The sequence below is a fragment of the Patiria miniata genome, unplaced genomic scaffold (assembly GCF_015706575.1).
Source record: "Patiria miniata isolate m_02_andy unplaced genomic scaffold, ASM1570657v1 HiC_scaffold_7, whole genome shotgun sequence".
NCBI lineage: Eukaryota > Metazoa > Echinodermata > Asteroidea > Valvatida > Asterinidae > Patiria > Patiria miniata.
Window position 1 is genome coordinate 32098180 of NW_024037074.1, and position 144179 is coordinate 32242358.

At 40.4% G+C, this 144179-nt stretch overlaps 2 protein-coding genes across 3 annotated transcripts; both read right to left on the reverse strand.

Annotated features, from left to right (window-relative positions):
- Nucleotides 1-3019: 3019 nt before the first annotated feature.
- LOC119744335 lies at nt 3020-7749 on the reverse strand. The gene is made up of 3 exons (XM_038220208.1): nt 7450-7749; nt 5926-6135; nt 3020-3525 (listed from the first exon to the last, which is right to left on the reverse strand). Exons 2-3 carry the CDS (start codon nt 6120-6122, stop codon nt 3339-3341), a joined length of 384 nt encoding a protein of 127 aa, XP_038076136.1. The 5' UTR covers nt 6123-6135; nt 7450-7749; the 3' UTR covers nt 3020-3338.
- A 7478-nt stretch (nt 7750-15227) lies between these two features.
- Nucleotides 15228-105103, reverse strand: LOC119744920 (small conductance calcium-activated potassium channel protein 2-like). 2 transcript variants are annotated; one of them, XM_038221119.1, is made up of 9 exons: nt 103216-105103; nt 90771-90866; nt 60981-61399; nt 48615-48750; nt 42694-42804; nt 40160-40287; nt 28792-28861; nt 20361-20432; nt 15228-16170 (listed from the first exon to the last, which is right to left on the reverse strand). In XM_038221119.1, the coding sequence occupies exons 1-9, from the start codon at nt 104071-104073 to the stop codon at nt 15571-15573; spliced, it is 2490 nt and encodes an 829-aa protein (XP_038077047.1). In that variant the 5' UTR covers nt 104074-105103; the 3' UTR covers nt 15228-15570. The 2 variants fall into 2 exon arrangements, with proteins under 2 accessions (XP_038077047.1, XP_038077049.1); XM_038221121.1 differs by lacking the exon at nt 20361-20432.
- Nucleotides 105104-144179: the final 39076 nt, after the last annotated feature.

Here is a 144179-nt window from a genome sequence, read left to right on the forward strand (position 1 = left end):
ATTTCAGGGCCCAATCATCCATATTTTACGGAAATACCGACAAGCTCACAGTCCTCTGCACGGCTTCCACCCATATTTTGTACAAACCCTCAAGTTCATGGCCCACAATATTCTAAAATACCGAAGAATTTGAGGGCATGCAAATCGTGATTTGGCCAGCGTTGGCAATTTCTGACCGATTTACTGGTCTGCACCCCTCTCTATCTTATCTGATGACAATGGACAAGGGTGACCAGACATCGCCGGCTGATCGGTATTTTCTTCTTTCAAAACGTGTCTCGACAACTGGCTAACCCGTGTGACCCAATGCTTGACCCCGATCGCTGCACTTTACGAAATGTAGCCACAGTAGTGACCAATCAATCATCCATATGGACCAATATTACCAGTGGCGTAAATCTGTGCCGGCGAGTTGGGGGGGGGGATGGGGAATGCAAAATCCAAAAATTGCCCGGCCGTGGAAATTCGAAGGGGGGGGGGGGGCCGGGGCGGACACCTCATTACACTAGGGGCGCTCTTCAGGATTATACATGTAGATGTATCATATCAATATGTATACTCGCCCTCACATCAAAACGGCGCATTTTAAAAGCTTTTGTACTTCGTTTCTCCACTTTTCAGTGCTATTGAATACATTTTTGTTGTTGGGATGTTCGAAAAATGCCTCGAAATCCGCATTTTTTTTTCTTCTCATCGCGAAAAAGTGTGTGTGTGGGTGTGTGTGTGTGGGGGGGGGGGGTGATTGAATAGCCCATCCCCCTGGTCAAAAAGTGTAAGGGGAAATATACCCCCATCCCCCCCCGGGATTTACGCCCCTGAATATTACTAGTGCACCGCCGTTTTCCCACAGTGAACGTATGCGAGATTTGACCTCAGTGAGGTCATGTTGTGCATCTCTCTATGACCGATGACATCATACGCATAAGGTCAATACAGTGTGTACATTTGTGTGCACGGATATTAAAAACACACACACAAAGAAACAAACAAACCACCAACAAACAAAAAGAGGTTCAAACAAACAAAAGGTTCTCTTACTTGACTAGAGCATCTCTGTGGGGCTACGGTCTTAGATCCATGGAGGAATCCCAGGGGTTCTTTTAGAGCATCCTGGCCCACACGAGGGTTGTCCATTTTCGATAATTTAGTATTCAATGAATTTAATAGTCAAAACTACGTTTGACCAAATATTGGGATATTTGAAAACTATAGTAGCTGTAATTACATACCCTACCGGTAGTTTACACATAGAGCGAGCTGATCGATACGGAGTATTTTGCACTGATTATTTTATGTCTGTTAAAAGGGCTTTAACCTGCTAAAAGGATGTGAACAATGAACCGCCGTCGACAAAAAAAGTGGCACCTGACAAAGTGCCGCAAATTTACGAAAAAATAACATCACAGTCGTGTGTGAACGTACTTATTTTTTTAAATTTTTTTTTTTAATATTTGGTTGGTGATTGAATATCCGAGTATTCAGTATATTTGGGACTGCCCTACTGCACTGATTGCATAGGGTTCTGCATCTGGGGTCGGAGGGGGTTCTCAGGACATCCAGACCCGCTCTGCACTGAACATCCTGGGGGTCTCTTACCCCAGCCCATACCAAGTGGGGATCTGCATCCTAGCCCACACTGCACTGATTGCATAAGGGTTCTATTAGAGCATCCCAGGGGGTTCTCACCGAGCATCCCAGCAACATTGCACTTATTGGATTGGGGTCTCTTAAAGCACCCCAGATCCTCTCAAAGCACCAAGCCACTTACTGCACTGATTGTGTAGTAGTTCTCTTAGAGCACCTCAACGGTTATCTTAGGGCACCTAAACGGTTCTCTTCTTAGAGCATCCCAGCCCATACAATAGATCAACCCCCATGCAATCAGAGCGCTAGCTGTGTGGCTGCAGGATGCTCTAAGAGTAAGAGAACCCCTATGCAATTAGGGGAGTGTGAGACGGGATACTTAAGAACCATTGGGATGCTCTAAGAGAACTTGAGCCTAGGATGCTCTTGGATTTTTACAAATAATGAAATTATTACTTTACTGATTTCACATATTGTGCAGTTTTTATTTCTATTCGGAAATAAAATGGTACTTTGATATGTAAAACCACATTGATTGAATCTTAACAATCATTTCTTTTAACATTAAAGTATTCATGGGCACATTAATGTATCCATTAAACTAGTTTCTATTTTGTCCAAAAAACGGAGCACGTGCTAGTCTTGCTTCATAACATTCGATCATTGACTTCTTCTTTTTTCCGTAATAAATCAATTTGCAATCTTTTCCACTTCTATTTTTTTTTTATTTCAGTAAAAAACATTTAAGATTTAGCTTACCTACACGAGACAAACCTAACTTTCGAATATGTCATTATTTGTATTTTTTAATTTCAAATAAAGCAAAAGAAAAGAAAAGATAAGTTGCTGCTGCTATATATCTTGAATAGAATTTAAAACTAACATTGCTCTAATAAAACAGCTTTATAAATGTAAGGATAAGCGAGAGCTAAATACTACACTTCTAAGTAGTAACAACTAACTCATAATCATAGAAATGTCAATCTCTGTCTCAAAATATTTCAGAATTTTGCATTCATAAATGTATAAACATGATACGCAAAAATTTAAAAGTAACTAAAGAATGTCTTTTAAGAGTTGAGTTAACCAAACTACTGTTGCAAGATATAGTCTTATACTTCCAGTTATCCTAGATCAGCGTTTTGTAATTTCTCGAGTGAATACACTGCAACTTTGTGTGTGTATCTACGTGTGTAAAGTTGGGAAAAGGTTGCACATACGCCATGTGGAGTGGCTATGTATTTGGGGGTAGGTTCTGTGAAGCGCCACATTACTTTCAAATCAATATTATCCCTTTATTTTTCGTTCTTGTCGACCAACCCTTTTTAGAAATCCACTTACACAATAATTTGTACGTTGTATCCAGTTTTGTGGCCCCTGTACTTACAAGTCTTTGAATTTGTATTTATGAGACATTTTGGATGAAAATAAACTTCGCTCTATTTTGAAACGGAATGGAGGGGTCATTTTTTTTCTCAAAATGACAGGGCTTCTTTTAAGGAAGCTTTTGGGGTACAGGGGTGTACAATGGACACTGAGACATTTTTTTTGCTGGAAATTGGAGATAAAAATGGAGAGGTAGACACACCTGTATGGTGTCAATAAGAAAGTGAAAGAGGGGAACTAATATTCAATTTGATGTATATCTTGAGCAATTTGTATTTTCCCCGATTTTTTTAAGTGGGGTTATTTATCCTTGGTGCCTATTGGAATTTATTCACTGCATTCTGAAGCGGCAGTCCGATTCGTCCAATCTAAATCACTGTGGTAACGACACAGATAATGAGCAAGCAGAGAGTGTCATACCCGACATTGACCAGGTAGGTGGACCAGCCTTTGCCCTCGAAGGCATTGTGGGGAATTTGAAGCAGGGCGCCCGCTGCCGACACGCGCAGGGCAAAGTGGACGGCCTCCTCGACGGTCACCACTCCAAAGAAGGGCCTGGCCGAAAAAGAAAAATAATAGAACGAAAGCTTGAAAAGGATCGCCTAAACAAGACTCGACCAATATAGCTCCATGATTCGACAGGTTCAGACTTCCCGCGAATGTGAACTATGCGAGGCCAATTCGACGCCACAAAACACTTCGCTGTGATTTCGCCGCCATGTGTTCGACGTTTGCGAAAAACTGCACAATGTGTGACACCTTTACTATGTAAGAAAGGAACATTTTTTATAATGTCTTTGGTATAGCGTTGGTTGGTTATTTTGTATTTTGAAAAAATCTCATGATACGTTTGGAAATATTAATAACTATTCTTTTCTTTTTTTTGGAACGTTGACCTTCCGTAGTTTGCAAACCCGTGATTGGTAAAAAGTGCCAACCCAAGGTTTACATTCACATTGCATTGACGTTTACATACGTGCCTTTGGAATGCTCCTTGGGTGTCCGCGGCCAGACTTTTTACGTGCGTAAACAACGAAATCCAGTTAAGGGGAAAAAAAACTCCGTTTCTCAAAATGTGTGGCAGACTCTGAGCCTAACCTTCAACAGGTTTTTTTTTGTTATGCACCCTTTACAATACCTAAGTTTGCCGAGTCATTTTCTTGCACCAAATGGAAAAAAAAACCAAGAATGCACAAAACGCAAATGCTCCTTAGTCTTTAAGTATAGGTTTTCCCGGCTATTATATAAAACATGTTTCATTCATTAATTCACCTACTAATTTCGTTCGAGAAGACTTTCACACGCTTTTAATAAAACCAATTTAGTCATTTACCATTCAATTTCAAAGTTTGGTCACTTTTTTTATAGTCACCGGGTCGAGCACATTTACAGATCATTACAGATCAAATTCGTCTAAGCTGTTGCCGAATGGTTCAGAGATCGAATACGTCTCATATAATTCACTTAGATGAATTTGATTTCTGAATGACAAGGTTTGGTGTACAGACGAGACGAAATCGACTACTCTGGGACGAAAACGTGTGCTCATTGTTTGAATTTGCTGGAACTGAATTTGAAATTGTCTGACAAAAGACGAAATTAAACATTGGAAGTGCACTAAATCGATGTTGCTGGACGAATTTGAATGTAAGAACCGGTGAATTCGAATGATAACCGTTTTGAAATAGCCGGGAAAACCTATATTAACATCGTATCATTTTTCATCTCAACTGCTCAATTTTAATATGAGAAAATTAAAACTCGATAGCATAAAAGACGTGAAGTTCGTCAGGTAATCGTTCGGTCGATATTCATAATGATAACAATAATAATAGCAGGCTCGTATTTATCATAGCGCTTTTATCTAAGATCAAAGCGCTTTACAATATTATTACCCCTGATCATTGGGCCAATGAAACATTCCAAATACAACCTCAGCTCCCTGGGCGCAATTCGGCGCAAGGCAGCTAGAATCAATCACAATAACCATCTCTGCCCTCACAGGTACCCATTCACTCCTGGGTGGAGAGAAGCAATGAGTGACAAAGGCACCTTGCCCAGGCGCACACGCACCAAACCCCAGACTGGAATCGAAGCCACAACCTGCAGAATTACCCGCAGACCATGAGTTTAATGGCCCAGACCACGAGGCCACGGCACTCAACAATATTATTTTTAACTAGCAAGGGGAGGAACATATGGAGCTAGCTCTGTATCAATTAAACCATTGTTATGACGTCACACTATTGTTAAAAGTGTGGATTCGGATCTACGAATCTCTTACACTGATCATACAAAGTGTGGATTCAGAACGACGAATCTTTAGTAAAGTGTGGATTCGGAATTACGAATCCACACTTTGAACACGTCGGACAATTGTTCTCCATAATGAGCCTGAATAGGACCGTCTGCGTGAAAATTTGTTTTCCGAAAATTACCAACGCATCTTCACTGTCACATTCGCCGCCGTCACTGCAAAAACTACTTTTAGTCAGAAAGAAATCGTCGTCTGAAATATCCATTTTGTCGTAAGGAGCCTATATACACACAAAATGGCTTGGTTGTATGGGTGTGGCGATACACATGCTAAACACGCCATGGAAAAATGTTGCAACCTGACGCCACTTCCGCGCTTGTGTTCGAAGTCTATGGAGAGTCATTTCAAGTATTTCCTAACAAAATTTGAAACATTTCTCAGTCCCAGATTCATGTCTTATCATCATTTTTGCAACGAATGACCTTCATTGAGATGATATATGAAGAAAAAAGTGGCGTCAGGTTGCAACATTCTTCCCAATACTTCTGTTGACGCAATGGTTTAAGTCGAAGAATACACTCGCAAGTGTGGATTCTTAATTTACGGATTCACTCGGCGATTCGCGCCTCGTGAATTCTTAAATTACGAATCCACACTTTCTCGTGTATTCTCCTTAACTGAACGAAAAAAACTCATACCTGAGTGTGGAAGACATGAAAGCCGACAGGGCGAACATAGCCAGCGCGGCTAGAATGAACGGAGTGCTGTCCGTGTCCTTGAAGTCCTCGTATTTCTTGCCAAGTCCTCGCATCCATGGCCCACTGAGGACGTTGAACCACACCGCCCCCAAGGCTTGGGTGGCGATGGTACCGACTATAACTGAAGCTATGGTCATGCTGGATAGTCTCCTAAATTTAAGAGTGGGAGTATAATAATTACAATCACTTTATAGTTATCTATCAGTGTCATCGAGTCCCCCTCCCTGATATTTAAGTATGGGCCAACTAGACTTATAAGTGGTATTGTGCGGTAAACTAATACTCAACTTTTTTCTCTCCTAACGAATTTTGCTTCAATTGATATGTTTCATGTTAATTAAAAAACTACGTTTTTCGATTTTCGACGCCTGCAACCCTCTAGGAAAAGCTTCTTTTTTGGGGGGGGTGCTTTTGCGCTTCCAAGGGACACATAGATGATCCTCCTGAAATGTTGTCGGGCCGCAATAACTCGGATTTGTTTCGCTCGATGTCTGATGCAAACTGAACAACATTTTGTTCAAGTTTACATTTGAAAATGGCACTCTATCGCTGGAGAGTGTGTTGACTATGGGTGTAGGCCTTCTCTGGTCGAATTGACGCAATATTGAATGTCTGAACTGGAATTTTTGCTTTATGTAAATAACTGTAATTATGTCAGAGCAGTAATTTATTGGTCCCAGCTTTGCAGTACGTGTGATTGACACCTCTGCCGTCAATGCCTATGTTTCCTAGACCGTAGGCCTACATGGAAACAATGTGGGCCAACGTGGAAAATCTGGTAAGAGAGTAAATCCTATATTCTGATCTCGGCACGTTTTATCCATCTTTGGAGCGATAAGTAAATTGAAGCTGGAGTACGGGCCTACATTTTTTTAGACTGAACAGAACAGGCGTGACATGAACATAGACACTTACTCGAGTTTCAGCAATCATGCACGCATATAGCGCCTCCAAGTGTCGGATGGTTTCCTCCCCCCCCCCCCTCCTCACTTCATTTACCAGGCCCCTCGGTTCGGTGCACGCAATTAGTGCAGAGAGAGGCTTTCGAGTACCTCAAAGCTGCTACTGCATCAGCATACCCTATGTCATGTCTATGGTTGGGGAGGCTAATGCCCTACCACATTCCGATGGCTTATACTTTATAGTTTATTAATTTACTAACAATGGAAGCAAAAGAAGCTTTACTCATTGCCTATCCCTGCAATGCAAAAGCATTGCCCCTACAACCGCTTTCTGACGCGTAAGGTTCTTAAGCCAGGGCCTTTTCGATGCCGAGTATTTATAGGGCCTATATAAACGCGCATGACATTATATAGCAGACACTGTACAACTGCCTACACCAACACCCGTTCACAGGGCCTCACCGTCTCTCCCCCCCCCCCCTTCAACCTTAAACCAAACCCAACGCTTGAATAAGTAAGTAAACATGTCCTTAAACCAGAAAATGTCCACATGTAAACCTACCTTACACTTTGCAGGTCTTACGAAGTATAGGTGCTAGGGATGAGTTCGGCAGGCGAACGATCGGCAGATCCACTGGTGGTAGGTCTGGAGTGCACGCTGGTCCGTGGGTTTGGCCTACATCTATGGCCAACACAGGCAACAGCGTGCTTATAACTTTAAGCGCAGTGTATAGGTCAAACTATTTTGGGAACCATACCTCCGAATAAAGAGATTATTTACAGTGGGGAATTTCAATTCATAAAAGCAGCGGCGGTGCTTTGTGTGCAAGGCCCAGGGCACGCTGAACTTTGCTGTCAGTGCCAGCTAGTCTGGCTATACGAGTCCTTTTTATCGTCATTTGACCCCGTTTCATAGTGGGTTAGTTTGTGAATCTCACGATGACTCGAGATTATGTATACAAGGATTCACAAACCAGATTCGTAATTCGCTCCCCTTACCGACATTCAGCAGAAAATCCCGCGCTTACGGTTGGTAAGCTCATGGGTAAGCAAAGGATTTTGGCTCGTGAGAATGCATTCTGCTTGAAAGAATTCTGTGCTAAAAAACTTTCCTTTTTTGCCAGCACTTTAAAGTTTGAGCACATAAATATGGTGACCGTAAGTGCAGAACGTATATTAAGCATAGAAGATGGAGCTGTTATCATGATGACCACTCAGGCATTGTGACAGATAGTGATAAATAGGATATGGCTGCATGCAGAAATTATGTTCATAATAGATACACGCTATCATAATAAAAGTAGGTTATTCCAATATACACGTCCTCCTTTTAGAGCCGAACTGTTTCTGTTGTGGGGCCATCGCTGAGTTTTTCTCTTTTTTTGTCTCAAATGCATTTTTGCCGGGCCCTATAAAGGGCAGCCCATTGACATCGCCAGACGCCATGTTGGAATTATAGGACCATGAACAGGTCTATATCAGCATCTGAAGGCACGCCCCAGGCAGGGCATGCCCTCACTCTGCCCCCCCCCCCCCCCTCAGGTGACCGTTTGACAGAATTTTTCGGGGAAAAAATGAGTTTGACAGAAAATTTATAACGATTTTTTAGCAGATTTCTAGCAGAATTCCTTAAAATGGGTGATTTGACATAAAATTATGGCAGATTTGAAAAATGTAGCTGATAGTTTTGAAAAAGCTTCAATGTGAGGTTCCCTGACGTGTATTAGCACACAGTAAGTACCTTTGACCATTGCAAGCCAGGCTAGACACGTGCAGTTTTTTTTTATTCTTTAAAAAGTTGTTAAGAAGTCACTTTTGCCGGGGGGGGGGGGGGGGGGCAGTGGCGGTGGCGGGGGGGGGGGGGGAGGTACACATGGAAGCTGTCTGCAACCGCTCATCCCAAAATCATTAATTTTGCCTCCCCCAATGTTTGATCCTCAGAAAGAAAAACGAACACAGCATACAACGCTTTCTTAAGAATTGCAAGCCATAGTAAGGTTTGACGCTTTGGAAGAATCCTTGGTTTCACTTACAGAAATAAACATTAGTAATATTTCGTTGTAAGACACCAATGACAACATTTCTGAAATGAACACACGAAAACAACCAACTCGCATATTTTTTTTCTAAAAAGTACTGTATTAAAAAGATGACATACCCAAATGAGTTGTCCTCATTGATATAACGATGATGATGATGACAATGATTCATAATAATGATAATAATAATGATAGTAATTTTGTAATAACGATATTCTTGGCACCACGTATATTTACAAAAGAATATTCACGAGTAAGTCTGTAACAGCAGAGTTAGGTCACGTGGCTTCCCGTCATGCATTGCCAGAACTCCAACTCAATGTACCGAAAGTAAAGATTTTTAAGACCATTTTTTCCCTCACAGAGCGTGGTGGTCGATTTTTTTTTTACATCTTAGACCGTAGACTTTGTATTTCTGGTTATGAGGGGGTAAGAAAAGGGTGCAAGAAAATGTTTGGACAATAATAAGAAAGAAAAAAATACAACAAAAAAATGACATGGAACAGTGCGTTCCCTGACTGCTGACTATTATTATTACATGGTCGACAAGTCCAGGCACCACTCTGTTTTAGTCAGACACGAATATTTCACTAAAACGGTGAACAAACTGTTTCATTTCCCTCTGCGACAACAAATATGTAAAATATTTTACACCAGAATTTTTAAGGGAATTCTTCTTATACGGTGCTTCTTTATTTACTTCTGTCTCGCCTGAAATTATTTCTTGGTTTTAAGTGTGTCTCGCAATGCATGACGGGATTTTTTTTAACAGTCCTCCACCTAACGGAAAACGTAAACATGAAATACCAGGTATCATAATATCAATAAAACTGAAAATAATGATTCACTTACAGATAATTATACTTCAAAATAATCGTAACACCGCCGCGAATGAAACACGCCTTTCGCATTGTCACACAGCTATTCATTCAATTGAATGAAATAAAAATTATCTATGCATGGATACAGAACAACGCGAGTCACGTGATGGACACAAGTTTCACTGGTACAATGCACTTACTTTGCATGTGTGGTGCATATATCATATAGACACAGGGCGTGCGGGAGCTTGTTTTGGGTTGCCAGCGATAAACTGCAAACACTTCTGAATATATTCAAACGTAAATTTCTCTGTAGTTATGATTCAATTTCTCGAAAGTTTTGTTTTAATTTAGTTGATGTCAAACATAAGGGTACACAGGGTGAGTCCAAAAAGCGGAACCCAAACCTCAAAAAAAAATATATTTCATATTAAGAAAATATGTAGCACCAAAAATAATAATGACTGGAAAGCCAATTTCTTAAAAAAAAAATACTTAAATTGCTCAATCCGTTCAAACTGTATCACCATTTAAACACAATAACCCTAAAACCTCTTCCGTCCAAAAATGCGATTTCAAGAATCGTCGTCACAATTGTCTTCAAACATCACCAGCGATTAAACCTCAGTTGAAAAGTAAAAAAAAAAATCAACAAAGTCCTTTTGAAGGCCCGTCTTTTGACAAATAAAGTGGATTTTATAAATCATATCGTTTGCCTAAGCAGGGTTGTTTTGTACTACAGTTGACAGTTGTTGAAGCAAGTATTCTGTGTCATTTTCTTTGTTGTTCCAAACAGTAAATTGCTTTTTTGACGAAACAGGTTTTAGGGTCAATGCGTTTAAATGGTGATATTCTTTGAAAGGATTGAGCAATTTCAGTAATTTTCATGTAAAAGTAGTTTTTTAAATTGGCTTTCCAGTCATTATATTTGGTGCTACATATTTTTTAAAAATGAAATATACTTTTGGGGGTTTGGGTTCCGCTTTTTTCTTTTTTCTTTTTACTCACCCTGTATATGGCTTACTGGCCTTTTCAAACAGCCACATTTTCTCAATGTGCCTATGTCTGTTAAAGTATTCTCTTAAACAGTAGGCCCTATTTCAAAACAAATATCGCGTTTTTAAATATAGGACTGTATGCTCGTACCACAAAACCTGCAAAAAGTTGCCGATGTTATGGTAGGAGAACCAAAATAAAGATATTCTTACTGATAATAGAGTATCCAAATAAAAACGTAAACAATTATGTTTGAATACCCTGGGAATATGCCAACGAAATTGAAGTTAAAAACAAGAACCATATACTGGAATAGGACCGACTATATAAAACATTGATTTTATATGTGCAACAAATTTCTTTTCATTTTATTTTTGTTCCTCCAAAATTTAGCTAAAAACAATTTTGTGACATGGTCCAAACCATGAACAGTAGACTGTAAGATGATTTTTTTGAAAATGCAAACTGTGTATAACTTCAACCAGCAAGATTATAAAATGAAGGCACATATATATCATACAAGTCCATTATATAAATATGTATGTACACTTGATATATGTACATATACATACATAGATATATATAGCAAAGAAAATAAGGAGTTAAGATTTTATACATTTTTGGTATATACATATAATTATGCTTATATACATATACGTGACATTCGACAACTATAGTAATGTAGTAAAAGCAAGGAGACTATTTCAGCCGGAACACCTACTGTACAGGGGGCAACATTAGTTTGATAAAAAAAAAACATTTCGCATAAATTTTGAGACTGCCTTCGCTGTACTCGACATTTGTTTAGAAAAAAAAAGTCACTCACGTTTTGTTTTAGCCCAGCATTCACATTATGGCCATACATATTTGCAACTTGTTTTGATATCAAAATTAAAGCAGATGAGGAAATCGCCTTTCAAGAGACCAAAGTGAAAGCTGATGATTTAAAATACGAAATCTCCGCCGTGTCGTGCAATTGATTCGACTCTTTCGATGTGGAAAGCAAGTCTTAATTATACATGAATATTGGTTAAACCGACTAAATCTGAATTAAAACATTGCAGTTCCCATATGGTAGCGAACGTGTGTTGGCATATTTTTGTTTATCCATAGATAGTTGACCTTACAAAAGAAAGCAAGGTACATCACTGTAAAAAAAAAAACAAGCGATCCGGTTCATTTTGGAAATAATTCTTCTCAAGAAAGGGCAAAACTAACATTCCGAAAAGTAAAAGAGAACGGTTAAAAATAAAACTATCACTAATTCTGCAACAGATAAAAATACAACATCCCGTTACAACCTTAAAATGGGTGACACAACAAACGCTGGTTTTAAAATAATAACAGTTATTTACACAGGGGCATAAAACAAGAATACACACAATTATAATCCACACATTCTGAAGCAAAACAAAAAGAAGTGCAGTTGTTACAACTACGCGTGTTCCAGCTAAAGAAATTAAATGTACGCATATTATTCTCAGTTTTTGCAGCTGACTTGTTAATACGCAAACGTGAGTTTGTTCCGTTGATACTAATGTTACCTTTCAAACCACTGGAGAAATCAAAAAGCGGCGAAATTAAGGGAGAGAAAAAAATACATTTACAAACGAGGAATGTGCTACTTTTTCCCCAGCGTATTTCACAGTTTATGTGGTTTATTTAGTCAGTCTTGTCTGTCCCGTAGTTTGTGCTGGTGTGTATGCGTATTTTGTCGGTGAAGTGTCGTATTCTCTCTTCGTTAGCAGTCTGTTATTATGCGTGTCGGTTCAGTCTGTCGGTCAGTCAGTTTGTCTGTATATGCGTCCGATTGTCTTCTCTGACAGGACCGTTTGGCATTTCTATCGCAAGTTCAGTTTTACAGTACTGACACGTCGACTGTTCGTTGTCGTAAGGTTGTCCGGCGTATTCGTTACATGTTATTAGAGTCAAAACAAACGTCTGCCAGCCCACCACACAAAAATGCCGTCCTTTTCGTTACATAAGAACAGTCATTGAAGAAAGACAATTCAGTCGTTATATAAAGCATACAAAACTGCACGTTTCCCTTTTGAGAAACTGTCGTAAAATGCTGAGCGATATTTCATACGCCTTTTCGACAACAACAAATCTGAAAAATTTTGTTCGGTTTTCTCCACCCGTAAAACGAATACACAATATCGGCATGTATACCAACACCCACAATCCACTGTACATTATCAACATCATTTTTTTTGTACAATACTTTTTTTTTTATATTATTGTTTAAAACATGTGCATAGGTTTGAACTTTTCTTTCAAGAGAACAAAGAATTTAAACAATGGAAGATGCAAATGCTATACAGCCTCTATATTAATAATTGAATGATGATTATTTCATAACAAGATCCAGAAATGTTTACATGCCAGTACAGGTTAAAGTTAATATCATTTTTAATTTCAAGTCTTTGGTTAGTAAAGAGAACGACTAATTGAAACGCGAAATTGAAATATCGAATAGAAGATAAGTGCGCCCTCTATAACTTGACGAAATTCCATCGGTTCAGTAACCACGTCAATGAAATTCGCTCACAGTATTCAGTCATTAAAAAGAAAGTTTTAAAAAGTGTGACAATTAAAATTCGTCTTTTTCTGTTATTCTTAGTTGCTGATCATAAAAACGGGCAAGTCTTCCGAAAAAAATATATGATTTTTTTTTAATAGTTTGGTTACAACGTTTATATTTCAAGAAACATTTCAAAAGTTGTCGAATATTATCATGAAATCTCCCGCCCAATTGTATACCATTACTCACGAGGGCTGTGCCGCGCTGTGAGGTAAACAGAAACAATGTGTTGGCAATAACAGTTGCCCACTCGTTTTGAAAAAATATTATTCCGTGTACTTCACGCGGTGCACAAAGGTAACGCATTGCAGAGTAGCGTAACGACGTATAGATGGTTTGCACTGCGTCCACATTTGAGGTGTGTCCTTTTGTTCAAAAGGGATATACGTATATGAGTAGACCCCGTGTGTATGCGCATTGGTAATGGATTGGATTAACAACAGAACACAACTCAAAGATGGCTGTTGAGTCAATCTCTAGTTGTCAGTAAATCCATAAAAATGTCGAAGGCAATGTGCGTGCGAAAACACTTGCAAATAATGGCCACGCAACAAGTTACACAAGTTCACTGAGCAGTGTAGTGAACGAACAATGAACACCTATCAAGAGAAACCCGTACAAATGGTAAATCATTGGTACAAAACCAGATGTTTTCTAGTTTTATCAGTTCATTGTAGACCTGCGCAACTCAACGGAAACCGTGTTACCAAAACGTCCACAAAGGAAGTAGCATAAAGTCAAATGGACCTCTTATACGACGCAAGTAGGGCGCCAGACTAGTCGGCAATATACCACGCATGCGCACAAGACACACAAGCATTGGGCGCGTTCGAGTAGCTTAACGTGCAAGTAAAATTTAAACGTAACTGTTATTGCGCGTAAGTAAAACGTACACGCGAGCGTTCAACTAGCCATCACGTGATACTCGTGTCTGCCCCGGTGTCAACCAACGCTGCCCCAGTTCGCGAGTGGGTCTCTGGTGGCAGCCGGGGTGTAATGGCGTAACCGGACGATTTCGTGGCTAGCTAGAAATAAGATGGCGGGAGCTTGAATACTTAGTCATTACTATGGAGAGATTTATGACACACATATTCGCACTTATTAACGATGTTCAATTGGATAGACATTTTTTTGATAATTCAGAGCATATCCGACATATCCAATTCCAGCAATTATTGATCTGGTTGCAATGATTAACCAGTGGCGCAGACGACAGTATGCGTGGTGTGTTTACATTTTTAAGTCCCGCTGCGCAACAAACTTTGACCTTAATTTTCCCAGAATGCTAGGCGAATACACCGCAGTGTTCGATTACCCTGGTTTCGTGGCTTCACCGAGTGTAAACCCCGTGTATACACCGGGAATTTACTCGAACGCACCCAGTATTTGCATCCAGCAAGGAATCACCAGTGGCCGCATTCCCGTGATTTGTCAGAAGGACCAAGTCACGTGTGTGACATTATCCAATACGTTTGTTCTTTAATGTGGTGCGATGGTTCACAGAGGGGTACGGTATCCTGACTTTTTGTTGTTGAAATAATGTTTAAAGCTATAGTCCATCATTTGCAGCCATCCGAAAAGTAACTGTCGTAATTATTGTTGAAAAACAAACTTGGATGAAAGATAGTAAGGGAACTAAACTCCCTGTGAAATTTTTCTTTCCGGAAGCTGTCATTTTGAAGTAATCAACGAAAGAAGGCATTTCCAACGGTGATTCTTAAGAAGCACCGTAGGAAAATTTAAATTAGTAGTTCGTTTTGTTATTCAGCGCAGCGCGCACAAGTATTGTACAGCTGAAGCTTAGCTGAAACTTCATCAGATTAGTTGCTCAGTATCCTTCATTAGATTTTGAACTCTTTTGTTGCTTCAAACGAACAAAATGCACAAATTACAAATGATGGACTGTAGCTTTAAGCCTATGTGTTATTTATGTCAGTGTTGCGCATGCGTCCAAGACAATAGATCGGTGTGCTGCCACCCAGAGGCCAATCTTACCTTAATAAGCATCCATCATGGATTCCATTATAATCGGGGAGAACGCTTTTAACCACACAATATTCAATTATTCTTTCCAAAAGAAAATAAACACGTTAAAAACCCATAACCCTACCAAAAATGTTTGATTTCTATTCATTTACAAGATGTCGTTATCACTGTCGTTACTTGGGCATTTTCTTCCCTAAGTTTACTGTGGACACTTCTTATCTTCAATGTGTCCTATGGATGAAGGGCACCTGAAGCAACTAGCAGTTGGCATTAGGGATTCTACTGTTGCTGACGTCAGGGCTACTATATGCCCGTGACCTTTCGACCTCCCGATCGTGATCCCGCCTTAAGGTGGACTCTTCGAAGGACGCCGAGGTTCCCTGCGCCGGGAAAGAGCGCAGTCGCAAGGACTTGTGTGGCTCGGCCGGTGACGACCCGGAGTCTGGAGTAACCTCCAGAACAAACGGGTTGCCCAAGCTATGCGGATATGGAGGCGGACTCTCCTCAACATTTTTCTGCAGCTGCAAAGTTTGCCTTCTCTGCAGCGGCTTTTCTTTTTGCTGTGGCTGCTGTTGAACCGGCTGTGGCTGCTGTTGCACCGGCTGTGGTTGCGGTTGAACCGGCTGTGGTTGCTGTTGTAGCTGTTGCTGCTGTTGTTGTTGCAGAAGCAAGAACTGTTGTTGCGACTGCAGAATCTGCTGTTTAGCGTTTTCAAGGAATGAGTTCAGGACCTGCGGGAGGTCCTCCAGGGTTGTCTGTAAGCGTTCTAGTTTTTGTTCCAGACTCGAAACCCTCTCGTCGATACCCGACCGCGTAGCATGCATGTCAGAAACCATCTCGAACATGATGTTCTGCGTCTGTTAGGAGAATAAAGAACAACACACGGAAAGGCAAGGAGTTAGTCAAAGTCGACACAACTTGGGCAGATCCCCCCAGCAGTGTTGTTTTAACGGGGTTCAATGAGCTTGCGCTCTACGGTCAAGAGCCGGTTTCAAAATGCCAGTGTGAATGATTGTTTCTGTAAGAACTGAACTCGACGGGGAATAGGCGAACTCTCCGCAGATCAAGTATCACGCTGGCAGAATGAAACTTCGCCTTTTCTATCCGGTAGAATCAACTTCAGATCGAGTCTGCAAACACGACAAGCGTATTTTTGTTTTCGCTTGGGCAAACAGTTTTTTTAACGGATCCAAACCATTGGACAATGGACACAATCTGAAGTTGCTCTCCCGAGTCTTGCAAAGCAGACAATCTTGATAAATAAATATAGTTCGAGCACAACTCTCTGGTGAGCCGTACTGCACTTTCAATGGCTCCTTGAAAAGTTGCGATCTTTTGAGTTCTGATTTGACCGCACGATATTTATATTTAAGTGCAGTCCATTAAAGAATAGTCCATGGGCCAGACCAGATGTTGGTACCACCTGAGGTGGCAAAACTTTGATGGACTTCATTTCTTTGCTTTTATAAAAATATATGATGGCCATTCGCAATGAGTAGCTTAAATCTTTTTGATGCAGTTACTCCTTTTAACGTAAACCCTATGGGTATCAAAGGGCGGGGCCAGAACACCCCCTAAAATGATACTTGTTATAATTACTTCCGAATGCTTCGGCTGATCGGCAAGAAATTCGGTGATCTCTCCAAAATTCTACCAGGGGTCAATTATGTAGGATGCCCATTGTTACCGTGGCAAACAGTTCGGCAATTACACAACTTTGTCATTTTTTTGGTGTTTAACCATGCATGAATATGTGCATTTTTATTTATAGAACCCAACGTTTTCTTTACCCAGGCCTATCATGTGCTTACTTGAGACAACAATTCATGACCATCCGATTAACCACAATGCATGCTGGGAATCAAATATGGCCGACTGAGAGGAATGGTGGTGCCATGACATCCAGAGACAGTTCTCCAGTAGTCAAGACAGAATGGGCCTTGCATAAATGGTGGAAATTGGATCTGTTACCACTGCCAATATACCCAAGTTTGTAGGTTGGGCGGGGTTATACCTTAGAAAATAGCAGGAACTCATTTTCGTGCATTCATCAGTTGCTGTGTATTTGATTGTGAGTTAATTGGAACTCACCATACCAAGGGAAAATAAAGCTTTTCTCTAAATCACCCTGATAATATTTTGGAAATTGTTATTCTAACAAACATTTTAAATAACAGAGTTGTATAATAACCATAGAGCTATATTAACTGAACTGGTTGATCAGCCGAATCGTTCAGGAGTAATTGCAATAAGTTTCATTTTGTGGGGGGTTGTGGCCCCGCCACCTGATACCCATAGGGTTATAACGTTAAAAGGGATCTGGACATTCAAGGGGTGATAACCAATAATAAGCTACCACACTGAAAAAGGCTATCATATCAAAATGTAAAATAGAGATGTACAGCAATAAAAAAAAAATTAAAAAAGCAGTTAGATTTTGCCACCTCGGGCGACACCAATTGGTGAGTTTTGGGTTACTGGCCCATGGACTTATACAGCTTTTGAAGAAATCTGCTCGATACTTGGGTGGAATCGTCAGTCTAACAATGAAAACGATTCCATCAACAAGCTTAAAATTGAAGTACAAAGTAAAACAATGGAACAGAAAAAGTATGAGCAGTCTAAATGCTAACAGTAGGCCTACTGAGAAATGACAACCCAAAACCTGGCGTCAGAGATGTGCAGGGTACTTCATTTGTATGACAAGGATGATTAAAGTCTTGTTAAATAAAACAAACTGAATACGATACACATGCATAAGAGATTGAATTTACTGTCGGTGCATGCAGAAAAAGGAGATTAAAAAGGGTTAATTGAAATCAACGCATTCATTAATACATGTTACGTCCAGAGATATCATAAATTACACTCAAAAACAACATCTGCGAAATTTTAATCATAAGAATTTTTTAGAATATGGTACAACGAGGACGAATTAGAAAGGACATCGAACACAGAGGTACAAACTGATTCAAAGACATTAAAACGAGTAGTTGAAGCTGAAAAATGGAGGCAGCCTAAAGTCTGATGAACTCAATGTGCATGCAAAAAGTGCCATGCAGATGTCACGTGCTCAGCATGATGTATGATGAGAACATTCAGTATTTGTCCATGCATGTAGATGTATAGGAGTTACTTGTAATGATTAATCTCCGTCACGCTTCAGTCATAATTCGTCTGGTTCCCAGACTTAAAGACAACGCCACATCGCTTAGATGCATCCATACCAAGGTGCAGTTCTGCCGATTATAAGTGACGCGCACTTCACGCCATATACGCGCGTGCAAACTAATTCGTGGCTATCGTGAGTAAGATCGTGGCTATCGTGAGTATAAGATCGTGGCTATCGTGAATTAGATCGAGGTTTTTCGTGATAGCATCACATATCATGAATTTATGCACCGAGTCCATAAGTAAATGACAGAGACGGAAGCGTGACAGCGGTCAAACGAAATTGCATTTGGAAATTTCTATTTTTGAATTGCCGATTGTTCATATCATGCGGAAGGTCTACCTTTCGCTCCTCACAATCGGTCTTAAATGGCCCAAGAAACCGAAATTCCCAATGGTAATGTGCAACTTGTTTTTCTCCAAACTTTTCCCTTTTTTTTAATTATAGATAATAACTTCCAAGGGATGATGTATGTTGAATCGAAAGTTGAAACCTCATTTAAACTGGCAAAAATAATCACCCCTTTGTTTCATAATGACTAACCAGTCGAATTGTTTTCGAGTGTTCTTTTCGTTAAACCTCTTTCGCTTGTGTTTATAAAACACCACACCCAGGATGGTACCAAAAGGCGTGAAACCTGAAATGAATTCATCCATTTCACCAGTGATCAGGTTACCAGACCTAAAAGTAAAACTACTTACGGTTTTCCTTCTGATAAATAAAATATTGGGACGCTATGGCACAGAATTCAGGTAGCCGGTTAAGATTGCCTTGACTTCGAAAGTTCAGGTTATCGGACGAAAACGGACACCCCATTATTCCTTCGTGATAAGTCGTACCTAGCATTAGTTCCGTTCCGAGCCTAGGTTATTGCTAAATATGGAGAATTACACCTAGGCGATAAATCTTGGTACTCGTTATAGGTGACATTTAGTGTGTGTTCGTTTGTATCGCCCGAATATATCTTATTGCAAGGTAACTAGAGGTATACCATTGCGTCAAGCCATCTACTTTTATAAAGGATTAGATCAAGTTTTCCAAAGTGGATGAAAACGAAACTTCACAATCAAATTTGTTTCAACGGGGGTATTTCTTTATTAAGTCGCGTTACATTTTCGAGAAAACGCTACACTTAAGAACTTACAAAAGACAAAGGAATTTCTTGTTATATCTTAAGGGATTAATTCATTATGAATTAAAGTCGTCACGACTGTACATTCTTTTGAAAAAAAAGTTTAACAAAGAGGGGACATTTCTATCTTTATTTACAATTCTTATAAGATGTTAGTAAAAAAAAAAAGGTCAGTGCGATAAAGAAAAAATAAAATAACCAACCGAACGAAAACCCGCGAAATCTTCTCTAAACACTCATGCAGACAACATGCGTCCACTTGTGGTGACGTCAGCGTCTTAAATGTGTATGCAATATTACTCGTGCTCAGTTTGGCTGGTGCTCGGTGAGATGGCTTATACGCTGTGCTACGGGCGTTTATCCGGGTACCCACCAAGAGCCATTTTCGGCGCCGACCATTGTTGGCGGTCGGCTTCGAGTGACGTTGGGCTGAAAATGTACGCAAAGTCAGATTTGGTAGTAGCCCCAAAATTGCATGTCTGTCACCTTTTTAGATGTTTAGTGGTACCTGTTCGATTCAGGGTCCGTTTCGATTGCAAATGCGCCCTCTTTCGGCTCATTGTGTCCTGCTGAGGAACTCTATCCTCCTTTTTCTGGGGTCCATCCCGACGGGGGACCAGGCGCATGAATACTGCATACACATGAAGGCCTCGCAGTCACCACGGCGGAGGAGGGGAATAAAGGACGAGCACGGAGGGTTGAAAAGTGGAGGGGTGATTTGATTACTGTACATGAATACCTACATGTATGTACAAGACCGGAGGTTTGGACGTGTACATGGCCATTTCTGCCCGGGAAGCGCGCACGAGTAATGGCTGCAGAAGAGGGCGGGAGCGTGATGAAAAAAAGTGGAGAAAAGAGTGTCCATCAAATGCACATGGGGGTTACAGAAAGAGAGATAGAGAGGGGGTAGCTATAAATAGAAAGAAGAAGAAGACTGAGAAAGCGAGGTGGGATGTACGGCGGACCAATATTCATTCATATCCGTGTGTTTCGGTTGATATCTAGCAAACAGTGAATATACACATAAGGTGAAATGGTGGCGAGTGTGTACGTGGGTTCCCATAGCATTTTTTTCTTTGTTTGGGGTTTTAAAAATGTGTGGGTGAAAGACCACCAGGAGCCTCAAGCCAGAGAGCAACATCGGGGTCAAAGGTCGCGGCGTTCTGACAGGAAGCAGATGCATTGTGGGATACATATGAAAAAAAGTTTTGGTGCTTTCATTCTAAACTTGCCCAAATAATTTTCATCACTTTTCAACAAGTTCTGGCATGTTTTTGTTTGAAGTGCGTGACGTGCATGCAGGTGTGTGATGAGTGACATGCAACAGAAAGTGTGACTGGGCTTCCCGCCAAAAAAAATCATGCAAGGTGGGGAAAAAAATTGGTTCGCAGCGGATGTGATTTGAAGAAAATGATGATAAAAAAAGCACGCAAGTACGTCCCAAAGTATGAAATTTTGATAGAAATGTCCAACCACCAAAAGAAGTGACATTTGTGACGGGGAAGAGCGATTGTGAGAACGAAGGTCCGAAAAAATTGCACTTTTATTGGGTGAACGTCATGGACAGCAAAGTTGAATAAATAAGTCAAGAGGAGTTGACTCGACTGTGCCATAATCCCCCTGGAGGGTCCAGCCTTTGATTGTGTTTGGGAATGGTCTACCCAGGTCATTATTCTGCAAGATTTGCGAGGCATTTTGTGGAAGCCGGTTGAGTTCACACCGCGCGTGATACGCTTTCATGTGAGCAAAAAGTGATTGGGTCCACACGCGTGAACTGTACTTTCGCCTTTACTAATCATTGTGTGGCAGTGCATGCAAATTGAGGAAATTGGGGTTTTGTTTTGGAGGGATGGGGCCTTTTTTTAAGATGGCAAGATTTTTTTCCAAAAAGGGTTAAGGACCTGATGGTGCTCCCTCTGCGCCCAGAGCTCGAAGTGGCCATTTACAACATCCAACACCAACTAAACCCAACGCCAAATACACAAACACACAAAAAACCCTACACCTCTACGACTACAAAATACGAAAGGGAAAACCAATACATTGTAGAGCAGGAGTTCCCAATATCCCAGTTAAAGCAGCTTTTACATGACGTCATGACATCCGCATGACGTCAAGAAAAGAGAAGCACGGCGTCATTCCATCGGGGTCCAACTATAGGAGTTGCGGTTCGAGAATGAATACTGGGATGACTTTCTCACGAGGAGCCGTCCCCCTGACGTGGATTTCGTCACAACAGTGTTGACGGCTAATTAGGTACACTGCTATTTGAGGTCATGTGTACTCAGCAACATAAGCACGTGACCTTTTCAATCACATGACCTTTAAGCAAACTGAGTGGCTCGTGGGGATAGAATGAAAATACCAAGCGCACATTTTGGTAATAGTAAAAACAAACAACGTTTTGAAGTGTCGCAGCCATTTTTTTTTTTTGACAAAGCAACAATTCTACGCATGAAAGAGCCGTCTGATATAACAGCGAAGCACTTCAATACAGATCTGAGTAATTACTCGGCAAGAAACTGGACACCAGGCTAAACAAATCCGCCATCTTTAATATCGGGACGGCAAACACATATTTCATGCCCGCTTTCCTGCCCACTATTTGCTCGGTTTTGTAGGGACAACGCTCCCGATTTGTGGCCATGGGCCAAGTGTTTCACATTCTCTCGCCGTCTGAAGTGGAAAAACGCCAAGTCGGCGAAATGAGAAAAAGGTTTAAGTATCCCCCCATTAAATTACTCCACTTTGATAGAAATGAATATCCTTGTTCGGGCCACATGACTTTTCCCGCATCAATTCGAGCGCAGTGTAGTATTGCACCCACTCACAAAAACAAAACTCTTAGCCGGTTTTCTTGGAGACGATCAAATTCTGAATTGACTGCGATGACATTCTTAAGGACGTTTGACATTGATATCTCAAGGAGTACTGGTGCCTGTGGCTCCGGGAGATGCGAATGATCAATTGCCAAACCTTAGCAAAAGTACCGAAAGTCAGGGTTCAATATTTTTGAACTCGATACAAGAGAGACAGTAATCAAAGAACGTCAATCATCGTCGTCTTTAATATGCGTGAGAGAAAATAACCGCAGTAATTTGAAAGACTTTATGCCATGAGTGGCTATCGAACTCTAGAGGGCAGTAAACTTGTATTTTTTTCTTAAAACTATTCCATATGAATGCTCGACAGGGGTGATATATTTCGCATCTTATAGCACTGCCAGTCTTCTCAACGTTGATTTTAGACCTCAATTGAAGTCTCTTTTCTACATGTACTTTCATACAAGACTAGAAGCGGGGGAACTATTTGTTTCCAAAAGGGCAGCACGCGGGAAAATAATGGATGTAGTGCTGCTTAATTTGTCACGGTTGCTGCCGCCCACTAATGACATTCACGCTTGGCGAAATTAACACCGCCTTGGCCTATACAGGACGAGGTCATTCGAGATCCGCCCCGTGCCGTTATGGTTCCGGAGGGAGGAGATGGGGGCACCCGGCTAAATATGCACGGGAACTAATGCATTATACAATTTTGTCTTTAATCACTGGCTCTGCTGATAGCACCGTTGGCAAGCTCTATTTTGAAGAGCGATCGTGCCAGAAATAGATTTAAAGTGACGAAGCCCATTGAATCTCATAGAAATGATCTTCCTCCTCCTCGTCCAAGTTTGGAGCTTCAATGATGTCGTCTTCATTCCCAAACCAATTTAATGGTAGATATATTTTGCCTATCATTCATACTTGCACTGCATGGAAACACATTTTGTCCAGATGTAATTTATTTACAAGTTCCAAAAATGGGCAAGAAATGCCTAGAAATCGGGAATAGGGTGTACACAAAAAAAGAGGATTTTTTTTTGAGAGTATGACGACTGCTCTAAATACAGTGCAGTACAATTCCCCAAAATTCTCATAACGTTCTTGAGATAAAGGAAGGGGCGAAAGACATTGCAGAAGTCTAGGCTGTTGAACAGAAGGTTTAAGAATTACACGGTAACGAAAATGGCCTGCATAGGCCTGTGTGCTGCCCCCAAGCGGTCAAGAGGTCTCTAGTTCAGTTCAACGCCTTTGTAAGGAGGTTGGCTAGAGCAACAGGGATCTGACTATAAACGGTAAGTAAGAGGCAGTCTAGTCAGGACTGGTGTCCTATACCGCTTCTATCGGTATCGTGTAAAACTTTAGGTGCAGAAATAAACTATTTACTTTTCCCCTTCATGACAGCCAAGGGTTTCCATCCCATCGCACTAAGTCTGTATTTAAGTGTTTTCGAAGAATGTTCATTCGATCTTTCATTTTTCTAAGAGAGGGCTCTCAACTTGTTGAACATGGGATACTCAAACAGGTAGGCTGGATATGGTTTTTGATAGGAACATGTCGACGAACGGTCAAAGAACCCCGCGGGGATGTACAAGTCGTAAAAATCCGAGCGCCGGCAAGCAATACGTGCTCCAACTCGAGCACCCTCTCGAGCGCAGAAAGCCAAGCCCGAATATCTCGAGCACGCACCGGGGCCTGCATGCGAGTCGCGCGAGCCGGGGCTTTGCCCGGCTCAGGCCGGGCTAGTGTTCCCTGCCTCTCCGGTGACCATGACCGGATTCCGAACACACTTTTTGGCGGGACCGCTAAGTGAGGATTAAGCTGCTCCACCGTTCGAGAGCCACTCTGCGGCCCTCGCCCGTTCATCAACAAGGACCATGTTGTTATCTTTGGCTCTAGGCTTAGGCGTGCCATCATTTACTCCCCCTCTTTCTTGTTTGATCCCCCGACGCCGTCCTGACCCACTTGCATAATTTCAGGTCAGCCCCAAGCATGAAACGTAATTAGGCAAGGGCAGCTTCCAGTATATTTATGTTTATACTAATAACTGGCACTCAGCCTATCCTCCCCCGTTGGATAATAAAGGGGAAACAGAAGGAATCTATCTCTAGATATCCGGGTAGGGATCGAAGTTTGCCACGCCAAGAATGTGTAACAGACCTTTATCATGCTGCCACCATTTTAGTCATGTTCACTGTATTCAATAACAGTACTGAATGATAATGGTATTTTGTGCAAAAAGGAACCAGACTATTTTCCTTCCAGCCTCGCTTTGGTTACATTGATATGTATGGGGGGGGGGGGAAATGGCTGCAACATGATAATGGTCTATTGACCGTTCGAATGTTGGGGCATTTTGACATTCAAGTTTAAATTGCATCTTAACCTATTCATTCTTCAGTAACAACATCTTGTATGTACGATTGTAAGGCAGTAAGACAGTTTCCTGAAAGATTGTCTGAAAAATAGCTTTGATCTAAAAATACAAGCACCATTTAATGAAGTGTTTAAACAAATCTTGTTTAGTTCTTTTGGGGATTTGTTTGAAAGAGGTACTGACAATGCCTTCATACCTAAGTTTTATTCCACCGGTGAAAAGTATGCCACGGTTACAAAAAAATTGAAGGGAAAAAAGTCAGAATAAAGTTTCAACGTTGGAAAAATGGCAAAAAAGCCCCCAGTAACATTTTAAAATTGAATGCACCTATATAAACGCTTTCGACATCCCCGTCGAATTTTAATGCTGTTTGTGCGAATTCTTAATAAGATGCACTTTTTTTGGAAAGTGCATAATACATAAAAACACGTTTGAATCTCCCTATATATTGAAAGATCGCGTTAGTGATTGAACTGCTAATTTCTATTTGCATTCAATTCCATTCGGAATCGGATGCTAATTGGACGGGCAAAAGTCTATAGAACGATTAATTTCAGGCCCATTCTTTAAATTTGGACAGTATTTCATCAGATTTATTCATTTCATTTGTTTGTTTGTTTTGTTATGCTAGGGATTTTGTTACACTACCGACAAAAGTAAAGTTAATCTCACTTGAAGCCCTTGTGTAGAATCTTTTGCCAAATGATTTTTTTCTTTCACTTCTTGACTACTTTTTAAAAATCCAAATGATAATTAAAAAAAACCGACGAGATTGCGGCCGATTGAGTTGGAAGCTTCAAGTAATTGTAAATTCTGAAGAAACAAATAAGACGATTCCAAATGACGATAATTTGATCATTTTAGGCGCTTTCGATAATCCTCTCTTCTTCTTTTTTAACACTATTTGGGTTTAAAGCTGCGTTGTAAATCCAGGAAACCAATTCGCCCCACACAGAAAACTCTAAAGCAAGCGTCTCCGTACCTCGGTATACTGTATACTAATAACTAACGACTGTAGTATTAAGAATGTCATATAAGCATCTCCAAAAATTTCAATCACTTGAGTCGTTTGCGTTCCTCGATCCCTCAAACTGGCACATAATTTCTGTCCAAATGTCAAGATGGCGGGACGCTGGAAGGTGTGGAATGTCTGAGCAGTGATTCGTCACACTCTGGACGGGCCAGCGAGTCCAAAGGGTTTCGGGGGCGAACAAATCGGTTGAGCAGACGGCCAGGTCGGGCCATCATCCCCGGCCCGGCTTGCCGACCGGTCGGCCGGTCCTTAAGGGGATGTTGCTTCATTTCACCGGCACCGGGCGCTCGATGTTTGGCCGAGGTGGTTTTATTTTACCAAACCGTGGTTAAAAAAAAAAAACACCGGATGGGAAATTATCACCCGAAACGCGACATGAATGTTCGCGGGGCAAATTTGCAAAATAAATTAAAGGATGGGCGAGCACCTTAGCCCAGCGCAGGAAGCGATTCCAAGGTAGCTCAGGTATTAACTCAGACGAGGACCCTGGATGGATGGGTTTGGGAATCCGACGACTATTTTATCCGTGGGCGAGTTTAATTTCCTTAATTAAAGCAATAAGTAGGACTAATAACGTTGAATATTTCATAAGGTGAAAAAAAGAGTTAACATGCCGCTTTATAAGGATCGGTGGGCCTGTCAGGATTTCACGATGAATAACGTTTATATTTAATTCTTTTTAAAATCATTTTAAATATTGTTCTTAGAGACAAATGTTAGGGTATTCTATACATCCAGAGATTCATTTTGAAATGGTGCAGTGAAAAAAAAACAGTTCTGTAAAATTTCTAAGACATGATCAAAATTGATTCTTACGGGTTCATAAAACAGTCGTAGTGCACTGCCCCTACAATTTGTCGTCAACTCAAATCCCATACTGGGGAGGTCGATCTTAGCTTTAATATAACCGGGCAGGGTTGAGTGGTGATGCGTGCACATCACTTCATGGATGCATAGAAGGGTCTCCTAGGCAGTCAAGCCAGAGTCTTGGGGCACCCGATGGGTTTTCTCGCTGATGCGTTTTAGAATTCAGGGTGAAGCTATATAGAAAATACAGCCATGTTTTTGTCGAATTCAATTTCGCCAAGAATCAGAAGAGAAGGTTATTACAAGTTGTCATTATATTGGCCTAGCTGTTAGGCCTATGTCGAGATGGGTGCGATTTTTTGTCATTTATTCAGTACCCCTTCAAAACAACACCAGAATGATATCAACAACAATACTTGACTGGGTGAACTCATAAGGACAATTCGACGATAAAATTGCACCAGACTTAAGATTTGTTCTTCATTTTAGTTCCCCGAAAGCATATAATTATGATTTGACGTTCTTTGCAGAAAATGGCTGTCGTTGCAGAAATGGCATGTTGACGTTGCGAGAAAAAAGGGTTAATAAATATTTGGTAAATAGCTCAAAATATAGAGTCTTAATTGTCAATTATCTCAATATAATCGGCAGCCTGTTGACCCAGACAGGAGTGGCCATTGCGTTCGCTGCATAACAATACATCAACAGTGCCCACTGAAGCCCAACGCCGCGGCTATACGGAGTCGATTATACCACGCTCGATTACCTGATGCCGTCCAGGGACAGAGGGATAATCCACGATCGTATTTTCTTAATTTATGACCGCATAGCTGTCCCTGACCCATTCGAGAAAGCGATTTAGTGGCGAATATGAGCTGAGACTAAACATCAACAACATTGGATTCTCATGGTACGCCGCTATTACCGTGCAGTTGGATCATGGCGTTAAGCTGATGTGCGGATGGGTGCCGCGTTCCATCTAGAGTGGTTGCATGGGTTGCACAAGACAGAAAACTATGGTAAACCTTAGTTGGAAATTGGACACAAAATGGCGGGCCGCAGAAAGCACTGATTCATACTGAATGATAATGATAAACATCCCATGCATCAATGCACGTGGCGTCCACTACGTATCCATGAACAAGGGTTGTCGCAACCCTCCCAATAGACCTTATCCACGAGGAAGCAATTTTCGATCGTGTCCCCTGAATTTTATGATGGGAGTGCGTTCCAAGCCACACTTGTCATTTGTTTGTGTGTAAATGTCGCTTAAAACATTACAGGGTATTTTAATTATCAAATTTTAAATTTCTCATCAGAGCAGACTGATAGTAATTAGTAATCAACTTTAATTTCATTGCTTTCATTTTCTACTCGCAAGTTCCAAAAATGAAAATTTTCCATAGCTTTCAATTTAATATGGCCGACTTGTGAATAAAGTCAATATAGGGCCTACCCATCGCACGCCGTGCGCCTACAGTGTAACGTCAACTGCAGACGTACCGAAATTCCGATACCAGCCTACACGTTTATTGTGGTAAATCGTTCGGTTTGCTTTTCTCCATCAAAATTCGGCGTCGCTTGATACCCCCCACCCCCCCCCCCCAAAGTACCGCTTGATAAGATGAGATAAAGACTCTTACGCGAGACTTGGGGTCGTATACAAACAATTATGCCCATCAAGTTTCACTCGGTTAAAGATGGCGTTTAGGTGCCTTACGTATGAAGCGCTCATTGTAGTTTCCACGTGTAACAGGCTCTCGCGTGTCACGAGATCTGCCACGAGAAAGGCCCGATTGTCATGTTTCACAGCCACAGGGGAAGATGATTGGTCAGATGATTGGAATCGTTTTAATCTGATAGAGCGGTTTTACTGCACACGAATCCGTACTTGAACCAATCTTATACCATTGACAAAAAAAGATGGCTGTTATTTCCTTGCTATATTCCTACTGACTGACGTCCGTGTTCACCCGAAGAGGTCAGCTACTGCTATACAGATACACTTATTAGATGGAAATCTCTACCCAAGACACTAGGAACGTTTGTAACTTAAGACACAGACAGTGGATAGGAAGTGTCATCAATATTTGACACTTTATACACAAAAGTAGCTATATGTCATGCGCCCTCACCTTTGCCATGTCGACGACGGTACTAGCCTCGTCCGCTAACTTTCTTTGATCTAATTTCGTTTTCCTTAGCCTGAAAAGGAAAAAAAAAAGAGAGAGAGAGAAAAGAAGAGTTGAAATGGTACAAATTTGCGTCGATCATGTTATTTGTCCGTAGGATCAGGAGGAGCACGAGTGCTGGATCAAAACACGGGCCCACGGAGCGACGGAAATCAGAGAATTGTACTTCAACTTTAATCGCGACTAAGTGGAATGCCGTGAGGCGTAAAACTCGCGGCCTCATACTTTAATCAACGAAGTGATCGATCTGTAAGGCAATTGGGTCACGCTCAGAATGCTTAAAGCGACATAGACATGAATTTTACACTGGAACACTTGTTGTGAACATGTCCATTCCTCTGAAATGTATGAAAACTGTGATACTTCCATTTTTGGTAATTTTGTTTTGAAAAGTGCAATTAACAAAAACTGTTTAAAGCTTTTCTTGACAACTGAGGGCGCTGTTGCGCTGATGCCATAAGGCACAGGCTCTTCAGGTTCAGCGTTTTCTGTTCAAATTGTGCACCAGGAAATTTGCTAAAAACATTTGTGCATATATGTTGCTCAATGAATTACTGTCATGCACTTGAACAACAACGAATCTCCACAGAAATTCACCACAGCAAAAAATCCAAAATTCTAGTAACTTTTAGTGCTGAAGCAGCTGTAACGCTTAAGTTTCATACCTCTAGTGACATCACAGTTTTGGTCATGAATATGGAAATTCGCAATTGGCATAATAACCAAAAATGACACACTTGAAATATGCAACATGAAGATTGAAAAAAAAAGTTTAATGAGACACCAAGGCGCATTTGAAGGAGTGCATTAAAACAAATCTATTTCATGGGCCCTCTAAACTCGCGAATGAATTATCAGAAACGGATCATAACGATATGGCTGTTGTAACAGATGCCACACATTGCTTCATAGTCAATAAATAATCTAGGATATAACCACTCTTCCACACTTGTATCATAAAAAGATGCAGTACTCTTTTCCTGTCGAAATGTGGTTACTGAATTTACAATCCTTCATCGAAACCTATGGTACAAAGAGAGACATGGGTTGGATTGTATGAGTTGCACTTTTATCGTGAAAATTGGAAATAAAATCAGGCCCGGAGTTCTGTAGTCGGTTTTTTTTATTTGGTAATAATTTTGATATCCTTGGGTCATCTTGTGACGCTCTTTCAAGACCGCACGTTCCACTGCGTCCTTGCAGGGGTTCGCAACAATAAAAACATCACATGCATCCCTTCCGCCCGTTACCATGGTTACCAAGGGCTGCTTCAGATGACGTCACGGAGCAAGGAAAGGAGTAGCCAGTATTTCCCCCTTAAAAGAGTTCCGCTCAAATACAACCCTTCAGCCGAGAGGTACTTCTGCTAATACTTCCCCCCCCCCGCGAAATGACCTCTTAACGAACTCGTTCCGCCATTTTTCGGTCCATTTCGGCTCTTCAAAACACTTGTGGAGTGTTTTCCTTTAAGTATTTGACTCGAACTATGTACAGCATTGATCGGATGTACGGTGCATTCAAAGCCGAGTGTTTCCCTCATGGAGTGGGGCATGGGTAATTACAAACAAAATATCAAAGGAGTCAGAAGAAAGAGGGAAAATTGAAGTCTGGGGAGATAAATTACATGGACTTCTACTGTTTTCAAGAGTAACGTGGTTTTTAGGTACGGGATAGCAGCTCAACAAATCATCATCTTTCCGTTAGTTAGTTAGTTAGTTAGTAACAAACGTTGACAATGTCTATTGCTCCTACATATTTTGACCGATTTTAACCAAACTTTGTCAAAAGTATCAGTCAGCCCAGCCCCAACATGTCCCATGACCAAACTGGGGTCAAAGGTCATCGTGGGGTCACTTGGGTCAAAAACATTAACTCAAAACACTACTCGTTCCAGAAATTACATGGCACAGTCACGTGACTCGTTCATGAACACGAATTCGTTGGCACGCAGCCTTCTGGGATATTTGCGATCAAGCTTGTTTTATCTATAGGCATTATCTCTGGCTCCGAGTAAAACATGTAAAAATCCTGACTCTCTGACCACTGTTTCATTTGATGAAAACCAAACACAATTAGGAAAATATCAAATGCAATGTTTAATCTCTAAACAATGGTTCGTCTTCGTGTACTCTTAAGATGTCTTCTTTTCAAAGGTCTTCATTTACATTCTCCATTTATATGGTAATCCTGGAGGGTTTACTCAATGGCAAAGCATTCTCCAAACTCGGCGCCGTGATGAATCGAATACAGCTTGAAAACCTGATGAGATTGATACGGTAAAAGTATACATTTTTTTATGCAAAAACAAAATTATATTTGTCTTCGGACAGAGGTAATCAAACACTTGTTATCCCGTCGGGAGCGGTAGGGCAGACAATGACTTGTGCACTTAGAGATGACGACGACGCACAAACGCTCTGCGGTGCGGGATGAATAATAACACCTAAGCTTCATGCCGAAAAGGATATTAAAAAAAGACACAGACTGATAATCACGTCTACCGGACAATGTTACTTATTCCCCCGGGGTGTTCCCGTCGAATATCACCAATGCGTCTGGTCTTACATTTGTAATACGGCACAAACCCCCTCCGGCACATCTACGGGAACTTTTCCATATATCGATTCTGGATAGAAAACGAAAATCTGCCGGCGGGGGGAAGATTCTGCCAGCTTTTTCCTCTTTGTTTCAACTCTGGCAATGCCAATACTTTTGTTGAAAGTGAGAAACAAAGACAATGATTTAAAGATGCATATGTGAAGTTGAGTTGCCATGGGCGGATGGGTTTATGGGATTGATTTTCAAGACGCCACCTTGTAATCTAACGCCGAATATAATACAGCCCATCTCGACTCCCAAAATAATGAACACGTATAGGATTTAGAAAATGACAGCCACAAAACGTAACCGATGTTTAGTTTTAAAGTTTCTCTTTATGAAATTATTAAGTTTGTTACAGTATAACGTTAACAACAGCATCCGTAACTATAGACCTTGAAACACTGACGATGTAAAACAAACCTGTCCAAAACAACCAGGAGACGACTTATAAGTCAGTGGTTGAATGATCGTCGGTGACACTTGTGGTCACAACGACCTACATTCGTTGACCGTTAAACTCTCAAACTATCGGGGGAAAAACACACTGAAAACAGGTACCAAAGAGATGAATTTCGGTGAAGATTTTTAAGAGCCTTGCGCGTACTTACATTTCACAGTTCTCCAAAATCTGAGAGAGCTATTGGTAAGAGAGTCGATTGAAAAAGAAGAAGCTTGTTTGCAAGTTTATGGCTAGGTGCATGGTACTAACCGGCCTTTGAGCCGTTTTTTTTTTCTAAGAAAGTTGGGATGGAATAGACCTGAGACATAATGACGGCATGCTTTGTTTACATGTGCGCTTTCCTATGGGAGCCATGGGGACGAGAGCCGTCAAGCTTCAATAGGTAAGCGCCCAAGTAAACAAAGCGTGACGTCATTATGTCTTAGGTCTATCGGACCAAAAGTTGCCCTTTTTTGCAATAGAGTGTAGGGATAATTTTGTTGTTTTTCAACATGGCGATGGGCTTGAGGATAACTTTTAGGGGTGATCATCTATAACGGGGGAAATCATCCATGCTTTATTGAACTTTATTAAAGGTGAAAGAGGTTTATCATCCAGTACCGAGGTTAAATCAAGCTTTAATTTGATGTATGTCTCCAACGACTGTGAGAGTTGTACTTTCCCCGTTTAATTAAAGTGGGGGTATGTATCATTGTCGTCTATGAGAGTTCATGTACTGGGCTGCACCCTTTGGATGTGATGAATAAGCTGCCACCAAGCGTTGGCAAAGGCCTCCATTTCTTGGCCAATGTTCAAGCCAAGTTTTGGTCGTTGGTCACATCTATTCGTCACGCGCGTGCAGCCAGGCCCAAAGTGCGATTGCACAGCTGACACCGTGAATTCTCGAGTATTCTCGCAATGCCCCACCGCCCATGCTAAAACGATAAGTGCAGCCGGGCGCATGCCGGCTCGGCCCGGCCCGGACCGACACAAAAGGCGCGAAAAAAATCGCGCCAAAATTTCTTGCAAAGCCATCGATCGTCTGCGGCCGGGGAGAACGACACTTGGTTTGCTATCACTTGAACGATTTGAGAACTAGTAACGGGAACAGAATAATCGTCGATTGGAAAATTAACGAATCTCAGTTTTTCCCAGACCATTTCTGTTTGCTGAATAATTTCTTTACATACTGGTGTAGGCCTATTGAAATAAGTTTTAAGCGTCTGAAATATACTAGCAAATATAAGTGTCTTCAATAAAACTGTTAATCACAAATTACTTTTTCGAGCATTTTTTTTCTTGAGATTCGAGTGGAAATTTGTATTATACAGGTTAGAGTCTACGGACGTCTGGGCGCTTTTATATAGCCGTTCCAAGAAGCAAAGATGTCAATGTTCTTGGCGCTGTGCTTTCTTCTATAGCTGCCAGTCAAGCACTTATGGCTGTCAATCACATTACTTTGAAAACAAAAATGAAAACTGGGAGGTGATGTTTTCGCGCGGGTGATACTTCCATAGAGAGAAAAAACCAACCGCCGGAGGGGACATGAAGTGTGAAGAAGAGTCTCTGTTTGAATGGGACTTCGTCAAGACTGAGTATGCGTGAACACACTCCAACATGTCAAGCACATTTTGTTCTTTTGGTGTTGTTTTCCCCCGCTTTTCCCCCCTCTTTCAGAATTCGCGCCCTCCGGCGCCGGAAGGTTGATAATGATAAAACTAGACGAGCACCGACGACCCGGAGAATGGAATGGCTCTCCATCAAAGATGCAAACGCCCGTGTATAGGAAAATGTCTTGAGTCGGTCTGACACGGGATACGTGTACGCTCGGGGGCAAACTGGGGGAAAATTAATGCATCTCCGGTGCCGGTGTACAGGTGAAGATGATCTGACCGTGTGTGCAGTGTGGCACTCTCGCGTCATGTAGCCAGGCTAGGCATAATATCGGACGACCGAGGCAGCAAGCTACAGGTCACGTCCAAGCGGATAAGGCCAGTGTGCATTCACATTGTCGATGTTGATCCCACGCACGCGGCAACAAGAAATCGAAAGGTCAAGGAACTTGTTGTATCCCAAGCGAGCTAGACTCCACAGAGTCAAAGGCGGCCAGGGTGTGACGTCACCCTACCACTTAGGCCACTCATGCACCGGCCGCGAGAAATATCAGCGAAAAGGAGATGTTTTCTTCGGTTCAATAATGGATTCAATCCGCAGAGGGTTGTATCGAAACATATGCCTACTGAGAGGACACGGTAATATTGGATGGGAATATCTCTCATGTTTGTTACATGTATAAACGGATAATGCTGGATGTGGTAAAGAAGAAACTATAAAAACATCGTCACTGGCGCAAGTTGCATGCTATGGCGTTGTATATAAAACGTGACCTGCATGGAACCTGGACCTTTATCATGTATAATAGCGCATGCGCAGAAGCACTTTCAAAAATCACATCTCAATCAAAATTAACCAGTTTCCTGTATTTTTTTCCTAAATCCCTATCCTTATTATTCATTTTATTCGCTACAATGAAATCTCCTCCTTCTTCTTTTAGTTGTTTTGTTTGACATTTTCAAAACAAAATTCAAAGTTGAACAAAGAAACTGACTGGAAGGGGGTTTGAACCAGCGACCTCCGGATTACCATGCCGGCGCCGGAACTGCAATCTCGAGGTCGCAGGTTCAAACCCCGCTCCAGTCAATTCCTTTTGTTCAACTTTAGAATAAGTATAATTCTTATGCACCTAATTATTTTCCCTTTATGGTATATTTGAAGATTTCAATACAAGCTAGATTTTTTTTTGTCTGCGAATATCGATAAAGTTATTTTTTACGGGACTCCTAAATACGTATTGGCCTACATGCAGAGAAAAATATAGGAAATTGAAAAGTGGCATCTTCGAGAACAAAACGCTTGAAGGTTTATTTCATTGTTTGTCATGCCCAATCCTCGCCGTCACAGGACAGATAGGCCCATGCCCTGCCGAATACATTTTCCACGCGCCTAGATAGAACGCGCCTGGTAAATAGCAGTCATTAGTACCGCCATCACTGTCAGATGCAATGAACGTATCAAGCCCAGTGAAAAAGGCCAGCCATCGCCAGCGCCGACAACTCATTAGCCAGAAACAAAATTAATATGATGATACTGTCTCCTCTCTGCCGTGCCCAGGGCAGTAATTAGCCGCCTGATCCCAAATACGCCGCAACCTCGTCCCCTGAAGCCAAACACACACGCACAAACACTACTTATCCGGATGGGCGGCTATGGCTATCCTCAGATTGATTGGGAACGGTCGTTTCTCACGTCGAGTGACATTAGCGCGGGAACTGAGCCGGGGTAGAGTCGCTCGCAGAAGGCGCGGGAAAATTTTATTTTCTGGAAGTCGAGTCCTGTCGCACATAATTTGAAGTATTACCAGTTGCCGTGCATGTCCACTTTGTAAAGAAATAAAAGATGAAGGGCGAAGTATTTCTTGAAATAAACTGCGCTATAGTATTGTAGTAAATTGACAATGGGCATAGGGGCGTTACGATGCACGATGTGTCATGAAATTGTAACACAAATATTCCGCACCAATTGCCCTGAAACACAATGAATCGCAGCAATGCGCCGTAGATGCTGTTGTTGGGTGTGCGGCAGTCTATTAAAAAAACGGATAGCTAAGACATGAGACAGACTGCTGAGAGGCTGTTGGAACTTTGTTTTTCTCAATATTATTTTTTAATCTTGGTTCCATCTCCCCGAAAATGTCACTAGGGATAATGTTAAGAATATCGGGAGCCCATCACAACAAAGACACGTCCTTAAAATACATGCATTTTTTAATCACTATTTGCACAGTACACAGGAGAGACTCCAACAAACACATCTTGATACTTGCTTTTTAAAATGAAGACAAATACGAATGTATGAGAAGCATCATTTTCTGAGTGTTATTTCCTCTCATGTAATTTACCAAGCATGCAGCACCTATAGCTTATGCATTAAAGGTACATATATCATTTGCCTTTGTGCTAATTTTTTTTTCGTTTGAAGCAAAACTAATGTTGAAAATCTTAACAAGGATGCATAACAACTAACCTGTTGAATTTCAGCTCAGTGGATACTCTACATTTTGAGAAAACAGAAATGCACAACAAACGTATGCAAACATTTTGGGGTCTGGTTACAACGATTCCGTTGCTAACTCACGTGAAAAGAACGTAAAAAAAAAAAGAAGATTTTTCGCATTTCAGGCGAAACAATTTCTGCCGAAATACGTTTCCGAGCAATTACAAATGTGGATCCGTGCCTTTAAAGGTGCAATCTCATAATACATATCTCTTGATCTATACACAATCCCAGTAACCGCTCCACCAGCTCATTGTAACTGTTTTTCATGATTTAGTCATTAATTGTTTTTGTTACATACGCGGCTTAAATAGTATACAGACGCAAGTTAAGTGGGGGAACCTATACCAAACATTAGCTGTTTAGGAAATTAGTTAAAGGGTTTTTGATTCTTTACTTATGCTATTTAAAAGATCTAGTTGAAAGGAAACTAACCTAATGTTTAACCGTTCCTGAGAAAAGACGAAGGAAACCATATTGTTTACATCGGACACGACGGTGTACGTAAATGCATTTCCTGTCTTTTTCATTTAATGTACGATTCACGTTGTGTGCGTCACATATATTACACACAGCACCAATACACAAAAGTAGTTTCTTACACGTCCGCAGAAGATGAAGCCTAATGTAAAGTAGATGCATTGTTAATTAGAAGAAGGTCAAACGGATTGTTTCTTTGTGTGTTTTTTTCTCTTTAAGAAAAAAACCCACAAAGGATCTGCCGCCTCTTCACAGCTTTGGGTAAACAGTACCACATGCAAAAACACCCCCACATTTTATGTCTCCGATTCTGTAAACATCAATTCATTTTCTTCGTCTTGGCATTCACGAAGCTCCGTCTAGCGGCGCCGGCTTGCGATGCCCCGGGAAGACAGAGAGGACATTACCAAGAAACGGAAACAATAAACCTTTAATTTTGTTTTTGCTAAGGCGGGATGGATAAACAAACAAAAAACCTGCGTGAATGTACTTTCTGAACAAAGCAAGAATACTGAGGATTTTGGTGTTGGATTAAACTCCTGAATACTGTGTTCGAGCGACAGATTTTGCTAATCGCGTCCACATTAGGGCGACACAACTTATCGGGGTGACGAATTGGTGTCGTCCTTTTGTTAAAACGACCCTTATAAGAAGAAATGTTATTGTCGCAAACCGTCTAGATCGGTTCCTCGTGGTCCAAAACATATTACCGAAACTCGCTACGATGTTTCGCCACAAGTTCGAGCTTTGCAATCTCGTCATTTTAATGGAAAACACATACACAGAAAATAAAGATCACGTTCTGTGAATTAATTTGCAAAAATTATCTTTCTCCATCGATGTCTGTGTGGTGCTTTTACGATCCAACTTCGGCCGACATCATCATCATGTATGCACGCACGAGGCAGTAGTCACTGGTTCCGGTCCTTCATCATAGCATTAATACTGTTAGCACGCGGAGGGAACCAGTGTACCATGCTGTATGCGCTAATATATAGCTGGGTCCTGGCGGTCGACGCGAAAGACCCGTCATCGTGTGCATTTTGATCACACATGCATCAGAAAAACGGGATTTTTGTCAAGATTTTGCATGTCAAGATGAAATAATGGCGTATAAAACGGTGTATGGCGTATTATGTTGTGCATTTTAATGGCTTGTATAATAATTATATTGTGCGTATCGGGGGCTGAAAAATGTGATCGGCATTTTTGTCGGTGTATCGGGCCGCAATTCCAGCGTATCGGGCCGATACGCACGTTTGTACATGGGGAGAACCCTGCAGGATAAGGTAAACCTGGGTTAGGTGACATTTTAGGTTTGTGCACAAGTCTATGGGAAAGTCGCCCTATTATGGCATTCAATGAGATTATTATTATCATTATTATTATTATTATTTTTTTTTTTTTAGATTATTAGGTCCAGGTGCGATTATTCGAACTGATTGTCAATTGACAAAGACAAACTATTATCATGAGTTTCAATCCTTACTTCAACCTGCTCCAAACGTTAAGGAAACGAAGTGTTATGCTGTATACACTGTTGTTCAATGACGGAATATGGAAAGAATTTCACATGTGACTTGTGTCATGCAAATACCATGGGTCTGAACAGTACGAAAATAACGGGACGCCCCTTTTCGGTTGCAAAGTTTTTAAAAGAGCTTTTCTGGCACTACTTTTGATGGCAAGGCCTATAGTTTTTCTGACCCTGGAGGGCGCTGTTGCTGTGATGTCCCTTTTTGGATCTCATTTGCATTTAGAAATTCCAATACAATTTATGAAAGTTAATACAGTTTACTGTAATAAATGCGTATATTATTGGTTCACTGACCTGCTTTCCACGTACTCAAACATTAAAAAGATAATGATATCACAACTGCCCCAAAACAGAGAATTCACCAAATATATAAATTTAAAAACAAAATCATCTTGGGGCATGTGTTCTCAATGAAGCATCACTGATACTCAAACAATGACGTAAAATGGCAGCACTGCTTACTTATGAAAGTTCGAAATTCCACTTACCGAAAATAAATAAGATCACTAGAAATGGCCAAAAAAACCCACAAAGACTGGAAAATGTAATGGGATTCAACGATGCATTCTACAGATTCGCGTATCACAATTGTATTGCAAAATTCTATTGCCTAGAGCCCTCTGGATTCTACCAACAGTGCGATGACCTCTACCAGCATGAAAAGGAAAAGTAAAAAAAAGAAGTTTACATTCCGCATAATCTGTCTGCTGTATTCTCATTAAAGCACCATGAAGTTTTAATGACAAGAAACTTTATGCATTTACTGATGTGCGTGAAATGTAATGACGCACGCATCAGATTTGCGCAAGGCCGTATTGAATACATTTAATTCTCATTGAATGAACATTTCCATTAGAAGATGAAATTGATAATACAAAAAAGCAACGAAATCAAAGGTGCAGCCTTTGAAAGATTTTATGACATGTACATGCATTACCATAAATGCATTTGTGTCTATGGCATAAGCAGCACTACTGATTACTATATTGCATGCTCAATATCCTCGTGACGAAAATATTACGGGTACTTATGGCCAAAGCAAATGCCGAGTTCGGCCTATGCATTTTATCATTTGCTTTGGTCAAATCTGTCCAACGGACAATAACAAAATTTCAAGATGGCCGCATCCATACTACGGGCATAGAACAGGCATTATCACGTATACGGGCGTGAGTTTCCAAAAATGTTACTTCCATTTAAGGTGTAAAAAGTATCAGCGATTTAGATCTCTTCACATCATTATCATCATTTAAAAATGACATGAGCATAGATCAAAACGCTGCCTAATGACATTCATTAATATCGGTCTAGAAAAACACCTCGGTCATATTCTTCACATCAGACTGCAGCTTTGTAGGCTGGAAGCCCGACCTCATGCCATATACATGTGTTCGAGTGAGACATATCGAGGCAGCGTTCAGGCAGCAGCATCGCCTGCCTTCACCCGGTGCTGGATGTGATATCATTTCCGCGGTATCACGGTCAGCCAGGTGTTGTATTGTGTACTGTTGGACAGTCATGACAGCATTTTTTGGAGGGGGGGGGGGGGGTTGACGTGAATTGAGCGACGGATAACGTCAAACGTCGCGATCCACTGATAGAATCTATCACCACGCTGAAGCAACTCGTTTTACACGGCGTCTGCATCACAGGCGCAGATCAGGGCCAAAAAAATCGTTCGGTCTACCCCGCATAAATTATAGTACGCTAAGATTTGTAGTAATACCCATGCTCGAACTAGACAAATCAAGAAATTAAGCTGGACAAAAAAGCTAGTTTCCCCCATGTCTCGATGCAACAGGAAAAACAGAGAGCTGAGAACCAATCATCACTCATTCAAAATACGCCAGATATTCATTCCCAAAGTAAATTCGCGCAAATATCCAAGGGCGTATGCGAAACTCCGTTCAATCTCGGATGACCCGCGAACAGTGTTCTCGGGTTGCCGACTAACATCCAAGTGCGTGTGGACTGGGCGAAAAAAACAAGATGGCAGCCGCCATATTAAAACGCCGAATGAAAAAGAAAAATTAATGATCTTACCCAAACAAAATGTAAATACCGGAACAGCTATTAAATTAGAGAAGACAGTATTCCTGCCCTAGTTTGATGCGAATCTATATAGGGGAGTCTGTACTTACTTATGGATGGCGCTGAGGAATTTCCGTTGGTGTTTTCGTATTCGTCTAGAGCTAACGTTTTTCACCAGTTTGGTGTATTTGTAGATAAGCCACGTCTCCCGAAGAACGTTTGCAGCGGCGTTCTTTAACTGCAATTTGCACGAAAGAGAAAGAGACAGTTAATACGTCTTCAAGAAGTACAAATTCGAAAAAGATTGGATAAGATGAACAAGAGCATGGGGTTGAAACTAACGCTTTGTGTTTTGATGTGTATTAATTCCACTGAACAAAATTTAATCGAAAGGGGAGTTCATCTTGTCATGTACCAAAAAAACCGGATACAATGCCAACATTTTCTAATGTTCCCTTTTCCATTGGTTTGAAAACCAACTCGTCACATTAATATTCTCGGACATTAAATGTTCCTAAAAACGCATAATAACGTATGAATACACTATAACAGCGGCGGGTATATGGGGTGGGGGTTAGGGGTCCACCCAAAAACCAAAAAAATCATGCAGAAAAAAATAGCATATGCCTGCTCCCCCCCCCCCCCAGACAGCTACTGCCCCTTGAGCCAAGCCTGGATCCGCCACTAAGTAGAGCTGGTGTAAGAATGTTGTTAATGAATGGATTTTTGGACTAAAAAGAACCGTCCGTTTCAATGACGCAGAGAGACCATCAATGACACGTACAGAATGTAGTCACATCCCTTGTTCCCATTTTCCCCCTCCGCAAATTAAACCTCCTCCATCTTTGATGAGGAAAAGACAGATTTGGCGCGCCATGAATCGCGCGTCTCTTCCTCGTTCCCAGGGGTAGGATCGATGGATTCAGGTGCAACCAGTTGATCGAGTTACGGCTCGCTACGCGGAACGCAAGGCCCCAGATATCGATCCCAGGCTCCACCTGGTTATTTCATCATTTATGGTGAACTCTTTTTTAATCCCTTCGCCCTCTCATCTGACGCCATATCCATTTCTCCTGCAGATTAGGTAATGGGAGACCTGTCGTCATCGTCCTTGATGTTTGTGGCTGTGGTCACGAACCCTGAAGCAATAGCACAGATCACAACGCCTGGGTACAGCGGCGCCAACCTATTATTTCATTATTTTGGTGTCTGTTTTATGACCTTATAGCCTATTTTTCTTCCCTACAAATTAAGTAATAAAATGAAGTCAAAATACGCCCCGTATTCCAACCTACAGACCATGTGACGTCATGCCAACAGGCGACAGACAGGCAACCCGAACATTGAAGCATCTCTTGCATTTTAAAGGGTGTCCTGCAAATAATGGTGCATGTAAACCCGCCATTTTCGCCAATTTATAACCGGAATTTACTGCAAATGTTTAAACGATCTTCAAGGTTACAGATTTAGCTTGAGAATACCGTTTGTTTGATTAAGATTGCTTTTGTAAATCCAGAGATATGTTTGAAATAACCGCAAAACCAAAAAAAAAACATTCTGTGCCACTTTTAGGAAGCGAGTGCTTCAAAGATCAGACAATGCCACTGCCAGTATGGCTCGTTTGATAAGATTATCCTATGGGTAAAAGACAAACATTCCATTCACACGACAATATATGGTTTTGTTATAATGTTGAAACAATTTAATAGTACAGACAGGTTCACTTCTTTAAAACTTCAATGAAAGAGTTCAATTAAATATAAATAAATATTGCACACTCTGCTTAAAAATGTTAAAATCACAAACAGTAAAGTGATTTGGTTTTAGACTAGGAAAATACTGATTTTAACTGCTTCACAGAAAGTGGCACAAAATAATTGTCTTGGCTTTGCCGTTATTCAAACATATCTTTGGATTTACAAAAGCATTCTCAATGAAACAAATGGTATTCTCAAGCTAAATCTAGTTTATGTTAACACGATTGCACCAATCGCATTTTAAGAGATACGCATGCAGTGCATGGGAGAGCAGTTTGCTGAGACTTGACATCACGTGACCACAACATCCAATTTGTAAAAAAAAAAAAAAGTAACACGGTCCATTCTTGACATTAAAACACTGCGACTTAATAAGGACTGGTTAATGGCTTTCGGTACGTCACGGGGGCGGCAAACGCTGTACGATCATTCGGAAAATCCTAAGCACACGAAACACTCATCGGGTGTGTATACAAGGCTGTTCCGATAATTTATGAGACAATAATCTCATTCGTTGCGCAAGGTGCTTAGTCTTTCCGGACATGATTAATGGCAAATTGTCATGAACATAATCGAAAGACAGGTGTTTTTTTTTGTAAATTCAACCAGCCCTTCGTAATATAACCTACTTTACACAGAGGACTATTAAACAAAATTTGAGGTGAAAGCACTGTTTTGAAGGTAAAGCCAGCGGCAAAAAATACCGATAAACACATAATGGCGTCTAGACACAATGCGATGGACCAATACAACCATCCCATTCAAACAGAGTAAACACTACGGCTGTTTCATGAGGAAGCAAAATCTTGCTGTGAATTGGAAATTCGGTACAATACCGACACTGTTTTTTTTTCTCTTGTCGGAATGAGATTCCATAAGCCACTTACCCTTTTTGTCAACTGTGTGTCCATCATAAAATTATGTACATGCTTCTCAGCTCGGCTGAGTTCTAATTTTGTCGCCAGAACGGCAACTACAAGCGCCGTGCAACCAGCACCCTGGAGGGGAAAAAAAGGAAGAAGTTAAAAGCAAGGTTACATTCTCGTTAAATGTTACTAAAAAGCCTTAAACCTGTCAAACTTTAATTGTTGGCTTTCTATAAGCATTTACACTGTATTATTATTGTGTATGAAAGTGGGGAAACCGTGAATATTTTAATCACGAAACTGGGTTATGGCATAGGTAAACAAAACAACACTTAAAGTCTATCACGCGCCGTACCCTTTTATACTCCTGGGTGGAGAGAGGCAAGAGGGGGTGAAGTGGCTTGCCCAAGGACACAGATACACTACCATACATTTTGATAAGATGTAATATGAAATACATAGAAAATAACAAATGATTTGAACCTCAAACTGCCGGTGTTTATAACGTGATACCAATTTTCCTTGTAAGGTTTATCGACGGTGAATGTGCGGAAGAAAGAAAATATCGCATTATGTGAACGTAAAGCACATGTGGCTACTTCCCTTGATATCGTCCATTGAGAATCAGTGTTGAACAACTAATCACAGTGTATATGTCAAAAAAAACAAGACGTGAATAATTTTCTTGGTGTCTTTTCCAACTGACCGATATCATCCTGTAGAATTTATGTTGATAACAAAGTACTCGAAATTCAGTGGGGATGATATTTTTGTCCCTGGCTTAACCAAAATGACATACAAGCTAAGATGCCAACATTGATGTGACCGTCACTCGGGCGTTCGCGGTAACTGACAGTTTTTTTCCACTATTTTTTTCTCAAGATGTTTATACCTAGTTTCATGAGTGATATTATACAATAAGTTCATCCAGACCCATAAATTCAAGAGTGGCTAGACACGTATATAGGTACCCGTCAGCCCCCCGGGGGACACAGCACTACTAAGTGGCCCATTTTGCATGTCAAAAAAAAAAATCAAAAAGTAAATTTAGGAAAGAAAAAAAAGAAAACACCTCGCGGGGGAAATTACTGCAAGTGCGATTCGGTTTCCACTTCTTGACGGCGGAACCGCATGCATCCTGAAGGGCGAGCGGGTGGGGGGGGGGCTTTCTTAAAAAACATTTCAGCGAGGACTATCGGTTTGACGTCACAAACGGTTGGAGGGCACCGGAACGCCCGCTAGACAGCATGTATAATTGGTTGTGTACTTGGTGAATATAGCTTCACCGCGCTGCATATGGGCTCGACACCATGAATAATTTTAGGTCGATTAGTTTTCAAAATCAATAAACGCAATTATGAGAGAGGTAAAAGCCGGTATACCGATGGGGATACGGATGGGTACACTGATGAGTTTGGGTTAGGGGTGAGACAGTCATGTTAAAGGGGGGTGCTCTTATATACAAAGGTGGTTTCTCGGAAAGAAGTCTTGTTTTTGTTAAGTGCGAAAGATCAATGCTCACTTTACGAATTGCAATACATGTGTAGTCTACGGCCTTTTGAGGATACCATTTCTGCCATGTATGTAGAGATTAATGTGACATGACCACGAGACCCGTGCCTCGTCAATATGGCGACAACTTGGTGACGTCACACGGTAACACCTCAAAATGATCGACAAACGACATGAAAAAGCTACATGCGGGCAGGCAGACGAGAGAGGGCGCACCCTATGAGCCATCAAAGGACGCCAGCATATTAAGCCATGCGCAGTCGATTAAGTATCACGTGGGGAAAATTAGGGTCTTACAAAAGCCACGTGCAAATTCAGAAGTCTGGTGCGATCGTGCGACCGACCCCACAATAATCAATAACCAAATAGTTGCAAAGCCCTTTTTCGTTAATGCACCTTCCCCGTGGATTATTATGCATCGCCGTTGATGAACCTGGCCCACCTTCAACCTGCTCCTTTCCAAAATAAATTCACCCATCGCGATTTCTTCGAAAATCTGTGTAGATTATCTCATCTTGTATGTATGCCGCCATGTTCTAATCACATTAGCTTTTACCCAGGCAAGGTGGAATGATATTCTCTTTCGTATTTTAAGGCAATTCCCCTTGAATCGGATCCGACTATCGGTTACATTTGCCGATCCTTTCTCGCCTGGATTTCTCTATTACCGAGGCACGGTGTAACACGGAGGCCCGTAGCATGCATATGTAGCAAATTTGAAAAAGAAAAATGCCTGCAGAAATAGGCCAATTGCCCCTAGGAATACCCAGGCCATGCATGGAGTAGTACTGCCAAGCGGTGCGAACTCACCGTTCTTCAAGGCGGTGCGAACTAACCGTTCTTAAAGTGTGAAATGTCTGCAGCATAAAGACTCATCCATGAGGCATTTTAATTGGAGGAAGGGAGTTTCCCTGTATTTCCCTAGTGTGGGGGTCTCCTTTTTGCAAATGCATATGCTCTGCACGGCATTTTTTGGTTAAAGAGGAGTTTAAATGAATGTCAGATACCAGAACTCGCTTGGGGCAGCCTACGATCGAGGAAACGCAATCTCCACTTAACTCCGCATAACCTCGAACTAAATTGTCCCGGTTGCGGCTAAAAATTAAGGGTTTCCTTCAAATGAATGTCCCCGATTCCAGCGGAGACGCGACGATACCAAAGTCGGAAGGCATTTTATCAGCGGGCCCCACAACCCGTGAGAATCAAATGCCATTCACAGAATCAAAAATAATAAGAGAGTCTGCTTATTCGGCCGTGCTATCTTTCGGCACCTAATAATTCAATTGTGCACAGTAATTTACCGGTACAAGATAAACCAAGGCGATCGCAGCTGGTACCCGGCAAGTGCACACCAGCAATGTTGATGCAGCTGGCACCCCGACGACTGACAACTAATTCCTTTCAGTTCACGGGTACGTATGACGTCATCATATCTCATTCCAAAGCGCACTTTGGTTGTTTGTTCGATTCGAAGAAAAAAATACTGCAGACGGCTCACATTCAGCGGCGGAAGTAATTTTTTTTTTGCAGAGACATCGCCAGGAAACCCTAGACGAGTTGCAGTGATATAATGTACTTGAAAGGATTGTATGAGGAGGTTTTTAGTTTCTGTTTTCGTATCAGCTGTGCATCCACATCTTATCTTAGCTCACTAATAGCTTTTTGATTTAATATGATAAGGCTACAATGTCTTAAGGTTGCATGAAGTTAAAACAACAAAAAATATGTCTAAATACGACCATCATACTCAACGTTTATTGAATGTGATTTCAAGTCGTTTCAGTTCAGAAAGATGCATTTTTTTTCTTTCGGATGTCTTTCGGTCGCATGACAAAATACAAGGTTCTTATTCCAAACATCGCGAAGATGCATTTATTTACTTGTTTTCTTGTTTGTTTTTTATTTTAACTGGATAGCCCATTCAGTGGAATCCTACGGTCTCCCATGGGGCCCAGTAAAGAGAAGACATCGTGAAGAAATGACAGTTTTAGAGGTGGGAAGAAAACCCCAAAAAATATTCCGACGAAAAACCCCCGGAATCAGGCCGGGACTGAAAACCCAATCCACATAATTGGCCAGGGCAGGAATCGAACCCGGGTCACAGTGGTGGAAGGCGAGGAAGTAACACTACGCGAACCTGACACCCCATTGCGTCGTTTTTGCTGGTCCCAGAGAGCCAGTCTAGTACCATATTTGTACCTGTCTCGCTTACTGACTGACTGCTTGACTGACTGTATAGATTACCCCGTAATGCCAATTAAATGATTTTCAGTAAATAGGCAATTTGAATCAGTTGGGTAGAATTGTGTGCGCTCTGGGACCATCTTTATTATGCTTTCCTTGTGTTGTTTGTTTGTTTGAAATTAAATAGTATGTTATGATCAAGCACATGTGCACATATCGTGGTTTACAGATACTCAAGGACTAAAGTCAGATTTCCATGTTTCATGTACAGAATCACAATGTCATGTTCTGCTGCGAATCATGTTCTCCTGGTTTCAACCACGCCATCTGTTGACAACACTACGCAAGGCAGTGCAAGGCTCCCCACAGTCTAAACGTGCAGTAGTGATAAATCCTCCTCCCGAACAGCGAATATACAGCGAATACAAAAAAAAACTTAAGTGAAAGTGACAGTTCAACTTTTAGTCTTATCAGATGTAACGAATGCACCAAAAGAAATGAGAAATTTATTCGATAATCTCCCAGAACGGAAAACTCTTTCGTCAATTTACATTCAAAGAGTTATAACGACCTCAGAGGAGCAGCAAGCGAAATTCATGCAAATCATCGAAATGAATCGGTCCACTTTTCTTTTTGGAAATGACTGTTAAAGCAGATGCATTACTGATGAGGGAAAATGCAAATGACAAAGTCCTGAGGGCAATAACCTGAAACGATAGCCAGAAATAACAACTCTGCCCGCATATTTTTCTGAAATAAAGCTGTTTGGCTTAACTTGTTATGCGGGTTTCTCTTTTAACTTAAATCTACCCCTGTTATTTCAACATCCAACTAAACCCAGATTATACGACATGTAAACAAGGTCATACCATTTTTTTTTTGCGACGGACAAATTTTTGTTTATCAATGTTGGGAATTTGTCCTCAACCGGATGCACAGGAAAAAATCAATGTTCAAGAATTCTGGCCGCTGCACAGGTAAACAGCTAGATTAATTATCGTTCTTAATTAAATAGCATTGCGTCGAAAGTGTAGCAAGGTTAAGTGACAGCTGTCAATAAAAAGAGGGGAGCTGGGATACCAGACCAAAGATGGCGTCCTCTGCAATTTTCTTTTACGTTTTATCCAAATGTTAGAATTACAATCATCATTTGCAACTAAGAGTTGCCACTTGGTCAGCACGAGGCATTTATAATTTTATTTGGTTTCCAAAATAGTTAAGTCTAAAATTCTGTTGCCAAAGAAAAAAAATGGTCTTAGAAAGAATTTTCTTAAGGCAGGTTAGATACATCTCACGAACGTAAATGAACAAGGTTGAACACAGCTCAATGCTACATCTTGCTCAAACTTCGCATGTGTCGCGTGTGTCCCCCTCCTTGCTGTGGGGCGCGAGAGCAAAGATTGGACTAGATTTGACAGGCTTGAACCAGATTGGACCAACATCCTTAAGTTACAACGCCAATATGCACTTCCTCTACCCGATACCTCTCACCCACTCATAACGATTTAGGTAGATTTTTTTCTAGGTAGAAACAAAACCTTTGACAGGATGGAGCAGGACAGAATTAGATTGAACTAAAATTGCACCGGCTTCTAAATTACTGTTTAACCTGGGCAAACCAACTGCTGTGGCTCATACTATTTTGGTACTTTGTCCACGTTGGCCTACAAGCAAAAGACGAGGGCAGAAAAGATGGGGATTCGGTCAGTCAGAACTAGATTGAACTGGAATGGACCGGCTTATTACTGCAAAAGTAACCTCAAATCAGGCGCATCCATATGTATTTGATGTTTGACCTTTTCTTCCAAGTCGTAGTATTTTGTACCCTGTCTTTTTCTACCCGGCCATTGGCGGGGATGCGGATTAGACTCGTTTGAACTGGACTGAACTGGCTTGGACCGGCTACTTACCATTATACTTGTATAAACACCCTTACATTACAAGATGCAGTCAAGAGGCAGCCAAAAAAAGGAATACTACTTGAGAGCAATGGAGATGAAAACCCCTGGTTTTTGGTGTGATTTATATCAGACTGGTTCGAACCGGACTGGACTGGATTGGACCGGCTACTTACCATTATACTTGTATAAACAACCCTTTACATTACAAGAGGCAGTCAAGAGGCAGCCTTAGAAAGGAATAATATTGGAGAACATTGAAGACGGAAACTCCTGGTTTTTGGTGTGATTTTTGGTGTGATAAGACTGGTTCGAACTCGACTGGACTGGATTGGACCAGCTACTTACCATTATACCTGTAATAACCGAAACTCCCCGCCCACAGTAAGTATTTGGTACCATGTCCCCGTAGCCAATAGAAAGGAATGTAATAGACACGATCCACATCGCGTTAAGAATCTCCCCGTTATCTTCATCGTGATATCTGTGGAGGAAAAAAAAGAAGAGATAAAAAATGAAGTAAAAGAGACAAATTACTAAAGGTTAACAAGATTCTGCATTCAAGAAATATCAACTACGGCCGCTAGGCAGAATGCAATTTGACAAAGATAAGGGGCCCCAAGCAATCTGACTGCAATTAAACATGACTGGGCTTCGCACATGGGCAACTCCTCAGCACTTCCAATCGATAACTGATAAGCGAACCGGACAACTGGAAACAAAGCAGAATGCATAATGAAGAAGCAAGATAATACATATTACGATTGCAAGAATGCACACTGTGCAGTCGATGCCAGAGATTCAATGATCTATGCATTATTTTCATCCGTCAATTAGTGTGAAATGCATGTATAATCCTCAGAAATTTTAAACGAAATCGACTGATGAAAAGAAAAACGACGTTCAAAAATGAATACAATAGTTGCAGGCGTATATGAGTTACAAAATTGTTACCAAAGTGAGAATTATATACAGGAGAGTAAATCTCCGCCCTATACATTATATCATCTCAAATTCGAATCAGTGCAAAGAATCAATAGGGAAGAAGAATTTTGAATGGATGTTCCCGCGAACATGAAATTTAACATGCATAAAAAAAACAAGTACGTAACACTTCTATAGGCCTACCAAAAACCAATTTACGACCCAGTATTGGATCCGTGAAATTAATTTTACACTGAAGCAAATTCGCAGCAAATATCCATTCCTCTGAAATGTATAAAAACTATGAGACATCCCTTTTTGGTGAAAATGTTTGGAAAGTTAAACATTTTTTTAACACATTTATAAACGTTTCATGCTTTTCCTGACAACTGGGGGCGGTGTTGCTGTGATGTCACTTTAGAAACTCACTTTTCAGATTAGTTTTGTTCTCTTCAAATATACCCCAAATTCTTATTGAAAACATTCGTGCATAAAGTTTTATCATTGTCGTACTGTCATATACTGATTCAACAATGAACCACTGAAAGCAGAAAAATAAAAAATAACCACAGCAAACCTCTAAAACTGGTGACCTTTTTTATGCTGGAGCAGATGTGAAACTGAAGTTTTTGCCTTGAATAACATCCAAGTTTTGCTCATGAATATGGAAAATGGTATTAGCATAAACCCCCAAAAGCACCAAAATGCCCTTAAAATGGCAATATGAAGATAAAGCATAAAGTTAAAGATAACACAAAGGTAAGTTTCAAGGATTGCATTCAAACAATACCATTACATGAGCCCTTTGCATGTTTTGTTCATACCAATGTCAGTCACTCCATTTGACAGATTTCCTTGCAATATAAACACATGTCTTCAGACTATGTGGTAAGGTATACTTTTCAGGTATATTTTTGCGGCATGACTCATACCGTGAACGTCATTTCAAAAATGTCTGGGTAGGATATTTAAGACAACTGCCGTTATAACTTAGATAAGTTTTTTATGGTATTTGTGCCGTCTATAATATCTCTTAACAGTCTTTACTACACAAATGTATATACAAAATGTGCCTAGCGTAATTCTACCGTAAAACAAGTGGCATTATACGCCATGGTGTTAAGTCTCAACAAGGAATAAGCAGTGATTGACTTCACTATATTTCCGCAAACCCATTAAGTGTTTGCTTTAATGCATTCACGTGGATGAATGGCAGAGTTGCAATCAATTAATTTACCGTGGGTGTTTTAAAGAAAACAGTTACGGGCAATTAATATAGAAATCGATTCTCTCTGCTCGGCCCTATACGGGCGTAAATGAGAAGTTAACAGCGTGAACGTTAGAGGTATTAACGGGGCACGGGAAATGTGCACGTGCCAAAAGGACGAATTAAGATGCATATAAAAACAGACTTGCACTGGCCTAAAGAGTTCTTATTAATTGATTGACCTCCTAACCTACACTGCAAAAACTGGAGTGTTCAATTTACACCATTCGGTATCTATATAGGACCATCTGGTGTTAAATTTTTCTGGTGTTGTCCTATATAGATACCGAACGGTGTTAAATTAACACTACAGTTTTTGCAGTGTACAATCACTATAATGGTACCATTTGAATACATGGATATTTTAACGATTTTAGCAGAACTGAAGTTTTCAGTAAATAACCTCAAAGTGGACCTGGCTAGGTGCGTGTACAATAACTATCCACTGGAGCGGGATTGAACCTGCGACCTCCAGTATGATAATCCGAAGGTCGCAGGTTCATTCCCGCTACAGTCAATCTCTTTGTTAACTTGAATATATATTTTCTCAACGAGAAGAACATACTCATGACTTTATTGATACCATTCAATACAAGACTATTTCGGTAAGCGGTTTGCTATATTTCAATACAGTCAAGGATATCGTGAGTAGCACATGAGGCATGAACCGCGTCGATGCGAAGAATATTGTGACGACACTGGTTAGTTTAAATGGAGAAAAGTTCGTCAAGTGATCGCACTATACTCCAATAGCACCACAGATACCATGCGTCGTGTCTCAACGTTATACCATCACAGCTGTATCGCAGAGGTATGTCTGGCATCAGGAATGTATAATAACCCCGCATTTGTAATTGTCTTTAATACAATTTTGTACAAAAACAAAATTGCTTTACAGATATCATTTAAATTATGAGTTGCAATTTATGGCATGATATTAAATGATGATTATCTCTGATGCTCCGCATCATTTTCTAATTTTCACCCTTCTAACTTTACATATTATGAAGTGTACCTGTTATTTAGAAATACATTTTCAATTTAATCTTGTTATTTTTTTTTTTAGTTAATGGAACGGTCATACCCGCCTAATCAAAGAATGCTGACATCACAAATGAGTATCAATGCACCTGCTGGGATTCAATTATAGCCTAAATACCCTACAAGCGTTTACGAGTTCCGAGGATCAACCATTCATCAACAAAAGGTCTCGCAATGTGAAGAGATGGGGTTAGGCTTCGGGTTTTTAACCGCCTTTCATCATGCAATATCCCTGCTGGTGAGGTGCGGCACGTTGCAATAAATAACTATTATGATTGGTAAAATTGCAGTCTTATTTTTTTTTTTTTTTTTTTGGCTTCCCAGTAATAGTACAATGGAATTGAATTCAATTGAATTTTAAGGACTCTCCCTTCCCAATTTCTTGTATTTGCCTACAAAGAACTACGGCTGACACAGACGGAGCGTGAAACAATACCCTATAGCCCGGGGGGTGTTTCGAAAGCCGTTTTTGTTAGGTCCAAACCGTCGTTTAAACACTGGCACCAAGTTTTTCTCTTCTTGAAAATGATAGCATACCAAGCACAATTACTTCGCAGGTTGCTATGGCACTATTATTTACTTCCCATCAAGTAGGCTGTTTCATAATATTTTGGCAAGTTTGTTTTAAACATTTGCAGATGGTGTACATCACCTTCAAGCTGAATGTCTCAAAATTACGTTCAAGTGCACCAAAGTAGCCCATAGTTCAAATATTTGAGGGACACTTTTACCACGAAGGGTCACATTTTTTTTTTAAAGGAAAAGACCAACCCCTCGCACCAGGGTGGATAAAACTGGTTATATTTTACAAGATGAGAGCTTAAACACAAGCAATATTAAGGCACGTTTTCAGCACTACATCCAATTGCATTCAAGACATTTACACACATATTCATGATAAATAAGCGCCGCTGCAATCCGTAGCAGAACTTTAACACAACATCCTTCATAGTTCATTAGTCATGGAGCATTTCGTATATTATGATACTGTAACGAATTAAGTATGCACAACCATGACGCTTTAGTAAGAATGGCATAACTAGCGTTGAAAAGAATTATTTCGGGAGGTTATTTCAACTTGTTTGGTGACGGTCTCCCAGGATATAACACCTACACTTTTTGTCATAAGCGGATACTAAAATTCAAATCAAATGTTGTTGCGATAGATCTGTAATCTATATTTTAATGTCTGATCCACGACAACAGAGGTTTACACACACAAATGTTTTTCCCTCGGTGTAATTAAAGTTCTATTTCCCAAAAGAAAAAAAGGGGGGACTGGGAGAGTTGGAATGACCTGAATTCAACAAGGGGATTAGGCCTATACACAGCCTGAAATGCACCGCGCTGACAGCCTCACACTGCACTTATACATCAATACGCGTGCGGGACGTGCGCGGCGTCACGCGAAACACGAGTACTCGACCCCCGGATGAATTCCTCGAAAAAAAAAGTACTGCCGTGTCCTGCAGGGCTCCGTACACCTTGCTTCTTTCTCAGGGGTGGCAATTTCACGGTGTTTTGTCCCGTACCCACATACAGGCTCGACTATCAGGCTCCCTGTACATCATTGTGGGTCTACACGCGGCGGCTTCCACCCTAGGGGGAGGAATATCCGGGGCAGTGTAATCGAACTTACACACAGAGTGTTTCTACGCCGACTGGCATGAATACATGCAAGGGGTCGGGTTCGCATTGTCCGTGTCGCCCATTCGTAATTTGACAGGCGTCGATATTTCTCTGAATGCGGTCGGTTATCAATGAGATTGAAAAAACAAAGTACACATGATCCAACTTCGTATCTCAATTTTAACGAGTAGGCCTATTTCAAGGAAACAAAATTTAAGGGCAACTAAAGCAGTTGAGCTTCAAAGCTTCTACGTCAAATTCAAATAATTTCATATTGGACTACAAGGCAAAAGATATTTACCGTGTGTCGATTGGGGGGGGGGGCATTTATCTGAAGATGTAAAAACAAAATCAAAACTGTTCCTGCTATAATGTATCTAATTTCCTACAATAAAGGTGAAAAAACATTTAGGATGATTTATTGCTCAAAGTCTAAAATCCAATATTATTCTTTTCAAGCTTTGACACTATCATCTGGAGAAGTTTCCCAAGCGAACGGATTGGTCAGTGCGGCGGATAGGTAATCATAGCTTGTGTGGTCTAGTGAGGTCATACGAAACTCGCTATCCCCAATGCGTGTTCACTGCACAGGGTGATTAAAAAAAAACGAAACCCAAATGTCGAGACCATTGTTTTAGTGAAGTTCTGAATGTAGCACTTTCAAAATCTAGGATATGAAAGCTCAATTCATAAGCTTTCTTTTAGTGCAAGAATCATTCAAATCACTGGTGTACTTTTCAAGTTACGGACTTTTAAACACAAGCACAATTTTTGAAGTTCTGTCCACGGATCTCAAACAGGTAAGTGTTCTTTCAGCAAAACGATAAAAAAATCACATATGGATGTGTGTGAATTGTTTCCGTTTTGCTGATAGAACGCACACCTTTTGTGTGATCCGTGAACAGAACTTTCAAACGGTGGTTAAATTTCCGTAACTTGAAAAGTACATAAGTGATTCGAATGATTCTTGTACTAAAAGAAAGCTTATGAATTGGGCTTTCAAATGCTAGAATTTGAAAATGCTACATGCAGAACTTCACTAAAACAATAGTCCCGACATTTGGGTTTCGTGGTTTTTTTTTTACTTACCCTGTATTGCGCGCGCTACGCGTCAGTGTAAAACGCATATTAAGTCGTCGATTTTCACCCTATTTTCAGATGTTATTTAATCATGTATGATTTGATTGAAAGATGATGAAATGCTGAACAATATAAGTAGCATTTGACTGTGTTTCAAGTCAGGATCAGCCGAAGACACGAGGCTTTCATATAGCTGCCATTTCGGATTACTGCTTTATTCTGATAACTAGGCAATGCGTACACATACACGATGCAAAACAACGGAATGGTTGATAACGGTAACGGATGGCCAAATGTTTTCGTACACGTATCCATTCGGTTGCGAAATCTCTTTATTTTCACGACGAAACTTGATACTTGATAAACAAGCAAAGCTAAGTTGAAAAAACAAATTGTTATCGACCTCTGGTGGCATTTCGACACAGCAGCTACAGTGTTCCACTTACCAAAAGAACAGGTGCTACTAGATTGAACGTATCGAGCATTCGCACATAATTACTCAGTTTATGGAGACAAATATTTGTTTTGCTGGCATTATGCAAATGAGTTTATTGAGTTTTTACCCGCAGAATAACTCATGCTTCACCCTACATTAAGTTTCTTATTAAACCGATCGATAAAAACTGACACGTTTTTCACGCATCTGCACATGGCACTATAAGAAAGTTCTTTTGAGATAATGATATTCAAATCTATTCAATGTTGGTGGACTTTTTGGTTTTTAGCCACCAACGACCTGAACATTGTCGATCGACGCTGTTACGAGCGGACGCCCCTGGGACGGGCAAATGAAGTTTCGTCGTGGAAAGCTGGGATTTCTCGATCGATCCAGTTGAAACATTATCGGTTCACCTGATACGAGAAACCGTGCTCGAATACAGAATCTCTTTCTGGTCGACTGAAGAGCGCCGACTACTCGGATATCATATACGGAATTTATTGGAAGGGGAAGGACTATTATTGTCAATTGTGAAACTTTTTTTTACGACCGCAATCTCTAGTTTTTAATGCTTTTGTTTTTGAGCAACTGGGGGAAATGTAACGACGTGGGGTACAATCTGAGAATCTCAGAAAGATGCATGACCAGACATCGCAAACGGGCACCTTGACTACAGTCTATTGAAGCAAATTTTCGAGTTTAAGTAACTTCACTCCAATCTAAGTTTGAAAAATTATAATGTAATTTAAAACTTGTAGCTACAGGGTGACCCCTAAAACGTTGCAAAGGCAGATATCGTTAAATTTCTCAAAAAGTACCTAACATGAGTATTTCATTTTGATTGAGCATATTAATAATACTCATGTATAATCAATGACAGTGGCATGGAAACCCATTCATGCAAACCAGAGCTGTAACAGATTACAGGAGGATGTGTGATTTTCAACCATTACCTCGCTCAACCGGCACTCTGCAATGGGTCTTTTCATTAACTGTGTAAATCACATTGGAACGGGTGAAAAACACATTGCCATTTATAATCTGTTGTATCTCTGGTTTGCATGAATGGTTTTTCATCAAATCTTTGCAGAGATTATACACCAGAGTACAATCAATATACTCCATAAACATGAAATCCTGACGTTGGATACTTTTTGAGAAATTTAAAGATGTCTGCTTGCACAACTGTTTGGGTTTTTTTTTTTTTTGGGGGGGGGGGTTCACCCTGTCATGACACTTATCTTGAATTCATGTCTGTTTGAGCATCAAAATGGTGTCGTTTAATACGTCGTTTAAAACAGCCTTTTTTTCTAAAGGGAAAAGTTCTGTTGCTTGGAAATGAATCCTGGCAAGGAACGAGACAATATTTGGGGATTGAAAAATTCAAATGAAAGGCGAAACATCTGATGTTAAGAACCAGTTTGATTGGTATTTATATGAAGCGTTATACTTACATGTCACCATATCCCAATCTGAAGTTTACGTCCCTCAAGGCATTATAACAAAATGTTACCAAAACCTAATATTGAATTTACATCGCACCGACGCATTGAAATAGCATATTTCTAAAAGCCTATATTGAATTGACACCTACCCGTTGCAAAATAAGTTTAGTGAACAGGTCTCAATTTTCCTGTAATTTAGCATTTCAAAGCATTTTTGGGACAGGGAATTCGAACCTAACATTTTTAATAGAGTTACATTGCCGTATCTGTGCGTATATCACCGGCCGTACATGCTTCTATAATTTCCCGCCAAATTTAATTTAGAACATCGACATTTTCTGCCTCGAAGGTATATACCGTGCGTTTTACAACACCTAATTTGTCATTCTGGATCAGAAATAACACAAGCACGTTTGGTAATACCTAAGCAGACACAACCATGAACTCAAAATATTCTGTGCAAGTATACGTGTTTAACTGCATGGTTTTAACTGTAACATTCAAGTTTTTCGTGTGGTTCACAAAATGATTGGTTGAATTTAGTTTAAACTGTGCGGCGACATTTCCGATTTTGGTTAGCAACTTTTCAGATTTGGCTAGGCGAGAAACGTTCGCTTCAACATTTGCGCGAAGCAATAGCAATTGGGCACAGCATGACTGTCTTTATCTCAAAACTGATTGAATTGAGAGGTTTTTCGCTGATGAAATAGTTACTACCGTATACGGAACATGGCCCAGGCGAGGTTGTGTGTACGGTTTGTATTCTGTGGTGAAATCAATAAGCAGAACCGACGTTAAGTAAACGTATTCGCATGTACTGAGCGACACCGACCGGGCAATTTGACTTTCAATACCGTCCAATTACAGGCACATCTGACCCGGTCTCTACGACAGAGACCGAGCCTGGCAAACTATACGCTCCCGGGCCGCGGCAAGGCAGAAAGGAGTATGTTTCCCTCCCTCGTATATCCCTGTAGCCGGTGATGAGTTACATTACGACTTAACCTGATTACAGCCGCATCATCCCTTGCCCGGGTTTCCCGGGACAGTTCCTCGAACCCCAAATCGTGGACGGAGTAATCCTTATACTAGTTGATACAATTTGGTCTGATTGGCGAAATGTAATAGCATTATGCGTCACTCGCCTTACAATCTCGAAAAAAAGTCAGCTCGGATAGTGAACTGCACTTGCATAGAGAAAGGAGGGCAGGGATATGAATAACAGATCCCAGATTGGACTCGAGTTACTTGTTGGAATAAGAGAACGAGAATGTGAATTCTTTGACACAAGAAGGGGGCTATTATACAGCGTGTTTGTACATGAAATTCGATCAAGAGGGTGGCATTTTTTTTGGGGGGGGGGGTTTGACGAGGATATTTCTGGCTGTAAAGGCACCTCAGTTGGCATGAATCCTTATTTTGCACGCTCTCTGTGATACAGCAGTATAGGGGAAGGGGCTTTCGGTTGACATTTCGAGCGTCCTTCGCGATGCGTCTACACTTGAGGGGTTTAGTTACACAATGTTCACACCGTGTGCTATGGCATTTCCTAAACGCCGAGTTGGAAACGCACAGCGAATAATTATGCTCACGTCCGCAGACTGGGGCTGGTTTGCGTGGATTACGAAAGTAGATGCACACAGGCTTATCACAAACTGAGGCTTCGCCCAAGGAACAACGTCATGTGAAAAACAGTGAAGAGTATACTACCTAGTGCTTAAATTTTTAACACATTGTTAACGGGTTTTGCAACAGTTTTAAACATTTGAACTCGTTTACGGGAAGAGACGCCATAAACTATGTAGAAAAAAAAGGTCAAATTCATTATTCAGATAATGCACCAAAATGCAAAGCATCAAACAGCCGGATTTTGCAGCTGACTTTGGTTGAAATTTGACTTCCAGAAAAAAACAATTCTAAACATTCCGTTTACATTGTAAACGCCTCGTTTAACGGTGGTATAAGAACACTAAACATCTTAATCAAGTTCTAAACGCTTTATATCTTCCTAACTTCATTAGCAGGGTGACCAGTAAACGTTTGGGCTGTTCAAGGTTTCGTGCAGTTTAACCGCCCTTCTTCAGGTAAAAACATCTTTATGCTCAATACTTAACGAGTCGGAGTATGTTTTCCAAATTGAATATCACTAGAATGATCGGATCGAAGGAGGACCATTTGTTTTTACCGGCAAGTCTAAAGAAATTAAACAAACAAATTAACAAACAAACAAACAAAACAAACCAGCTTTCTTTTTGCATTTGGGGCTTTTAAACATCTGCGGTATATCAAGAAATGTCCAATGCACATATTCTTATCATATATTTTATACGCATGCCAAAATTTCACACAAATTATGCCACCTGCGATACAATCTCCCAATGCTGCTGGAAAGGTGGATTCCTCGTCTGCGTCTGCGTATGAAGTGTGCGGAGACGGGACAAATTAAATTTGCTCCTTTCAAGATTCCTGCCAGGGAACCTTGTGCTGAATCAATTTCATGTAAAAGTAATTTGAAAACCAGATTATTTTCGAGACGCAAGGTCAGTGGTGGCGTAAGGAACAGGATTCGCCAGCTGCGAAAACCATCTTCCTGCTGTTTTTTTTTTCTTCTTCTTCTTTTATCATTTCCATCCTCTCGGGAAAAAACAAACCTGTCATCCATTCAATTTTGTTCTACTCTTGCTTCTGATATTTAATAATTAAAGCTGTCTTACTGGTCCAGCGGTCAATAATAGGCAGGAAAATTTCCCCTGGGAAGTACAAAGAAAGTTGCAGCTTTTGTCAGTGATGCAGGCACGGCTAGGAAAAAAAATTAATTCCGAATGCACTTTTCGAAAATTGCAGATGGAGTTCCCGCCCTTTTCAAAATTCTGGATGCGGGATTGGAATGCGCGGGAAAATGGACTACCCAATTAATCGCGCTGGTTTACTGTACATCCACTCAGTGATGAAGAGCACGGAGGTTGATTGCTTGATGCGTGGACATAATTGAGCAGGGTACCAGCGTGTTTATTGGGACATCTCATGGAGCGCGTCCCCCAATCAGACAATGTATGCAACTAGGTAAAGTGAGTTAGAACAGACAGGCCCGCAACTGCCACAGCAAATGCTCCAGCCAAATCAACCCTGTTTTTCCCCCACCTCTTATAGTCGGTCAAAGAGTCATCGGGCTGAACTTCCCAAAACTCGCTTTGTATGGATTGCGTGGGCGTCTCCTGTCCTGGGGAATGATTGACTTCAATCGGAACGAAATCAACTGGAATCCAGCTCATTTTATGCACATTTCTTATCCTCCTTTTTGGTTGATGAAATGCCATATAACTGCAACCGACATACATGTATATAGCTTTAGATGAGTGTTATCGCATGACCTTATCACGTTACACCCAATTATACGTTCCTGTGTTTCTGTCCCTTGCAATTTCAACCTAAGCACTGGTTACTCCGGCGTGGACTCCGATTATTCGCAAGGTGAATTTCAACCTATCTCTCGGAAATGGTCACACGAATTGCCCCGCACAAGGTCGAAGACTTCCCCTATGCGTTTCTGCTATTTTCAAAAGCATTGATAATCTATGCATGATTTGATGATTTGCACACGGCCTTGATTCGTTCACACGTGCGTTAATCTTTTACCTTACTTAAAAAAAAACAAGGATATTCTTACGTGGGTTAAAAAAACTTGTCCAGTGTATGTTATTCCCCCGATTCCACAATAAGAATGTTGTTATTTGTATAGGCCTATGTATTAAACAACACCCTCTTTTGTCATGGGTTGTTAATATTCCACGATATTAACTTGGGATATTATTTCGAATGATTGTATACCAGCGTAGATCTTGTGGAGCCTTCGATATTCAAAACAGTGACACCGATACCGGCTAAACAATGACTTCACCCGCGTCCGCAACTCACCATACCAGCTAAACAGTGACTTCATCCGCGTCCGCAACTCATGGATATTAAAATGGCCAAGGCAGGACCTACATACATAATCTCTTCGCCTGTAAATCGAGACCTTTCAATGGGTGACGTCACAGTAGATGTTCAACCCAGGCAGGTGTGTTATTGATGGCGGTATCAGGTTGAAACAGCCGTAGGGGCTGGAAGGAAACACCACGGATAATAGCTCGAACTATTTCCCATGAGGTCTAGGCAGCGCAGAGAATTTGGCCTCATCCATTTTTAAGCACCCAGCACCCCCTCCTTCTTTTTCGTATATCTGCGCAAGCGGAACGAGTCAGTGAGAACGTGATCATGTTAGGCTACTATACGAGAACGAGACAACACAGGCCACACATTATTTTCTTTTCCCGAAGGGTTTTCCCATGGTTGCGCAGCTATCTGCAAGCAGGAGCGCGCCCAACTATAAAAAAGAAGAGTATATTAGCCGCACGCGAGGATTTCACAGTCTAATTGAAGGGCACATTTCGGTAAAGCCAAGTTGGAAGTGGGGTAACTTGCTCAAGATGCTTAAAGCCGGACAGGAGCCGCTTGAGGGCGCTCCTGTTACCTTGTTCCTGTCTATCTAAATGATTGTAGTCAATGCATACACATGTTTTGATATTGTCCCGGTCATATTTTAACCGTTTTAGTTTGTGACGATTCTATTAGCGATCAGGAAACCCCGTGTCGCAAAACAATGCCCTGCCGCACAAACAAATACTTAGAATCGACACTTTAGTAATTCACCCCTTCTGATCGTTTTCGCAGATTTTTTTCCTGGTCATTTAAAGAGCATGCTTGTACTGGATACCTTTTGAAGGTCAGCAGGAAGATTCATCGAAATGTTAATTGTATCCAATGAATAAATATCTAAACACTGTGCCTGCCGCTGGAGGGCGCCACATCCCCTTTCCAAATAAAATCAAGATGGCGGCCGGACGTACCTTTCGCACACGTGAAGAATCCAACTGGCTATAATCCATAACGTGACAGTGAAGACCAAGAGCACTGTTCCGGGACATATTGTCATGAGAGTCTTCAGCACGAACCGCGTGTTGAAGTTGATCCGGTTGAGGGCGCCTATGCTCCGGGAGGAGGCGTCCGTAAAGAGTTTGCTGTGCAACAGCATGACCCGGCAAATCAGGTAGAGTCTGAGGAACATGGGGATGGACAAGAGGATGTCCACGTCGGCACGGGCCGTCCTGGGGTCGTGGGTGTAAGCAAACTCGGCCACCCATTTGAAAAAGTAGTTGCCCGGCACCGGGTGGATGACACACACAAAGAGTTCACAGGTGATGAGGGAGATCCGGGACCACGTCATCGCTATCCGCCATTCGTCAGCACAGTTGTCCACCAAGAAAAGCTACGGGAACAAAAAATATATAAAACAAGTCATTTCTTTAGGCTCTTACGTTTTCAAAATGGTCGACAAATGAAAATAGTGATTGAAAGAAGCTCTGTTTATATCTTAAATCCCCATATGGTGTTAAACTGAAAAAGCGATTTGTTGAAAGAGGTTGCGTTGTGAAATAAGCTTGATGGCCAAGAAAGATATCGCAGTGACTTTGGAAACAGGAATGGCACCTAGATGAGGATGAAAAAAAACTTAGTGAAAGAGGCTGCGATCCGAAAATAACATGGCGAGAATAAAATGGTCACAGATCAATGTGGCAAGCAACGCTCAGGGTGAACAAACTCCTTAATAATTCAGCCAGGCACCTCCTTGACTAGACACGAGGCTTGTGTATGGTTATGCAAACATTCTCGCACTCCGGCAGATTCCCGCTGAATTCCTTGTCACTCCGGCTAAGACAACAACACTCGGGGTCTAAAAACGATCGACAACCGCGCGCGCGCCCGCCTGCGAATGCAAATTCCCGCGAATAAGAAGACGCCATGATAGCTTTTTCTTCATTGCGTTAAACATGGTGGAATAAACGGTCGCGAGTGAGAAAGCCAGCGCTAGGAAAACAAGTCATTAGCGACAATTGGGTGCCTGTTATCTGTCCATTTTGGAATTATTGTCGATTGGTATTTACGGAAGGGAATTATTCAATTGGTGACGAATTGAGTGCCCGAGCGTGCACTGTAGCTAGCTACCACTACACAGTGAAGATTTGAGAACACACCAAGCCTTGCGATCCTAGAAAGAGTACTGTTGGACTCGAACGTCTACCATCGTATTTACATTCAAACACACCTAAAAGTCCTTATTGCTAGGAATGGAGTATACATCCCATTCTTATCAAACATTTCAATTAATTCAAATAATTTGAAAATGTTGATGTGATACCCAGGTAATTCAGCCACATTTTCTGACGATTCAACGTGTCTATTCCTTTCCTCAGGCGTTTTTTCCCCTTCTAACTTTTCAGTGACAGCCTACCAAGGTGCACTTTAAACAAATAAGGATGTGAGTTTGCTTTTAATTTGTAGACATTTAGCAAACATTTTGAGAACCGTTTAAACGTTTAAATGTTTAGCCATTTCACACAGGCTGACGCCTGCCATATTGTCTGGACCGGCATGATTGACATGATAAAGCCACAATGATTGACATAATAAATAGAGGGTAGTCACTAAAAACAAATGAAAACTGAACTACGTATATCCCGAACGTAATCAGGCACTGCGGTGCTTCTACGGTTTTGTAAATTATTAAAGTAGGTTTGAAAACATCGTTAATTATTTATGCTGTGTATGTTTAACTCAAAGGAAGATCGCGTGAACGTAGGTCCCTTTTTTATAATTCGGGTTTCGTTTGAGCGTTTTGGATAATTTGTACACGGGTTTAGACTTGTTGGGTTTAAACGTTTAAACGTGTAAATGTCCCATCCTTACTTACAAACTCGGCACCATTCCCACGTTGGTGTAACTGTACGGGAAGTTTTAAAATCTTGGTTTCCTTTCGGTTCTGGTTTCATCACTGGTTTTAGAATCGTTCAGAATCCTTTAATGTCTCGTCGATGAAAAACTCTTAACTTGTGCCCAATAATACAGCATTTAAGATTCCTTTGGCATACAAACAGACCTATTTATTCAGATGGAGTTCCCTTATAGCCGGGGCCGGATATAACTTGTAGTAAAGCCGAAACGAGGGCCAGGTTTCGAAAACCCCACATTTGTAAAATACAAGCATCCAAGCAAAGCTTGCTCCTCATATTTGATACCGCGATGATTCACTGCTATGACGTCAGACAGCGAGACGAACATGGCCGCATTGCCAAATCATAATGTGCGCGCTGGAAGATATATGTATGTCGTCACCATTGGCAAGACGCATTAGCCTGCACAAAAGATAGGCCTACCATAATCATCATCATTACGGTCACACAGTAATGTTGAACATACTTTACCAGACGCTAATAGTAGAGGCCTCCGGCAACACGACCCGATACAACCACGCACTGTGATACCGCACGAGACTGCACGCCTGTTTTTGTCTTTTTCTTTTTTGGTTCAAGATACATGGTGGTTAAAAAAAAGGACACCCACATTTGACAGCAATTTTCACCTATTTAATAAACTTATTTTGAATATTTTTTTCATATAGTAGTAAAGTACAGGCCTTGAACCATGCATGGTGAAAAAAGCTTAGTAAAAGTCGCAAAAATAGTGATATTATGCTAATTTGAATACAAGTCACCAAAATCAGCCTTGTCCACGGGTTATTCTATGTAAATTGGACGTTTTCGTAGTTCATAAAAGTTAAAAAACCTTCCCACCAAAATATATTTGCCCTGGTAACTTTTATTGAAGCTGTCCAATTATTCATGTCAGTGTTAAGATCATCTACTCAATGAGCTGTCGGCTTAAGTTCATTGTTGGATAACATTACATAACATAACAATCAAATTTCATGCCCTTTCAAATAAAGCTCCGATAGCTGAGCTCAGTCGAGCGAAGGGAATGTATACCTCCATGGACAAACAGGTTTCGCACATGAAATGTTCAAATTAGCATAGCTCAACGACAAAATGTGCAAATGCAACGATTTTTCGTAACATTTGCTTAAAGGCCAGTACTTTAATAGCCACTAATCGACAGCTAAAAATAATTTTTTAAAATAGGTGAAAATTGCTGTAAAATGTGGGTGTCCTTTTTTTTTTACCACCCTGCACATGAAGCGAAAAAAATGCTCAAAATATGAAGTAAGGTGCATAATAACTAACCTGTTTAACTTTTAGCTTAATCACTACTATACATTTTGAGAAACAGAGAAAACATGAGCAGATCTTTTGGGGGGCTCATATTATCTGAACACCGGTGTTTCCGGGAAACTATATACTAATTGTCCTTCAGGCCTTTCAGTCTCACATGCACCATTTGTTTGTTCTTTAAAAAGGTACATACAATATTTAGATGTAATGACTGATGAAATGAATCGGTCCAATGTTAATGATCTAGAGACCTGCATTTTTCATGAGCAGTGCAGTCTGAAGTAACATGAACCCATTTGGCTTATTTGATGGTCGCTAACATAGTACATGCATTAGTAATGGAGATGTACAATACTTGTACAATGTATATAGAAATGTAATACATGTACTTGTTTAATGAAAGGGCTCTGTAACACGAAGCTCACTATAGCCACAATGTCAATCTCCTCAAATAGTTCAAGAAAAATCCGAACGTCAACATTTTTCCTGAAGAAAAAAATATGACACTTTGGAAGTGAACATTATTGACCTTTGTAGTCGATATTCATAGACCACATTTTGAGACACTTGATATGCAGTCTCTGTTTTTATATAGATATATTTCCAATCGTATTTTTGGACTTAATATTTCATTGATACAGCAATCTCGAGTAGGGTGTCTTGCCTTCTTTGATGACAACTGCTTTTAATAATTGTCTATTTTTGGAAGAGATAGCTTAATAATAAAGAAATTTGAATTGCGACCTTTTGGGGCCTTCATTATTTCACCATGGATGGGCAGTCGTCGAATCAAAGGCTTCTTAGGAAAAAATGAGAGACAAACAACTCTCGTAAATTACAAAACTCAAATGATAAAATAAAAAGCCGTCATCTTTTTGTAAAAAGGTGAGTATTCAAGCATATTTAATTTCAAGTAAAATGTGAAATATTGCACGGAAATCTGCAGCGGTGTACAAACAACTGGAGGGCATACTGGAAAAATATAATTACAATATTTTGATTTAAAAAAAAAATTCAATTAATAAAAAAAGCAAGCCATTTTGTTGGAGGTTTGTCTTTTTTGTATTTGCTTTCGCGTGTTCAAAGGTGTCCTGACCTTCTCTTTATTATGTAGTGGATACAATCAGCACGTTTCAGTGTGTCCTTTTTACAGGAAATAATGAAGTCTTCACGACAGGAACACGTCCAGAGTCGATTTGATATGAATTACAACTCGTCATCGCGCACACCAATGCATCAATTTTCCAAAATGCTGTTTGCCCTTTTTTATTTCAAAATAAACAAAATTGTTAAATTATAAATCTTGTGGGCTGTGTGAATTTAGTGGATACAAAACACTCGTTCAGCTAAGATTAACCTGAAGTATTAATACATTGTGATATATTGTTCGTAACAAGCATCTTAAAAATTTTAAAACAAAAATATGATTTTCGCACAATAATATTTTTTTTTAAATACAAATATAACAAACAAACAAGCAAACAAAACATCCATAAAGTTTAATTTGTGTTTCAATATTTCTCGAAAAAAGTATACTTTTTAACATGATTGGTTTCTACAGCTAATACAGGGACAACAGTTAACGCGGTGTTCTTATTGTGACGGTTTTTGACACAAACGATCAACAACAAAACCTAGAACAGAGAGTTGTGCTTTGTGGTGAAGGAATTTTTTTTTATCTTCTTACTTTTCACAAGAGAACGCCTTTAATCAAAACAGGCGTAAAGAATTGCCGTCCTCGGATCTTAGCCAGGAAGCAATTGAACTCTTGCCTCTGGGTTGAGTCCAAGATTTTAAAGATCCAATACGCCTCTTGCCAAATCGCCGGATTATCCAAGCACCAATGAGTTCCGATTGGAATCAAACTTCACTCGGCGAATCTCAGCTTACGAGGGGGGAAAACCAAGCGAGTCCCAGGGTCGCCATGTTATTAAAACCGCTCGGCGCATTTCGCGCCGGCCGGCCCCTGTGACGTCATCGCAGGCCTCGACGTCACCGGCGTTAATGTCACAAAGTGCGCGCGTCTAGGGGCCCCGTTGCGAGCGTGTGGTACATGTCTTTCATCGATGCACTTCCCATAGGATTGGCATTCTACAGGCATCTCAACACTAATTACGCCAAAGTAATGGCCCCGTGCGTTTCCCGTTCAACATTTTGCTTCATAAGACTGGGGCATTATTGTTCTATGCACTTCCCTTAGCACGTCTGCGCTACTGGCATTGTAAATAATAGTTCACAACTAGCATTTGATACTTTTCCCCTGTGTTGCACTTTTCTTGATTAGCAATTTCACGCATGCTCAGTTCTGCGCGATGGGCAAGGACGGGACTTTTGCAGCAACCAAACGTAAAGTGCAGTAGGACCTTCACTCATGACTTTTGCTAGCTTGATTATAAGTTCCTATCACCTTTTGTCAATTCGTTTCAAATTTTGCTACAGACAGTCATGTGTTTAGTCATGAATTTAAATTTCCCGCCACTTAAATTGAAAAAAAAATGCACCATTTTGTTATCACAACTTGCTCGTTGACTCCGCAGCCCATAATGCGCCCTCTATCGGCAAGATTATGCCTTGGCGTCTAGTCCCCGCCTCTCAACTGTGTCCTACCATCAGACGCCATGCATAAGCCGATAACAGTGAGGCAATTATTATTAGTGCGCTATGAACGCATCCAGATGATTAGCTGTATGCGAAATTAATGGCTACCTTCGACCGTAACGCAGCATTATCACGCAAGCCTTCTCTCGGTAGACAACTCAGGGAGCCGGAGACAGCGACATGACAGATAGAACCAGCGGGCGAGATGAGATAATTTCACCCACAACTCCTCCGCGATAGCCCTCAGTGGTCTACTCTATTCCCGGAAATCCGTGTATATGCGATATATCGCCATGGTCTTCAACAATGCTTCACGTATAATCGCTAAGTAATTGGTTAATTTATTATAGGGTTTACCCAGAAAAGCTCAGGTTTACACCCATCTCTAAGTTCTTCGTCCCCAATTACATTGTACCAACAGGGCTGTACAATCTAGGTTACGATAGGTAATCGATATGCACATCTAGATATTATTTTACTAGATAGGCCTAGTTAAAGGCCGATGCTTCAAACAGGAAGTAAGTTGTGCTCATTCCGGAACTCTTCAGATGATAATCCGAGATATTGTCGCAACAGAAAACATAATGCGGTTTCTTTCAATCACAATGATGTACATAATCAAGTATCATAGTAAAAGGATAAATAGACACCATTTTATTTTGACAAACAGTTAATAATGAAACTATCAAAATATCATGACATATCCTACTGGACTGTAAACAAAATTAGTATGCCGCCATTTTCGAGAAAAAAAAAGAATTACCATCATTTTCTTGCGATGGTTAGGACAAAACCATCGAGCTTTCTAATAGAAACATTTGGGGAAACGGTTTACAGTTTTCTCAAAAAAAGTATATCTACTGAGCTGAAATTTTGAAAAGTAAGTTTTTTCTTAAAAACCTGCTTCGCATTTAATGTATCATTGTTCCTTGAATCGGCAAAAGCACACTTGATGGTGTCAATAACCTTTAAAGTAGAACCGTAAGCACCGAAATGATTTAAAAGCCTGCATCTGCTGCATAGGTTAACATTTTCATGAAGATTTGAAATAAATTGACAGCAATAATCACACCAGGAGCATGCAACTCCAACGCAGAAATTACTTTCTGCGGTACACAGCGTGCGCAGTTTTGGCGTCTTCCCGCCCGCCAGTCTTGTAATAACACACACCGGCCCCTGCTTCTGAAATTCTCCACATTCGGACGCCGACAACAGCCGGGTCTAATAATAGCACACGGTTGAGAATGACGTCATCGAGCGAGGGAACCCCGCCAGGGGGTTAGGAGGGAGAGAGAAAAAATACTGGGTATGACACAATGATTTGCGCGAGAAAAAAAATATCCACAGCCTTATTTTTCACTGGTGGCTCGGCCCGTGTAACTTAAAGCAGAACGCAAGGAGTTTTAGCGTTGGCAATTTGTATATTCGCCTTCACTGACATTTTTGGTCATAAATCATACATTTTTGTGCCAAGGCACAGGTGTTTAACTTCTACTGGTATTTGCAATGTTACAGAATCGTATCAGAGACATTTGGAATGGATTTCGTTTGAGGAAGTCCCATGTAATTTATTCCCTTGGACTTGAACTCCATAAATCTTCATTCCCGCTCAACTTCAAGCGCTGCATGCACAAAACGAATATTATAAACATGAACCTATAAGCTTCCTTTCAATCATTTTTGGTCGTGCATATTATTCACTGTGCCTGTTAGATATGTTCCTATAGACCTGAGACATAATGACGTCACGTTTTGTTTACATATGCGCTTTATTAAGGGAGCCAGGTGGAGACGAGAGCCACCAAGCTCCCATAAGAAAGTGCACATGTAAACAAAGCGTGATGTCATTATGTCTCACGGATTTTTTTTTTGTCGCCTTGAGGTCAAATTTGAAGGCGTTTTGGTATCTTCTCTTTGCCTTTTCGTACTTTCCTTTGATAACTGGAATTCCTAGTGGTAGAGAAATGATGAATAGGCTATTTAAATGCAGTAAAGGGACAGTATCGCACCCAATATGGCGGACAGAATGCTGTAGGCAAAACTAGACTCTGTTCAAGACCTCATGTTGTCTCTCCTCGGTGCACTCTCATGCATTATTCAATCAATTCCCTGCACAGTGCGGATAAGCGTGGCGAGAAATAGAGATTGTTCATAACGGGGTGTCTGGTTTTGGGCCCGCTACCTGCGCCTCGAGTAACTGTAAATAAAAGATTTCGAGGTATGCTATTGTTTGCAACAGCAGGTTGTGTTCATCAATTTCATAACCCAAAAAAAAGATGGCGGAAAATTCTGCTTACAACAACATCAAATTTATTGCAGTCTAATAAACTGTGTTAATGGCCAATATGATAGCGCTCATGAAATTGCAGGTGAGAGGTTTTTATTTTTTATGAAGTGTGTGGCCTATTTCAGTTCAATATTTTCCCTGAGTAGAGTCTGTCCCAAACAGGGCCCGCAACGTCAAATTCAATTTATTTTATACACACAATACATATCCAAGGATGATATTTTTATAAAGTCAGATTTTCTTCCCCTTACACTGGGGCATTCCACGAACGACAGAGTTATAAGTATTGATAGTTTGACGACTGTTTCATGAACTAATCATAAATATTAACATCCTGGCATTTCCTACTGAACCAAAACTCAATTCTTAGTTTTTACTAACTAATTTTTATCACAGTGGTCAAGCGATTGCAAGCTATGATTCCAAACAGAAAACGACAGGATTTTTTTTGTTTACTTGATAAAACACATTTAAATATTACAACACATTTTGCCAACAACATAAACGCTTTCTTCTATTTTTGTCCAGACGACAACACATCAAGACCATCTTATATTTAGGTTACCATGTCATTTCGTTTCGTTTCAGTTCCAGTGAAATTTGAAAGAGTCTCCATCTAAAATTCTGGACTTCACCAAACGCGGCCACGAGATGGAGTTACACTAAAACGTGCATCTGGAAAAAAAAAACAAATCCGTTCCTCTGAAATGTTTTAAATTAATGAGGCACCTTTTTTTAAGTAGAGGCCACAATTGGCGAAAAAATGGTGACATGGCGCCTTTAAGTACCTAGAGTAAGCAATATTTGAGAGATAAGACGCAAGTCGGCATTTTGGCAAAGAAAAAACTATTTAATAAAAGCTTCCTTCCAGACGAAATGAAAACATGGCCACAGGCAGTTAACGCTACTTCTGCTGTTCGGATGTCTCACATGTTGAAACCTCATCTTCTTGTTCGTACATTTTCTCAACATTCCGAAAGCTCTAGCAAGGTGGGGCTTTCACGCGGCTGTTTACCTTAACCTTTTAAATGAACGCCTGTATGATACGTCGTTTATGTAACGGATATGAAGACAACTTGACCGCACGCGCACACATGTTCAGAGAAAATGTCAGGAACAGCGAGCAGCAGACTTTTATATTAAAACTCTTCAGGCACGTTCGCAACATGAAACATGCGCGTCTGGGTATCACGCGAAGCCGCGCGGCGCTCGCTAGGCATGGCGCGTGGGCCCCTTTCGTTGGCCACGACGGGACGCCCGCGAGCAAGGAAAATACAGGAAATTGCTACTAATTTGCAGGACACTTCAGACAGCAAATTCTATCTGGCTGCCTGCAACATCAACGCTCTCTCGCCCGGAAAGCAATTACGAGCGACCTGCACGACGAAAGAAAGGCGCGAATAGAAAACACATTCGCACTTTGACGGGGGAGCAAATCAATGTTTTCTGTTTCCATGTTCGTGCAATGTTTAATAAGGATCCCCCTATAGCTTTATGATGTCTTGAATGTCACCCTGGCATGTCTCTGTCCGACGGGGCCATCCAATCGTGCTTGATGCACGGATTTCCATCCCAGTACGCAGGTGTTCCTTAATGGGAAATCTGCTTCTATCATCCCATCATGCACACAAAAAATGAAGGTAGATGGTACACGTATAGGACATATTGAGCAAAATCTGCAAAATACCAATCTCGGATACGTTCAACTCTAATAGACTATCATTAATCAACATTATCAGCTTTCAAAAAGTCAATGATTCGATTTGCAGCAAAGTCTGAAATTCTGCCATATTATACAGAGAAATTTAACAGTTTTTGTTTCATTGAGAAAAGGTATTGTAATACTAAGAGAAAAGTTGTAGGGTTCGAAGTATGCTACAATGTTACAACCAAAACAAAAATCATCCCATACATGAGCTATCTCGATTCTGCAGCTCCTCCTAATTATAATGTTAATGCTCACCAAAACTTTAATTGAAAATGACAGGGCCACTTTTTTTCAGATCCGTAGACAATTATGATTTGACGAGCAGCGCACCGAATCTATTTATTTTTGCTAAATCTACCTCGATTTGACATTCTGTTGCTTTTTAGTTCCGAAACATTTTTACAACGTAAGTCGTTCTGGATGATAATCCAACTCAATGTTTGGATTATCAAACGGTCTTGATGACAGTTTAAAATGAATTGAAGATATCATTAAATTTCACAAAGTAATGATTGTACCGTAAAAGAAAAAAAATACAGTGATAAAAACTCCTCATTTCAGTTCTTGTTATTAATCCAAGAGTCTGGAAAATCCCACAATCCAAATCTTAGGGTATTTTTGGCTGCTTTAAATTAGCCTCGGACGGAATGACAAAGTCCAACTGCAATCCATTTCCTTGCCATCATTAATAATACTTTACTGCTGCCGTGCCCCTCTCGCTGCACTTTATTGGCGAAGTTATCAATCACACCCGCTGGCTCAATCGAACGGAAAAGACAAACCTCTACATCAAAATAAAAACACGCAGATCTCCATATAGAGCACTGCACTGGGCAGGGTTGTTATCACATAACTATAGCGATCTAGGTCAGCCACATGACGGTAAACAGCAAAATGGGTGATCCATTTTTTTTGTCGTCAATACCACCCTACCGGATACAATATTGATCCAAGTTTATCTCACACCAGGTAGGAAAAAAAATAGGTGAATAATAAAAAAGAATAATAGTATAAAAATATCCCTATTGGTTGGGTATTGATGTTAGGCATGCTCTCCTAGCTAATTAGAGATGTCCACGGCCGGTTCGTTTGGTACAGCTGAAGATGAGGCTACGTGTGATGAAATGCGGATGCGGATGCGATAGCGCAGGGGGGAAAAGCAGAGCGGCAAATAAACTAGTGGCGAGATAAAATAACAACTTTAAATAGGGGAGTGTGCGTTTCGAAAATGGTGCTCTGACCGTGTTCGTCAGAAGACCAAGGTGTCAATCAGCACAGGCAATAAAACCAAAACAAAATTAATGCTGCCATCAGTAATTATGAAAATGATGACAACAATTTAAGCATTTTCTTTTACATATAGGGTGTGACTCAAAAAAAATGCAAACAAAATATAACGGAATGCCAGACGTAGAAAGTGTGACCAATACAGATAAAATAGGTATGGTTTGAAAGATACGCCTTACCACTTTAAAATGAGACATCAAACGTCCAAATCTGATGATGTTTGACATAGTTATGAGTAAATGCGTCAATTTGACCTCTCTTGGTAAATTACTCATAACGCTGTCAAAAAATATCGGATTTGGACGTTTGATGTCTCATTTTAAGTGGAAAGGCGTCTCTTTTAAACCATATCTATAGTATCCATGTTGGTTACACATTCAACGTCTGGCATTCCGTTTTTTATATAATGTTTGCATTTTGTTAGACACACTGTATAGCTATTTATATGCACACAGATATAATTCATTTACATATGCAAATAGCATGACTAAAAACCGAAATGTATCCGACACAATGTAATAAAACACTTCTTATGAAACAAAGAGCGTCCAATAAAAGAAAAAAAACTAGAAAAGGGCGAGAATAGGGTGAGGAATACAAAAAACGTGAAATTAGGGTATTGGGAGAATTATCGCAAAACAACGATCGGACCATGTGATAAAATACCAAAAGAAAATTTGCAATAGGGCCTATGCAATCATAAAACAGTGTTTAAGAAGTATGGAGAAGTTGAAGAAGCACAAATTCCAGTAACACAAACAAGCCAATCGGGTCAACTGTGTTATTAAGAGTGACTGCGAGCAACGCTCAAATAATAGGTCACACGAGTTCTTTATGGCATATACTTCCAAGAGCAACTGGCTGCAGACGAAACAAAAGCGCACTGCTAGCATTTGGGAAAGCCAGGGGGTGGCTGGCTGGTTGATGCTAAATATATCTGGCACAAATTCCTCATGTGCACGTATTTCTATAGTTGACAAGTGACGAGGTAAATGCTATGGGTCTTTATATTGCCGTTGAACTCGTGACATTATTGTGTGGGTGCTGAATGCTGACTGCACATTTATTGCATTTCCAACTAAAAATGAGTAAAAGCTTTCCTTCCCCCCCCCTTTTTTAGACGTCAAAGGGACACTGGGAGTCAAACCAACCGGAAATTCATTGGAAAGGTTCCAGTAAAGAATAGGACGAAAATCTTCAGACAAGTTTACTGACATATTAAAAGCAATGCAAATCTAAGTCTTTACATGTTGGGGAGTACACGGAATGCGGATCTGAACCGAGGTAACCAAATTAAACTTTATAGTTATTTTGTCATTTTCAACCTTATTTTTTTTAATAGATACATATATCAACTTGAAATTTCGTCTTTTTTCTAACCTAAAGGTAACAAATGAAACAGTCGTATGTTTTAATAATATAATCAATGCAATTTCAGTCTACACATGGTGGAGAGTACAAGCGATGTGCACCTGAAAAGAGGTGACTGAATAATAAAGTTTATGGTTATTCTGTCATGTTCAACCTAATTATATTGAAATAGATACATTAACTTGAAATGGTCGTCTTTTGAACCTAAGGTTAACAAATGAAACAGTCGCAGGTAATGCAGTTTGAGTCTTTAAACTGTGGAGAGTACAATGTCCAAGGAATGTGCACATGAAAAGAGGTAACTGAATTTAAAGTTTATAGATATTCTGTCATGTTCAACCTAATTCGTTTTGAAATTGAAGCATACATTAATTTGAAATGTTCGTCTTTCTTAACCTAAAGGTGACAAATTAAACAGTCGCAGGTATATTTTCTAGATCCCCCGCAAATAGTCCTTGATCTTTCTAGGATTCGACTGTATTCTGTACCTGTTGTCCAAGTTTATGAACAGTCACTGTCAGGTTTTCGTAAACACCTTATCAACGACAATTTAGAAACAAAATATGCAGGAATTGATAAACACTGTCCTTGTAGTCATGGGTTAAAAAAGCCCCCACAAAAGCGGTGATCTTTGTCGTGCGAAAAAAATGCCGTGGTAAACAGGGCTTGGTAAAGGCCTATTTGTCCTTGATGTAGAGCATCCGAAAGCAACCAACGGATCAAAAAGTAGAATTGTGTGTCTGCGCCAGGAGTTGACCTTTGACACGGGCTCGAGTCACGTGATCATTCTCCCTCACACACCGACTGTGAGCTCATATGCGACGTGGGTTTGACAGTTTGGTCTAAGATATGATTTGTTTCACAGAGACGGCCTTCATTTTGGCCTAAGATATACATGTACAGACTTTCGTTTACCTGCTCCAAAATTCAAACCGAAAAAATGTTGAGAAAGTATTTCAGATAAATCTCGACCTTTACAATTTCACCGCAGATCTATTCCCCGAATAGTGCTTTTCGATTCCACTCACACACACACAAAAACTTATTTCCGAGTTTGTAAAGAGCAGCCTTTGACAATATAAAAAAAAAAACAACCGTACAACCAAAAAAAAACACAGAAAAGTCAAGGGAACAATGTAAACTTTCTCATTAGAAACAAATACATATTTTACAGGTGAAAAACCTCATTTCGGTGCTTGGGTAAGCCTCATTTAAAGTGCAGAAAATCAATCACTCTGTCAATCAATAATACAAAATATGAATACCTCGTCTCTTTTTTTTGTTCATGATGAGGAGAAAAAAGGCGCGAAAAAGGAGCAGCTCGATCATTGACACGTGTATACACAATGCGATGACGTCAATTATTCCACTCCGGTCAACACCTGTGCCCAGTGTCTCTAATCCGCCGTGAACTTTCAATCCTTTGTCCCTCGTCTCGGAGGGAATAAACACAAAAAACCTTTGCCATTGACTCATCACCCACGTGGACGACACATGTGATCTGTTTCAATGTTCCCGGGGATGTGGTGTCGGTGATGACGTCACCGGTATCGCCGGAGGTTTTAGGACAAAAACTCGCGAGCCACGGCCGCCGCCCCCGCCCTGGCCGGTCGATAACTGACCTTTTATATATACGAGAGCCATATTTCGCACACAACTGGCGATTCTTACGATTCAGTTCTTTTTATTTTACAGTACAGGCCTTTATCAATGTGGGTTATGTCCTATTATTTTATTTCTATTTTTTTCTATATTATTATTTCTATCAACATAAATACTTTCAATACATTACCGCTGATTATTACATGCCTAAATCAGCAAGGAATTCATTCCATAATAAATTCGGGTATAAATAGAGAATTTATCAATTTTTCGAAATAATGTACATGTGCAGAGTGAGTCAGAATGATCTGGACCAAAACTAAAGAAAATCTTTAAAAATATGTAGCAATTATCAAAACAAGTGCAAATGAGACATGTTATAGGCTGGTATTTTGGACATAGGCCTATTTGGTGAAAATTTCATGTTTATCCATTGTACCATTTTGAAGAAAAGCGCTAGCAAAGAACACACGCTAAAAAAAACACTCTGACCACGGTTCCATCAACAAATTTATTGAAATCGCGTACTGATGTAAAGCAGTGTAATAACAAATAAAAACCTAGTCATGGTGAATGACTCACTTGAAGTTATTGACACATTTAAAAAAAAAAAAAAAAGGGCAAAACCAATTCCGTGTGCAGACTGGGAAATGAGCCACTTCAATGAAAATGGCATAACTCCTCACCACAGCCACTATTTTTTTTCTCAATATACTCTATTTGCCACCAAAAACTTTGTGAACTTGGGTACAAATCTGACTCACCCTGTAGTACATGTACTGGACAAGTGCGGATATATCATCTTGAGTTAAATCAAGCATTTGAAACACAAATTAGTTATTCATCCAACATTCAGCACAAAGTATAGCAGTGGCAATCAACAACGAATTTACCATGGTTGTTATTGAATGAATACTGAACTACGAGGGAACATACACAATGATCAGGCATCCTACGGAACCGTGACCGGCCGCCATTTTAAATTACCAAGGAAACCCAACCCATGTCACATTCCCCGTGGTTGCAATATCGAATACGGTTCAAAATGTCAAACAGCACTTGGGGTATCAGTCTAAAAAAAGCTGTTGTATACGGGCACTTCTTTTCACTACAGCGCAAGTGCTCATATACGGCGTCCTTAAAGTCAACAACGAGGCTTCTTACAATACTACGCACGGTGCGGACCTGACAGTAGATAAGTACACTGTAATTAATTCGTGCTTTTCCAAATCATCATCCATCTTCCATCAGTATCCCCCTATCTATCTCCCGAGTCGATGATGAGCACACACACGCGGCTCGGACTCTCGTCAAACCCATCCCGCTAATTCTCCCCCTCATATACTTTCTCTTATGTCAACAGCGATACTGTCGAAGCAGAAGGGAAGGGACAGCCTTTTGCCTGATGGATTCTAGTACCGGCCAGCACCGAAGTCTGATAGATTCCCCGGCTGATGATGATAAAGGACTCACGGTCCGAAGTTCAAGTGAGTTCATCCGACACCATGCCATCAAGCTCAACAAACCTCGGAAAGCGAACCTTCTAACCGCCTTTAAAGATCGTGACTTTAAAGATAAAACGACCAATGACAAGATGTGCCATTTTACGTATAAAACTGACCAAATTACCATTTAACAAAATAATCTCTGTTGTCGAGTTGTCTAGTAAGGGAGTTAACATTCTACCATTTAAGGAAACCATAAATTATTATGGAATGAGACTCAGTTTCCAAGAGTGTGGACGAGCGCCCTCACACTTGATTAAAAATACAGATATTCAAAGTGGTGCATGTATAAATAAATCTGTGGTTTTTATAACATTATTGTATTCATTATACAGACACTGCCAGCACATTTTCAAGGAATAAACACATGTTCCCCAATCCCAAGGACGTTTCGCTGTCCATCTAGGCATTAAACATTTGCAAGAGCTTATCAAACAGTTAATGGACTTCTTTTCCTGCATGCATGTACCTTTTAAAACATTTCAGAGGAAGAACATTTTCATATGAGTACGAGTACTTTAACACATGCACAAGTGTGAGTATGACTACAGGTATTTTTTCTTGCGAGTACGAGTATAAGTATGTTCTTATACGAGTAGGTAAAAAATGTACTCGAGAGTACTCGTACTCGCACTCGTACGATTTCAATTACGAGTACGAGTTCAAGTTCGAGTAAAAATAATAATGTGCTTTATACCAAAGGTATCTAAGCGCTTCACAATTATTACCCCGGTTCATCAGGCCATTAGACCAGTTTCTGCAGCAGCTCGAGATCAGCGCATTCTGGTCTCTACTTTCACACATAAAGTGTTATATTCCTGGGCGGAGAGAGGCAATTGTAGTAAAGTGTCTTGCCCATGAACACAAGCACCATGTTCCTCGTCAGGGTTCCAACCACGTACCACGGCACGTGAGTCAAACAGCGTAACCATTGGACCACAACGCTCCACAAGTACGATTTCGAGTACAAGTACGAGTACGATACTAGTTTACCGTCAGCGAGGCGAGATACCGTAGGTAGTCTGAAGACTACCTAGCGAAAAACATATACATACACATATGTACTTATACCTAGGCTTACAGAAGCGGTTGGGCTTGTGTATTTACAAAGTCTTTACGACGTGTCGTTACATGCCAACGTTAATCGCAGCAGGCAGCAGAGGCACACTTGCACTTTCTTAATGTGATGAGATGAATGCAATCGGACAGTCGGGAAGTATCAAGCAGTGGACAAGCCCGGGTAACGACTAAAGTCAAGAAACATCACACAAAACAGTGTAAGCGCAACATAACGTTAGCTTCAATGATAGAGTTGTGAAGTACATTTCCAAGTCCAGCTTTAAACCATAACAGTGCTTGTTTAAAAAAAAATGACCTTCCTGAAGCGGAATCACAAAATGGCGTCCATTCAGGTAATGGGCCGCATAGGTTTTTTTTGTATTACGAATCATCAGCACTAATGGAAGCTTCTTTCTAATAAAAAAATAATGTGCGTTGGCTTTTCGTGTAGACGATTTAAAAAAAAAAGATAATTAAGAAGCACTCTGCAAATTCTACCGCACGCGCACGTGAAGATGAACTCGGAAACATTCTGACAGTTCAATTAATTTCGGCGGTTCTAAGCCCACACATTCTTCCCGCATTACAACCGGCCATCCATCGTGAAGGGCCGACCCAAACTTAATCAGTTTGGCTCGAAGGCAGAAAGTAAACAGCTTGACAACCCAATAGTTAGCTTACCTCAAGAGAGACTGATGAAACTTGCGCACCTACTTCACTCACACATAATCTTTCATACTGTGTGTTCTCGAGCGCCATTTTGATTTTGTTTTTCTTAGTCGCTAGAGGGCGTTTAGGTACAAAGCTGGCAATTACCTTTTGTTTTCGCAGGAAATCAGCATTTTTGATCACAGTTCTATCGGCTGCATTGCATGATGGGCAGATTTCTTTTCACAAATAAGAACTTTAGAAAGAGGGTCATACCAAGGTCACAATGAACCGCTGAAGGTTTACGATACAATATCGAAATCTTGACTTTTAGCAATTCACCGCCATACTGACAATTCATCATCACCGGTTATCACCGCTTAACACCGTTTTGGTGGAACGTGCAACGGTTGACGGCAGCTGTTTCTGGGTCGCTCAAAAGGTGTTCTCCATTCGTGCTGATGTAATATTCATGATTTATATTCACTAGTTTTAAGATCGCAACACAAGCCTATATACGAATTAAAGCCGGCTACTTTTCTACTGGACAACTGATTCATATAGGTCAACGTATAAACGGATAGATCTACATGTATCAGGAACGCAGTGTGGAATGTCAAAAGAATCGTAAGCTGATGAATAAACTAGAAATCTAGAAGAAGAAAAACCATCAAGGAAGGTTCGGCCTGAATGGCTTGTCAGATCAAGAAGGGCCAATGCAGCTGCTAAAACAACAACAATTTGCTAAAACTTGTGGTTCTCATATTGGATTTGGGGCTCAAATCCAACATGATCATTCGCTCTTTCCAAAAAGAAAAAACGAAAAGTAAAGCACTACGTTTTCTTAACCAAGCTGCAAATCTTTATTTTATTTTTAATAGACCATTTGCACTGTAGCCATCTTGAGAGGTGTGTGCTTTTGTACAACTGGAAGAGGCATGAGTTGGCCTCCTTTGCATTCACTGTTTAATTATCATAACAAGACGCAACTCAGAGATGACCGCTGAATGCAACCCATCTATACAAACTTAATGGAAGGCACGTTCTTGCATAATGATGTGCTACTGCAAAAAAATATAGATGCACCGCACCCCTTTTTTCACTCAAGGTGTTGCGCATGTCTTTATTGGTTACAGGTGCACGCTCCAAGGCAAATCAGGTGAGGAAAAAATGCGCGGCTTTTTTCACCACCCTTTGGCCGTCTGCTGGTTTTCTTTTTTTTTTTTTTTTTGCTCGCACGTGACGTGCCCAGAATGAGGAATTTACAGAGAAGGGAGGAAAGATGCGTAGGTTTTCCAAGATTCGCATACAACACCTTTCAAAATTCGTACAACACCTCAGACTTTCTGGCTTTTCATAAAGGTGGCAGGGGCATTTCATGAACACACACTGAATTGAATTCACAAGGCTTCTATGTCATATCATGTAACGAGTTTGAATGAAGTTATTTGGCCATCACAATTGATGATGAGTATCCAATTGGACACCATTAATTCTGCCTTATTTTGGGAAAGGTGTAAGAAAGTCTGATTAGTTGGTGTGACACACGAAGCAAGATGTGACACTGATCCTACCACTGATCCTACGATCCTACGATTTCTTTTTAAAGCCTTCACGTTCTCAATTTGTATCTATTTCTTTTGGGGGTGCTCACTGAATGTCTTAATTTTAAAAATTGAAATACGTTTGGATTTATCTTGTAGTGAATTCTTTCTTTTGGTGTACAAAATGCATGCGTTCCGTGCCAGGAGTTACGGAGAATAGTCTTATGTACGCTAAAACTGGAGTCACGTCTTTATTAATAACCACCGGGCCGCATGCTTGGGCCATTTGTACACCAAAAGAAAGAATTCACTACAATCTAAAGCGACGCAACGGAGGGGGTGGAGGGGAGGGGGGGGGGCATGCGGGAACGCAACCTCTCCTGTCAATTTCATTTAAAAAAATTTAAAAATAACAGAAAGAGAGGGGAAAACCGCCAAGTCTGATTTATTGTGCTGGATTAGTTGAAAGGAAGGCTTACAAAAAAGACAGTGCAAGGTTTAAAAGGCATTTTCCGGTTCAGAATTTAAACAAACCGAACTCGGCCCAAATATTAACCGCAAAATGGGTGTCTAAATTCTCCTCCGCGATAATTTGAGAAATACGGGTATACAGAAGCAAGGCAACAACAACTTCTCCGCATGAACAATTCCGGAGCAGTGTGGTGTACTTTCCGTCAACCCAACGTTTCAATAACCTATGCAATAACTCTCTTTTCCCCAACCAAAAACGGTTTTGTCATAACATAGGTCCTTGCTCTATGGTCATAATGTGCAAAAACCCAATGCGATTTCATCAACACAAAAGTCGGAGTTATTTTGTGTCCTTGAATTTTTTTCAACACTAAAGTAAGATTTATTTTGTTTCCTTGAATTTTTTTCTGCATTCAGATGTCAGAACAGGAACCAAGCAGAGGACAAAGAACAAGTTGTCAACAGCACACCTTGATGCACAGGGGCTTCATTTGTTCGCATGAACAAAGGCTGAGCCAGCGCAACAACCCCGCACTTGTTGCTTGTCAAGAAAAAGGGTATGAATATCATAAAGCCGTCATAACAAAAAAAAATGCATGTGCATTATTTGGTCTGCGTCCGATCAGCGAAATAAACACAGCTTCAGACACAATGCTTCTGAATCAGGTCGTATCAGTTTGTGTTTTGGGGAAAAAACCGAGTCAGAAAGGCTAGAGAAGGACTGATTCTGAATCTAAAATCAGTTCGAGCTAAGTTGTGATTTTCCCCAGAACAAGTTACAAATTTACGTAACCACTGTTAAACATGCATTACTATTTCACGACCACAATGTTGCATTGTCTACTACAGCCAACATTTTAACTAGAGTTGGTTACGCAGAACGGCAAAATCCACAGGTTGCGTGTAAAAAAAAAGCGAAACCCAAATGACACGACCAATTTGCCTGTAGCACTTTCAAAACCAAGGATATGAAAGCCCAGTCATTAAGCTTTCTTTTAGTACAAGAATCATTCAAATCACTCATGTACTGTCCACGGATCACAAAAAGGTAGAAAACACATTCACATGCATCCCTATGAGAATTACGTCAAGTGCTACAGGCTAAACTTCATTCGAAAATTGGTCCTGTCATTTGGGGTTTTTTTTTTTTTTTATTTTTTTTTTTTATAAAACTTCAGATTATCCTCCATTTGGATTTTCTTCGAAGCCACTCCGTTTCAGTCCCTTTCCCATGGGAACCAGATTGACCCACTCCAAAGGAAAAAGCCAAAAACATTGCATTGAAATTGGCAAAACTTGACAGAATAATGAGAGTTGGGGAAATTACTTCTCCATTGCGAAGCACGGGGGAATATAGCATCCATCGTGTAGATGGGGCTAGTTGGCGCGTTAGATTTGCCACGGGACTACCCTGTTTTTGTGGATTATTCCAAGTTTCCATTATGTTACCGGTGATGAGTGGAATGTCCTGGGAAAACGAAAGAAAGACGGACAATTGCTGGGAAAATATCATCTCCTAGGAATGTGTATATAGATACTTGTAGTCGCTACAGACTCCTGCATGTCAACAACCTGTGTTCACGCTGTCAACAAGTCGGATAGACGTTACTCTCGAGTCGGCCATGTTAAATTGAAAGCGAGGTAAAGACTTCATTTTTGGACTTGCGGGTAGAAATTAAAGCAATGAAATAAAACATTGATTACAAATTAACATCAGTTTGGTCTGATAAATAATTTCAAATTTGTGAGTAAACACACTTTAATCGTTTGAAAGAAAACAGTCAATGAATGCAGGTTTTAATAAAGCATGCCCACTGTGCTAAAACTACCACAAGCTAGTTGTTGCGCAGCCTACTTATTATGATTTAGAGCAGTTTTGTTGCATCAACTAAAATAACACACACAAAGCAAACGACCCAGTGTAGCTTTCATGCACATGTTTTGCTTTGATCGAACAGAGGTCAGGGAACACGTTGAACCTAAATCTAGTAGGAATGGTGAACACTCGCACTTGGATGCTATATGGGCCGTATTCACGAGTTGGCCATTTCTGTCGAGTTCCCTGAATGCATTTCATTAATTTTTAACTGTTGAATTGGATGGCGCCAGACTATTTATGCAGGCGCAATGCAGCCTTATTTTACACGTCATTTTTTTTTAAAATATGGCTTAATAAACACCAGGGAATGTTTAATTACAAATGTAAAATTATTTATTGAGGCAAACTGGAATTGATTATATATTAAATTGCTTTCCTTTCTCTTCGCAAGTTCAAAAAATTAAGATTTTACCTAACTTTCAATTCAAAATGGCCGACTCGTAAAAAGGCCCATTACGTGTATAATGCAAACATGTGAATGATTAAATGCATTATTTTTAATGAAATTATGAGTGCTCGACATAAAATTGGTTGCAAGCGATTCTTCGATAATAATGCTTCAAGGTTAAACAACAAAAAAATAAACCGCGCATTGCCATGCCAACGTTAAAATTTCCATAATTATTTTAGTAATTAAATGACAGTTCGCCCGGAAACTACCTAAACGCTACCACGCATTACCCCTATAGCCAGTGTAATGACGTCATTTGTTCTAAGGGAAAAAAATCGACCGCTGATCTTGATTATAATGAAGACCTCCAGGGAATTCGGATGATACGGTTGTCATGGTTACGAGCGGTTTCCATGGGAACCGAGCCTTGCATGGAGATCAAAAATGCCAGTTAATATGAAAATGGACGGACAGATTTCTCCTTGTTTTTTTTTTCCTAGATCCTCGGAGAAATTTCCATCTTATGTGGGTATTCTGATACTTGTTTTCTGCAACAGGTGTCTTGACAAAAGACATTTTATCAGCAGTATATTTCGTATATTTTCAGGCTTAAAGAAACCATTACAATCACATATTTGCTTTTCAAAAATCATCTCAAGTATACTAATACAGGGTTTGCACATAATGCATTGATATACATACATGTAAATAGGGGAAAAAAAACAGTGTTCCTTGCGAGGGAGTCTCCATAATCAGAGAAGTATTTCCAAGCGATTGGAAATGTCTCTTTTTTTGAAATGTCCCCGATTAGAAATGATCAATTATGATTTATGATTAACACTTTTTTATACATTGCATGATGGGTGGATTGAAATTGTAAAGTAAAATAACAAAAACTTAACTTTGCAAGTTGTCCCATGACCATTTGAAAAATTATCAGAAATAGTTTACTTACAATGGTTAGAACTATTTTTGGGAAGAGCGCGTAATACCACTGAGGTCTATGGTAGTCTATTTACTGGCCTAGAACCTCTATGGTACAAAGCTTGTCTTTGTCAGCATTTTCCTGATAATAGTGAGTCATTGAATCGCCATTGCAGAAAAGTTCACACTCATTCCTGAAAGGCTGTATTAATCATCAATTCTCAGTTTTACGCAAGTGTTTTTAAATACAGCTCATTACATGAATTGGCCGTGTGTCAATATTGTTTTGTCCAACACACTTGATGAGATTACAGCGGAAATTGGAAAAAAATGAAATTCTCTTTCAGTGGGTATTGATTTTTTTTTTTTTTTTGTCTTTTACGCAGGATTATTCGATATGGAAATGATGAACTGAGGTCAAGGCAGACCAGGTAATTGTTTGCTTAATTGCACAGCAAATAAAACAATGGTCTTTGAAGAATAGAGTGGTTATACCAGTCATGAAAAAAATATTATAGACTGGTAGTGACTGATAATGCATTGCGTCATCAACCACTGATAGTATTGTTCAAGTGCAGCCGCTGTAAGTTGTCTGCTTGCCCAAAATGCAGGTACTTCTCAATAAACAAGGTTTGTGAATTTACATTTGATATAAAGATTAAAACAAAACTGAAATTGGTCTGAGTTTTGACAAGACACGAGAGATTCAGAAGTTGAGTAGAGCATGGCAAGGGATGTCTGTAGACCGTGTTAGCTGTGCCGTCATGTAACACAGGAAACGCAGCCACCCAACTATCTCTTTTATGCTTTTGTCCGGTACATGTATTTTGAAACCACTCATGGGGGATAACAAAATATTTGTTTGCTTTCCCCCCACTGAAAACAATGAAAAGCGATTTCATGTGGAACAAAATATGCAATTTTGTAAACAAGTGTGACATGGTTAATTGAAGCTGAACAGTGCCGGAACATTGACAATCAGCGGTGTTTCAAATAATGGGAAAAGCTTGCGCTTTTTTTTAATGAACAGTAAATGATACGTGATCACTTCCATTTGTTGGAGATTTTGTTCTGATGATAAAAAAGGAAAATGTAAATGCATAAGCAGAATAGGAAGAAATTTCAGATGCATGATGAACAGCGACAATCCCCCCCCCCCCCCAACAATAAAAAGTCGCACACGTCCCTCGAAAGCACCATACTTGGGCGTTGTGAAGGCCCACATCGAAAATCCACTTGTTGATAAGGCATCCAATGAATTAAGGGGAAAATACTAGGAACCGTGTTTCTTTTAATCTATTTTCAGTTGACTTTACTAGGGTAATTCGGCCTCTCAATGGGCGCATTCTGTTTACGAAACAAAACACACACACACACGCAGAAAAATAATGATATAGATTTGGGGAACAAAATCATTATAATTGCATATTTTGCGTGGGCGCGTAATGTGGCAACAAAAACAGGTGGCCTTACGCAACACCAAATAAACAAGCCCCATAACATAGTGAGGAAAACAGGATTTAAACCTCAATAATCATGCTTTTCGTGGGGTTTTTTTCCCTTAAAAAACAGGATGTTGATTTTTACAAACAAATTAATTCAAAAATTCAATGTCCGGGGACCTGTGTACAAAAATATTTCTCTAAAAAAAATTAGAATATTTGGAATTTTTAACATTTTTCATAAATGTTCACATGATGTACCAAGCGGTACATCGAGTGGAAACAGCACTAAAATTGAAACCATACCTCTACTTCATAATTAAAACAAAAATTACCGGTGATCAAGACATGTGAATTGGCACTGGCATATTAAAGTGGCTTTGACACCTTATATAAATGTAACTATCGCATACACGTAGCCCACCCACATCCCTATTCAGTAGAAATTAAATCAATCGTTACAATCCTCACAATCTAAAACCAATGTCACCTAATTCAACTTAAGTAAGAAAAGTAATTAGTAATTTATTTGGGTGTATACTCAGCAAACTGTTGTTATCAAGGAAAGACTTCCAGCTTACGTATCTCAACTTCTCTACTTTATTTATCCCGTACATGCAACAGTCGTACGACAACAAGTGAACCCTGTCGCTTGCCCAAGACATTACATGTACGTACAGCGCAACAGCCTTATTAGCGCGGGGCGCGGGGTGTCAAGGGTAACGGGAAGGGATGGGCGCGCTAAATAATGCACTAACGACTCACCTTGCAGGGATGATTGTCATTATTAAACTTACAGCGCAAATAGCCGTCGAGCTGAGATACACTGAGCGACAGCATCATATCAATCATATCGTTTGTCATCCATCATTGATATTAAAAATTCGTGTCTATATACTGACGAGGCACGCACCATGTTTTGAAAGCGCATAATAAGTCACGTGAAGAGGACGAATTAAAGGCTGAATTGAAAGCTGACCTCTGACCTGTCATTTCTCTGCTCATGACGTGTGGTCACGCTGTGTTGATGCTGTTATAGCAACAACTTAATCAACAGCAAACATTTTTGCCTTTGTTCGTTTTTTTTCATGCCCTTTTAATTTTTACAATGCTTTTAAGATCAACAACCCAAAAAGTCTACCATTTCTACGGGTTTCGTACTGTGAAAGATATGCTTCAGAATGGCCTTTTTTGTATTTAGCTCACATTTTGACTGTTTATGTAAAATGATGTTCGTTCAGTTGAGTAAGCTCCATAACGGTCGTAAAATATACATGTAGAGTGAGGTTATAAGCTAAATTTAAGGAGACATGTCAAAACCAATGTCCAAATACCGTCGGGGCGATGAATTGGAACCATTAGTATACGCAGAAGGAACTTAATGGATGAGCTTCATAATGACAACGAGGAAATTATCTTGTCTAAAAGCCCAACAACACCGGATAATGTTTTATAGATGAAACCTGTAAGTGGTGCTGCGCCTCCATGCAACGCTCGATATGCATAATTCAATGCGTACACCGTAGTCTGACCTAAATTCCTCTAGCACTGCGCTGCGAATGTGCGGTATACCTTTGTTATACAGGGATATGCATTCAACAACTTATCAAGCTAATCGCAACCTCTATTGGGCTACACAGACGCAATAATATAAAATAATATCATGTGAACTCCGACTTCCAATAAACGTCGATAACAGACACCGCACAACGCTCGAGCACATCACGCACGCATCGTCCGTGTAGATACATTGGCGAAAATATTATTCAAAACCAATTGATCCCGACACCTTGTGAGTGTGTATGCATGCGCTGTCAAAAATAAACACGGGTCCTGTGCTAGATGTACGGTATAGCCCCGGGTATTCCAGAGACGGGTAAAGAGATATCTCGTGAATATTTCAACTCCGGTATCAATACATAATTTGTCTATACCCACTTCGTCACGGAGAATATGCCGAGTCCATGCACATTCCGCGGTTCACTTGCTTGTTAATGGCCCCTTTAGGGCCCCTCTTAACAGCCGATAACATACGGACAAATTGCCCCCCTTATCTGCTTTGTTTTTCAACAAGTCTTTTAAGTGGTTCTCCCGAGAACCTTGTTGTTTCTACTGTAAAAAAAAAAAAATAGAACTCAACAGGGTTGACCTCTCGTCTCGCGTGCGCGTTGGAGAACACACGCGAGATTTAGCGAGCATTGGACAGAGAACATAATCTTCGGGGTATATGCGGTGCGCCTATCAGCGCGGCTTCGTTTCCACTGGCTTCGAACAGGATAAACATATAATGAAACATGTAAAAAGTCTATATGATTAGGGATAGAAGACCAAGAAGAAGAAGAAGAAGAAGAAGAAAATCAGAACAAAAACAATGGCTTTTCTAGAAACTCCGGTTGTGAAGTGTCCGCCAAGATATCCCAGAAATAATGATCGTGAATGCTACCAGAAGTAGGAGAATATAAATGTGTAGATGACAATTTAGTTGCAAACCATGAGGTGAAATATCCAAATTTTAACTACAACGGTAGCCTAGATATACGTGACAAATACATATAACAGCACCACCTAGAGGCAGGTTGTGTCCAGCTACCTCTCTATAATCTTGCCAAGAAAATGCATTCCCCGATACCGGCTTTTTCTTGTGCAAAGTAGATGTGATATTTCACTGGCTCACGCGTGCCAATCACGCTGTTACCAAAATTCCATATTTAATGAGCTCTGTAAAGATTGATTGCTCCATGTACTGGTCCAATTCGTAGACTCTATCGCGCTTTCACAAGTGCCAGGTCGAAATTACTTCTTCTTTTTTTCCCTGCAACCAGGTATAGTCAACGGAATGGTTCTCGGACTTTACTTCCCTTAAGAAAAACACCTCCATAGCCCCGATTCTGAAATAAAGGGTGACATTTATTTGACCGAAAAGTAGGATTTGAATTTTAAATGCCAATAAATGGAGAAAATCACATGGTGGGGGAAAAGGGAACGGAATCACTGAGAGTCGAACCTTAGGATATAATTATCCAATATTATATTTATTTTTTTTTTAAAAAGGAGTATAACAGCTAGGCCACGGTGGCGCTCCGATCGCCACTCCAAATCTTAATTTTTATAAAGTCATATCAATTCACGTGACAACTTATTAAAATTACGTGATATGATTCACGCATGCGTATTATGCCGTGCAGAAGAATTTTCGCTGCCAGGTTATAATGTCCTGCAACTGCGACATCACGTTAAGCCATGAACGCATATCCGTACGTGCTCATCACCATGGTTTCATCACCTCGATGCTCCTCCGAACAAAAATGTGTACTTTCCCACAACAACAGTTTCTTAAGTTCAGGAAAATATCACATCCTGCGCTAAATTAGCCAGTATTGATAACTTCCATTATCATCACGCCGCGGGACCTCCAGATAGCACGAGATCTCGCGGCCCAGCCACTTTAATTCCCCCCTGTACTCCCCTGATGGTTTAGAACAAGCTCCCGGAGTCCTGGGGTTCAGCCGTGATCAGAGCGACTCCTGTCAGCTATGTGACTACCCTGCGCCCCAGGGGCATAGAGAACCTATATTTCAGCGCGTCAACATCATCATTTTAATCATCATGGGCAACATTGCGCATGCTGGAATTTTTGAGATCGTGCTGGCCGTGTGCAGGCGCGAAAAGAATGACAAAGAAGAAAACCATTCTGTTGGTGGACTCCCCAAATTTGACGCCAGAAGTGTGAACTAGATTTTTTCTCAGATGGAGACATTTGAATAATAATCCAATGGAAGTTTTTTAAACCAAAACAAACATATTTCTTATCAATAATAACCCAATAACCCAATAATAACCCAATAACCCAAATAGAAGTATTTTGTTTTCTATTTTATCACTATAAATCTTTAACAAAAAGTTTTAGAATTAGTAATGTTTGGAGTCCGAGAAATCTAGAAGTGAATTGATTAACTCTCTCACATTGTTTTTCAAATTTGGTGTGCCTTTTCTTACTGAAATCATGCAAATGGTTTCGACAATTGTTTAATATTCAAAACAAAAAAAGGGTATATAGGCCTAATGTTACCCTGCAATATCAGCGTCGTTATACATGTACAGCTTAAGCTTTACCAAGCATACTACACGTTGCTTTTTACTGGTAGCATATGCATCTCCCTTAAGATGTTTTCTCTTTTTTACGTCCAGAATTGTCGCATTTCTGGCTGACAAATGTTTCTAGAAGTCCCTTTTTATTCACACCACCGATGTAAGTTGTTGTATGCAGCTATCCGGGAGGCCGAGGCGATATGTCTCAACAACGATTTCGTCACGCGCTGTGTTATCCGCCGTTCGAATCGATGCAAAGACCCGCCGTTTTCCTGCTCAGTCTTGCAACCCAACACCTTAACGACCATTTATTACTTCCTGCGGTGTTTGGCCAGACACACATCAAGCGAACGTTTTCTGCCGATACTGTCGACTGTATTGATCCCAGAGACAATGTAATATTTCATCAGCGAACGTGATAAGCGCGCATTCGCTCCTTAACAAAAAGCTAGTCCGGTGGCGTACTCCTATTTTGGAACGAGGTCCGTTTGCGTGAATTGGACAACGGACATAAAATCGTCTGAGTGGTCTTCTCAAGCTTTTCAAGTTGTAAATAGACCTTATTCACTAAGCAGCCATTTTTGATCGTGTTCCCTGAATCTATTTTATAGAGTGTAAACTGTTGAATGGAACGGTGCCAGACTATGTTATGATTGGAGTGCATGCCAAGCCTCATATCTTTTTTTTCAACGTTTGCTCAAAACATTAGGGTACGTTTAGGGCCTAATCACACATTTTAAATTATTCATCAGAGCAGACTGGTATTAATTTGTATAACATTTAATTTCATTGCTTTAATTTCTACTCACAAGTTCCAAAGGTTAAGAGTTTACCTCGCTATCAATTCAAGATGGCTGACTCGTGAATAAAGTGTTTAAAAATATCCCAAACAGTTGAACGTTTTACTTTTGGTTGCTGCCTTTGTGTTATTGATATCACTTGAGCCGTTTGATTATGGTCCACTACATTAAGTATTATGGCTTGGTCAAGGTTAGTGTTGACATTGATGACGATTCACATTTTTTTAAAGGTAGCGGTGTCAATATAATACATGAGCCTCGTCCCAAAATTAATCGATCTTTGCTGGTCCCACAGGGTCAGCCTATATATACATGTATTACTCTTTATAATCCTGACTGACTGACTGACTGACAGACTGACTAACTCACTGACTGTCACTTGTCAAATAGACTTGCTTAAGCCTTACATTGGCCCAAACAATTACGCATCAGGGCCAGCCTAAGTGTCTTGTCCCTATCTCACTGACCCACTAAATTTAACTGTGGCTGGTGAATTAGACTTGCTTAAGCCTTACATTGGTCCAAAAAATAGACATTAGGGCCAGCCTACAGTCTCTTGTCCCTATCGCACTGGACTCACTTACTGAAATGTAACTGGTAAATTACCAGTGACTACCGGGATCAAATTGGACTGGGAGCATCTTTACTATAGGCTTGTCTAGTCTTTTTATTTTAACGGACTCGCATCTGTGCAGAAAATTCACAGCTTCAAAAAACGGAAACGTGCCGTTTGAAGAGAATTTTGAACGGAATTCAACGAAACTAACTTCTTACACAACAGACGTAACCTGTGTGTTGACACTGCAATAACGGTGTCATATACTTCTCGAGGGGCTACTCGCAATGATAATCCGTCTCCAAGATCCCATCATAACAACGCGTCTTGAAACCAGAGGAAAAACATAATAAACAAGGGTCTTGGCTAAAACCAGAAATCGATGTTAATGACATTAAATGTTGATGACTCACCTGTATCTCTCGGGCGTGGTATAATACAATCAGGACGAGCAGAGCCATTGTGGAAGTACTGATCAGAGCCTTGAGGATGTACGAGTAGGCGGAGTCCTGTATCAAGAAACAAAAGGAGGCAATAACATTAGTATGCCGTGTTTCTTTTTAAATGCAAGATTTAAAAGGAAAGGGCGATTTTTCAATCTAAATCTATTGTGGTAATTTTTTTTTTTGGCACCGACCCAATTAGCGAACTTTGTGTCAGATATGAGAAACATTTCGGGTTGGTGTGTTGTGAATTACGTTTTGAAGTTATTCATTTGTAATTTTAGAATGCCTCTATTTGCAATTTGCAGCAATTGAGTTATAAACACCGGGATATAGCTACAAGTTTAGGATATACAGTACGCAGCATCACATATAAGTTCTATACTTCGGTATATCAGTCTGTTAGTTGAAACATATAAGACGACGGCCGACGACCATTTGGTTGCATGATGGTTTTTAGCGCGAAATGGGAATCTTACGGTGCGCGGAAAAAGACCGGGAAATAGGCCTTCTTGAAAATGCACTCCAAACGCTTAATATTAAAGACAAGAGCTTACTTATATTTGATTTTTTTTTTTTACAATGAAACATGTTTATAGCACAGATTTCATATTGCTTGTTCTACAATATTACCCAACAGTCCTGTGGTTTTTCTTATAATATTGACTATTCTACAGGAAGTTAAGTGCCACAATGAATGTCGTCCTCGGACGTATTTACGCCCTCTACATTCCACTGGTATTGATTTTTGTCCTCCAGAATGATATGAGGGGTTTTAAAATGTGGACGACTGCAATTCTCAAGCCGCAGCGTTCCATTCGCAGTGTATCAAGGGAGAGAGAAAGTGCCGATGCATTTACGATTGCGAACGAGCATCAAACTTGGCCATAAATATTTCACATTTTTTGTCGCAATTTAATGACAGCCTCTCCACTTGACGTGCCACAACGGCCAGGATTTATTGTACAACCAACTGACAAGGTTGTTTTGATAAGATAAGCGTTGTAGATTGATTTCCCTACCGTTCGGGGGAAATATTTACCCCACCGAAGTCAGCTGGCTCGCGTCGCAATATGTACCAAGCATGCGTGTTTTATCTACAAAAGAATGAAAACTAAATATTATGGTGATAGCACTACTTTTCACAACGAGTGACACCACGAATGACAAGATGAGATACAATTCGATATTGCTTCCATCACAAAATGATTATCATTGTATTCACCCCCATTTCTTATCTGTCTAAGGATTAGAAAGTTTTCTCTCTTTTTTAATATTTTTAAAAAGAACTTTTAAATTTCCAGGACGTGCACTGTTTTTTTTTATTTGTCTTTCCTTTTTCTGTAAAGGTTTACTACTAAACAGCACGTGCTTTAATCTCTATTGTTTAAGTGTCTAAAAAAAAGTTATAGGAAACTCTCTTTTCTTCACAGTGGGTATACCTCTGCTGCATCAATGATCGTATTTGGGAGTAGATGCAGGTGTACAAGTACATTTTTTTTTTTTAAATGGAAACGTATCTTCATCACAAAAATGGCAACAGTTGACGTCTTTTTCGTTGTCTGTTCCGATGTCATGCTGGTCTGACAAAACCAACAGCCAAAACGAGGCATTACACCACACCACTCGCGCTGTAGCAAGGCCCCAAGCCCACCGCGGCTTGGCAACAATTTTTTTTTTCTCCGGGAGATATTTATTCAGCAGTTTAAATCAGCCGGCTATAAATTACCACTAGGATCCAAAATAAGGGGGATTTAGGAAGCTGATCTTGAGGGGGAGAGAGTGGGAGGGTATTATGAGGAGGGGAAAATGCAAAGAAAACAAACTCGAGGATGCGTACATTCGTGGATTAAACCAATATTTAATGGTCCGATTCTTCGAAGTGAGTCTTACAGGACTTTTTGTATTCTTTAATATGACTTAAAGGGAAAATACAACATTTGCAAACATCAAAAAATAAAACTACCAATTCATTTTGAAATACCTTGCTGGACTGTTAGTGAATGACAGTGTAAAGCATCCTGTAAAATCATGGCACCTGGTATACTGTCATTTTCAAGAAAAGTGGTATTTTTGTATCAATTTCCAACGCTGGTCGGCCGACCAGCGTTGGAAAAAACTGGCTTTTTTCAAATACTGGCCCCAATTGACCATCGCACTTGTTTGCAATCGATTACACACCTATGAACGGGTACAAGCCAGCTAGACTGGTTCCCTGACCTTACAATTCCCCAATGTATGTAAACTGCTCTGTTTCTTCTTATATGGAGTCAGGGAACCAGACTACAGGAAAATGATTGTTTTTCTTGTTTTTTTATAGTATTTTCGAACCCAAAACCTCAAAAAAGTCAGTGTAACTATATTTGCTATATATTTCCAACCCCCCAATTCCATCCATTTCTGAAAATTACAGCAAAAGCAAATGATGTATATTCCCTTTAACTATATCACTCAGTTTGATATATATGGATATTGTCTGGGTGAAAAACAACCCAGTATGTTCTCATTGATCTCTATTGTGCAACATTTATTTAAGGGCCGATATTAGTCAAAAGTATACGTGGCGTTGCGCACTGTGACTCATTTTGTGGTGTTAGGTTGCATTTGAAGTTATACTTGAGTTTGAAACAATTTGCTAAGGTGAGCATGCGACTTGTGCAAAGAACAAGCTCGAAATTATCTCGGAAGCTGCGGGCCAACGAACTCGTGTTAATGCATGAGTGACGTGATTGTGCCATGTAGTTCCTGGAAGAAGTACCGGTAAAAATGAAGTTTTTAACCCTTGTGACCCCATGATGACCTTTGCCGGTCAGTGGAGACCCATTAAAGTGACACAAAGGAGGGACAGGGCCTGAGGGACGAGTTGATATATAGCCATGCAAGGCTGCATTGGAACGTTTGTTACTAACTAACTAACTAACTAACTAACTAACGGAGAGACACGACGAGTTGCTAAGCTGCTGTCCGCAGCTATATACTGCGGTAGCTTCTCGCTTGTATGTTGGCAAGACCTATAACATTTTCAACGGAAAGGTAATAATGGTAAAGTCATTCCTTAATGGGTTTTGAGTGCTGATCATCTCCAGGGCAACATTCACGGTAGAACTCAAAAGACTTCCGGAGTAGCTCGGCGTGACCATGGAAATACACACCAACACCATACTTTCCTTGTGGTAAAAAAAAACTACCGAAGCGTGTGGCAATTAAGCGTTTGGGCGTGTTTCCAGAAGAAAATTCCGAAGGAAAAATTCCATACGACCCGTATGGTTTTGGTACGCGCGATATAAGTGAATTAAATACTCAAGTAAACACAGAATTTCAAGGGATGGTTTCAGCTCGCATATTGGTTGTGGACAAGCAAACGTAGGCCTACACTGATCGGTATGATGACATGTTACGGTTTAGTTTCTTTGTACATGAATAGAAAAATGCCTAGTTGGGCCCAGGCCCAAGGACGACAATCACAATGACCAAAGCAAAGACCATCTGGACTGTTAATCCGGACGAACAATAGTCGATAATTTGATTTTAGAGACCGTTTGGCGAACAGACTGAGACGTCAGATGAATATATTTATTAACGCCAAATCAGGGTTAATCAAAGAATACATCACCTTTTATGAGTGGTCACTGCAAAATAAATGAGTCACTGTCAATTATGGTAAAACGTTGTACGAAGTTGCTAATGTCGACCTATGTGAACACTGAACAAGGTGTTATATTCCCCTAAGTTACACTCTAATAACTATGTTTAGCCATCATACATAATCTTGCTATCACTTTGTAGAAAAACATGTCAGAAGTTAAACATGTGTCCAATTCTTAAACATCGAGTTCAATTGCTAAACACTATCCATCAATACCCTCAACATGCTTAGCATTTAAACATGTTAACAAAGTGAGCAACAAAGTGTCTAGAAAAGTGTTCAAGTGCTAGATAAAGTTTTAGCAGTGTAAAAAATATATATCTAGCAGTTTTCGTGCCTTAATTTGGTAGCCAATTCTCCATTTATAATTTTTTTTCTTACGAAAGACCTTTTCTTGTTGCAAGGAAAACTGACTAACAGTGGACGACCCCAAAAGAGGAATAAAATAAAAGCCGACTTCATTACTTAATTGCACCTGTCATTTGTATTGTTTTTCGGAACGGTAGTTTTACATAATGATAATTAAAACGTGCATCTATTGCATAGCAAACGCAGCTCTATCACTTTCCGCTTGCTTAGACCTAAAACGTGAAATCTTTACATGACTTTTGTCGTGGCTTTAACAGTAACATCAAAATAATGACCTAGAATCGAAGCATTCAACTTGTACAAGGCGGGGCATGGCCTGTACATGTACATTGCTATAAAGTCTTTTTTTTCAGGGCATTTTCTACCAACATGTCTAGAAATGTGCCACGACGTTCTGCCAGGTACGGAATGTGAAGATTTCTATTGCTGCAGCCGCCTTGACGTCGACATGACCTTAAAGGCTCGTCTATCGTGTTCCTATCACTCTCAAAAGCTCCGGGTCAGATTGACCTGGAATCAGGCTCCAATGGGGCCTGACCCCTTTTTCGGGTCAAAATGGCACTTTTCCGGGTCAAAATGGCACTTTTCTGGGTCAAAATGGCACTTTTCGTGTTAAAAATGACACATTTGATTTAGTTTTGACACGGAAAGTGTCATTTTTATCCGGTGAAAAAAAATAATTTTGACCCGGCAAAGTATCATTTTGACGCGGTAAAATGTCAGGCCCCGGATTCCGGGTCATATCTGACCCGGTACTTTTTAGAGTGTTAAACTACAATTTACAAGGAATTTGATTCATGTCATATGGCGTGTCGACATTATTCATTACTACATGGACAATAAATTATATTTGTGTACGTGTATGAAACTCAATCACTACAAGAAAAATGGTGTTTACACCATTGGCAATATAATAGTTACACAGAATATTATTTCACACTTTTTTTTTGTTCACATGATTTACGCCTAACTGTGCATGTACACTATATAATTATCGTTTGCGATCTTTGTACTACAATCAATTGCACTCACTGCATGGTGGACACTTCGAAAGGTTACCGTAAAATTCAAGGCATATAGGATCATTTGCTTTTCATGAATTTTGTTTGTTTCCAATAATAACACCACTCGCAATCCAAAGAAGAATGTTCAAAACCTAACCTGTTGGAAGTTTCATCTCCGTGAATATTGAAATTTTCGAAAAAAGATCGAAAAACCATGCATAACCTTTTGATCACGAAATACGTACGCCTCGTCAATAGAATTCTTTATTTAAAAAAAAAAAATTTCTACCACATTCACAGTGATTGATCGCTGGATACCACCTTTTTTATTCTTGATTTCTTTGAAAAGGCAGCAAGCCAGACGGAATAATGTCATGGGGTGTTTAGTACCAGTACGATCTTACATAACTATGTAGCACGATATGTAACAGAGGGAACACCCCCCCCCCCTCTTTTGTGTTGATCATTGTGTGGCCAGAATCCGCAGGAATTCGTTTGAGTTATCTAGGGGAATATGTTAGGTAACATTAGTCTAGGGTGTGTATAGGGTATACGGTATAGGGAGATTAGGGGTACCCCTCTGTCACATATCGTGCTGGGTATACGATCTTAAATCCAAGTAAGCTTTTAAATAATAATTCGGGTTACTGTCTTTTGGGATAAATGTAAATGTTCCTATGTGTCTTTAAATTTGAAAAAGGAGCCTCTCTCGTAGGAACGCAGGCATCCCTTAAATGTCATTGAAGTTGATGGGACCATGTAGGGTTTTCTTCGAGATGGAATGAGCGGTCGTTATAACGGGGGAGGAACTCAATCAGAGGCATCAAAAAGTCGGCGTGCTCGCAGGGTGACATTTGGCGGGGAAAAAAATACCGCGCCAATCAGGGGTGTCTGAAAAGTGCGCCAAACACGGAGAAGCGCGCGCCCAGGCAAGGATATGACCTAAATATGGCACGAATGGGGCTTTGTTTTTATCCGGGATGCTGTGCACAGCATCGCCAAATTCGGGAGATAATTATCTACTGATCACGCTAGAACGGTGCGAAAATGCCTCTGGAAAAAAGTGTGGGGGAAAGAGGGGGTTAAAAAGGCAGCTCAGAAGTTATTGCCCAAGACTTGACTTCCTACATCCCCTCTCCGCTCTTCATTCTACGGAGCAAGTTGAGCGTGCAATGAACGGCCTTTACATAAAAGGGTCGCCCTCGACGTTTTGATAAACCACTTTCTCTCCCACTTCCAATTTCCGAACAAGGCTGTCTCTTATGGCTTGGTCCCCACCACCCACACATCGCATTCCGTCTCTTTTCCATCTCATCCGTCGATCCCTGTACAACCCACTGCACAGCACAATCGACTACACATCAGAGGCATTTAAGGGAACAGCCCTTTACAGACAAGCATATTCATCATATTCCTCCCCCATCGACTCGCCCAGAATATTATTGACTACAGAGAGAAGCTAGAGACCCCAAAGCACAGCAGCCAAGCCAAACTGCCTCTCTAGCTCTCCGAATATAAAACAATATATCATACGGTCCCTAAATAAGACTATGCTCGGTCTCTCCGGACCATTAGACGTGTATTACTTCCCCAAAGCTGGTGACATTCTGCATTTGCGATGATCCCAGCTAGCGGGAGCAAGACGCCCGCAGGCTCACAACACCCAAAAGTCATAATATTCCGAGTCCCAAATCGCCATGCCCATCGCTTGTTTGTTTCCGTTCGACTGATGCATAGATGTACAATGTATTATTGTTTCACAAAAAAATACAGCTAAGACGCTTTCAAATAGGGTAAACTCCCTGAATCTCAAATGAATTAGGTGGTAACAGGCAAAATGATAAAGCGGAAGGTACAATACAACAAAATTAGTTTTAAGACAGACGTTGATCTTATGTTCTTTGATCAAAATACGAAGTGGCAAGTATATCAAAAATGGCGTCGTAGTTTGCTCTCTTTTTTTTTAGCTGTCGTCTACTTCTGTCTACACCAAAAGACTGTATTAATTTTAGGAGGGGTAAATAATTAAGAGAAGACATCACTTCATATGTGATAAGTGGACTGCCTGTATTTTACAACTGTCAATAATAGTCCTGAGACACAGTGACGTCACGTTTTGTTTACATGTGCGCTTTCTTACGGGAGCCTGGTTGGGACGAGAGCCACCGAGCTGCCGAAGTGACACATGTAGACAAAGCGTCCATTCACATGTACGTTGCTGAAACTGCTTTAAATTTCTAATCTTTGCGCGTAGTCCAAAGTTTCCTACAAATCGTGACTGCGGGGGTTGAGGTATAGTGGACACAGTCAGTTTCTTCTGCTAAAAACATTCATCTTCAGCAGTCGAGAAAGATTCCATACGATAAGTTGTGTGCACTGACGAGGAATGTGCAATTTTATATTGGCTTGGGATTTATCCATGAACACTAACTAAACGACTATTCAGCGACAATACAAAGCGCTAACGGCCATCTCCGCTTCATATAACTCTTACACTCTTTTCTGTACACACTTCTTTTCCAAATTGTCAGTCTTCGGCATGTTTAATTTTTTTCCCACAGTATGGAATCCGTTTGTGGTACCAGGATTCAGGAATAAATTGTAAAAAATTAAGTCAAGTAGGCTATGTATTTTAGAGCTTTTTGTATTTAGATATTTAGTGATGAAAAAGAGAGGAGGGTGTGTATTTCCATATATTTTGGAATCGAACCGTGTAAGTCATTTATATTTATTTTTTACAATGTAAACTAGATGGCACCAACAGGCTTTCGTACGATGGCTGCACATGCCACAGACATACACAAATCTAAACATGTCGTAGATTCAAACATGTGCAAAAAATGGGTTCAGGTTAGGTGTTTAGAAATGTTTGAACTCTCTACACAGTTTGTACAGTGTACGTAACAAAACAAGGCCTTCCAAGCTTAATGGCAAACTAGACGAGTTAAAGCAGAACCCTGGCCGACATGGTTCAGTGCTCATGTTAACAGCATACATCTATAGAGCTGGGTTGTAGCTCTATGGTTAAAGCGAGGCCAAAAATGGCGAAGTGGATTTCCTTTTGTAAAAAAGGGGGGGATTTCAATAAAGGGGAAAGTGGGCTACAGACAGAGTTCAACACGTGACACAGACCTGGTGTTACAGAAATACAGGCAGCACTGTTATTCCACTTTTGCAAATAATCTATCACTGTCGCGTTGGATAGTACGTAATCATTCAACGTACACGCACAATTTTCAATGGAAAGATAATTAATGTTTGGTTTGATATGCAGGACACCATATGGATTGCATGCAACAGACTCATGCAGCCTGCTGATATTTAAAATGTCAACACTGTTTACCCTTATGGACATTACTACGACAATTAAATGTTCTATATCAGGAAGAAACTATATGCTGGTGGGAAAACAAGTGTACAATTTTAAAATGCGACTTGTTATAATAGGACTGTTAACTTTAATAATACATATGTGTGACGAAATAAGTTTTATAACGCTAGCGCTGGAGTTCTACATTACCGTACCACGAACATATGTGAATTGGTCTGTATCATCGGTTTATTTTGGTGTCAGTTCAAAGGTGTTTTTTTCCGAAGAGCCATACAATAAGTATTAAAAACAAATATGTTTTGATAAAAAATACTGACGTTTGACTTATATTTCTCACAATACTTCAAGACAAGTGATCCACATTACCGATGCAAATACACTGTAATAAACCAAAATGCAGTTATAAAACATGTTTGCGTCTGTACTTTTTTTTTTTGCCTTTTATCCCCCAATAATACTTCTCCCTGATTATTCAAGCGGTGAATGTCTGTTGTTGGCATTACTTTTTTCTCTCCACCGGAGGGACCCCAGGGCGCTGCGGTTGATGATTGCATAGCGTGCAAGATGTCCCTGCATGGGAAGGTATTCAAGTAGACCCGGACTTTTCCATGTAGGCCTATTGAGACTTATCTTGGCTTGACACGTTTATTGTCACCGAGAATGATAAGAACAGCGAATATAAGTGCAATTCAAAATACTGTATTATACAAGCGATAGCAGCTTTTGAATAAACATTATGTCCATATAGATGTTATTCCCGTTAATAAGGGGGAAATAATATTGATAACATATACTCTAACTTTGTTATATACTGATAACATGTTGATATAGTATGTCGATTTCAACATTTACTTGTGATGGTCTAGTGGTTGCCGGAAATATAATACTCGAATTTGATAGGATATAAAGAAACAGCTTAAACATGATTTGGTGGGTATCTCATGTCTTCACGGATATTGACTCAAGTGAAATTCGACTACATGTATATAAATCACATGTCATGTTACGAATTATACAACCAACGCACGCTTCTTGTCGAGAGACAGTTGACATGTATCTATTGTACTTGTCGTATTTGTGCTTGGAGTATTAGCTATCGCGCATATTTATTTGCTCTCGACACATCCCAACGAAAATATTCTAATGTTTCGAATTATCTGTCCGGCACAACACACTTGCGGGAAGTTTAAAGGTCATTTTGTGCCGTTTTGTTGCTGGTAGACGATCAGAACACAAAACACGGCTCGTGAAATCGAGGTCTAAAATGGAACAGCCCACACGTTGGTTGTTTGGAAATCGCACGTCATTCAACACCGCAACAAAATCTCTACAATGTATTGGTGTATTGACCTTGGTATGCCGTACAACGGACGCCATTTTAAATCTTTCTATTTTTTTGTAAAGAAACAAACAGGTCATCGCCGTCTGAGGCCGTTTGAGAATATTTATTGTTATTCCTGGGTGGTAGGCACAGGGCTGGACAGAGTGAATGTCGGTCTTAAATTGGGGCTTGGGCCACCTCATTCAATAGTCACAGTTCACCTCTAGGTACTAAGCAGGAAAAAACCACGTATAAAACTCTCTGCAATGAACAGGCGTTCAGTAACGGTATTATTGCCGTTTAGCCTATGAATGCACAATGCGGCCTTTTTTTATTCAACTGTGCAGTGCAACTTCATGTCGCCGACATTTTCTGTGGTTTATCGTTACATTATAACATACGTGTCTCAGATTCTGAAAGATATTCCGCCCCAGATATTTAAAAGGTTAACATGAATATTTTTCACTTTAAAACTACTTTTCACTTTAAAAGTAACTATAAATTGAGGGTATTGACTGACCGAATTGCCTCTTTATTTCATCGAGAGGCGCTTGGGTGGGTTTATTGTCAGGAGTGCTCCAGAACCAAATATGTATGTCACTTTGTTTATTGTGGGGGACATTAATGACAAGCATCCGGTGAAAATGCAGGTAGCCTAACCACTGCACAGTATGCTTGATAGAAATTGGAACAAACACATGAACACATACAGTGACACACCAGATGTGATGTTCATGTACACTATGTAAGCTGCATTTTATATGCATTCATTTAGTTTTTTCCTGTGGCATTAGAAACAAGACCTTCCCTCTCAGCCATATTTTTAATGAACCAAAACGCAAGCATGATGCGTATGAAAAGCACATATGCGGATTTATGCAGTATTATTTGGCAGAGGAATAATTCATAGACGCTATCTCCGTCAGCCTAAGGTTCGATTGAGGTAAATGCAAAATATTTACATACGCAATGATCCTCTCTTTTATCATTCAGGTTTTATTCACTTTCATGTTTGCTTCTGAAAATTACATAGGCTCCATGCCAATCTATTCAGCGTGGACAGCGCGCTAGTATGATAGACGCCATTAGTGTTGCTATCTACTGTAGATAGGCGTAATGAGCTATGCAGAGCACCTTAGGGCCTTTCATGACATGATATCATATCACTGTGACATTAAAACTATGCACAAAAACTCGGGTGTTTCTTTTTGTCCGGTTGCTGGGTGCAATGTTGAGAAATTCGCAGCTATGTAATAGAAAATGTAAACATGCTGGCCCGTGTGTGTGTGTGAGTGTAAACATGGAGGCGTACAGTACAAGCCAACCGTGTAGTATTATGGCATATGTGTATATTACCGTTGGTCGGTAAACCATGCATATTATTACCTATAGGCCTACATGTAGGTACCCACGGGCTTTTTAAGAAGAGGATCATTCAGAGTAGCCATGTACATGGATGTCTTCAGGAGACAGCCACCATATTTTCACGTTAATGTATCCGTTGCTTACTCGCTTGGACAAATTGTTGTGTGGTAAACTGTGGTTTGCGTTGGCATTTTGGGTAGAGTGGCGTTTCGCATGTTAAACCCATCCTCGTATCCCCATACCCAATCATATTCTCGGTTCGTAATGCCACGACAACGTGGAGGTATGCGTGGCATCCACTACCCCGCTGCCCACCAGGATGGAAAAGTATTGGTTGCGCACATGCAATATCACAATATCCACAGATGGAAGATATTACATGCACATTCAGTGTGAATACGTAGCACATACAAATGGTGACCTTTCTACTTCTGAACACAAACTGTTCGACGGATGACTATAATTACCAAAAATCCATCTCCCATATATTGTGACAACGATCGGACAAGATACCTAGACCGACATGATGTGGTAATTAAGGATGGGAATATTACGTGTAGCCATGGTCGCACGAATAAATAATGACATGTAGTGCGTCTGCTTACGACTTCAGTTCCTCATGCCAAAATACTAACGGTTGGTCGGACAAACACACTGCCTGAACGCACCAAGCAATATGTAGGCCAGTTGCTCGATGCGTTGTGTTTTCACCATCGCCATGTTTAGTACTGCTGCTGTGCATAGAGGGTATTATGTGCATGAACAGTAACACACGCTGGGGTATTACTAGAAGGAGTTTCACAACACGCGCGTAGGGGCCTATCGGATTTCAACGCTCACTGCATACATACTGCTTGACTGCGGTAATCCATGAAGCAGGTATGGAAATGTGAAAAGCCTCATGAATGATGGATTGTGAATAATTCTGTAGGAATTAAAGTTGAAACAAAAGTGGGAAAAGTCTACTTAGGGCCCACGACAAAAAAAGGACCAATGAGTATTGATGAAAATATATTTTTTTTGGGGGGGGGGGGAGACCAGTCAAGGGTTTGCTATTATGCATACATATACATTAGCATATTTGTGCATAAATTAGCATAGGCCTAATTATATTTGGCCTGATTACGGGGTAATGGTATCTGTGCAGCAGACAGCATGAGCTTTTGCCTTTGAATATCAGGACAGGTGTAAAACAAATATTTACAATAATATTTGTCTTTATGGCACTTCACACCAGAATTGATGACATGTCAATGAATGATAAATTTAAACCGGGTATAATTTACAACTTACAGGTAAATCTGATGACTTTTATCAGGTAAGCCTAAATCCTTTGGTAAAAAAAAATATTTGGTTAAGAAAAAAGAACGATACCTTACCTTACTGTAAAAGAACCACGACAGCTCCGTTTCCACGATCATGACAACAATTCCAAACATTGCAATAACTAGGGCATAATCACTGAGTTGTTTCCGTCTTTCGAACAGAGACCTCCGTAAGCCCAGTCTGTAGCCCGTATTGGCGTGACTGTAGTGGGTTTTACCCTTTTTGCCGCCGCTGCCACCGCTTTTACGGCTAGATCCCTCGGCGGCCCCGTTGCCTTTCATGTCCGCCGCCGAGGAGCGGGCCCAGGACCGCTCCGACCGGTGCAGCTGAAGCGGCGTGAACCGGGGGATGGTACCGTTCACGAGAGCCGACCGGTGGGCCAGGTTGACAAACCGATTGTCACTGGACGGCTCAGCGAGATGTTTGCGTTTCTGTGCAGGTCGCCTGCCGGAGCTGCCGGAGCTGCCGGCGCTACTTTGTGCCCTGTGTGGGTGCTTTCCACTCGTACTCCCACCGATAAAGAACAACTCTTCTTTGGTTGCGCCGTCATGTGTGTCATCTTTGTCTGCCCTCTCCAGTAATCCTGTATGAGCGGTTGTTTGGGGAGAGTCCGGTGTCGAGCCGGCCCCATCCCGTGCCTGCAGTTCGTACTCTTCCCCAGCGTGGTGACTGCAGAGTGGCTCCCAGCCTCCGCCACGGCCATGGTAATCCATGGTCGCACCGGTCGCCTCATGCAGCTGTTGTTGCTTGTCGTTGTCGGCGTCGGTGGTAGGCGTTGTGCGCTTGCCAGATGAGGGCGCCAGCACGCCTGCACACGCTGCCGTCGTCTCGTCGGTCTGCTGACAGAGCAACTGCTCCGTCGAATCTATGCATGATTGCTCATTGGCTGGCGATACCATTACCACTGCCATGCCGACAATCTGGGTGAGTCCACACCATGCATATTAGTCCAACCTCCATCGCATTGTGTCCGTCCCGGAAAGCCAAAGTCGGTCGTCGCCGCTTAATCAGTCGGTGTCGATTGTCCGGTCACCTGGCCGGCGTTGGAAGACAAAAAACTCGATTCCGAATGAAACGATGACGCGATATCTGAAAGCTCCACGTTGCCTCGGCAACCTGGCTTCCCCGCTGCGCGAAATGTTACCTCCCGCCGATTTGTTGACATTTTCCCCTTGTTTTAATATCGCGAGATTTTTATCCCTTTCTCGCCGAATCGCGGGGAAATATAAATACTCCAAGGAGGGCTCGCGGCCCGGGCTCGGGTGATTTATAATTGCCGCTGTACTGTGTGGTATCCTCAGCAATGTAATCTTCGCAATGGGGACTCTCAAAGTCCCTCTCCGCGTTGCTGATTCTCGTATAGCTCGCGGTCGCTGATGTCGCTGAATTAATAATTCCCTCAAAACCGCTACAAAAATACGCAAATACACACTGTCTCCCTCTGATCCAAATCCACAAGGGGAAAACGTAATCAAGGCAGCGGTCAATACTTGCAAATCTGCGCCGTAATTCTCCGAAGCTCGTCTACCTGGCAGAGTCGGTGTCGAGAAGAAACGCAGGGCGATGTGAAAGGATCCAAGATCTCCGAGAATAAAACCCCTCCGCTTCTCGCCAGGATGACTGAAATCTGGAAGTCAGGATATTTCCCCTCTCGCTGTCTCTGCCGTCCAAACGTCAATCTGCTCCGGCGTGGGTCACTCTTAAGGATGACGGTGATTGGGCCCAGTCTGCGCTGCTCTCGACTGATTTAGCATTCACGTCAGCGACACGTAGTCTGGGAGATGGCCACTCGGACCTAAAATCCCGGCCTTTCCTCGCAGCGATTTCCTCCCAGGACATCCATTAAAAAATAAAAGTGGTTATAGTCTTCCGTCTTCACGCAGGAAGGAATGCCTTCGTTGAGTACACTGCTATGCTACCTGCATAAAATGAGAGCGAGAGAGAAAGAGAAGAGCAGACAGGAAACATTAGATTAGTCGAGGATCACTCTCCCATGCGCAAAGAGACACAGAGAACAAGAAACTAATCATACAATTTTTCAACTCGGTCTGTAAAAGATGACCAGAGTCACGGGTCAACTGGTTCATAATGAAAAGCACTGGAGTATGAACTCCGGCTGGATTGTAGAGATAAAGTACCGGTTTACTGTACAGTGACGCGTTTCAGAAATGAGTGTAATTACCGCGGGAAGGACGGCGTGAAACACGAAGGGGGAATTCAAAACAATATGGGGTAGATAATGGCCTTTCAGTGCAAGCTAATATCTTCTCCAATATGGCGCCGCTTGATATTTTGGCGGTTGTAGTGGTACCGGTTTACTACATGCAGAGACTGTTTGGATATCATCAGCGGTGATGGCCGATTTAGTCCACTTATAGCCTGCGCAGAATTTTTTGAAAGACTTTTTCCTTCCACGCCACCTTCCTATCACATACATTTTTAATCAAAACGCTACCAATTAATAGGAGCTAAAATTAACCGATGATAAATGATCAGAGAGTGCATTTGCCGTTTGTGGTTCAATGTTCCCGCCCCACCCCATGAATGTTGTAAAACATATTTCCCGAGAAACCTCTTTTAACCACAGAAGGATTTTTTCGACAGATGTATCCCGATCCGAACAGTGTTGAACTTTCAAACGAACTGGCATCATATGTTTGTTAGTTTCTCCAACTTTTTTCCTTTTGGTTAGTAAATTGAGAAGGAGCAAGGAGGTCAGATCCAAGAAATCGGAGTGTTATTGGTTCGAGGTATCGGCCTTCCAAAAAAAAAACCCGGCCGATTCATGCAGGAACACGCTCAGCACCAAACATTCCACGCCGGTCAGTAATCTGACGACGGAATACTACTGATCACTTTACGGCTTCCAAAGTTCTAGTTTAAAGGAAATCAACAACATTTACAAATATCAAAAAACAAAATTACCAAATTATTATGAAATATCTCACTTGACTGAAAGTGAATAATAGTCTCGAGCATCCAGTAAGATCATGGCACCTGGTGTGCTGCCATTTTCAAGAAAAGTGAAATTTTAGTCGAATTTCCAACAATGGTCAGCCCGCCAATGTTTAAAAAAACTTACCTTTTTTCAAATTTTGCCCCAATTTACCAAATTTTGTTAGTCCACATTATGTTTGCAAACGGCTACACATGTATCAGTGAACGGGTGCAAGCCAGCTATAGTCTGATTCCCTGACTTGACAATTCCGCGACGTGTATAAATTGCCCCGTTTCGTCTGAAGTAAGGTCAACCAGACTACTAGAATAGCATTTGTTTTCGTTGTTTTTTCCCCAGCATTAATGAACACAACTCTTTGAACAGGTCAGTGTAACAATATTTGCTATAAAATACTAACCGTCAAATCCATCCATTTCTGAAAATTACATCAAAAAAATGTTGTATATTGCCTTAAAGGAAAAACACGAGGGAAGGAAAAACACCAGGGAAGTCATTAGTATAGTATCATCACATCGTAATTTACCTTTTCCGGAGCCCTCAGCAGGTAACGCGAAGGGGGATTCGAGTTAAGGGTGAATGAAGAATGTTTTCTCCGTAATACAAATTCAGGAATAACACATACCGGTAGATCAAGATCAGCTTCCAAAAAATAAAATATGCCGACAGCATACCGGTAAGCGGAAAAGAATTTGTATCCAGTAGGCATAAAGTCTCCTTTGCATTAGCTTTCAGATAACAGGGGTACTATGTAGCAAGTTTGTGGTGTTAAATTTTTTTTTTTTTTAAAGAAATAAAAATAAAGTAAACAATTTTTTTTTTTAAATCGAAACGTTCATTGGATACTGCCGCCTTACTGTAACGCTCAAAATGAACAAGACCCTTGACGTACATGTACATAAAAGTGGCTATATAACTGATAGCATTCCATTAACTACAACTTACATTGTCTGGCTCTCTAGCTAACCGTCAGTTCTTTAAAAAAAAAAAATTTGTGAAAAAAGACGCGAATGAACGACCATTATTAATTCCAGAAGCTATATGCGGGTAGCTGAAATGGTAACGCATGCAGAATGCTATCCAAAACAACATACATTTTTTTTTTTTAATACTCTCATCGAAAAAGGTATTTGGAAATATAATGTGAGGTATGACCGTCATATCAAGCGATGCATATTTAATTCAATTCAATTCAACATTATTTCCAAACCATCATACAAACACTATATAGTAATAATTACATGAAGAAAAACAACAGTTGGAGGCACATACACAAAAAGCCGAATCTCGTAAAGGGAATGCATTTTAAGTTAAACGAACAATATAGTATGATAGTAAGTACTTATAACATATACAAGTAACAGAACAGAACAAAATATAACGGACAGACAAACATTTATAATACAATAGTATATAAAGACCGTTATAAACAAACGAGAAATCCTATATAGTGTATTTACTGGCAATATCAGTATCTTTCCATACGTAAAGTTGTAATCGAAGACTGAAGTCGAGTGTATTCAAGTTGGGCAGGTCTACTTTAAGGAGGATATCATTGCAGCGACGGGGAATGATTAATGACCGATAACTCACGCCATTATGACATTTGGCGAATGGCAAGCAACCCCAAAAAATGCACGAGCAAACCCTTTATTTTCGCGAAAATGTCGTCGTATAAACATTTTATGCTAATGTTTCCTCTCATATTATGCGGCAAGTAATAACCATGGGCTTTAATTACCCGCGAGCGCCATGTCCGATGTGGGAGATGAGATATGTCCGTGCTGGCTTTGTGAAAAAAAATGAAAAACCACAATCCTCGTAATGAGGAAGAATATAATGCACTTGATAGTTAACAAGCCAGAGGATTTTTTTCCTCTTGAATTCGAGCCAAAATCCTGCTTCGTCTAAATGTCAGGTGCGTGACCCCATAGCAGCATCAATCAAGCGGGCCTCGGCAGTCGGGGAGACGCTGCAGCAAGCAGTTTACAGGGTCCCCTCAAAACACAGTAAAAAAAAAAAAATCCCTCAAAGCACGAGGCTACGTGCGAGCACCAGCGAAACAAAAAGCGATCGATCCAACACAAAATCTTCACTGGTAATCCAGTTATTTAATTATTTTTTTTTACGCTAAGCGGAATTACACTCTACTTTAATACCGGGCATATGTTTCCGTCTAAAATTCGATATAATCGCCCATTTATAATTCTGGAAGTTGATACCGCTACCATGCGCATGCAACGCGAGTCTGCAAATCCATAACGTAACAGATGTTCCGAGATAGCTAGCGTATGTAAATTAGGATAAATATTATTCCGATAGCGAAAGAAACACTAGAAGATGGCATTTTGGCCAAGGCAAACTTTACAATTGCAACAATTTTTTGTCTATCAAACACAATATAAAAACACTGACTTTCGTTCCTCAACATTCCACTGTTGATCTATGTAAACTGTGATACGCCTACGGCGAGTGTCAATAATCCGGACGCGAGCCCATCAAACGCAACTGTTTGGATAGACACAGATAAAAAGCATGCCGGACGGAATACAAAACAAACCTGAAGTTATCGGAAAATATCCAGCCGTAGCACCGAGGGAGGGGAGTGATACAAGTGGGAGAAGATTAAAGGTAATATACAACATCTGCAAACATCAAAAAACAAGACTACCAAATTATCATGAAATACCTTAATAGTCTCGAGCATTCTGTGAAATCAAAGCACCTGGTGTGCTGTCTTTTTCAAGAAAAGTGGATTTTTTTTTGTATTAATTTCCAACGATGGTCAGCCGACCATCGTTGGAAAAGCTGTCTTTTCTTTTCAAATACTGCCCCCAATTTACCAAATTTAGTAAGTCCACATTTTGTTTGCAATCGCTTGCACATCCGTGCACGGGCGCAAGTCAGCTAGCCTGGTTCCCTGACCCGACAATTCCCCGACGTCCATTAATTGCTCCGCTTCGTCTGAATTAGGGTAGGGGAACCAGCCTACAAGAACAGCATTTTTTGCTTGGTTTTTCCAGCATCTATGAACACAAAACTTCCAACAAAAGGTCAGTGTAGCAAAATTTGCTATATAAATACTAACCCCCAAATCCATCCATTTCTGAAAATTGCAGCAAAAGCAAATGTTTTATATGTACCTTCAATAAACTTCCATGCTATAACACAAAAATTCTCAAAATCAAACTGATACTGATTGCAAGAAATGCAATTACATTATTCCAATGTTTTCGATTGGGGACTATAATTATCCCGTATCCATAAAGACTTTACTATATATAAAAGCTTACTTTACCATAATTATATATATTTATATTACAATATGGTTTGGGCGGATATGCAATTCCGAATCCAGCTGTGCATTTTATATTTAATTCCGGTGTAGCGTGAATTTAGGTTTCTATGAAAATCGGACTCATTGGTAATACTGCGCATGCGTAAGTATGATAATTAGGAAAGTGACCGGTCACGTGAGAGGGATTAACCAATAAAAGGGAAAAGGGGTCCGATTTTCATAGGAGTCGGATTTTCATGTGACACCGGCACAGCAGTTGCGGGAGCTATAAATGTACTTAAACTACAGGGTGAGTCAAAAAAACACGAAACCCAAATGTCGGGAGTATTGTTTTAGTGAAGTTCTGCATGTAGCACTTTCAAAATCTACGATATGAAAGCCCAATTTATAATCTTTCTTTTAGTACAAGAACCATTCAAATCACTTATGTACTTTTCAAGTTACGGAATTTTAAACACAACCACCGTTTAAGGTTCTGTCCACGGATCACAGAAAAGGTGTGCGTTCTTTCAGCAAAACGAAAACAATTCACACACATCCCTATGTGATTTGTACGAAGATTTGTTCTCGTTTTGCTGAAAGAACACTAAGCTTGTGAATTGGACTTTCATATCCGAGATTTTGAAAGTTCTACATTCAGAACTTCCCTAAAACCATTGGTCCCGACATTTGGGTTTCGTGGTTTTTTTTACTCACCCTGTCCAGACAAGGCAAGCCTAGAAAAGCTTTTTCCAGAGTGCACAAAATTATATTCAACTGGATTCAGAATGGAAAAATAGTTCCTAGAAAAATCGTGAAAGAAATGAAAAATCCACTATCGGCATTCGCATGGAGACCTAACTTATTGTCTACACACAATGTATCATGAAATTACATGATAAAAGCGGCGCCAGACTTAAACACACGCGATGCAGACTGCATGGCATCTGCGAATACACAAACCTAGTAAAGCTGGTCAGAGTGACAGTCAGTCAGTCAGTGAGATAGGTAACCAGTCTACTTGACGAGTGGCTGGCAGTCAGTCAGTCATTGAGCCAATCAGTCAGTCAGGTATAAAGATGACAGGAGGGTGGGACCAGCGAAAATCTGATAAACAGTCATAGTAATATACAGTACGTGAAACTACAGGGTTAGTCAAAAAAAGTTTCCTGGATTAATGATTTGTTTTCTTAAAAAACCAAATTTGATACACCAATGAACTATGTACATGTATTAAAAGAGCATGTTCTTCCACTCATCTGAAAAAAAGAAGATTTTCTGAAAGTGATCCATACTATCAGAAGTTACGCATGTTTTACTAAAAGAACTCATTTTTATAGCTGTCCATGGAATACACATAGGATTTTAATCATTTGAGTCAAGACTGAAACATTTTTACTGTCAGATTTTGTGTTTTTGAATATGAGGAGAGAGTATTGATGGCGATTTTGTCTGTTTTCCTTTGTAAGTTTTCGTTCATTCATGGAGGTGGGAAAACATTCATGTTCCATTCTATTTTATGGGTATTCATCAGTTCGTAAAACGGTAAATGATCAGTGGTGGGCAGCTGCATTTTGTGATCTTTTTTATTATAATAGTCATAACTTGGGAATGGAGTATGCAATCTAAGTGAAATTTTCACAGTTACTAGTCAATAACATGTACTGTATCTCTATTTTATTTTTTTATGAAATAGAGCCAGCCACATTTTTTTTAATTTTTTTTTTCTAATTCAGTCACTTTCTTTTTGACTCGCCCTATAGTCTCAGACTGGGCACAATATTTCTGTACTAGGCACATTAAGCGCGTTCATAATGATGTTTTGGCCAACGACTGTTTCGCGTGGATCATCAAAATGATGAACTAAACCACATTATGATGGAACAGTCTAGTCCCCAAAGCAAATATTAACCCTTCCATTAGTGCCCTGGCAGCGCGTGTGCGGACCTGAAAGCTGGAGCGTGGTTTATAACAAGCAATGTCAATCCATATTATTCCAGGAACGCAGGTTCCATTTGCGTTTTATGCATTTTTGTGTCAACGTTTTAAGCAACACCATTTCTCAAAATATCAAGTATAGGGTGTATCACAATTTACCTGTTGAAGGTTTAACACACTTGCAACTCGACATTTTGAGACAACAGAAAAGACATAGGCCTATGCACACCTTTTGGGGATCTCGCAAGTCGCAACTGGATTCCGTTGCTAACTGCTTCCGTTGCGACAATAGTTTTTTTTTAACCACCTACAAATACAGCGTGTCCCAAAAAAAATGTCCCTCTGATAGACTGCTGGATTAATTCCAAAATCAAGTATTATTCTCAATTTAGTGTTCAGATTAAGAAAGCCCATTTAATTTTGTAACTTCTGTGAAAATTTCATTGGTCTCGCTTCATTGGTTTTGAATACACAGTCTATTATGTAACAGCAGTGCTTTTCAGCCCATTCCAAGTTTGCAGGTGGAAGGATGTGCAGGAGGACAATAAAAGTTTACAAGCTGGACATTGAAGAACAGACCATAAGTGGAACACACCCTGTGAAAGCAAACACGACCAGTGGAACTGAACTTTGATTAATTTTCATCAGTTAAAAAAACTAAATGAACTTAACTTTAGTTACTTAATAACAAAAACAAGAACACAGTTGCAACTTTTCAACTAGTTGTTGAAATAAAAGTGAAGCATGGAATAAGGTATGGTATGTCTGTAGTGTGCATTTCTTTTTATCAAACTTGGAATGGGCCGGAAAGCACTGCTGTTACATAAAAGCCTGTGTATTCAAAACCAATGAAGCGAGACCTTTGAAATTTCCACAGGAACTACAAAATTAAGTGGGCTTTCTAAATATGTAAAATTAATTGAGTACAAAACTTGATTTTGGTAATTATTCTGTGGTCTATGAGAGGGACATTTTTTTTGGGACACGCTGTATTGTTTCATTCCGAACGACACAAATTCAGGCAGCATAATCTCATAGATATTAAGCAGCATCCTTATCTTTTCTTTAAGAAAGGATTTTCTCATGAAATCGGTATAGGTTCGTTTTCGGGTAGTTACAAAATATACCAATGTTCTACGCGCCTTTAAGTGTGTTGGCCAGTACAATAATTTCACAGAAACCACCAATGACAAACACTTCCACTTGGGAAAAAAGTCTCACAACTCTCCCAGGGTTTTGGAGATATGTTTATCAAATTAAAGCTTGATTCACCCTTTTTCACTTTCTGTTCAATTTTTGAGGAGTTAACTTGTGGCTTACTTGTGATTTTACTTCGAAAGATGATCATCCCTTTAAAAAAAAAAACACGATTCCTTGTATCCAATTTTGCAATAAAAAACAGCGACTTTTGGGCTAAAACTCATTCCAGTTTTCTCAGAAATACAGCTTGAGTTCTAACGCGAGAACAAAAAGGGGCGTGACTGTGTGGGGACTGGTAAGAAAGCGCAATTTTGAGGACTTATGTTTTTCAATGGTCGTTCGAAACTTGCTAAGAATTGTGTACGGCATAAGCTTATCCACAAGCATTGACAAAATGGAAACTATATTGAAACTCAATTATTTATAGGGACAAAATTCAAGATGAGCCAACAAGAGGTAGTGTTCCAGGTGAAAAGCAAATACCTGTTTATAGTACCTTTGCCGGGGAGACATTTTGTCGTCATTCATTATACCCTGGGGAGACACCAGACATTAGGGAAACATTTCAATGTCTCCCTAATGTCACAGCTCCTATTTAGAGGCAAAATTTAATTTATCGTCGCAAATAGGCTAGATCGATTGCTCGTGGTCCAAAACATAAATACACTGAAATTCGTAGGGGTAGGATAAGGTAAAATTGGGGTTAGGTGACATTAAAAATGGAACAATTTTGTGCACAAGTCTTTGTGAATGTCTCCCAAATGACACAGTTCCCGTCTACAATCATTTTGAGTTTGGACCCTTTTTTTTGGCTTTTTTTTTCAATAAAGTCACCTAACTTTTTTTTCTTGGCTAAAATTGCTTTTGAATAATGACCTTTAAAAGCGGGAATGTAACTTAGTGAAATGATCCACAATCGTGCATCAGCTTAAGTAAATGACCTTTAAAATTGTTGGGGGGAAACTGATACACTCAAGCAAATAAGGTTTCTTTCTTCCTCTTCTTTACCAGATTACATTTTGAAAGCAGGAAAAGTAATCATTTTGGAAAGCACATCTCAACCGCGAATGAGTCACACCCCGAGCATTTGGTATAGACATCAGCTTCTCTGCGACCATAGACGAGTCAGGCCTACAGGTGTCTTAATTAATTTAGGTTGTTCTGAAGTACAGAGTGCAAGGAAACGACGCTTTTGTGGACATTTGAAAGCGCCTATTCGAAGTATTACCGTCAATTTACATGAACAGAAAGGTACTGAGATTTTGTTGTCGCCGAGTCTCGAACGGGTCAATGACAAATACGCCAACGACAATCGGACATTGCCAATCACATAAAATCAGACTGGCAATATGACTGTCATTACTGCATTGATATTTGTAAATACAACTGACATAGTGACAGTCCCCGTCAAATGGTAAATAGTGAAATGGCAATGACAAGTATATCGGTTATGACACGGCCAATGAAATTGTCCTTTTTTCTGTCTCTACTCCATTGAGAGCGGAGATAGCGCTATGCGTGGAATAATGCATATCTCCACATCACCATATTAGCACTTTCTATACCACAGACATAAAACTGCCAATCTGTGACGACGAAAACCTGTTATCTCGAAGCAAGTAAATTATACTAGCGACAGAATAAATTACCCTTTTTAGATAAATTACGGTGCTCACATCATGCAAATATTTATGAGTATGCAGGCCTATACCAGTAGATCGTATATATATAGGCTTAAGTCCCAGCCGGGAAAGATTGTGCATTTTTGTTTCTCGCATGCTCTCGGACACCACCGAGTATACAGGATGTAAATTTATAGTTGAAGGGCAATACCTAATACATTTACATCTATTAGAGGGAAAGCCATCAAAAGTCAGGCCTACCTGTGTGGCGAATGCAATCATAGCGAGTGTGGCAGACGATCAAAGGATGCCCGGTGTAGGAAAAACAAATCTCCGAAAGCCTTAAAGTTCGGATCGGTGAATCAACGACGAAAGCTGCGCAGTTTCTGGCGTAATGCTGTCTATCGAGCACCAACTATACCCTTGCTTGAGTACGTTACATTCGCTAGTTCGCTACACTAGCATCCCATCACCCGTGCGCCATACAGGTGTTTTTTTGCCCATGACACAAAACACGCCGTACACCGATGCACTGAAAAACCCCGACGAAAAATCAGACGCGAGCGACGGATACCAGCCAACATACTTCACTAATTGAATTAATGGAACACTCACACACGTCTTCACACCGTGTCCCAAATCGCAGATCTAGGCCCCTTCATACCTGTGGTTAACACAGACGCCAAAACCGGAGGCTCCGTCCTCTCGCAGCATTTCTCCCTTAGCACTGACGATCCAAAGTCCAAGTGAGGGGCTACATGCAGCATATGTCACCGCCAGCTAGTTTATCAATTTCGAATTTAATTAGCATAATGTGCTGGCTTCTGATGCGGGATCATAAGAGTTAAACCAGACACACAAAAACTCCGCCGATGCTCATGTTTTTGCTTTGTTCCTAAACTGGGCCAACTTTATTTGTTGTGGGAGTTCCCAACAGTAAGCGGAGATCGGCTGATATAGATCGCACGTCGGCGAGCTCTGATTAGTGTCCTTGTTTTTGTACAACCACTTTGACAAATGATTAATGCTTCTTCTATGATTAATCCGAATGTGAGAGGATTTCCAGAAGCCCACCAATTATACACCCAAAGCCAATGGACAAGAGTCCAACACGAATTGCCACACTCGTGGAGATAATGAGTAGCTACTTCACACCACGATAGCACGTTGGGCGTGAGAAACGGTCGAGAGTCGCACGCGTAATTCATCAAACAGGTTTAATATACAAACAGCAGTAGGTGCAAAAACACAACCGTGCTGGCTCGGTTGTTATTATTATGAACATCTGGTCTCCATGTTGCGTCCCTCAAATAAAACTATGGGATAATATTTAACACAGAATTATAACAGAGTGAAAGCAGCGAAATAGAACTAACGACTGCGAAACCGTGTTCGTCATGTTTAAACAGCCCCCATTTTAAGGGGAAAAGCTAATTCCTCGTCAAAACTGCGTCATGTTAACGCAAATATTTGTTTACGAGAATATCAAACGAAACTTAACTACGATACATTATGGGGTAGAAGCAAATGTCAAGTAAAATTTGTGGGCTGGGATTTTGGGAAATTCAGGCTGTATAAGTTGCTTTTTGATTAAAGCATTTTGAAAATTAATTAGACTGCTGCAAACTGCTACCTGACTGAATTGAGCTGAAATATACATATCAACAAATTAAAATGGCCCCTGAAGAAGGCCTTGCTAAGGCTGAAATATCAGGCCATTTTAATTTTTTTTAAAGCGTTTTGAGAAATAGGTTTTTTTTTATTGGAACCTTTAGTTTATCTATTTTTAACAACATACCAATAGCAACATGTTTAATTGATATAAAGTTACCAAACGGGTTGTATTGATTCATTTGATTCTGTTCACGTATTAACTGAAATGTTGTAATAGGAAAGGTGTACGAAATAATAAAAAAATATTAATAATAATAACGAGTTTTCAAATAGGCCTAGCGCTTTTGACTAAGATCAAAGCGCTTTACATCATTATTACCCCTGATCATTGGGCCAATTAAACATACCAAATACCATCTCAGTTCCCTGTGGAGTATACAGCTCGATGCTGCCATTTCGGCGCAAGCAAGCTACAATCAATCACAATAACCATCTCTGCCCTCACAGGTACCCATTTACATGTACTCATGGGTGGGGAGAAGCAATGAGTGACAAAGTGCCTTGCCCAAGGGCACACGCACCATAACCCCAGGCTGGACTCGAACCCACAACCTGCAGAATTATCCGCAGATCACTAATTCAATGGCCCAGACCACGAGGCCACGCTAGTTAAACAATTACAGCTAAACAATTATAATACAAGCTGCGGCAAGTCACGCAACTTAAAAACAAATAGAAGTGAATAACACTTATCCTCCCACCATTCATCTTTGACAGAATTCGTATTTTGATATGGACTTACGTTTTACAAGTCCGAGGACTTCCAAGGCTGAGATGAGACCTCCACGATGTCATAGTCTTTAATACGCCCACACATTAGTTTCCAAGCCCCGCCCCCTCCTTTCAAATCTCTCATCCCTCTTCAAAATGTCTCTCTACATACGCCGATCCACCACCACTAATTTCTCTCCGGGAAAACAAATACACCCCTGAGAATATCTTTTGAAACAGAAGATCATATTCTAAGAATTAAGCGCAGGGGACGTCGTTTATTGTTGGAAGCTTTCCAGTGTAATAGAGTGTTATCTAAATAACCATCTAAATGTTGCGTTTACTGGGAATTAGCCTTTGAGGATGTTGCTTGTTTGTAATAGGACGACTTTTATCTTCCTCTGCACCACACTTAAGTCCACTCATTATTTTTTTTAGAACAGAGACAGGGTCACTTTGAATGTTAGCAACTGCGTAGTTTGACGTATACTGGTCTGTTTTCTTAAACAGATCTGATCTTACCCACCCAACGATGTGTCCATTCGACGGGAAATTTTGCTCATGTGTGGGGGTGGGCATGCATGACTCTGCAACGGCACAACTTTAATTCTGTGTCTTAAAATACGTGCCCGTCTTATCACTGCATCAGCGCAACGGGTAAGGTTTAGCGGTCAAGTAGATTTTGAAATACTTCGATGATTAAGATCAGTGCGATTCTGTGGCATGGGAGACTGAAAAATAATATTTACGACAAATTGCGACTGATTCGTTTGAGCTCAGTCACGTTGCCTCCTTGATTAAATCATTGAAAACATAACGGTCTCATCCAAAAAGGATAATATTGAAAACGCGCAGCTGATAAAAAAAAAAAAAAACCTCTGACAAAAACAAGCCAACCTTGATGAATAATCGACGAACCCGGTTGATATGAAAACAAATAAGTGAACGGTGGGGAGAATGAAGAGCGAGGATTCTTTTATCGAGCGGAGTGCTTCCCCCTGGAAAATCAATATCCATGTTGTGCCAGTGCGAGAACATTTCGCCGCGTGTATAATAAACTGGACTGGGGACATGCACTGGCAAACATTTTCATTACAAGTGTGACCGAGGAATGTCGGGGTTTTTTTTCCCCTAACGACTTGTTTTGGGCTGTACACTTGCGTGACATTATTTGAGTACGAAAAGTGACGGGGTGTTGAAATTTGGAAACAGAAGAGAAATGTAATTTGGCAGCAGTGATCATTAAGGGTGCCTACTACCGCGCAAAGCAGCTTTTGATGAAACATTGGGGAAACAGCAGTCGAAGTCTTATGGGACAGTCATGGCAGTGACAGCATTTTCGGATACGTTTCGCGGCTCGCAATTACCAACTACGGCACAATTTTGAGAAGTTATTTGACAAGGCCCACCTACATCTACTAACTGTTACTTATGATATCTGTTCTGATAATACTGAATTGGTTCTGCTGCAGTTGTTATTGCTGTAACTACATTTGTTAAGTTCAGCAACTTTTGATAACGTTCTGTAACGTCTGGTATTATATTGGGAATAGGCCTCTGCTGATACGTAATACTTCCTTTGAATTTGGTAGTTATTATAGATGCACTTTAGGTGCTACTACTGCAACAGTGGACTATTTCTGCCTGTCCGACCATAGTGTGCATTGACCAAAGAGATCACGCCATTTGGTCAGGTGACCACGGTAGATCAGTCGCAAGCACATTGAGAAATGTACACAAACCAAAGGAAGGCGGGGCTTACGGCCAAATTCGGAACATTCAATGGCAGACTTTTGAGACGCTTGGTGGCAGCCAACACACCGGTCCTTTTTCTATTGTTTGCGTCATTTTTGAGCATGCGCACATTAGCTTAAACACGACGTCAACAATTGAAAAGGACCGGTGTGTTTCCTGCCGCCTTATTGTCTCCCATTGCTTCCACTGCATTGCTGCATGTACTGATTTCAAAGATGCTGTCGCCCTATAGCTACATGTAAACCATTCTGTAGCTGCCGATATCATATTGTTTTCATATTGCCCATGCAAGGCCAAAATGCATGTCATGTGCAAAACAAAGGTGCTTCGTGATAGGTGAAGTAAAAGGGCCGGGCAGTACTGTTGTATAGGATTACCCTGCAATGGGCTAACTCCTTTTTTAAGGCTTAGAGTGAGTAGCCACTCTGAGTCAATTGAATAGAATTGCGCGTGCCCGGTGACCGGCCTTACTACACTAGCTGGCCTAGGTTTTTTCCCCATGGTGTTCTGCAACGGATTTTGATTCAACCGCATTTGTGCTTTTAGGGGGTGAAATTAATTCTAGTAGCCAACGGTACCTGGGGATTTATGTTGAATATTGATCACTTAAGACTTTTTAATGTACAGACCTTTTCATGAAATCATTCAAATTTTTGTTATTAAAGCTGATGATGCACACATGCAATTTTAATTTAGAAAAAAAAAGGGGGGGTGGGGGAACTAAAGCCGAGCTGGGCGCAAGCAACAAGGGCACTCACAAATGATTACCAATACAGTGGAAATAATGCGTCGTGTACCTAATATTCGCTGGCGCTCGGGCCGAGTATCAATTTGCCCTTCTCTCCGCAAACAACTCAAAGCAGGTCTGCAATTAGTGAAATGGACACGCCCGATGCAGTTTGACTCATCCCCGCTTCACTGGACTGCCAACAGAAACTACATGCCACAGACTGTAATATAAAGGTTAGGTCTGATCTTTGGAGATTACAGCCTCGTTCCGGGGTCTACCAGCAATGTCGAGACAACAGTAGACCTGGGATGGATACACCATTCCTGTATTCTAATTCAATCCCGCAATATAGCAGGTACCGGGTAATGTATTTACATCGCGTACTTCGTGTTTGAATTTCCAACATGCATTTCGTGTTTTAACGTTCATTGTGAAGTATCACAATACTTATTATCACATTTTATGTACAGGTTGCATGTTTGATAGGTGAAAGATTATAACATTGCAACTTGTACATGTACAGGGTGAGTAAAAAAAACACGAAACCCAGATGTTGGGACCATTGTTTTAAGGAAGGTCTGCATGTAGCATTTTCAAAATCTAGGATATGAAAGTCCGATTCATAAGCTTTCTTTTAGTACAAGAATCATTCAAATCACTCAAGTACTTTTCAAGTTACCGAATTTTAAACACAACCACCGTTTTAAGGCTCTGTCCACGGATCACAAAAATATTCAGTGTTCTCTCAGCAAAACGAAAACAAATCTTCATACAAATCACATAGGGATGTGTGTGAATAAAATTGTTTTCGTTTTGCTGAAAGAACGCACACATTTTCTGTGATCCGTGGACAGAACCTTAAGACGGTGGTTGTGTTTAAAATTCCGTAACTTGAAAAGTACATAAGTGATTTGAATGGTTCTTGTACTAAAAGAAAGCTTATGAATTGGGCTTTCATATTCTAGATTGTAAAAATGCTATATGCAGAACTTCCCTAAAACAATAGTCCCAACATTTGGGTTTCGTTGTTTTTTACTCACCCTGTATATGTACATGTATGTGTTTTCCGATCACACGCCAAGACGAATGATTTCGTCTGTAACATGGACACACGACTTGCAAAACAAACACCGATTTAAAGAACGTCCAGGCACCATACCATTCCGTACCTAATTTGCATGTGCAAGATTTTTGAACATGTAAATGATCCAGTATCGGGATGAGAGAGTAGCTAGTGGGGGTGTACTGCTCGACGCTATGGGAACGAGGTTATGGGGAGATCATAAACCCCCGGCAGTCTGCCCTTGTTTCGAGTTGCTTGTTCTGCTGCGGCTTAATATGAGATGGTGACAGTCGGAGAACCCGTGTATACCTCACTCATCACCAGGCCTCCTGCGGCAATTTGCGCCATATTCGTTTAGCCGCCAAAAAATAAAGCCGGGCGGAGACTTGACTGCGTGTATAATGGCAGTCACTCGCGTTTAGCGTCACACAAGACATCCTGTAGATGGCAATGTTGTAGTCGAGAAAATGTCCACGAGAACGAGCCCAAATACGAGGGGTTTTTTTGGGGGGGGGGGGGGGAAGGGTACGAAAACTATAAAATGCATATTTCTTCCAAAGTGCATGCGAGTAGACGAACAAGTAAGATTACTTTCAACGAGTACAGTTGTATCGGTATACATAATTGACAGAATTTTTTTTGTCGAACTTGGCAATTAAAAAAATAGAGGGCAAGTATGAGTACGAGCACCAGGACGAGTACGAGTACGAGGACGGGTACGAGTACAAGGACGAGTACGAGGTCGAGGACGAGTACAAGGACGAGTACGAGGTCGAGGACGAGAGCGAGTACAAGTACGAGTACAAGTACGAGCACGAATCAATACGAATACGAGAATGAGGACGAGGACGAGGACGAGGACGAGTACAAGGACGAGTACGAGGTCGAGGACGAGAGCGAGTACAAGTACGAGTACAAGTACGAGCACGAATCAATACGAATACGAGAATGAGGACGAGGACGAGGACGAGGACGAGTACAAGGACGAGTACGAGGTCGAGGACGAGAGCGAGTACAAGTACGAGTACAAGTACGAGCACGAATCAATACGAATACGATTACGAGGACGAGGAAGAGTACGAGTACGAATACGAGTACGAGCACGGCAAGACGAGTACGAGTGTATTTCCATGAGTAAAAGTATGAGTACCAATACAAGTACGAGTACTAAAATACCAGTAGATGAAAAGTCACCTGAAACGTCTTTTTTTCATCACTCCATACTAAAGTGCATACTCAATGCACGGGGGATGTCCCCATGGAGGCTTAAGAAATACAAACGCAACAGGAAAGACGGACATGACTGAGATAAGAATCTAACGCATGGATGTGCTATTGTGTTACTGCTTTCTCCACCGTCACTTACGTCACACCCATTAACGTTTATCTGGCCTACTGCACTAATTGAGAACACTGTGACAAAACGTTTCACTCCCATCTGTAAAGAAAAAATCTACCCTTTCATTAGTGTCTATGAACCTATATTTAAAAGCCGATTTTTCATTCGACCAAAACACAAAATAAATAGCGATCCTCAACCACGACCCCACATGCGCGCACATTTACACTAGATAATAACCCATTCAATCATGCTCCACAAACGTGTAAGAACTCTAACAGGTTGTACGAAACTACTTTGACTAAAGGATCACATGTAAAATCTGAGTCATTCTCACCTGTTCAGTTAGACCAAACATAAAACAGTTCATCATCATACAGCAATTCTCAGTTGTAGTTCTTTTTTTAGGGAGGGGGGGGTCTTTGTTTGTGAAGAAGTTACTAGACTGACCGTCATTATTGTGGATGCACAGTTTGATTTGTACCTAACGAAAGTGAACCGGAGGTGAGGTAACACCAACTACATGTATGTTTTATATACCATAAGTCACCAACCCTCGGGCGCAGATTGTGGAGGCATATGGCACACAACGTGACTTCCACAGCACTTTACTTGTATATTTTTCTAGGCGGATAGTTGATGTCCTTTTCGCCTTCAATGGACAGCCATCTTTCATTGGACTGTCATGTAAAGAGTATGTGAGATTGTCACTCGTTCCCTGCCTTTTTTATTACGCATAAGGAGGGAAGGGGGAGTTGCACTCGGTACGATATTTAAATATAATCGATGGAGGTTTAGAGACTGTGTTACAACTGATAATGTAGTAACTAACAGATGATGTATCACCAACCGATAATGTCACAAAAATTAACTGATACTGCATCACCAACCGATAATGTCACAAAAATTTACTGATAGTGTAGGAAATGTTACTACAACTACCAGTCAAATTTTGTTACATTATCGGTTACGACAGATAATGTAACAACAATTGACCGATAGTGTAGTGTACTACACTACCGGTCAATTTTTGTTACATTATCGGTTAGTTATACAGTACCGGTTATTTTTGTGACATTATCGGTTGGTGATACATTATCCGTTGGTTACTACATAATCAGTCGTAACAGATTGCATTGTGACAACTACAGCTCGACTGGTGGTCAAATTTAGCTGAAAACGCCTGACCTATACTGTAGAACTAAGAAGAATGAAGTTAGAATTAAGAAGAATGAAGTTCAGGGGACACAGTACTATGTTTTCACGTCATTTAAATCGATATGTCGGCTGGAACAGCGTGAGGCATCTAAAGGGTTTTTCCTATTTGTTTTGGTTTTTTTGTGTTGTATTTCTTTATTTCTTTTTTTCCTTTTTCACTTAAAAGTGACAACGTGCCAAAACTAAATAATTAAGACGGGCAGCTTTTAGGTACCAATAGCATCTTCAAACTGTAAAAAAAAAAACATATGGGTCGTGTGATTTGCTGAGTTTATTCTTTTCGGATACTCAAGGTATGCAATGACTTCTCTTTGGATGTATGATTTACTCACATACTTGCAAATATGGCTACGAAACACACGCGTGCACTGTTCGAGGCTCATTAACACACAGTATATCGCAATGCCATGTAATACTAATACATGTAAGGAGTCGTTTTGGACAACATGCGGCTGTAATGGAGGCCATCATCATCATCACAATCATAATTAAGATTCCATCAGCGATATATGGGCAACGTCTGTAGCAACCTCGTTCCCGGGTTCTACTTTTAACCTCGAGAAAAGTAGCCCCTGGGAGGGACACATGTTTTCTGTATTCTGATTCGATCCCACAGTGGCAGGTGATGGATTTATATCGTGTACTTGGTGATATTATTTCCAACGTGTATTCCGTGATTCATCGTTCATTGTGAGTTATTACTTGCAGTCCTCCCCTTTTCATTTTGCTTATAATCATCTATTCCGTACCTGATTATGTGCAAGAAAGTATAAATTTTTATTTATTTTATTTTATTTATTTCTGGTAATGAAACCAAGGATTTCTCAAAAGCGCCCTAGGCACTGTAGCCCGAAAGCCTGAAGAAACTCATAAAGAGAAGACAATGAGAAGAAATTACAGTTTTAGAGGTGGGAGGAAAAGCCCAGAAGAATATTTTGGGGAAAAACCCATGGAATCAGGTAGGGACTGAAAACCCAATCCACATATTGGCCCAGGCGGGATTCGAACCCGGGTCACAGCGGTGGAAGGCGAGGAAAGTACCGCTACGCCAACCTGATTCCCCTGGTGGTCAGGGGTTCGAACGCTACTGTAGTCGATTAACCTTATTTGGAAATGTAAGACAGAAAATCTCCCGGATGGTGAAATGTGACAGAATACCAGGGCCCTATATTGATTTATATAAACTAATATTTTACGTAAAATTACACGTTCTGTGTAATTAACTTTTATTCGCGCCTGTCAAACAACGTATACGCGTTGTTTAAAAACGAATCGTTCGGTTGGTTCACCGATAATGTTGTGGTGGCGTTTCATGAAAGCGAAATCATCCCAGTAGTGTTAGTGTTTCAAGGGTCCATGAGACGATTTTTTTTTTCTTAGGAACACATTTTGTGCATCTACTAACTCCTCTTTAATATATGAATTAATGAAAACTAAATGACGTCCTTTTTGGTTAATTTCATTCAAAAGTGCGCTTCTTTAAACATTTAAAAGCGTCAATGCTTTTCCAGGCAACTGAGGGCGCTGTTTCTGTGATGTCATTTCAGGAAGACAATGATCAGTTTAGGGATTTTCTGTTCAAATTGTGAACCCCAACATGTGCTCACTGAAAACATTTGGAAAAAAAGTTTGCTCATTGGCTTACTGTCATGTACTGACACAACAATGAATCGCCAAAGAACACGACAACTGTTGAACATCTAAAATTCTGGCAATTATTGATGCTGAAATAACAGTGTAACATTGGCAGTTTGTGCCTGAACTGACATCACACTTGTGCTTGCATCAGCATAAAAACCAAAAAGGCACCAAAATACCCTTGAAAATGGCAAAACGACAATTGGGAAAATAAGGTTAACTGCTGGGAAACAAAAGTGCATTTTCAAGGAGTGCATTAATAAATTGCATGCGCCCTTTTATTTCAAAAAAGAAAATGCTGCTCTTCTGAAGCGAGGTCGTGATAAAAGAATAGTGTATGCAGTTCAAATTATGCAAATAGATCTCTCACTGAGATGAAATGAATCGAGATCAGACAAGAAATGAATTAATAAAAAAAAAAAAGCGAATTGCAGTCAGGCTTCCACTGAAATGAAATGAATTTGAATAGGTGGCCCGCATTGATCAAAGCCCAGTAACAAGGCCAGAATCAAGTCAGTTTTATTTAGAAAGAAAGCGAACCTGCTGTGTTCGATTATTATCATCGGCATATTCTTAAGTTGTATACGTGCATGGCCTTGTAGTACACGCGCATATACATTGAGCTGATATTAGCGTATTCGTACGACGCACGTTATCTTTACAATTATGTGCATTATATACGGACAGGGTTAGCGTGCGTACGCAATGGGAACGGATTGATGCAAAACTGGGTTTTTCTAAATAGGAAACAACTGACGGTTTGCATGTTGCTCTTGTTTCATGAAATGTAATGTTCCGGGTTGTTGAACATTCGTTTCTTGATATCCTTACGCTGTGGAGCAAGTCACTTTTCAGGTACCGGGTTTAAGTTTTAGTTTATTTCCGGGAAAAAAGTGGAGTTTCAATTATATTTTCGAATAGGGTATAATCTACAGAAACCCAGTAGGGTTTTATACATGACCCCATATGCCAAATATGACACATGTCGGCAATTTTACAAACATTTTAATACATAAGTAACTTTGACTATATAGAACAAGAATGTTGAGACAGAGATAGACAATACAAACAGACGAAACAAAGATAAGAACAGAGTAGCAATTTGAACCATGCAGTAATGAAATTCCAAATAAACAATCACAAATTTAAGATTTTATAATTTAGCCATTTCTGAGGTAGGGGGTCGTCTGGAGACCATGACTGTTTTATCAACCATTATATATTGATGATGTTTCTTCAATTGTTTTGAATACGACAATCATTTCGAATATTAAGAAAGAACATAATGCGGCACAGAACGTGTAAAAATCATAAGCACTTATAGCTTAAACTGAGGCAAAAGATAGTGGTGCTTATGAGTTGCTACAAAAATGAAAATTACTTGGAACCGAACCTTCAAAATGCATTGATACATTTTAACAGGCCCACCTATACATTAACATACTTTACACAGTATTTTGGAGGTTAAATGTGATAGTACGGAATACATGTATACCGTTCAAAAGGCGAACAATTTTATGATTCACCATGCATGCAGAGATATAATTTGTATTATGATTGTTTGATTAACTGATATGCCAGCTACATGTAAGCATATACGAATGCATATCAATTTTGTGTTAACATTCAAAACACACATCAACTTATTATTATATTTGAACAGGTGTATTTTTGTGAACCACTGAAGAGTGCAAAACTCATCCCGATGCAATAGTTAAATTGCCAATCTCTTTCTATCAAATTGGATATTACCTGAAATCTATTTTTAGCAACAGTACGTGAAAACACCATGAGCACAAGCTGTTTGTGAATTACATGTGATTCGCATCGGGCGGAAAAGAACAGTGCCTAAATGAGATATTAATCCAGGTCATTATTCTCAAAAAATCCAAAACCCTTTCAATTTGAGTTTTTATATTTATATAATCCTACGCGCAAAGACAATGAAAAAGAAAACCTACGCGGGAATGATTTTTTGCTCTTTTTTTATATTCTGCACGGCACTTGATTAGCCTCGGTCAAGCGCGGGGAGGACGTTTCCATAGCAACCGTATAATGCGCGCAGCCATTCGGACTCGTCCGATAATGAAATGCAAATACATGTATTGTCCGCACTATTCCTTCTTTTAACTCTCTCTCTATTTTCCCTGATGTACAAGTTTCTTCACCCGTTTTATAAATTTCCAGGAACCCACTAACGTCTTGTGAGTTCACGCGTCTTTGGATTCGATAACAGAAGGCTAATAAACTCTTTGTTACTTGTCATGTCAACCAGGTGTAATCAATTGGAGTTTTTTTAAATAAAAAGCTTGCGTAAAACCTTTGCTTAACATGTTTTAATACTGATTTGGTTTCTTTGTAATGTGTCACCATATTAGAGCTCACGCCAGAATTTTTTTAAACTAACCAACTGTAGAAGTACTTGCAAACCGTTCGTAGTATAGTCTGCTATAAAATAAAACTTCATCAAATTTCTGATTCTTTTTTTTTTTGTGCTAAATTGTAGCGGGTCTGATGTCCACAATTTCACCAAAAATTATAACAATACAGGGTAAGTCAAACAAAGGAAACCCAAATGGCAGGAACATTTTCTTGATAGCGTTCTTTCAGCAAAACGAAATCAATTCACACACATCCCTATGTGAATTGATTTCGTTTTGCTGAAAGAACACTTACCTCTTTTGTGATCCGTGGACAGAACTTTAAAACGGTGGTTGTGTTTAAAATTCCGTAACTTGAAAAGTACATGGGTGATTTGAATGATTCTTGTACTAAAAGAAAGCTTATTAATTGGGCTTTCATATTCTAGATTTTGATAGTGCTACATGCAGAACTTTATTTTAAGAAAATGGTCCTGCTACATGCAGAACTTCATTTAAAAAAATGGTCCTGCCGTTTGAGTTTCCTTTTTTTTTTTTACTCACCCTGTGCATGTACTGTAAAAACAAATTCTAGGATCACCATATTTATTGATTGTGCGATTAGACAGTTGTTCCTGCTGTAGAGGTCTCTTGTCGTGTATACGCTTTCAAAAAAAGTCAAGAATGATTTAAAAAAAAAAAAAACACGAGAATAGGCTTTACATAACTAGCTTTAATCCTTGCAAAAATGGCAAAAAAGTTGAGCCTTCTTTTCGGTCAGAAAATGAATATCATGTCTTACACAACCGCACCACTTCATATCAAAAACTAAATTTAGAACACCATGAACTCGGATTAAGGATGACCTTGTTATGCAAGCCGTTTTCGAATACATTTCATTCGTAAGTAATTCAAGCTAACGCATAAATTATCTTCCCCTAAAACACATTTCTATATTTCGTTCCGAATTACGTAGTGATACAGTGTAATGGACAATAATTGTATTCTAAATTGAGAGGCCTACAATTTATCAGGACTTGTGTAGCCATGGCAATAATCATATCGATCGGTTGATAAACGTGAAGGCAGAACGGCTGCCATCTGGTACCTGGACGTCGCCTATGTATTTTGCGGCAGGCTCCTTGACACGCTGCTTACTCTACCTCGACATGATTACTTCGGGTGGCGCACTAACGCTGATACGTTTATAGAGATAGCTGCGACAAAAGGGAACCTGATTTCAATGCTCCAGACCACGATGCCACGGCACCAGACCACGAGGCCGTTATTTGCCCAACATTGGCATGAAATTACCTCATTATAGGTTAATTTCGGTAAAAATTGACCAATTATTGGGAAGAAGTTGCCCAATAGTGTAGGCAGTTAGTATGTCGACCAACACTTGGCAAAATACCAAACCATTTGCCAATCGTTTTTTTAAGAATGCACCGCAAGTCACAATACTCTATATCATAAATGGTTCATACTATAGTTTCGGGTCCAAAATGTGACTTCTTGTCTGCCCCTGTTACCTTGGTGCTTTGTAATTTAGCATTTAAGTATCATTAATGACTTCTATTTGTTAGGTAGGTAGATATTCACACTCACTTTTGGAGGACGACTGCATTAAGGAGTGCATCAGAATTATATGTAAAATCGTAAACGTCAGATCATGGTCAGATGTAACAGGGTATGGGGAAAAATGTGGACCCCAAATTTATAGAACGACATAAAAAGACGTACAGTGATACAACATGTTCAATACAAAAAACCGGTAACGTTGAAAACAAGCTCAACAGTACATTTACTTTAGTCATTACCAAAGTGAAAATCAGGAAACACATGTTGATTCAAAGCATTTTGGTTACCCTTTGGACGATACTAACGGATATGCGTGGGGAAGGAATTAGGTGCCTAAGGCCAAACGCACACACCACTTGCTTCAGATCAATCCTTGATGATAAAAAAAAAACATGCATGCGACAAAACCAGACCGCGGATATACAGGCTTTATAATATCACCTCCTGAAATAGCCCAATTAATGTTTTATCAAATACTGGACTTCCTCCGTCATCTTGTGAGCCACACAGTGATGTGTGTTAGATGTCCTTAACCCCAACGCCCTATAGCATGAATTACTAGAAACCACACCCATCCTGGCAAATTCCAACAGCATTATGGGAAACTGCACACACCTATTTCTGACTTTGATTCTGGAGGTGTGCCAACCCAATGTACATGATGTAAAAGACTGTCAGTTTAGGGGTACTGTACCCATCCTGACAGATTCCAACAAAACATGTCGTTGTCAGTGGGGTTTGATGGGTTGAGTTCTTGTAGGGTTAATAAAAGATGTGTTCCCAGAATTTGAAATCTAGACTGTTTTCCACTTAATGATATAATGAAAGCTACTTACCTGGTTAATAAGCAGGAACAATCAAATTGATAGTGCTACCTATATCGTATGCTATGCAATTACTTGCTAGAATTCTCATTAAGAATAGGCCGATCCGTTCGCGTGTATCCTAGAACAAACACTGCACAAGGAGGTCCTTTCACGGTCGCTCCAATCTAACAGTACTGGACATTTAGGAAACATGAGAGGCCTATATACATGTACCTCGTTTGTGAAGGCCTGCCCAGCTGCCCATCACCAAATATAAGAAAAATGCTAATCCCTTCCCGATTTGACGCGCACCAGCACGCGACATCGGTTAATCAGCATTTTACTTCGATAATTATCTCAGTATTTTAACACCCCTTCTGTTTGAGGATACCGCGCCGGGCCGGGAGTCGTGCTAGCAGGACATCTAGCCTTTGGTTGGTTAAAAAAAATTACCCAATCCGATCCCATCGTGCCATCGGTGTTTTTTTCACACAGGTGCAAAATTAGCATAAGTGATCTTTTTTTCCTTGGCCGCGTGGCCGAGGGCTGCCAAAGCTTGCAATGTCTAAGTGATGTAAATTTGCCGCTTTTCACACCAACTGTTGCTGGGATGAAGTGCATAAAATGTCATGCTACTACAAACTAATTCTGTGTCGTTGGATATACGTTGTGGCAAACTATACGCATTATTTTAATGCTGTCCTTGAAAATGCACCTCTGTGTCCCATTCAACCTCATTTACAATTTTCGTTTCGTCATTTTGAAGGTATTTTGGTGCCTTTTGGTCTTTATGCTGATGAGAATGTCCATATTCATGAGCAAAACTGTGATGTCATTCCGGGCGGAAACCTCAATGTTACAGATATACTTCAGCACAAAAAGATGCTAGAATTTGGATATTTTGCTGTCATACATTTTCTTTTCTTTGGTGATTCGTTATGGTGTAATTAAATGGCAGTAAGCCAATGAGCAACCCTTTCTCACGTATATGTTTTCAATGAGCACATTTTGGGTTCACAATTTAAACAGAAAACCCCTAACCTGAACAGTGTCTTCCTGAAATGACATCTGAGCAACAGCGCACTCAGTTGTCATGGAACATTTTAAATGTTTAATTAAAGAAGTGCACTTAATTCTCAATAAAATTAACCAAAAAGGGATGTCAAATACATTGAAGAGGAGTAGAAAGTTGCACAAAATGTGTTCCTAAAAAAGGCATCAGGTGAACCCTTTAAGCCATGAGACATGTGTTCTTGTGTTTAATTCCTACAGGTTATTTCGTATATGTCGCTTTAAGATTAACTAATGAGAGGAACGTTTATTCCTTTCTTATCCATTTTTTTCTTAACTTTCATTTTCACAAGAGCTGACCCCGGAGAGCAAGCCCACATTCCCTTGCGTATATATATCTCACTGACTCACTGATTCACTATCACTTGTGAATTACACTTGCAAAAGTCTCCCCGTAGCCCAACCAATTTGAATCAGATGACTACCCAGCCCCTTGAGACCAAAATTTGTTTATTCCGTGTTGGACTGTCAATATTCAGAGCGAAAAACATAACCTTAAAGCTGCATCATTGCTAAACACAACTTACACAAGAGGGCTTTAATCGGGGGGGGGGGGGCTATGTACATGTACTTTGTATGTTGGGCAGTTTGGGCTTGATAAAGACAAGTTTCCATTTGTTTGAACATAATTTTACGATCCCCCCCCCCAAAAAAAAAACCCACTTAATTTGGCTATGCGTTTTTAGCTGGGTGCCTTTACCCCTATAGCCCCTTATCATGCTGCCACCATTTCAGTCATGTTCCCTGTATCCAATAACAGCATGATAATGTGTTTTGTGCAAAAAGGAACCAGACTATTTTTCCTTCCAGCCTCACTTTGGTTACGTTGATTTGAATGGGAAAAATCATGATGGCTGCCACATGATAATGGTCTATAGGGACAAACCTCTGCGACAGTTTTATTTCGAACACCTCGTCAATTTTTGCAAAATGAATTACCAGCGAAGTTCAATAGGACCCTACTCTGCATTGAGCTGGAGCAACGATCTGTTTTTTTAAGAGCAGGGGGGTTTAAGGAACTCATCCAAAAACAATTACAACATTCCACAGTTCATTAAACAGATTTGGTTAGAATGAGATTTCACCAACAGGTAATCTACGTAAATGTTTTTCGAAATGAACGAAAAAGGGCTAATTATAATTATTAGTATAGCTCTGAGTTCGTTGCTAGCTCTACTCGGCGGCAGCAATGCACTGTGTGCGCCGATACGCTTTAACGGGTCTATGGGTTGAATTTTTCTTAGGAACACATTTTGTGCAACTTTCTACACCTCTTCGTATGAAAACTGTTTGTAAACTTGTTTTGGTTCATTTTATTGAAGAGGGCACTTCTTTTAACATTGTAATGTCCCATTCATTTCCGGAGAACTCAGGGCGCTGTTGCTGTGATGTCATTTCTGGAAGACACTGTTCAGTTTAGGGGGTTTTCCTTTCAAACTGTGAACCCAAAATGTGTTCATTGAAAACACTGGAGAGAAAGGTTTGCTCATTGGCTTTCTGCCATGTACTGACACAACAACGAATCACTTAAGAGAAGAAAATTTACAACGGCTCAATATCCAAAATTCTGGCAACCTTGGTGCTGAAATAGCTGTAACATGGAGGTTTCTGCTATCACACTTTTGCTCACGAGTAATGAAATTGGCAATAGCATAAAAAAAACCAAATAGGAACCAAAATAGGCCTACCTTGAAAATGGCAAAACAAAATTAAAAAATAAGGTTAAATGGGACACACGGCCCGGGTGTATTTTCAAGTATTGCATTTAAAAAATGGCACTGTGTGGGCCCTTTAAAGATAATTAATTGCACTAGCTTCAAGCGAAGCATGTGTAATTAACCTAATTACCACAATATAATTGCGTCGTATTGTATTTCAGAGTTTCTGAATAATAAATTCTATAGAGAGCTGTCAACATGTTTGAATTTCATTTCAAATTTTACATCTGATTATCATGGAGCACTCTCCACTTTATCATGCGCATGCAAAGAGGCCATTCCTACAGGCCTACAGGTCATATTCTTCAGAAATCAATTCAGACCGTATTTATCGATCCTTGTTCTTATCCAAGGTCAGCCCTGAAGAAAAGATGCCGTAATCATGACCTCACAGCGGTGGTAAAATAATAATAACCCGATGCGGGCCTACGCGCATTGTGTGCACGTAGCAATGCACGCAGTGACCGAAACATATTTACACCTAGTAATAACGCAGTCAGAGCCCGCTCGCGCTCTCCCATCCATCATCGTAAAAAGGCCTGCAAGTCCAACAAACGAACACATGCACAGGTCAATGCGCAAACTAGAAATCCTGATGATGACACCTTGCTAACGTGCCAACAACGGGAGGTAAAACTGTTCAAGGAACATTACACCGCAATAATGGGCGCATCATCCGGGTGCGTTCTGGCGAACTTTTACGACTGATGTGCCGGCGCGCATTCAAGCTGTGGATGACGTCATCGCTGGCTGGCTGCGAACACTGAGACCTGAAACAAGTGTCGCGTCTAGGATTACGACTACATGTACTTGTAGCCGTGTTCGCACCAACTGCCGCTGATGACGTCATTCTATAATCCAGTCGATGTGGGTGCGAATCGCCACAGCTGTTTTTTTCCCCTCTCTGTCTCACATAATTATGTGGGTGTTAATGGATGAGACACATGTCATAATAGTACATAGCCATTTATTAATTTTACACTGATTTCCGGTTTATTTTTCTGCTGATTTTTCTTCAACTAAACGTTATATTTGAGCATTTCCTCAATGCACTTCCACAGATTACAATTTCAAGATTTTTGCTTCATTGTTTCTCAACCTAGTTTTCTCTAGCTGTTTTGTTTTTGTATCTTTCGAGACAAAAACAGATTCTGGTGAAAATTTCCAACCGAAGTCCTGAATTATTTAATAATACCCAAAAGAAATCACTTTTTCAGGCCTTCTTCCCAGTTCACTTACGTCTTTCGACGGATAACGTTCGATTTGTTTTTCAGTTAATGAATCCAACCAAATTACAATTACATACGCTTTTGGCATTTGATGCGCAAGTTCGGGCAACGGTAACAAAAAACAGCGCCACCGTCAAGAAATAAAACTATGGAGGCTGATCTAAAAGAGGGCGCTATTTTAAAGACCCCAGCCGTCATACAGAGGACACATGAGTTCGCATGAACATGCGCTTGTTGCACTTTTTTTCTTAACAACAATTTGGCCAGAGTCTTAAAGTATCCTTTTAACGCAAAGAATATCGCAAGCTTGTCCTAAATTCTTGTTAAAGCAGTGTACGATCATTTACGTAATTACCTGTTTATAAGTATATCAACGAAGTTAACGACAGAAACATTGCTAAAATTGACGGTAGGACTACTTTGTAATATTATTCCGTTAACATGATATCGTTTGGAAGATAAGCTAACATTGAACGTGGTTTCGAAAAAGAGTGCTCGCGGGAAACTTTTCTTACGTTCAGTAGCAACGAAATCCAGTTACGACACCCAATGTTTTCTCGAAATGTATGAGCAGTATGAGCTACTTACGATTTTGAGCAGTTTTGTTGCTTCAAACGAATACAAGTGTCACAAAATGCAAACGACCTCAGGAAAGAATGAACGCTTAAACTTGAGGTTTCACTCTTGAGGTTAAAAAAAAATTAAACCTCGTAAAACCTCGTAAACCTCGAGTGACTGCATGTTTAATTTTGCATTCTCCACTTACGCGCCTTGAAATCAATTATAAATGTGCCTCTGAAAAGTTGAACACCTGATTACTGTGTTTATAGCTTCCAAAATTACTGGGAGTGAATTACCGGGAGCGAATCGTAGACTTCGGCTTGTTCTACTTGATGGATAGACCTTTATCATGCTGCCACCATTTCAGTCATGTTCCCTGTATCCAATAACAGTACTGAATGATAATGTTGTTTGTGCAAAAAGGAACCAGACTATTTGTCCTGCCAACTTCGCTTTGGTTACATTGATTTGAATGGGAAAAAGTCAAATTGCTGCAACATGAAGGGCAAAACCTAATTTGGCTGCAACATGATAATGGTCTATAGAGCCTACCGTTTGGAAACGCTAAACTGAAGCATCACTTTGTCGATAAAGGTCTACAATTTTTCAACGGCATTACCTGAAGCCAATAAAATGCCAAGTGCTCACTTAAATGAACACAAAACTCCTAAACTGAACAGTGTCTTCCTGGAATGATATGACAGCAATAGCGCCCTAAGCTTAGTTGTCCGGAAAAGTATAGTTTCAATATACTTAACCAAAAAGGGATGTCAAATAATTGTCATACACTTAAGAGGAGCAGAACATTTCACAAAATGTGTCCTTAAGAAAAATTAACTGCATGGACCCTTTAACCCTCCTGCTGTCTCAACAGTCACAGACAGTCAGAAAAATCAATCCTCTTCCCCTGCCATGCCTTTTACACAGGCAAGTCACAAACAGTCAGATCATATTTCAAGCAAGCAAAAGCAGACAGATGGCAGGCGCAGCTGGCTTATCAATCACCTACAGTCAAAGCATAGCTAGTTACAAACAGGACAGCCAGTCTATCCTGCTTTATGTATGTAGGCTGGGAGCGCTTAAGTTCTTTTAGTCAAAATCAATCAAGCCTTAAAAACAGTCACAAGATTGATTTTGACTGAAAGGACAACATGGCGCAGAGTGTATGTTTGCATAGGAGGGTTAAGCAAGTCTAATTTTCAAGACTAACAGCCAGTAAGTCATTGAGATGGGTACAACCATGGGGGATGTGTTCTTATTCCTCCATGGTACAACGAAGACACTAGCCTGGCCCCTATTGGACCAACAAGAAGCACAGCCCGAGGTGTGTAAATATAAAAACAAAAAATCCTAGCTCGGCAGGAGGTTGGATTTCCTACTCATGCATTTATGGTGCAATATTTAGTACAATGTACAAGCTCACACTCCATTAGTTACGCCCCATCAATCAAAAGATGCAGTGGCAGTTCAGCGGTGCGAAGTCAATAAATAAAACAGATACGGTAAAAGGCCCTCAGGCCACGTTTGTATTTTCGGCCCGTGTATTTTGTCCGGATACAAAAGAAACAAGCTTGGACTTTTTGAGAAACCACGCTGGGAATCAAGCCGTCAATAGGGTGCTAGGCCCCGACAGCCCAATTGAGGAATTGCACGTGACGTCACAGGTCAGAGGTCACCCACCCGCCCGCCATATTGGACGTCTACGGTTGCAGACTGGTATAAACTGCCATAGAAATTCAGGGGGGAAAATACTCACTACTCTCCAAAGTTGTTTGAGACACACATTAAATAAAAGCTTGTTTCATTATCTTTCATTTTTTGTTAATTTTTTTTGGTTTAACCAATTACTTTTTGGAGAAAATTCCATCCAAAGATGATCAATGAAAGTAATCATGGTGCAATGTACAGGTACTGTACGGTCATCGATCGAGCGCCGCGCTAGACGTCCAAAATGGTGGATCTTTCACCGTTCAAGTGATAAGGTCACGTGGTTGCAAAACCTCAATTGGGAGTAGGCCTGTCTTGTTTCTTTAACTGCCACTTAATGCAGTGTAAGGGCTGCTCAGGCCTGTACATATGTATTTGTGTTTCATCATTTTGGTGTTAATGCACATAGTCTGGTTCCCCGGCCCAAAGTTCGCCTGCTGTACATAGATTGTAGGTCAGGCACCACATTAGCCTAAAGTATATTTTCCGGGACAAAATGCATTTTTTTTTGCAGAGGTTTCCGGCTCACAATGACCCAGAAAATTATCCAGGACCCGGACTATTTTTTCGAGTGGAATTAGGGCCAAAAATGTGTCGTGCGAATATCATTGCAAAGTAAACAAAAATAACCCATATAAATAATTACCGACATTACTGCGACGACAACGCGATTAGTACACGAACACGATGGGCTAACAAGAAACCCAGACACTGGTGCAAAAACGTTCGCCTGTAACACCAACCGTGAACAGCAAGGTAGAATATACCACTTCATCATGCATAAGCACTGGATCGAAGTATGCAACCAACCACACTCGGCCAGGCATGTAGGCCTACCCGCCTTCCGCCTAGCACAGCTCGATAACCGATCGAACATGCTTAGGGTTATTGTTAATCGTCGAACAATCGCCGAGTAATGTTCTCGTAAACGCTCTCTTTTCTGAACCGAAATCCACTGAAGAGCCCTGGGCTGAATTGATTCGAGGATTTAGTGATGAGCGACCAATCAATATATTGGTGAGAAGAGACATTTTATAGCCCATTGGTGGAAATTCGAGATCGATTGCAAGCGTTGAATGTGCCAATACAACTGATTACGAAGAAGCTAGATTACTTCTGCGCGAATATAAGTATTAAGTATTACCTTGGATTGGACATTTGGGAGACATTTCCATAGACTTGTGCACACAATTGTTCAAACTTAAATGTGCCCTAACCCTTGCCTTTTTGGCTTGTCCTTTTCCCTTGTCCTTTTGCCACGAATTCTGGTATATATGTTTACTAATTAGACCACGAGCAAAAAAAATAAAAACTAATTGCGACTATAAAATTTTGCCTCTAAAGGGGGGGCTATGCCATTAGGGAGACATGAAATTGTCTTCCTATAATGACTGATGTTTCCCACCGTACGAAGCAATTATAACATATCTCCTTAATGGTATATTCAGTGGAATTATTCTAACTGTTCTCGCGACATTTTAAAGAGAAATAATGTTATGTGAATTATGAAGCTAAAGGTTTTTTGAATTAAGGCATGTACACTGGCCAAGTTAATGTGTTTATTACATTGCTGGACCCGATATTCGATAAAATCCAATTTGGGAAATTTAGCGATTTTAATCAACAATATTAAGGCCTGCGGAGAACAGCCTTATTATATTCCTCATATACGCTTCTTTTTTCCGGTCGGTTCAATAATTTTAGATAACGCATTTTGAGTCCCCTTGAAATTCAACAGAAATCTTATGCAATTATTCTATGAAAAATTACAGACATTCCCTAATAACTGACGGAAAACAGAATCTGTGGTTGTAACTCAGAAAAAAATCTAGAAACAAAACCTTTTACCGGTTATCACCAACTAAATGAGACTCAATGTTGTAGTCGAGTATACCATGAGTACGAGTCCAAGTGCCTTAATCATTGAGTACGAGTACTTTGCCATGAGTGTGAGTACGAGTAGGCCTATAGGTGGTTTTGTTTTTCTTGTGAGTACGAGTAGAAGTACATACTTCAATAGTGTCGTACGTACTCACTACAACAGTGACAGCGATACAATACTTACATGTAGACAAACTAAATACATTCCTCGAGACTGAACTGCCCATGTTTACACTGCGAAGCACTATTTTTAGCATTCAAAATCCATTTCGTCCAGTAGTTGTTCATCATCCGTCACCCACGAAGAAAGACCAACAAGAGCTCAATTGCATTCGTAGAAAAATAATATGTAAGTTTCTACACACTTACCTTTTTTGGATCCTCACTCGGTCGCACCATGGAGGCACAGACCATAGAGTTCTTTGCTCAATGCACAAACTTAATCATACGTCGGCCTTCAGAATTTCATAACAGTCTCCATGAGTTACAACACCAAAATAGTTTCAGTGTTGTAATAAACAACCACGAGTAGCCGTAGGTGAACACAGAGTAAACAAACTCACCTGGCGCAATCCACTTTCAACAGTGCACGGTGCTACAAGTCTACCACACAACGACATGGTCGCTTATCCCCACTGTCCCTCGCAGTTCCCTATTGTCAAAACAGATCCGATGAATGGCCAGCCTTACTATCCTCAACAAAAGCCGCCTGCTTACGTCACGCTCCGCTACTTGGAGATGTGCCCACCGAAAGTGAGCGCGGCTAGCACTAAACAATCACCGTGTGTGCTGGCAATATTGACGTCCATTAATAGTAACGATTAATGTTGACCACGACATATTCTGTGTACCACTTGGCAGCCGCTGATTTCCCCCTTATTCACAAGGTTCCCCCAAATCTAGGAAAGAAATGCTTGGGACATCTACCCCTACTCTCATATATACCGGTTGATAGTTTTCTCTCGGACAATTTATAAGAGCTTGGGGTTTCCCCTTAAAGGACAATGGCCTCGTCTCAACCGTTTTGTGTGGAAGTGAATCTCTGTCTTCAGACATTAAAGGGAATATACATCATTTGCTTTTGCTGTAATTTTCAGAAACGGATGAATTTGGGGGGTTGGAAATATTTAGCAAATATTGTTACACTGACTTTTTTGACGTTTTGGGTTCGAAGATGCTATAAAAACCAAGAAAAACAATCATTTTTCTGTGTCTGGTTCCCTGACTCCATTTAAAATGAAACGGAGCAATTTATAGACGTTGGGGAATTGTAAGGTTAGGGAACCAGTTTAGCTGGCTTGTACCCGTTCAGAGGTGTGTAATCGAACGCAAACAACAAACTAAAATGGTTAATTGGGGCCAGCATTTGAAATAAGCGAGTTTTTTCCAACGCTGGTCGGCCGACCATTGTTGGAAATTGATACGAAAATACCACTTTTTTTGAAAATGACTGTGTTCCAGGTGCCATGATTTTACAGGATGCTTTAGACTGTCATTCACTAACCGTCCAGCAAGGTATTTCAAAATAATTTGGTAGTTTTATTTTTTGATGTTTGCAAATGTTGTATTTTCCCTTTAATAACAAATAATTTAACCCTAACTCCCTAGGGGGTGTGCAAAATCGTATTAAAATTGAAGGATTCAGATACATGTATTGTCGAATTTCAAATTGCAACGAGGGCCCCAGGGCTCCCTTTGTTGAGTGGATTAAAAAAAAAGGTCCTCAATTCATACAATGGCTTAGCACTGACAGCCTCTGTTTCAATGCTGATTTAAAATTCGTCTATCGCGCGACCATCACAACAATGACCAATCGCGCAATGCAGGCTGCTAAAAAAGTCTTTATTCATTCCAGAAATAATGTGAAAATCGTAGGTCATATTGACGATACGGCCATTTTTGGTTGTGCTCTCCAAATTTGTTGCACCCTGAATTATACATTATTCGGTTACAATACATATTATAGGATATTCACGATTTTTCAGTGAGTTAAAGTTGCTCCACAAACGACATTTTAAGACAAGGCAAACTTAGTAACGTATTAAGCAAGATGAGTAAGATTGTCACATTAACTTTGAAATAAAAATTCTTATGTGGCATATGCATACTAAACGATGAATTGCATCACTATTTACCCTAGACACCGTATCCAAAACAAACAACCAAACATTGACTGGTATGCTTGAAAAGGCACCCAACGATGCTGCACTTTATTATCGCATCCACGTTTTTAGGACATGTAAATGATCCAGAACTGGGGAAGGAGAGCAACTACTACTAGTAGCGTAGTGCTCGACCGCCATGGAAACGAAGTTGGGGTCAGCTTGGTTAAAAAGAAAAAAGGAAGGGCAAAGAACTGTTGACATCTTTCGAAAAGAACAACACAGTCTCTTGGGCTATAAGCAGGCATTAAAACAAGCGATGGTTGCAGTATAATTTGGTCACAATTCATACATTATGCATTCAGCAAAGCGACTCTGATGTGTGCCTCGTCGCCCATTGACCCTACTCCAGCACTGAAACAACTTTGCCATTTATCCCACGGGCCGCAATTATTTTGTGTATATCTTGGAACTAGTACAGCGGGCATTTTAACTCGCGTACCACTCTGTTTCTAAATGTAGTACTTTTGACCAGATGGGGCATATTAAATTAATTTGCAGCCGTACACAACAAATGGTTATTAAAGACTATTTTGTTTTGAATTATATTATTCTCTTTTTTTAGAAAAGCAGTTTGTATTTGATTGTCTGTAGATATTTATTGCAAGTTTATTTTACTGAAGTTTTAAAGTAAATCAAACTCGATCGCCGTCGGGTCCAATGGTAAAAGTGTTCGACTCTTGTGCCGCGGTACGTGGGTTCGAACCCTGACGGGGACCACGGTGCTTTTGTGTTCTTGGGCAAGACACTTTACTACAATTGCCTCTCTCCACCCAGGAGTATAAAGTGGTACCTGTGAAGGTAGAGACCAGATAGACTGATCTCGAACTGCTGCAAAAAATGGTATCATGGCCTGATAAACAGGGTAACAATTGTGAAGCGCTTTGAGACCTTTGGTATAAAGCGCTTTATACAAGCATCACATTAGTTAGTTAAAGGGTCCATGTAATGCTGATGAAAATGTCCATATTCATGAGCAAAACTGTGATGTCATGCAAGGCAGAATCTGCAGTTTTACGCCTGCTTCAGCAGAAAAAAAGTCACAAGGGTTTGCTGTGGTTATTATTCTGCTTTCATTGGTTCATTGCTGTTTCAGTAGGCCTATTATGACAGCAATACAATGAGAAAACTTTATGCACACATGATTGTTTTCAATAAGCAGAATTTTGGGTCTACAATTTGCAGAGAAGACCCTAATCCAAAGGGTGTGTTCCTAAAGTGACATCACGACAAAAGCGCCCTCATGAGTTGTCAGAAAAAGCATGAAACATTTTAAACGTTTAAAATAGTGCACTTTGCAATTCTTCTTCTTCTTTTTTTTACAAAAAGTGATGTCTAATAGCTTTCATACATTTCAGAGGATTGGAAGTTTGCTACAAATATGCACCAATGTAAAATTCATTTCACGAACCCTTTAAGAAAAGGACATAATTATCATATACCGGATAGATACACTATAGGACTGAATTCACGTATTTCCACATTAAAACGTCGTTCTTTAACGAAGAATTACCTTTTTGCATAATATCGTGCTTCATAATTCTCAACTATGGATCGGATCTTAACATTACCAGATGCCGCTCCAGCAACGGGAAATCACCTCCCTTTTATAAGAACGCGAGAATACAGGAGAATATCCGCTCCACTGTTGTCGGGGCTTTCAAGTGTGAGCTTCTTGTGCATGGAGCAGATGTGGACGATCGGCTAGAAAACTTGGTCACTACCTCGACAAGGGTCCTAGACGATGATGCACCATTAAAGACGCGGACACGAGTAGAGCGAGACTCCTTCCCACGGTATGACTGACATCCGGAGAGCTGAACGAGAACGAAGAAGAAAGAAGAGGAAGCGGCGCAAAAGTATAGACTGTTGTCCGACAGGGACAGTTACCGGAAACAACATCACCTGGTTTATCGTCTCATACAAAAGGCCAAAGAGACTTACTACAAGGATGCATTGTATAGTGCAGATGCAAAACAGACTCTTCAATCACAGTAATCGGGTTTAATCATCTATTGATAATCCACTTGCTTTGTGTAACCATAGATTTGCTCACCATTTTATTGATAAAGTGGCTACAGTAAGGCAGTCAGTGACTTCAGCACTGACAGGGTGCAAAATCAAAATATCATTAATCATTGCATAATTGATGTCTTGTCTCTTTCGGGAATCTTGAAAGTGATGAAGATGCGCAATGTTGTGAAGAGTTGTGCAAGTAATACATAATATGTTAATAATGTTGACTAGCATCCCTGCACTCGTCAAGACATCCAATACACCAGCTGCAAAAAAAAAGGGCTTGCCCTTTCCAGGAACGACTTTTTTTGTTGTTTTCAATCTAGAAAACCACCTGTTTCTGGAGCTCTTTAATTTATGATAGAGAGCTTGCCAGGCTCATCCTGAGGAGAATTTATGCGATGGGAACCAAGCTGCCCTTCTGACAGATTCTGCAAAGAGTTGAAGCTGCAGACACTCGGAGCGTTCCAGATCCTTGGATGCGCCTGCAGCTGTCGAGGTGTAAGGTTTCGATGGGAACGCTGTGCTGCGACTACTGTTTTTCTCAGTGCATTCACAATCCTTGCCGGCGGAGCTGCCGAATTTTAGATGGCAATTTTTTTTTTTCTGCAGCCAAGTACAGTCACTGGTCATATGCGACATGAGTTGAAAATATGCGGTCAAATTTATGTCATTGAAAAAGAAGGACATGAATAAACATGACAACAGAAAGAAATTCACATCTGTGAGCAAAACAGGCGAACCTACAGGCATCCAGAAATCCAAAAACACTAGCTTTAAAGCGAAGATACAACATTTGCAAGCATCAAAAAACGAAATGATCAAATTATCACCAAATACCTTACTCAATCGTTAGGGGTTGACAGTCTAAAGCATCCTGTAAAATCGTGGCTCCTGGAGTGCTGACATTTTCAAGCAAAACTGTATTTTCCCAACGCTGGTCGGCCGACCAGCGTTGGAAAAAACTGGCTTTTTTCAAAAACTGCTCCTATTTTTTCATATTCAGTTATTCCGCATTTTCTTTGCAATAGATTACGCACCTGTGAAGGGGTACAAACCTGCTAGAGTGATTCTTTGCCCTTACAATTCCCCAAAGTCTTTACGTTTTTCCGTTTCATCTTGAGTGGGGTAGGGGAACCAGACTACAAGAAAATGATTGGTTTTCTTGGTTTTTCCAGCACAAACAAGCCCAAAACGTGAAACACGTCAGTTTAACAATATTTGCTATAACATACTATTTTCCTCCAAATCCATTTATTTCTGAAAATTGCAACAAAAGCAAATGTTGTACATTCCCTTTAACTAAGCCTACTATCCGGTGTCACTTCAAAATTTCCTCCAAATCATAACGTTATCAAGTGAAAAGATATATTGTTTTCAATCACTTGATATGTTCATTCACGCATGCGGATAAAAGTTTGTGACTATATATACATGTACTTGGTTGTATGATGCACATTTTGCGGGCCGGTTCATTGACGTCATTTGTCAGCAATCACAACCCGAACAGATGGGTCACCTTATAACAAACAACAAAACGACAAGGACAGCAACATCCAAGCAGACCGTAGTATCGGTGATAGCGGCAACAAGTGTGATGAAAATGTCAACTAAGTAATGACCTACAACAAAACTACTAGGACTGCGAAATCCAAGCAGGCCGTATCGGGGATAACGGCAACAAATGTTATGAAAATGTCGACTAATGAATGACAAACAACAAAACTGCGTGAGCAGATATGGGTCACCTTATAACAAACAACAAATCGACATTGACAGCAACACCCAAGCAGACCGTAGTATCGGTGATACTGGCAACAAGTGTGATGACAATGTCGACTAATGATGATAAACAATAAAACGACAAGGGCAGCGCCATCCAAGCAAACCGCAGTATCGGTGATACCGGCAACAAGTGACGACAACGTCAATTAATGAATGACAAACAACAAAACGACAAGGGCAGCGACATCCAAGCAGACTGTAGAATTGGTGATAACGGCAACAAGTGTGATTACAATGTCGACTACTGAATGACAAACAAAACGTCAAGGGAAGCAACATCCAATCAGATCGTAGTATCAGTGATAACGGCAACAAGTGTTATGACAATGTCGACTAATGAATGACAAACAACAACACGACAATGACAGCGACATCCAAGCAGATCGGTGATAACGGCAACAAGCGTGATGACAACGTCGAATAATGAATGACAAACAACAAAACGGCAAGGGCAGCGATATCGATTAAGACCGTAGTATCGGTGATAACGGCAACAAGCGTGATGACAACGTCGAATAATGAATGACAAACAACAAAACGGCAAGGGCAGCTACATCGAAGCAGACCAGATTCGGTGATAACGGCAACAAGTGTGATGACAATGTTGACTAATGAATAACAAATGACAAATCGACAAGGACACCGACATCTCAGCAGCCCTTAATACGACAATGTCGACTTGTCCAGGGCACTAGAAATCCTGTTTTCCACATCTGGAAGACAATTAAGTGATCACTATCGCTATGATGACAAAGGACATAATTATTGTGGACTGCCGTGGGCTCGTGGCCTGGTGCATTGAATTCATGATCTAGTGGGTAATTCCATGGAGTTGTGGGCTCGAATCCTTTGGCAAGACACTTTGTCCACGGTCACATGCATTACTTTTCTTCACCAAGGGGTATGGGTACTGTGATATCAGAGGTGGTTATGTGGTTGCGCCGATACGGCAGCATTGAGCTGTATACTCCCCAGGGAGCTGAGATTGTCTTTGGGGTGTTTTTATTGGCCCAATGAGG

What these genes read in the sequence shown, in the direction of transcription:
- LOC119744335 (XM_038220208.1), bottom strand. Translation starts at nt 6,122, where the DNA reads ATGACCATAGCTTCAGTTATAGTCGGTACCATCGCCACCCAAGCCTTG. An exon ending in TTCATGTCTTCCACACTCAG is followed by an intron (nt 3,526 to 5,925) that starts GTATGAGTTTTT and finishes TTTTTCGGCCAG; the next exon opens with GCCCTTCTTTGGAGTGGTGA.
- LOC119744920 (XM_038221119.1), bottom strand. Translation starts at nt 104,073, where the DNA reads ATGGCAGTGGTAATGGTATCGCCAGCCAATGAGCAATCATGCATAGAT. An exon ending in CGTGGTTCTTTTACAGTAAG is followed by an intron (nt 90,867 to 103,215) that starts GTAAGGTATCGT and finishes TTCTTGATACAG; the next exon opens with GACTCCGCCTACTCGTACAT. An exon ending in CCGTCGTCGACATGGCAAAG is followed by an intron (nt 20,433 to 28,791) that starts GTGAGGGCGCAT and finishes CCTCTTCTGCAG; the next exon opens with CCATTACTCGTGCGCGCTTC.